Genomic DNA, 135,993 nt, shown 5'->3' on the forward strand with positions numbered 1-135,993 from the left:
TAATGACAGCTGTCGTTTCTATCTTTTCAGTATCTCTGTCAGCACCTTGCTTTCCCTCGGTAGTCCCCCTCTACTACTCCAGACGGACCTGTAGCTAACACAGCCCCCCAGTATCATGCAACCTACACTTATCAGAGAACCCCATCCCCTGGCCACAATAATTAGGCCTGGGATGAGGACATGACATTAGAGGATTTCATTATTCTTCTGGGATCACGAGCTGTATATAGGGCCTCATTCTGCCTGCAGCCATCGTCCTCAGTTGTCCGGAAGAACAGTCTGTAGACTGAAGCAAATCTACACCAGGATATAAAGGTAAGAGTTAGAGAGATAGCTCTGGCTACACTGGTTGAGCTCCTGGATATAGCCATACCTGAAGCCAGCAGCCCTCATTCTTTCCAATACTATGAGCCAACAAATTTCTTGGGTATTTAAGCTAGTTTTACTGGGTTTCTTTCCCTTGCATCCATGACAGTCTTGACTAATTCAGAAATGAGCACCTGGAAAAGAAAGCATATTAAAGGAAATAACTTGAAATGTGAAATTGGCTGAGCAAAGGTGAGGTAGAGGGCCGCCACATACATGCCCAGGGTGCCAAAAAAATATATACAAGAGGACACTTTGGTCATTGTTGCTCAAGCTCGCCATAATAAGAAGTGTCTGGACGCTGATGGTAACCACTTTGAGCACCTCTTGTAATTGCAGAAGTCAAACGTGACTTTTATTCATCTTTGCTATTGGTATATATTGAGTATTACAATTTTAATACAATTTTCCTTTTTAAAAATGTGTATACATTCTTTTGGCACCTTCTGTATAGATTCACTATAAGTGAATACGGCTCCCAAGATTTGCGCAGAGCACACTCTGCCCGGGTGTATATGGCAGTCCTGTAGAAGAGGTTTCCGCCTAGGCAACTGTGAATCTTTGTTATGTGGAAGAAAAATAGCTGATTAAATTGTTGCCTATTTTATCTTGGGACTCTACCCTGTGTCTCTTGAGACTGTGGCTTTAGGAGCTTTGGAGAAAAATATCAGGATGTTGGAATATAAACAGAGATTAGCATCTACTCAATTTTTGAGATTGCCAGAGTTGAATTCTCTGCCCCAAGATAAAAGGTGAAGATAGTAATGAGGTAGGAGATAAGATTGGGATTATGAGAGAACTGGGAGGGGGGGTGTCCTTGATGCCCCAGGCTGCTCTCCAACACTGAACATTCCCTGTCTATAAAGGAAACAATTACCCTCACTGGGAAGAGCCTATTAGCTGTCTTTCCACCTTCCAGATTGTAACCTGGGGCAAGGTAAATGCTAAGGAGATGGGCAGGCACAGGTCTGTAGCTAGAGACAAAATCCACCAAGGTTGGGCTCCAGACTCAGATTCTCACGCCGATTGGGAAACCAAATCACTTGGGGTGGCAAGTGAGCTAGGCCATCCAATCACACAGCATTTCATTCCTCTGGGCACAGTGATTGGTTCATGACTGTGCATGTGACTCAAATGGACCAATCACAGTGTTCCTTAAATTCCAATATAAGGAGTTGGGGGAAGATGCCCCACCTTCCTTTGGGGCTTTTTATTCGTAAGGATTTGGGTTGCCAGTATCCTTTTTTGCCACCCTTGGAGGGACGCAGGACTGTGAGATGGCAAGAGCTTGAGTCCTGATACTGAACAAAGCATGCCTGATGTTAGACCTAATTCCAGACTTTCTTGATTCTACGTCAATAAAATCCCTTTCTTAGAAAAGCAATGTAGAAGCTAATATGAATCCTCTTATATATTCACACTGGACATTTGAATAGTGAAGACTCTGAGAAGTGCTACAATTAAAATCCCTGTTTAACTCTTTTTTTAAAAAAAAAAATCCCTTTCTGCTAGAGCTAGATAGAACTGGGTTTTTGTCACTTGCAACAAAAATAACTTAAGACGTTCACAAAATTTAGACACCATTAATTGAGCTGCAGTTGAACGCTAGGCCCTGTTCTGAGCATGGTTTGTGTGCACTTTAATCCTTGTAACCACTCTATGAAGGAAGAGCTATTGCCACCCCCATTTTACCAATGAGAAAAGTGAGGGTCAGAGCATAAAGTCACTTGTCCAAGGATAGATAAGTGGCAGGTCTGAATTCTGCTGCTTGGTGATGCTTACCTTTGATAAAGTTGTCTTCCTTTAACAATGAAGCTGTTTCCCCACATGAAATCCTATTTTATTCATTTTATTTCATAAGCCTTTTGGGTTTTATACTTCACAGGAAATGCCTTTTTTTTTTTTAGGTGAGTGGGATATAGGAGGCTTTGATATAAATCCATAAAGTACGTCCAGAATCATGATGATGTAGTGTCTTCCTGCATCGATTAAACATTTACAGTAAAGGTTCTCTTCTTTCCTAGGTCTGGTCAGCTCCATTGTTAGAAAACGCTTCAAGTTTTGCTGAAATCTGCCTCCTTGTAACTCCTACCCATTGTTCCTCATCTGGTGTCTGAGTTGCTTTAAACCATTCCTAGAACCAGGGAGGAGCAGAAATAATCCTGCAAACAGAGCTACATGGACTTGAACACCAAAGCAAGCCTCCTGAACTTCCTGGCAGGCAATGCAAAAAGGAAAAGCTTTTTTGAGTAGTCTGACCAATTAAGCAGACCAGCTTCATCAGGAGAGCCCGATTTTGTCCTGGGAATCATTATAGGATGGGTTTATTGCAGTGGTTCTCAACCAGGGGCAAGCCTCCCTCTGCCCCAGGGGACACTTGTCAATGTCTAGACTTTTTTTTTTAATTTTATTATTGGAGAGTATTGGGGAACAGTGTGTTTTTCCAGGACCCATCAGCTCCAAGTCAAGTCATTGTTTTCAATCTAGTTGTGGAGGGCACAGCCCACTGGCCCATGTAGGAATCAAACCGGTGACCTTGGTGTTATGAGCACTGCACTCTAACCAACTGAGCCAACTGGCATTTTTTTTTTTTTTAAAGATTTTATTGGGGAAGGGGAACAGGACTTTATTGGGGAACAGTGTGTGCTTCCAGGACTTTTTTCCAAGTCAAGTTGTTGTCCTTTCAATCTTAGTTGTGGAGGGTTCTGTTCAGCTTCAAGTTGTCTTTCCAGTCTTAGTTGTGGAGGGTGCAGCTCAGCTCCAGGTCCAGTTGCCGTTGCTAGTTGCAGGGGGCACAGCCCACCCTCCCTTGCTGGAGTCGAACTGGCAACCTTGTGGTTGAGAGGACACGCTCCAACCAACTGAGCCATCCGGGAGCTCAGCGGCAGCTCAGCTCAAGGTGCCGTGTTCAATCTTAGTTGCAGGGGGCAGAGCCCACCATCCCTTGTGGGACTCGAGGAATTGAACTGGCAACCTTGTGGTTGAGCGCCCACTGGCCCATGTGGGAAACGAACCGGCAGCCTTCGGACTTAGGAGCACGGAGCTCTAACCGCCTGAGCCACCGGGCCGGCCCCCAACTGGCATTTTTGATTGTCATAATTGGGTGGGAGAAAAGGAGTGTGCTAACGGCATGTAATGGTTATAGGTCAGAGATGCTAAACATACTACAATGCATAACACAGCCTCCAACAACAAAGAATGATCTTATCAAACATGTCAGTAGTACCGACACTGAGAAATCTTTATCATGAAGTAATTCAAAAGAGTGTCATGTACATCTTTAGTGGAAACAAGCAAAAGAGGTGCAACCAAAAGGACCATCTTGTCCCTGTAGGACCCAAAGCTGGACTCCTGTCCTTTCTTTGGAAATAAAACCTAGCTCCACACAATTGCTGCCCATAGGGAAAGGGCTCCTGGTCAGGTTTGAGGTTGGCTCTTAGTGGCCCATGAGATTGGGGGCCTTGAACTCTGAAGATCTGAATACACGGTCAGGGAGTTGTATTCATTATTTGGAGTCAATTCTCAACAGCTTACAGAGGCTGGACCTGGCTACAGCCACCAAGACCCATCTTATCCCAGACCAAGCCACCTTCTTAGTGTTGTCACCAGACCCTAGAGCGTCAAGATGGGGCGCTGTCCAAGGTGCTAGTCCTTGACTTGCTAAACAGGGTCACCCATGGGCTTCAGGGCGCCCACTCTACCCTCCTCCTTCCCACCTGTTTCATGTTATTGCTGTCTTGACACCTATCCCCTTGGACCTCATTATTTCTGATGGATTTTGTCAGTTCTGACCTGGGGGCCAGTTGCCCAGCCATCCAGTGCACCATTCAGCTCCCAGCCTCTGCACACAACGGAGGAAATTACTGGACCATTCTCAGTGTGGCCTCCCCATAATCCCTCTGAGCACCACCCAGTCTCTCAATCATTGAACTCTCCTTCACACACCCTCATCTTCCTCTCCCCTGTTCATCTTTGTCTTTAGAAGGGAAGCTCTCTCCCTCTTTGACCCCCAGCCACACACAGGGATCCATGTGTGTATTTCTCATTTATAACATGCTAATGAGAGCTACTATTTATATTCACTTTACAGATGAGCAAACTGAGGCTCAGACGGGTTAAATGACTTGCCCAAGGCTATTATCCAGGACATGGAGGAGTCAGTATTTGGACACTGTCCATTCCACCCCAGGAGCCTGAATTCTCAACCCATCACCACACTGCCTCTGTTCAACACTCCATCCTTTCCATGTCATTCAGAACTTGTCACAGCACCTGAACACCTTGTATTGAGTCTGACCACCAAGCCTTTGCACAGGCTGGCATGGCCTCTCTGCTCAGAGTGGGGCAATCTCCAGGGTCCACAGAAGTGTCTGTTCAGAGTCTTCTTGATGGAGTCATTATCTCCTGTACAGCCCCCACTCCTCCAAGCATCCTTTTTCATGGCCGACTGATGGAGAGGGGTGGGAGGTTGCCAAGGTGGTGTTTATTGCTGACTAGGTCACGGGTAGGTAGGGGTCTGGAAGGCTTGAGGTTTTACCTTCCCACCCATGCAGCCCCACTGGTGAGGGGAGCCCAGTGGCACGTGGCTCTCCTGGAAGTTGCCCAATCTCAGCACTGCTGGGCCCTGGTACTTGAAGGCAAACTCATCCTTGTGTTGGGTTGAGAAGAAGTGCTGTCTACCCAGCGGGGGCTCCATGTGGCTATACTTGCACTGTGGAGTCAGGGTGGGCAGCCTGGCAGAGCAGCCTGGAGGGTGGCTGACCCACCCGGGCCACCCTACGGTCCCTGCCCCACCCTGGGAGCATCAGAGCCTGGTGATGAGCTCTGTGGAGGTAGGCAAAAGTGGCCCCAGTTTGGGCTGACCCAGGAGCTGGATGAGAAGCCGGAAAGAAACTGGGTGTGGGGCTGGAATGACCCCAGGACTGGGCTGACCCCAGGCGACTCTGAGCTAACCCTCAGTTTGGGGTATAACCATGGCTGGTAATAGGAAGATGCCCCTGACCTAACTTTGACATAACCCTGGTGGTGAGTTTGGGATGACCTTGAGGAGGCTGGGATGACATTAAGATGACCCTGAGCCTGGGGTGGCTCTAGAGTGACCCTGAAAGGACTTGACAGAAAATCTGAGTCTAAGGTGACAGTGTAAGCATCCTGAGATAACTCTACACTGATTTGGGGGGGTTACCTGTTCAGGGAGGTGCCCCTCCCTCTCTCTCACCCGCTGTAGCATCTCCTCAGTCATGGAGGCTGGAGCTGTTCTGTGCGGTTTCAGCATCTTCTGGTTCATGGTTAGAAAATCTGGTTCTGGAGATTTGGGTGAGGGATGGCCGATCTGAGGGGCGGAGGGAGGAGAGGCAGGCCCCGAGGGATAGGGACTTGCGAAATTAAGAATGGGGTAAGGGTTCAGGGCTAAGCCTGGGCCAGTGCTGAAGTTGAAGCCAAGGAGGGACTAGTAGGCAGGGAGGAGGGAGGAGCCGGGGCGGGACTGAAGCCAGGGGTTGGGCAACTGCAGACGTATTTTGGAGGTGGGGCCAGGTAGGGTAAGCTAGGGAATCAGGGGGCGGAACCAGAATCTGACAGAGGAAAAGGGTGCGGCTATGGTCATGCAGAGGGCTATGGTCCCACGCGGAGGTGGGGAGTGGGGGTCATGACCAGGCGTGGGTGGTTTGTCCAGGTTCAGAATTGGGATCTTGGTCCATGGGGTGGGAGCTAGCTCTTTAGGAGGCGGAGCCAGAGATGGGCAGTGGGCGGAGCTGGACCCACCAGGGGCGGGACCAGACTGTGGCAGGGGTGGGGCCTTCCGGGGTGGGGCGAGGCTGCACTCACCGCCTGTGCCCTCCGGCAGGTTGCTAGGCAGCAAATGAAGGTTGGGGGCTTTATGGGCATGTTGCGTGTCAGGGGGGCAATAGGCCGTGCCCATGGAAGTCTGGAAGAACTGTCCCTGAAGCTTTGACTCCCCTAGGGTCACGTGACCCTGCAATTTCTCATGAGGCACGTGGCGGCTGGATGGCTTGGTCGGGGGTGGCGGCTGTAGGACCACATGGCATTTGGGAAACTCCCGCGTCCGGGATGGCCCAAGGCTCGGTTGGAAGGAAGACATAGATGGGCACTGTATGACTTTGGACAGATCACACCCTCTTTGGGCCCTAGGTGATGGAGCTGGAGGTTGGTATTCTCTCATTTTACAGACGGGGCCACTTGTCTAGCGGCTTACCCTAGATCACGCAAATAGATCCAGGGGATCCCCACACACATATCAAGTTTACTTCTACCTCAGGGCCTTTGCACATATTATTCATTCTGCCTGGGAAGCTCTTTTCCCGGATGAGCCCTGCCTCTTTTCCCCTTCCTGCTGACCTGGCCATAGAAGAAGTGCATGGAGGTGGTGAGGCTGCCTGGGCCCGGGCACCGATTTCCTTCCAAGATGTGCGACTCCGGAGTCTGGTCATGGTGAAGACAAAAAGGCTCTGCCAGTGGCGGAGTAGATGCTGAGCAGCTCTAGGAGGCTGAAGTGGGAGTAAGGGGCAGGGTAGCCAGCAGGCTCTCACCTGGCTCCTGGGCGCAGAAGTGCTCGGCCTTGGTAGTCCTGTCATGGAAGAGGCCATCTCCAGGACGAATATTCACCCAGTGGATGCAAGTGGAAGCCTGGGCCTTGTCATACCTGCATATAAGGTATGCAGGGGATCCATCTGATCTGGGCCCTTGCAATTCCCAGGAAAAGGGAGGCGGGTAGGCTTCCCAGTGGCCAAGCCATGCAGTGTTAATGGTGGGAGATCTGGCACAACAGTGGGCCTTGCTTGAGGGTGATGGAGACCTCAAAGTCACAGTATTGACCCTAGAGCCTTAGGTGGCACACTACACATGTCGCTGAGAGCCCTTTGGTCGAAGGCCATGGTCCCTTGTGTACCTGTCTAGGGGCAGACCCTGAGTCCTGTAAGCTTGTTTCTGCTCTGAACACATGGGTCCATAGCCAATCTTGAAGTCTCCCAGTGCCACGCTGGAGGAGTCCTGTAAGTAGACAGGGGCAGTGGGAAGGGCAAGGCCACCAAGCCCCCCATCATTTCCCTCCCCAGAGGCACCAGCCCAGCTTTGATTTACCCTCTTACACATCAAGGCAAGTGGGCCCAGCAGTGCCTGGAACTGTCTCTGGTAGGAGGTCCCATCATCTGGTCTCCTGTGGTCCCACTTGAGGGGGTTGGGGCCCCCTGAGCATAGGCAAGAAGAGAGAGAGAATGGGATTGAGTCCCTGGAGCTTCAGGCCCACTGGATTCTTTGCTGGGAAGGGGAGGTGGAGCCCTGACTAGCCTCGCCTGAGGGCTGTCTGGCAAACACCAAACATAACAATAAGGATAACAAGAATCACTACCAAGTATTGAGCCAGGCATTCAGGTTAAGTGCTTTGCACCTCATTTTGGGGGCTGGTATTATCCCCACACACACTTTACAGCCTCTGCGAGGCTCAGAGAGGTTAGAACACACAGCAATTCAGAACCAGAACTGAATAAAACCCAGGTCTGACAACCCCTGAACCCAGCCTGAAGGGATTCTGACTAGTGATATCCACCAGCAATTTCCCTGGAGTCATAGAATTGGAAAACAATCACACAAATGACAGCTACTCTGTTGAGTTCTCTCTATATGCCAGGTTCATCATGCACTCTTAAACTCTTTTTGCTTTGCCAGCTCCTGTGAAGTGGAGCCCTGTTATTGCACTAATTTTGCAGATGAGGAAAACTAAGGCTGGGAGAGGTCAACTTGCTCAGAGTCTTACACGTACTAAGGCAGCAGGGCTGGGGTGGGGGTGGGGCACTAAGCAGATGTGTCTGATCCCAAAACAGCACTCATGATTTCTGCCCACGGCACAGCCCCCCTGAAAAGATTCAGGCCATGCCCTTTCTAGGGATGCAAAAACTAAGGCTCAAGGAGGTTCCAGATTTTTTTAGCCACGCACTATTGCCCTTTGGGGCTGGATAATTATTGTGGGTGGCTGTCCTGTGAGTGGTAGGATGATTAGCAGCATCCCTGGCCTCCATCCACTCCCTCCTCCAGCGTGACAACCAGACCTTGCCAAGTGTCCCTTGGGGGAGGGCGCAGAGTTCCCGACCTCCTTGAGAACCTCTGGGTTGAGCAAATCGCACAACGCGCCGGGGTGAGCGCTCACCCAAGTGCCTGCAGGACGCGCGGGGCTGCGGGCACGCGTCGTGCTGCGGGAACAGTTCCTGGTGCGTGGTGGGCGGGATGCGCAGCTTGACTGGGTCCCCGGGCGGCACTGAGTCGCGGTCGAAGACGAGGCGCGCGCCTCGGATCTGCTCGCTGGCGCGCGCCGGTGACTCAGACCAATCAAAGTGGGCCCGCGTGGTAGAGAGGAAGGAGCGGGCGCGCGCGTCCGCGTGCATGTGCAAGTGGCTGGTCCGCATGGCAAGCGTGTGCGCCCGCGCCCGCGCCCTCTCCTGCCCGGTCGAGGACGTGGGCGGCAGCGCGAACGCGCAGTGCGTCTCCGACTCGCGCCCCTCGCTGGCCCAGCGCGCATCCTGCTGGAAAAAGGACGCCTCGGGCGGCGGCGGGCACCGCGGCGTGCGAGGGACGCCAGGGTAGGCCTGGAAGTCTCGATGCATCGTGGAGTGCGTGGCGCCCACGTGCAGCCGCGGGTCAGGCCCCAGCGCGAAGTGCGAGGCCTTGAGGAAGTCCAGCCGGGCGATCGGGCTGTGCAGCAGGGCGCCCGCGGCCATCGCGGGACGCGGCGCCACCTGCGAGGGAGTGGGGACAAGGGATGGAACAAGTGCCCACCAGGACCATGATGCCTTTTACTCCTTACTGTGTGCCAGGCACTGGGCTCGGGACTGGGGACATAGTAAGCAAGAGTCGCAGCCCCTGTGCTGCCCCCAGGGAAAGTAAGATAAGAATAATCATTCATTTGGCACTTACTGTGTGCTAGGTGGGGACCTAGGCCCTGGGAGGAGGGTACATCAGTTAAAGAAACAGACCAAGAGTCCTGCCCTTGTGGATCTGATAATGGTGTGGGGAAGTGTCTAATCTAATCTAATCTATAAATTGCAGAGTAAATAGAAGATGGAAACAGAAGTCCCAGAGTAGCAGGATGAGGGTTTAGGGTGGAAGGGTTGCAGTTTTAAAAAGGAAGCACCACTGAGACCACAGTTGAGCAAAGACCAGAAAAGGGTGAGAGGGGGCATTTGGGTCTCTGGGAGAATAGCATTCCAGGCAGATGCAACAGCAGATGCAAAGACCCTGAGGCTGGCACAGAGTGAGCAATGGGGAGAGCTGCAGAATTAACCTCTGCATTCTGCAGTTTGTCTGATATGGGAACCCCCTCTCCTCACTCTCAGGCAGTTGTTAAGGCCATGGGTCTCCCCTCCTTCATGTCTGGGAACCTACTTCTGTCTCTCTGCCCAACCCAGTCATGTCCCATCTCTGCCATACCTCTCCTCCCTGGTCTTCCTGCCCCCTGCAATTGTCCTGGGCCCTGATCCCTTCCTGTCCTCAGACTATCTGAGGTTTACACACCTCCCACTTACTTCTCTGACTTTAGCTCCAGGATCCCAGCACCCCATTTAGTCAACAGGGACTTTCTTGTCTTCGCTCAGAGCATAGGTGTCTGCCCTACTCTCATCCCTTATTGGAAACCAGCCCTGCAGGGTGCTAGCAACACCCCTGGCTCAGGCTCACCTCCTGCAGGAAGTCCTCCCAGACCATTTCAGCCCACAACTACTTGCTCATGTTGACTTCCAGAAAACACACATCAAGGTGTTTTTTTTTTAACGAAACTACAGTTTTTCAGTGTCTAAGTTTGTTGCTTTTTCCATAAATTTGCCACCTAAGATAGTTGAGAGTTGAGAAGATGTTAAATGATTTATGGGAGAATCTGACAACTGAAATTGCTAGCTGGGTCACCTTGGAATAAGTAACTGGGCTCCTATGAGCTTCAGTCTCTTCATCAGGGATGAAGATAGGGTACCTACCTCAAGCAGTGGCATGGGGACTAACGAATCCTAGAAAATACGCTTGGCATGGGGCTGACCCTCAAGACTCCCTCTGTCCCCAGTCTCCCAGAGCACGCTCACATGCTCCTCCCAAGGCTGCATCCAAGGGTTGTCCAGCCCTGCCCATTGTGACCCAATGAGCTTCCCCAGACAATGCTGTCACAATGGTCCCCCAGCCATCTGGTGGCAGCTGGCAGAAAAATCAAGAGCAAGACCATAGGATCCTGCCTCCTGAGAGTTCAGAGAGCCTGCCTGCCAAGTGATTTGACTTTATTTTTTCTTCAGACTTTTATTTATTTAAGTGTGTTTTTCTAGGATCCATTAGCGCTGAGTCAAGTAGTTGTTTCTATCTAGTTGTGGAGGGCGTAGCTCACGGTGGCCCATGTGGGGATCGAACCGGCAACCTTGTTAAGAGCACCGTGCTCTAACCAACGGAACTATCCGGCCGCCCCCCGTGACTTGACTTCTTGAAGTCTCGGTTTTGTCATCTGGAAAATGGAGCTGGGAATGGTAACCACTTTGGAAAGCAGCACTGGGGATTTAATGCAGTAGGCTGCTGGTGTCTCTTATTACCATTTCCCCAAGTTTTCTTTCTCATCTGCTTCCTAATCTCCCCACGAAAGATGGGCTAATCTCTGAGTCAGTGCCCACCCCCTCCAGCCCCAAGACCACCAGGAACACACATGTAGTTGAATGAATTTGGGCTTATTACTAGTTGCAGTGAGGGAGAACACACTCGTGGGGAACTGGGGGCATCTTAGGAGGGTGTGAAAAAGGGACTTAGCAGACTTGGGCTTGTCTTAGTTACTTCCGGGGAGGTTTGAGGAAGTGGGGCTTAGCTCTACGCTTGATGCTTTTACTGGTTGGAAGTCTGACTTTCTTTTTTGAGATGATTTGACAAAAAAAAAATAAATAAATAAAATAAAGTATATATATATATATCAACAGAATAAGGGAGATGGGAGTTAATGCTTAATGGGCGCAGTTTCAGTTTGGGATGATGAAAAAGTTCTGAGGTTGGATGGTGGTGATGGTTGCACAACAACCTGAAATCACTTAATACCACTGAACTGGACACTTAGAGATGATTAAAATGGTACATTTTATGTATATTTTACCACAATAAAAACATTTTTAGAAAAGAAAAATCAATTTCTTAAAAAAAAAAAAAAAAAACAGATGAAATAAATATATAAATGTGGTCAACCTGTCTCAGTTCATGATGCCAGAAATAACCTATTGAATAGGTTCTTTTTTCTAATTCAGATATAACTGACATAACACATTGTGAAAGTTTAAGGTTTACAACCTATTGATCTGATACATTTATATTGCAATATGATTGCCATTGTAGCTAACACCTCTAAGGTGTTATGTAATTATCATTTCTTCTAGTTTGGGAACAATTAAGATGTAGTCTCTGAGAAAGTTTAATGTTTATGATACAGTTTTTCTGTCTGTAACCCCTGTACTCAGTAGTAGGTCTCTAGGATTTATTTACTCACAGTGGCCCATGTGGTGATCGAACTGGCAACCCTGGTGCTATTACCACCATGTTCCAACCAACTGAGCTAACTGGCCACCCAGGACTTATTTACTAGTAGGTCCCTTTTCACTAAATTTAAGCAAATTTTTGTTTTGTCTATTGAGTTGAGGTCCTGTCACCTGCTCTCTAGCCCCAAGCCCACCAAAAGGACTGGCAAATATACGTTTCAGCCTAGTCCGCCTGCCTGCTGGAAAAGGAGGACCCACGAGCGTCCTGGGTGCTGTCAGGCAGCAAAGGGGGAGAGGTAACTCTATTTTTGAGGATCTTAACTTGTATAAAACCGTCTAAGGAATGAAGCAAGAATAAAGCTGTGGTTGGTGAAGGAGCAGCAGTGACTCACATTAGTCAGGAAAAGTGAATGCCTGGTCGCGGTTGTGGTTTGGAGAATGCTCAAGTTTTGCCTGGGTTCAGACATGATTACGAGGGGGCTTGTTTTGTCTTGTTCCACCACGGTCACCTAGTGGCCTTGTCTGATGGTGGCATTTTGCGAAATTATTTATGTCCGGCAGGAGAACACCAGGGCCTTGCTCGGACGGCCAGGCGAGCTCCTAGCAACACCAAGGCCAGCTGGGAATGCCAGGCTAGCTCCTATCTCCTTCTCAAAGGTCAAGGTCTGCCCTAACCAGATGGCAGAGGATGTTTGGAGGGCTGGGCAGCGCCTGGGAGGCTCACTGCTGCACCGTTGGTGCCTAGAGCAGGGCCTGGCACACAGTAGGCACCCAGAGAAATGCATTGTGCTTTTACAAGGCTGTCAGGAATAGTACAGGCTCACGAGGAGGGATCCAGCTGCTCATGCAGGCTCTGCAGCCTGAGGCCCTCTTCCCTCTGCAGACCTAGGGCTTGGCTTGGATTTTTTCTGCTGCAGCATCAGTGCCCCTGCACCCTAGTCTTAAGCAAGGAGGACTGTCACAAAGTGACCGTCATGCCAGAGCATCACGTGAAAGGCGTACCCCGTGAACACCCTAACCAGATAACTCCAGATGCAAGGTGGAGTGACCATCTGGACAGCTTTATCGGACTGCAGATGGGTGCACCGCACCCAGTCTCGAACATAAATAACATCAGAGCTCTTTGACAGCTCCTTGCTCAGGCCTCAACTGACGAGCTGATAGCCACATCTGCACTTGGGGTTGGATGTGGGGGTTAAAGAGTCTCGGGATGTTGTGGGGAAGGTAGGCCTGGGGGTGGCAGGGGATTAGGGTCCAGGTGAGAGAGAATGTGGGCTCCCTATGGAGGGTGCTGTGGGCTGGGAAGAAGTGGGGGGATTCAAGGGATATTTTGGTGACTGTTGGGACGTGGGAGGAGTTTGTGTGGAGAGAAAGAGGTAAGCATGATGTCCAGGTCTGCGGCTTGGTGGCTGGGTGGCTGGCAGGTCAGCTGTGAGATGGGGACATGGGAGAGCAAGATGTTTGGGGATGACGCTATGGTCAGTCTGGGACTCGAGCACGAGGGGGCTTGTGGGATGGGCAGGTGGGAGTAGGAGGCAGGTCAGGATTGGCGAGATGGGGAGAGCCAGTGAAGAGGTGGCTAGAGAAGCTGTGGGAGTGGAGTTCTCCTAGGATAGTGTGCATGGAGCTGAGCCGAGAGGACAGGGAGCTGTGCCCTTGTTGTGAGCGGGACGTGGCTATCAGAGTAGCAGTCTCACACGTTTGTGTCTTTCCACAATGTCAGACTTTATTAGAATAAAGCCATGGATCTAGTCCTACCGACTGAGTTTACCACGGGCATTAACCAAGGCTTCGGTCAGAGGATAGTCTCTAATAGTCGAGGTAGAGTGGTTTCACACAAGAAGGTCACACAGGTTTGTACGCAATAGGGTTAGGCAAAGCAAACAGAGTCTCACGAAAGAAGGATGAGAGAGAGTCCGGTGTTCAGCAAGAGTCCCTATGGTGCTGGGGTGCGTAGCCTCAGGCGTCAGGCTAGGCTGGTGAGATGGTCAGGGGACGAGGCTTCAAGTGTTTGGTCTGGGACGAGTGCAGCTGCGGCTGTCAGCTTGTCAGTTGAGGCCTGAGCAAGGAGCCATCACAGAGCTCTGATCTTATGCTCAAGACTGGGTGCGGTGCCACCACCTGCAGCCCGATACAGCCGTCCAGATGGTCACACTCCACCCTGCGTCTGGAGTTATCTGGTTAGGGCGTTCCCTGGGTACGCCTTTCACGTGATGCTCTGGCATGACTGTCACTTTGTGACTGACATAGCTATCAAAATTATTAGCATCCATTTTGTGTTCATAATTAATGCTCTAGTCGGCCTTGCAAACAACGACACTTATTGAGAACCTATTTTGTGCCAGGCAATGGAGCTATAGCTGTGACCAAGACAGATCAACATTCCTGCCCTGGTGGAGTTTACATTCTGTTGAGGAGAGACAACTAGATGAAGCAGCAAAATATACAATTGCATTTGATAGTGTTACAAGCTAAGGAGAAAACTAAGACAGCAGGAAATGTGGGTAGGAAGTGCCCAGGGGGGTGTGATGGGGAGTTCTCAGGAGAAGATGATGTTTGAGTAAACATGAGGAGGAGGTGAGGGAGGGAAACATGCAGGCATCTGGAGGGAGAGCATTCCAGGCAGAGGGAACAGCAAATGCAAAGGTCCTGAGGCAGGATGTGTTGCAATTTCAGACAGGAAGAGTAATAGGAGTTGAAATCTAGAGGAAATATTTTGCAAAAGGTAATCAGTCAACATCATTAGGCATTAGGGAAATGCAAAACAAAACTCTGGTGACATACCACTTCACACCCAGTAGGATGACTATAATAATAATTTTTAAAAGCAAAATAGAAGTGTTGGCAAGAATATGGAGAATGTTGTGCACCACTGGTGGGAATGTAAAATGGTGCAGCCAGTGTGGAAAACAGTCTGGTGGTTCCTCAAAAAGTCAAACACTGAGTTACCATAGACCCAGCAATGACAGTAGGTATCTACCCAGAGGAATTGAAAGCAGGGACTAGAAGAACAATTACATGCACACCCATGTTTATAGCAGCATTATCCACAATAACCAAAAGGTGGAAACAACCTCAGTGCCCATCAACTAATGAAGAGATAAACAAAATGTGGTCCATCCATACAGTGGAATATTATTCATCCATGAAAAGAATGAAATACTGATATAAGCTACAATGTGGATGAACCTCAAAAACATTATGCGTTATACTCAGTGAAACAAACCACACACAAATGGTCGCATATAGTTTGATTCCATTTATATGAAATTTCTAAAACAGGCAAATACATAGACAGGAAGCAGATGGTGGTTGCCAGGGCCTGGGGGAGGAAGGAATAGAGTGATTGATTGCTTGAAAGAGGTACAGGGTCTCCTTGGAAGGTGATGAAAATGTTTTGAAAGGAGTGATGTTTGTACAACACATGAATGTACTAAGTGCCTCTGAATTGTACATTCTAAAATGGTGAATTTTATCTCAGATTAAAAAAAAAGAAACAAAAAATAAAGTAAAATGAAAAAAAGGAAACAGGTCGTGTTCACTTTTAGAAAAAAGTTAATTTTTGGCTAGATAATACATGCATATTGCACAAAATTCAAAAGCTACAAAGTGGTATAGAGGTGGAAATTTAATTTCCTCTCCCCAGCCGCCCAGTTACCGTCTCTGGAGCTGCTCCGGTTACCATATTCTTGTCTATTCTTCCAGAACAATTCTGTTTCCTTAACTTTCTAAAAATGCCTTGTATGATATATTACAACAGCCACACATGCTCACTATACATAAGCCACAATGTGGATGAACCTCAAAAACATTATGCATTATACTCCGTGCAGACAATGCAGAAAGGGTGAAACAGAAATTAAAAAGGAAACTCTCTCCTTGAACCCAAACTAACAGATTGGTGATTTTGCTCGGCACATTTTTTTTGTGGGTGGTTGGGAGGATTGGTTAACTTTGTGGGTTGGTTAACTTTGAGAAGACAAGCCGCGGTGCGGTAGAAGGCAGCGAACTCCCACTACTGTCTTGGGTGCACAGGTCCGCAGAAGCGCACACGTAAGGGACCAACAGCAACAAACTCGGTTTGTCGCTGCAACAGACAAAGGGCCGGCTCAGGGACAAAGGGTCGCAGCCGCGCCTGCGCAGAACTTTACCGGGGCGTGACCTAGCGCCCGGCCCCCCTGGCGCTGCGCGGTGACGTCACGGAGGAGTTGCCATGGCGTCGCTGAGCGGCCTGGCGTCGGCGCTGGAGTCTTACAGGGGCCGGGACCGCCTGGTGAGGATGGGGCGGAGCGCGGCCTGACGTCGTAGAGTTGGGCCAAAGCTCAGAGACCGGGAAACTGAGGCCAGAGAGGGGGCGGAGTCGCTCAGGAAACCCCATTGGAGAGGCCCAAGCTGGGCACCAACCCGGTCTCCTAGCGGTGGACATTTAAGTTATTCCGGCCAACCCGTCGTGGCTGGACATTTACCGTAGTACCAACCAAATCCTCACGCTTGGACATTTAGGATCTGACCAGATCACTGACGCTGGTCACTGGGTTGTCCCAAATAATCTCGTATGAGGCCTTAGGATGTTGTGGGGCTCCCCCTAATGGCTGGAAATTTAGGTTGTAACCACATCCCCTCCCGTTGGGCATTTAGGTTGTTCCATCTGTGCCCAGGGAGTCAGATTCTCAGTCCCAAACAGTCTCTCACACAGGTAGGCATTTCTGCTGTTCCAGGCAATTAGGTGGCTGGGCAATTATTAGGTTCCAACCAAATCCCCTCGGATTGGGCATTCAGGTTTTAACACCCCCACCCACCCACCCTCCGCGCCCAAGTTGGACATTTAAATTGTAGCATTTTTGCCATTACAAAGGGGCTGAACAGAGATTACAAGTGAAAATAATATATAACATATATATATATAATAATATATAAAACAGGAAAAAGCAATTTCTGAAAAACAGATGAAATAAAGATAGAAGGGTGGTGAAGCTGACCCAGTTCACGATGTCCCAAATCACCCACTGTGTGGGTCCCTTCTCACTAAAACAATTCAAGCAAATTATCCTTTTGTCTGCTGGGATGAGGCCGATCATATCCCCACACCCCAGCTTGATGCAAATAACATTTCTACCTAGTCCTCCTGCCTGCTGGGAACAGGAGGACCCAGGAGGTGGGAAATGGGGTTTCGTGTTCTTGTCCCCATCACATCTGCCTCCAAAGGCTGTGCCCCTCAGTGACATGAGCCAGTACTCCCTTAGAGCCTCCTCAGAGCCTTCTGGACAATGATGTCATGCTTTTTCATTTGTCCCACCTACACGTGTTTTTTTTTTTTTTTTCCAACTTTCAGCTTTTATTAAAATCTTGTTGATTTAGACTCTTCCACTTGCTCATCCCATAGGGCCCAGGGCCGGCTTCGTCCAGGAGCTGGGTCATGCTGACAGCTTCTGCTTTCCCACAGATCCGAACAGTGGGGTACTGCTGCCAGCTAGTTGGAGGGGTCCTGGTCGAACAATGTCCGGCCAGGTCAGAAGTGGGGACGCGCCTGTTGGCGTTGTCCTCCCAGCTCAGCCACTGCAGGACCATCCTTCGACTCTTCGATGACTTGGCTATGTTTATGTACACTAAGCAGTACGGCCTGGGGGCAGAGGTAATGGGGTATGTGCGGCTGTGGGAGGGGGAGCAGACTCCAGGAAGCTGGTGTTTTATGGACTGGTCTAAATGAGTTATTTCTTTTCAATTTTGCTTTCTTTTTGGAGATGATCAGACGTTCTCATTTTAATTTAAATTTTAAAAATATCTAATATGTTCACACATCCCTAAAGAGTATATAATTAATAAAAAATCTCTCTCCTTCCTTTTTCCCAGTCCCTAGTTTTCCTCCTCAGAGGCAGCTACTGTTCTCAGTTTCTTGTGTTTTCTTCCTGAGGTCTCCTGTACCCACACAGGCAAATACACGTTGTTTACATGAATCGTTGGGTACCACTGACACTCTTCAGCCACTTACTTTTTTCACTTAGTATAGCTTGGAGGGCATTCCGTATCAGTTCAAAAAGATGTCCTTCCTTCTTAATGGCCACATAGCACTCTACTATGGAGTAGAACAGGGATTTATTTAACCGATCCTCTGGTGCTGGACATGTAGATTTATTTATAACATTTTGCTGTCACAGCACTACTGCATCATTCCACATGAGTGCCAATAGGTCTGTGCTCCTCACTCAGGGGAGAACTTGTCCCCCTAGGGGACATTTCACCAGGGGATGGGCTGACAAGCTGCCTTGGGGTGACCTGCCCATTCCGCCTGCACTCTCAGGGCCCCCACTCTATACTCAGATGCTCTCCTGTTCTGCTTTGGTGCCCCTGGCCTGATCGTCCCCTCTCCAGTGTCTCCCTGGACCTGCCTCCAGTTTTGACACCCATTTCCTATCCTCTTGGCTTAGGGCACACTTGCTATACATACCTGGAGGACCCCCTCCCCCAAACATCTCCTCTGCAAAGACTCCCTTGAGTCCTCAGGAAAGGGGTGGGGGCCTCTGTATATCCCTCAGCCAGAACAAGAGCCCCTTTTGTTAGTCCCATGTTTGTGTGTCTGGGTTCCCCCTGCCCCTCTGAGTGTGTCTGTCTCCCCACATAGGCTGGGAACTCCCTGTTTCTCAGAAAATGGAGGGGGGAATGAGCGCAGCGCATTAGAATGGGGACATGGGGGGGCTGTCCTCATGGAGGTGTGAAATGTGTCAGAATGCACCAGAAGGTCTCAGGCGGGATGGGGGAACTGGAGTGAGTTCAGAACCCCACTGAGGCAGGATCACAGCTGGCCAGAAGGAAGGAGGGGACAGCATCACCAAGCATTGATGGGGGTGAAGAGGGGGTTGCTGGGAAGACAGATGGGGGGGCAGGCAGCTAAGATAAGGAGGGTAAAGGCAGGGAAGTGATGGACAAAGCTGGGGGACCCCACCAGCTTGTCGGCCTCGAGGGACAGGGGCCTGAGGGGGCGTGGTCTTGAGGAGGCATGGTCATGAGGGGCGGGCCTGTGAATGTAGCCCCAGGGACCAGGCTCCTGCAGCCTCTATTTCTCTGCCGGGCTGGGTGCAGGCGGTGCGGTTCAGAATTCAGGTTTGTGGGCGTGGGTACAGTGCAGGACAGACAGCCCTCGAGGGTTCTGCAGTTCAACGGCTTGAGGCCCTTCTCTGTATGAGGTGGGGCAGGTGGCCGCTTACCCTAAGCACCTCACTTTGCCTGTTCGTGGGGATGGTGACCCAAGCAATGCAGCGTAGTACAGCCTGGTATTGGCACCCTGTCCCGCTCTGCCTGGTCAGGCTTCTCCGCGGGCCTGCCTGCCTGCCTTGCTCCCCTCTCGGTCCTGTGGCAGAGTGGCTGGAAGTCTGTGGTGGGGCAGGGAGGCTGTGAGGCAGGGCGTCCCAAGTCATCCTACAAGGGGATCATCTGGGAACTTAAAAAAAATGTAAGGTTTTGTTGGCAGGGTCTGGGCCCCTAATATGGGCAGTGGGTAGGTCCCACCCAGGCCCATCCCCCTCTCTCCTGGTCCTGCAGGAAGACGATGTCTTTGTCCGCTGTGTATCTGTCCTGAGCAACTTGGCCGACCAGCTGTACTACCCCTGTGAGCACATTGCCTGGGCTGCTGACGCCAAGGTCCTCCACGTGGACTCTGCTTGGTGGTGGTCGCTGAGCACGGCCCTCTGGGGCCTGTCCCTGCTCCTGGGGATTGCCAGGTAAGCAGTGCACTGCCCACCAGCAGGCTGGAAGAGGGCACCTGAGGTACCTGGGTGGGCTGACAGACAGGCTGGAAGTGTCTGGGTTGTGCCACTCCTACTTTTCCTCCTCTGGTCACCACCTCACTCTGGCTGCTGTAACAGGACTACAATGTGGTGGCTTTAAACAACATGAGCTGATTATCTTACAGTTCTGGAGGTCAGAAGTCCAAAATGGGTCTCACTGGGCTGAAATCAAGGACAGGGCCGTGATCCTTCTGGAAGCTCCAGGGGAATATCTGCTCCTTGCCTTTTCCAGCTTCTAGAATTCCTTCCTGTTTTCCTTGGCTCGTGGCCCCTTTCTCCATCTTCGAAGTGCATCACTCCAGCCTCTGCTTCCGTCGTCAAGACTCCTTCTCTGACTCACCTCCTGCCTCACTCTTATGAGGATCCTTTAACCTCTCATCTGAAGACCCTTAACTCAGTGCCATCTACAAAGTCCTTTCTGCCATGTAAGGGTCCTGGGGCTTAGGATGTGGACATCTTTGGGGGCTATGATTGTGTCCACTGGGTCCAGGAAGAAGAAATAACTCTATGGCCTGGACAGAAGTGGCAGGGCTGGCTGCCTGTACCTGGGTCCTGCTTGCATTGTCATCAGCAAATATCCCCAGATAAACAGCCAGGAATTCCCTGACTGGCTCCATGCTTCTGAAAACCGTAAGGTTTCTAGAACTCTCAAATAATTGTTTCCTCCCACATATTTTCCTGTCTGAAAATTTGCTGAGCAGATTTGTTCTGAGTCCCCTGCCCCAGAAAGCACAGGCAGAGCGGGACCTCCCCTGGCCAAGTTTCGTGGAAGTGAAGGTCTCTTGGATCCCTGAAGGGGAGCCCCTGACCTTGGGGGTGGGCAAGGCCCACATCTGCTGTCACTTGTCTCTGGGCAAGACACTCACGCCGTGTTACTGATGCGCTAATTATACACTTCTTGTAGACAGTCTGGAAAATGAACAAATCCAAAGTAGAAGATTCAAATCACCCAGTCTGGTGATCCCCCCTCTATACTTGGTGACGCTTCCCAGCCTTTGATCTTACACTGCGGACACATTTTTACTCACCTCTGATCTTATTTCAAGGACGCAGCTCCTTCTTGATCCCAGCTCTCTTCCTGGTCATGGTCACTTGTCAGTGTGTCAGGAGCTTGCTTCCCCTGTCTCCTCCTGGCGTTGACCTTCCCCATGTGCTCCGTGTCTCTGGCAGGGGCCCGGGCTGGGCTCTGGACTCCTGCGGCTGTAGTTCCCAGGGGAGCCCTGGCTCATGGCCTCTCCTCAGAGTGCCCTGTGACCTCTGGCCCCAAGAGACCTACCATTCCTGTTTTAGGAGCAGCCTTGGTTTCATTCATATTAAAAAAGTAGATTTTAAATTTTACAACAGTTTAAGGTCCACAGTAAAATTGAGCTGAAAGTAAAGAGATTTCCCACACACCCCTGCCCCCTGCAGCTTCCCCCAATGCCAACATGGCACCAGAGTGGCACCTTTGTGACAGTTGAACGTACATTGACACGTCATCATCACCCCGAGTCCATGGTCTACATTAGGGGTCACTGTTGCACATTCCATGGCTTTGGACAAATGTATGACAACACGTGTCTACCACTGGACTGTCACACAGAGTATTTTCACTGCCTTAAAAATCCTCTGAGTTCTGCCTACTATTGCATTCATTTTCAGAGCGTGTATTTTTTCCATCATTTTTCTATTTGCTGTGAGGAACGGTGTGGGGGTCGGGGAGCATTTGGTGTGAACTGGTTGCCAGGTTGCCAGAGAATCCCCCGGGAGGTGGCTGAAATGCAGATGCCTGGGCCAGGCACCCAGAGGATCTGATTCCATGGGGCTGGTGGCCTCTAGGAATCATCATTTTCCCTAGTGCCCCAGGTGGCTGTGCTGCAGATCCACTTACCTCACTGCAGGTGCTTCCCTGTGTCCTCTAGTCTCTGGGGACGTGTCACTTGGATGGGTCCACAGTGGCTGAAGTCTGGCTGGGGTCAGCCCCGCAAACGGCAGGAGGGCTGACCTCAGCACAGTCACATCCCTGCCTACTCCCCAGCCCAGGCTGCACAGTGCAGGGGCCAGGCGGGCAGCCGGGCGGGCAGTCCTGGGGGAGCTACAGGCTGCTCGCCTGCTGGCCGCTTCCTCACCTAGAGACACCAGCTCTCAGGGGCCCAGATGGTTGGCAGACTCACCTCACACAGAATGGTTGGAGCCACTTGGTAGAGAGCTCGGCACACGTTACAGGGAACCTGTGGCCGCAGTGGCAGGAGGCAGGCGGCAGAGCCTCCTCTTGGGCCGGCATTGGGGATCAAAGCCCTGCGCCCCCACTCTGCTCTCGCGCCTCCTGTGGAGTGTCCTCTCATCCTCTGTGGTGTTGCAGGTCCCTGTGGATGGTCCTGAAGCTGAGAAAGAAGCTGAGGAGCCCCATGGAGGCCTTCACCAGGTACGTGTGGGGTTTTGTCCAGGAGAAAGGCTGGCTTCCTCTCCTGCAGGCTGGGGCCCCGTGGGTTTCCCCAGCCGGGAGGTGCTCAGAGTCACCACCAGTTAGTTACCAGCCCCGCCCCTGTGCAGGGCCCGTGCTGGGGCGGGATGGGCACCAGCTCACCGGGCCTCACGCAGCCTCCAGGTGGATGGTGGTCCTCGTACAGGTGAGGAAACTTAGGCTCACTTGAGGCCCCAGAGGCAGGAAATAGCAGAGCCAGGCCTTCATGGCTGTGCTCCCAGCAGAGAGCGTGATGGGTGATGGAGTCAGTTTCCTGAGGACCATCATCACTGTCAGTCTCTTCATGGGAAAGAACTGGAACCTGCCCACTGACCGGCCCCCACCCCACCTCCCGGACTGATCCCAGGGCGTTGGGAGGCCTGAGGTGTGGCTGCCAGTCATGCCCTGTGCATGCTGGGGGCTCCCTTTGGGGGTTGTGATGGGGACCCCTCCTCACTCACAGGTGGGGCCTGTGGTCACTCATTTCCCTTCCCCAAACGTCTCCTCTTTGCTCCCACAGCCAGCTGCCCCCGAGCAAGTGGAGGGCCATGGAGGCCCAGATCCAGTCGGAGGTGCTGACTGTCCTGAGTAACCTCGCTGACCTGGCGAACGCTGTGCACTGGCTGCCCCCGGGTGTCCTGTGGGCCGGCCGCTTCCCGCCGTGGCTAGTGGGCCTCCTGGGCACCGTCTCTTCCCTCCTCAGCGTGTACCAGGCAGTCCGGGCTGGTGGCCGGGCCAATGCCACCACGCCCTGACATAGCCTGAGGGTGTGTGCATACCGCTGGGACCCCGATGGAGGGACCCTTCCCACAGAGCAGAAATCACCCGGGCAGGGGGCTGGGTCTCTCACTGAGCAAATCAAGGCCTGGTGTGGGGAGATGCAACCCAGAGAACTCATGGAGCAGCCTGGGGCGCGAGCCCATGGTGGAGCGGGGGTGAGGTCTCCTAGGGGCCTTTCCACACAGGTCCCAGGATGTGCATGCAGAGGCCTGTCTCAGTGGAGTCCTGCTTTGTCCCCTCGTATCCTGTATTCACATAAATCCAGGGGGGCCACAATCATTTGTGCCGAGTGGGCCTTAAGAAAGCTGACAATCAATTAAATACATGGTGCTGGTGCCAGGCCCAGGTGTGGGTCCTTTTTCCTAAACTCAGCGGCTCGCCCCTCCCGTCCCCTGGCCCACTCCCATGCCCCTCTCTCCAGGCCGGGGTGCCTGTATCTTATTTTATGGAGGGCGTGCAGGTGCCACCTCTGGATGTGGCAGCCCATGTGCCTGGGATGTTTCCTGTGGGATGGAGCCACAGTGGGAAAGCACCCCTCCCAGCCCACCTTCTGGAACCTCCTTGGCCGGGGGGTTCTCTCTGGCTGCTGGCACAGCCCGCTGCCCCAGAGCGGCCTTCAGCCATGGAGGGCAGTTCTATCCCAAAGTCACGGGCACCTTGCCACCGATGCCTCCCACCAAGCCACGCCGTGCCTTCTCCTGGAAACCACGGGGTGCTTTTTGTGGCCAAAACAGCAGACGCTCAGCCATAGCTCAGACCAGGGCCGGTGTAAGCATTTCCTGGGCTGAGCCAGGGCTGGGCTGCGCAGGCTCCCGTCCCACACCTCATGGAGACTGGCAGGGTGGGGTGCGTTTTCAGTATGACAGAGGCTGTGTGTGTGGCCTCGGTAGATGGTGGCCAGCCCGTGCCTGCCCGTTGCTGTGGATGTGTCCTCGGAGCCTCCACTGCCGAGTCCCAGCGGCAAAGTGGAGGGAATCAGGCTCTGCCTTATGTCCCCACGTACTGGGATGCCAGGTGTTTGCAGTCCCTGAAACCTCATGTGATTTCAACCACAGCTTGTTTTTGCAGGGAAGCTAGGTGTCTGGGAATGGCTGGGATGGAGGGCTGCTCGGAGCAACATAGGGTGCAGAAGAGACCCCCACCCTGCCCTTGGCCGAAGTGCCTCTGGATTAGGGGTGGGACGCCAGGCTAGGTCAGTCTCCCCATCCCTCTTGTAAAGAGGGGTGCCCTTCCCAGCACCCGAGGAACCAGTGAAATTAGGGCAGGGGTCAGAGCAGCACCTGCCTACCTGTCTAGAGACTCAGAGTGAATACCTGTATGGCACGCAGTGTCTGTGGGGAACTCACGTGAACACTGGAATATGTGACACATCAGGTCACAGTTATCCCAAAAGGCTGGTATCCCTGTGGGCCTGAGCAGAGCCAGCTGCCAGGGTTCCGGCTGCAGCTCCTGGGCAGTCAGGGCTGGCACTGAGGTAGTGCTGGGGCCACCGCTGCCCAGACCCACTGCTGGGCAGTGCAGACAACCCCACCTACAAGGTGGCCACACCCCCTGCCCACCACCCTTCCTGGGCTGGCAGGATGCAGGGAGCACATCTACTGCAAACTTGGTCCGCTCAGGGAGCAGGGGGCTGACATCCTAGGACCACAGGGACAGGCCTAAATTGGAGGGGACCCAGCAGAGCAGGACTTGGTGGCATTCCCCATTATTGTCTGGGGCTTTCCCAGAGGGAACCAGAGCAGGCTAAGGCGCCAGGCTCCTCTGTGCGCTCTCCTGGCTCATCACACCATTCACAACAGGCCTGGGGTACAGGCAGCTGATTCCAGCTGGACTTGAGGCCACATCACTTGCCTAGGAGGTGTGCCCGCATCCCTGCACTCCCCATTTCAGCCGCAGGGCAGGAGTGCTGTGGTGTCACTCTCACCCAGCAGGAGGTGACAGCAGTGGAAGGGGCTCCTATGGTATCCTGGGCCCACGGGGAAGGCTGGGACGTCACAGCCTGGTTTTCAGGTAGGCCTTGCACTTGACGTCCAGGCCTTCCCAAGTTCCTATTGCAGCAGAGACTCTGAGGGGGGGTCCTGCCTAGTGAGGTGAGCCCCCTTAGGGAGCCTCCACCATTATAGCAGTGATGTTTGGTTAGTTCCTACAACAAAGCCCCAAAGAACAGCCACTCCTGTCGGCTCATCTTAAGACACTTTTATTGCTAGAATCAGGTCTTAAGTTCTAAGGTGGTTCTGAAATATCTCGCATGAGGAAATGCTGCAATCATTGTAAGAATCATCGTCAGGTGGATGAAGATCACAGTCACGATTTACGAAAACGTGCACAATCCCACAGGAATAAGAACATTGGCTTGGCCACTAACTTTACAAATAGAATTGGTACCCAGGCGTGACCTCAGGGCACTGGCCAGAGAAGATGTGCCGATGGCCTGCCTTGCTGCGTGGCACGACTGGAGACCCCTCAGCCGCGAGGTGAAGTGCTGGTTCCCACCACATGGCCAAGAGGAAATCCTTTGGACTCATCATCCGAGGAATTGTGGCATCTTGGAGGGTGCAAGCAGAGCCCATGGACAGGGGAGCGCGGCCTCGACTCATCCAGCACAGAGGGCCCAGGAATGTTCTCTTCACAATAGGACGGGAATGTTAAGTTGACTTTTCTAAAGTGCTGATTTGTCTCAGTACCAAAACACAAAACACTGATTAGACATGGCATAGATGAGCGCTGATGTGTCACGGGGCCAGGAAGCTTCTCCTGCTCCTCGCTGACACTGCAGGCCCCGCGGGGGTGTGGGGAGGGCCTGGGAGGAAGTCTGGGGGACAAGGGTGAGGATGCCATGTCTTTCACTGCTCTGCAGGGGCTGTGAATTGCCGTTTTCAGTTCCTTGTCACTGACTGGCTGTGTCGCCTTGACACTGATGCCCCACTCCTGGGCAGCCCAAGACCCAATCCTCTTGCCAACGCTTCAGGAGGTGCTGGGCTCTGGGTCCAGTGTGCGGAACCGGGGTGTAGGAAAAGGGGGCAATGTTCCCCCTTTTCCACCCCAGCACCCAAGCTTGAGTTTGGCCAGAGCTGGAACTCAGATCTGACCCAATCGCCACCCCTGGACATGTGACACCATCCACAACATTTATAGCCTGGCGACCCTTGCCCTCCTCTAGGGGAAAACTGACAGCTACAACAGCTGACTCGATACGAGGCGCCTGTGAGGTGGCCACCTGTCCATTTGAGGTCTCTAGGCCATGTGTGATCCCTCCAGTGTTTCACCATCAGCAGCCTGGACCTGGCAGCCCCACTGCTCTGCTCCTCATACCAGCATCTGCACGGGAAGGCTTCCCCGGGACAACTGACCCATCTCACGGGGACTGAGGACCCTCTGCCTGGGGCTGGGACCTCTGGGTGTGCACTGGCCCTGGCTGAGCTCTCTGGCCAGCTGAGCGCTGGGAGAGCCACACCCACTCGGTAAGGCGCCTTGGGAAAGCACCGAGTTGGTCAGCAGCAGGTTTTAAAAACCTCCGCCAAATTCAAATGAGTCAGTCAGACCCTTTCAAGAGCAGCCCTGACCGTCCAGAACCCACCCAGAGTGCCATCGGCCATGTTCTCCAGCTGCTCTGTCCCCAGGCAGGCTGTGTGCTGCCCTTGTCTGAGCCCACACCCTGGCTTTGAGGTTCATCATGAACCACGTGGATCTCTGCTGATTCTGCAGACAGACAGCTGACACCGACACCACCCGGCCTTTTCTGTGCCCTAATGACAGGCTCTAGAGCTCCAGCATCTCCTAGTGGCTGTGGAGCCCGCTCTGGTGCCAGCACCTCCTTTTCAGACTGGGGTCTGGCCTGTCATCAGGCTCCATGTGGAACCACCATTTGTCTCTACCTTGGAAGAATGCTGTGGGGTTGACCTCTCCCTACCCAAAGGGGTGCTACGATTTAAATCAGCTCCTTGGGTTAGCTCTGGTTGAACTTTCGATTAAAAATGTTCCTGTGTGTGTGTGTGTGTGTGTGTACATGTGTGTATATATGTATGTATACATATATACATATATATACATACATATATATATATATATATATATGTATGTGTATATATATATATATATATAAAAGAGGTTTAGAAAGTTACCCAGGCACCACTGCAGATCCTATAGGAAGAGCCTAGAGACGACAGGTCAGCCCTGACCCTGACCCTGACCCCGACCCCAACCCCGGCCAGGCAGTCATCGTGGTGGTTTGCTGGGCAGGGAAAAGGGACAGCTGGGTGGTTCCCCAGAGAGCACAGAGGGTGTACAGGACAGGGAAGGGTCTGCACCTCGAGCCACACCCCCTAGAAGAAGATGACATCTTCCTTGCTGGCTTCTTCCTTGTTGAGTGGTGTGGGGTGCGCTGGCATGGGTGGGAAGGATGCCCCACCGGCCTTGAGGGGGAAGCACTCGGGGGACACATCAGCTGGGGCTGGGCTCGGGGCTTGGCAGGAGGGGTCTGGAAGAGAAGGGTGTGGGGTGTCAGCAGCCACCGGGCACTGAGGGTGGTCCCCCTGCCCTGGCAGCCGGGCTCACCTGCGGGGGGCACGGAGCTGTGGCTGCTGAGCTGGCTGGGACTCAGCGAGCAGCGATTCCGAGAGGTGCTCTCATCCTTGCCCATGAACTTGCTGAGAAGGAGCTGCTGCTTCAGGTCGAACGAGGCTGAAAGGGAGGGTGCAGCCTGAGGCGCTTGGCTTTGCTGCAGGCACACACGGGGCCCCTTACCTCGGCTGGGGTCTTCCCCCCATTGCTCAGCACTTCCCACTGCGCTGGTGCCCAGGGACAGGTCCTGCTCAGACAGTAAGCCCCAAGTACAGTGACACAAAACCTAGGAGAATAGCCCCCAACTGTCCCTAGAGGGGCCCTGGAGTAATTTCAACCTCTGGACCCAGTGGTCCTGGGATATAGGTCGTGCTTCCCGGGAACGTCCTTGGGAGGGCTCCCCCACCAGCACTTGCTTGCTCACAGCACCCAAGGGAGCCCCTGGGCTTTCTCTACTACAGGGTGCCCTGGGGCAAGGGCCTAGGGTCCCCCCTGTGGAAGGAGGACACTGGGTAGAGCCCTTGGCCCCTGGATTGACATGAGGTGGAGCTTGGGTGGGGAGCATTAGCGTCAGTCCCCATGCTGTCCCTCAGTGACTGGGGTTCTCTGACTTCTTGCTTCTGGTGACCACCTCTCTAAGAGTCTCCACATTCCCTTTTTTCTGAATAGCCCAGATGCTCCCTTGTCCCATTTTCAGTTTGAGAACCAAGGTGGGAAAAGGACCTGGGGTTTGTCATGTCAGTTTTGTTTCTTGAGACGAAAGACCTCCACATGGCGGGGCTGGTGGCAGCCTCAGCCTCATTGCCAGCTCTACTTTCTAGTTTCCTCCCGGCGCCCCTGTCAGAGGATGACCCTGGGGTCCTGTTTTTATTTGCCCACAAGGAGCCGCTCTGGTGTCACAAAATGGCCCACAATGGGACCTCCCAGTCCAGGTCAAAGGGCCTGGCAGGCACCAGACATCACCCACCTCCCGGAGATCACTCATTCCTGATGACGGCTTGGCCTGCTGTACCCCTGCCCTGCCCCCAAGTGCAGGATTCACCTGAACTCTCGCTGCGCTGGGAGCCCCTGCTCTTGCCGCCCTTGTCCTTGCTGCCCTTGGTGGAGGCGGCCAGCTTGGTGGGGATCTGCTGTTGCACGGCTGTCTGTCTCTGGATCTGGTTGGTGGCGCTGAGCAGCTGGATAGGCACGTCGCTCTTAGCCGGTCGGCTGTCAGCCGGGGCGCTGTCCCGACGAGCCACCTCGGAGCGCTCGGGAAACTCAGGTCCAGTGCCAGACAGCAGCACGCTTACCCGGGGCCCTGGAACTTTGACCATGGCTGTGGGGCCTTCCAGCCCTTCCCCGTTAAAGCTGGGGGGCTGGTTTGGGGGCTGGGCCTGAAAGAGTGACAGAGGACACATCCCACTGCTGGTTCCTCTTGGAAGCCCTCCCTGGGGCCCACGAGAAGCCACTCTGCTCAGCACAACCCACCCAGCTCCTGGGCCAGGGCCCCTCAGTGTCCTAGCTGGGAGGGTGTGACCTAGGGGCACGCCCAGTGCTGGGCCCCACGGAGCTGCCATTCATGGCCTATCCCCAAAATACACCACAGTGCTGGCACGCTCACGTGCACACACACGGTTATCATACACACACTTGTGTGCGCTCGCACAACTCATACTTGTATACATATATACACGCACATTCCCTCTTCCACCAGCACGCTTGTACACCCACAGGCCACACTCCTCGTGCGCACCTCCGCTGGTGGTTCCGGCGGCAGTGCACTGGGCGCCGTGTTCTGCTTCTTGAGCCGGCGCTGCAGCTCCAGCCGCTCGCGTTCGCGCTCCACAGCGCGCTGGGCCTCACGCAGGCGCTCCAGGTCATGTTGGTAGGCCTCGCGCTGCTGGTCCAGCTCGGCCCGCTCCTGGCTCTGCTGCTCCTGCAGCTGCGCAACCTCGCTCTCGCGCTGCTGCAGCCGTGCCGACGCCAGGTCCAGCTCCTGCCGCTGGCGCTCCCGCTCGCGCTCCCAGCGCTGCTGCTCCAGCCGCAGCTGGCTCTGCATCTTCTGCACGCCCGCCAGCTCCTCCCGCTGCTTCTCAAAGTTTCGCTGCCTCTCCTGCTCCAGCAGCAGGTTCCCGCGCGTCGACTGCAGCCGGAACTGCTTCTCCCGCTCCTGGATAGTGGCCCTCTGCATCTCCACGTAGCTATCCTGCTGGGCGATGACCGCCTGGGGGGGAGGGTACTGGTGAGCGGGCACACCCTCCCCTAGACCCCAACCCCAGTCAGGGAAAGGGCAGTGCAGCTTGTCACCCCCACCCCCAGACCCTGTACCTGGAGGCTAAGGAGCAGCTGGGATAGCGTCTGGATCCGCTGGATAAGCTGAGGGAGGTGGGGGGTGGGGGAGGGAGGGAGGGAGGGAGGGAGAGAGGGAGAGAGAGAGAGAGAGAGAGAGAGAGAGAGATACACACGCTGGTTCTCAGTCTGAAGCCCTACTGGGTGTGCATGTCAGTCCCCGAAGAGATGGACAAGCGCAGAGCCTACCTCGGACTCCAGGACAGTGGGCAGACGGGGGCCAGACTCAGGGCCCAGTGCCTCCACCTGTGGAGACACGTGTCAAAGCAGAATTTTTAAGGACCAATCCAACTTGAGTCAGATCCATTTATTGACAAGACACTCCCTTAGCATGGGACAGGCACTTTCTGATCATCTGACGTGGGTGAGTCTTGGTGTCTGAAAAATGAGGGCGCAGGGTGGCCCCAGGTGGTGGGAGGGCTGCCGCCTGACTCCAAGCCCACCACCTAGCCCTGCTCTGAGCCCGACGCTCGGCAGCAGTGGACCTTCTGAATTGAAGGGGAGGAAGCAGCCAGCATGACTTTGGCATCTGTGGGAGTGAGGAGGACACTGAAAGCTTGTGGCCCCTGCAGTGTTTCTCACCTGTTGAGGAGATCATGGCCACTGTCCTGAGCCCCTCCCGTCCCCGGCCTCCCTCCATTCCCGGGGTCAGCAAGAAGCATGGAGGTTTACCTGCATGCATATTAACCTGGGCTGAGATATTACTATTCACCAATGAGATGAATGGCACTTGTCACCATTTGCCATAAGGAAAGACTAGAGGACCAACACAGGCTGCTCACACTTGTTAACGATAATTAAGAGGAGTTGGGTGGATTCTACTCAGCGCAGGGCAGTCCTGAGGAAGCAGCGTACCGTCTGTGGTGCTTCCTCGGAAGCCCCTGGGGCGTCGCTGAGCTTCCCGTCTGTGCTGCCTGCAGGGTCTTGCCCGTCTCGGGGGCCGGGGTCACTGCTACACACCTTCTTCTTAAAACTGCCACCTGAAAACCCCAAGCCAGGCATGTGAGAATGCTGGGGATCCTCAGGGGGTCTAGACGCCCCACCCCTCCCAGGTAGGAAATCACGGCTGGGTTGCAGTCCTCAGCCCTGTGCTGAAATGGTGGCATTTGTGGTGGAGGTAAGCAGAAGGTTCCAGAACCCTGACCATGAGGGAGGTTGTTAAGGGGAAGCAGTAACAGAGATGCCAAACAGCAAATGTCTGGCTTTGCCAAGGACGCGGTGTGAGGGAAACATCTGAAGAAACTGAACCTCTGGCTGCTGACCTTCCCAAGGGCCCTAGAAGCCCCAGCCTGGGCATGGGGGGAGCACCACTCACTCTTGCCAGGACCACTGGCGCTGTCGTAGCCCCCAACGGTCCCTGCCCTCCGGCGCAGGCTCCCGGAGCCGCTACTGTCTTCCGCCAGGCTGTTGGAGCTGCCCAGCCGCCTACAGATCAGGCTCTGGATGTCCTCGACTGTGAAAGGACGCAGGAGGGACCCAGTTACCCAGGAGCCATGCTGTTGGCGTCAGAGTGCTGCAGGGCCCAAGGCAGAGGTCTGTGGGGTGTTGGTCACCCTGTCCTAATCGCCTGATGTGGGTGATTCTGTGCCCTGCCTGCACAGGTACTGCAACCAGGATGGGCCAATCTGTGTCTGCAGGAGGCCAGCCCTTGGGGCAGCCTGTGGATGGGCAGCCTGGGCCTGTTAGGGAACTCGGCGTGGCTACTGCTTATGTGACGAGTCATACAGAATGTCAGTGGCCTTGGGTACAGGGCTGGTCACACAAAGCACTCTAGGACAGACAGGCTTTGGCCAGGACAGGAGGTAGGAAGAACATTCCAGGCTGAGGCACAGGACATGAGAGGGCCTCTTGGGGCCAAGGGGCCAATGGGGCCAATGTCCACTGGAGACGCAGGAGGAAGGAGAACGTCGCTGTTCCTGGGGAAGCAGGGGCAGAGTCCACATGGGATCCCTCTGCTCGGTTCCCTTCCCTCTGAAGGCAGGGCTGTGTCTGTCTGGTTTGCTGTTGAAAGAGGGGTGCCGCCGTCCTCCCAGACTGAATGCACACTGGCTGCCTGGCCTGCCATGTGCCCTGGTGAGCACGGGGGGCAGCAGCTGCATGGAAGCTGCCAGGGACGCTGACTGCGTGGTGAAGCCGGCATGGGCAGGGCGTACACTGGGGGAGCGGGGCGTACACTGGGGGGGGCAGGGCGTACACTCGGGGCGCAGGCCATCTACTGGCCAGTGCCCTCCCATGGTTGCTGGTGCATCTTCCCACTACATGCGGGGTTCAGGCCCAGGGTAGCTCTGGGTCCAGGAGTCCTCTGCAACGACCCACTAACTGTGTCCATGTGCATATTTCTGGATATGTCATCAGTGACCCACTTCTTAGAAAGGAGAGTAACGTCTTGAACGTGGGGAACCCGTCTCGGTCGACTCCAGATCCCAGGGTCCCAGTGTGGTGCCTCACATGTGTCAAGAAGGGGAAGTATTTGGCGAATGTGAGAGAAGGTGGTTTAAGTCTGCAACGAGGGGCTTGCACCAGGTCCTGTCTAAGGACCTTCTGGCTCTAGTAGGTGCTAGAGAGGAGCCAGCACTGCTCCAGGCCTCCAGCTGCCCACCCAGATAGAAGCGTGGCCTGGACAGGGTGGCGAGTTCGCAACACTGGGTTGTGTGCCCGGCCTAGGGCCCCTTGACAAAGCCACCCAGGCAGGACTGTGGCTCGGGAGGGGGGCAGCGCCCCATGGGGCCCCAGGGCCCGGCTACTTACTCTCAGTCATGGCCAACTTGAGGATCAGCTCCCCCTGCAGGTTCTCTGAGGGCTCTCCTCCTCGGAACAGGAGTCGAGGTTGAGCCAAGTCTTCCGGCCCGCTCATCTCGGCCATCTCCAGGTAGATGAGCTGCTTCTCGCTGAGGCTCTGGGCTATCTGCTGGTCCTTCAGGTTTAGTCGCTCTGCAAAGCCACGTGGTGTCACTCTTGTTTGGGATCGTTCCCCCTGAGCCCAAGGGTGCTGGGGATCCCCGCTGCTCCAACCTTGCTGAGAAGCAGTGGTGAGGGCCTGACCCTGCCTTCTGATGGCTTTCCCCAATTGTAAATATCAAACACAGTGGGGTGTGGTGAGACCATACCAGGCCGATTTACGAGTTTTGGACAAACTGAGAGCCTTGTAATATGTAGTTTTCTAATCTTGAAAGTCCTTCTTCAGGCATTTAGATCAAACTCCTTGTTACAAGTCTCGGTTTTATAATTTTTTGGCTGCTATGACTGCGACTTATTTTATTATACTTCCTCCCTGGTGATGTTTAGTAGAGCTACATCACGTTCAGCTAAATGATTAAGTGCGCTTACCAGTTCCAATCATTTTCCAGTTGATTCTACTGTATTTTGTAGGCAAATAATCATGTCACATGCAAAACATAGTTCTGTTGCCTGCCTTCAATCACATCTTACTTCTGTTTCTCCCAATATTACCCTGGCTGCAACTTCTAGGATGAAGATAATAAGCAAAGGGGGGTGGCCCTGCCTGGCTCCTGATTTTGATGGGAGTGTCCCAGACGTTCAAAGTTAGGGTGAGTTCAGCCTTTGATCCAAGACGGGAAAGAATATCTTGATAAAGAAAATATTTTTTGTATTTCTAATTCTCTAAGAATCTTGTTGGGAATGCGTGATGAACGGGCATTACTATGTCACTGTGGCATCCATGCAGGACATAGATTTCACTACTGCTCGGAGGAAAGAAAGAGTCAGAATGGGATGAAATGAACACTATGTTAGGATTACGTTTCCAGGGTCCAGTGGGATGTCCCCCCTTCCTTTGGGACATTTTTATTAATACCTTCAAAGGGGCATCTCCCCACAAAGAGAAATAAAGTATGTACTACCTGATTTTCCCATATTTATTACTTAAATGTGACCTAACTTAAAACAATGCAGTTAGTGAAAAGGAAGAGGAAGCTGATGGAGACCACAAAGTCCTAGGAATTGTTCTTGGCAATGACTCACTGAAATAGCACAGGATGCTGTTACAACTGGGAGGAGAATGGATAGCACAATACGTTACGTCCACACAATGGAATAGTATTCAGCTGTAAAAAGGAAGGGAACTGACAGCTACTGAGGATGAACCTTGACAATATCATGCTAAATGAAATAAGCCAGATGCAAAAGGACAGATACTTCATGACTCCACTTATACAAGGTCCCTAGAATAGCCAAATTCCTAGAGACAGACAGTAGACGAGAAGTTACCAGCAGCTGGGGGGCGGTGGGGGGGAAGGAATGGGGAATGACTGCTAATAGGGACAGCGTTTCTTTTTGGGGGGATGAACGTGGTCTAAAATTGATTGTGTAGTGGTTGTGATAGTGGGATGAAAGCCATTGCATAGGACCCGTTAAAAGGGTGAACTGTATGGTGTGAAGCTGAGGTCCCTGGCCACAAAGCCAGGGCTGGTCTCGGTCTGCCTGGCTGTAGGCGGCTATGGGGGTCCTGTGCTCCTACAAGGCCCCATGGGACCTGTCCGAGATGGTATGTGACCTGGGACACCCACATCGAGCTTCTCCCTGAACAAGGACCAGGGGAAGGGAGCAGCATGTGTGGCAAAGCGCTTGTGTTAGGAAGGGGCTCAGGGGCCCTGAGTGCCACCAGAAGACCACTCCTTCCAGAAGACCACTACCTCATGACAAAGCCTTGCTGCTAATGCCCCACAGAGCTGCAGGACACAAGTCAGCCCACAGCAAAAGGCCTGGGGGACACGTCTGTGGGCATGGAGGTTGGGACTGACTTGCCCTTACCTTGGAAGTCCCTCAGCCTCACGGCGCGGGCCTCCATCACCTTCCTTTCCTCTTCAGCCTCGCTGAAGGGCCCCTCCTCCTCGTCTGGACAGCTGCAGGGACAGGGGACAACAGGTGGGTGAGAATGCCTCATGGGCTGGCTAGCCCCTGCCAGGGGCACTGAGAGGCATCTTAGTGGGCACTAAAGATGTCTGCAGAATCAGCTGCTAAGAGTGTCTGATTTTGTGATGGATTTAGCTTGTTAATGGAGGAAAAGGAGGGGGAAGAGAAAGACAGCATTAGCATTTATCCAGTCTCAGTGTTGGGATATAACCAACCACAGGTTTTAAATGCCTAGCCACCACTTGGAGGAGACTGTGGATAGCTTGTTTCCTGGGACCTGCTGGGCACAGGAGGCTACAAGCCCAACAGAGCTGAAGTTGAGGGTGGAGGAAGCTTGAAGCTGGCTGAAGTCTTCGGGAAGCTTCCAAGCAGAGAGAGAGGGAGCAGCAGGCTGGCTGGGTGTGGGGGCCAGGCCACCTTTCCCTGTCAGGTGGACAGGGAGCCAGGCATCATGCAGAGCCACTGGGCTGGGGTCCGGAGGGGTCCCCTGGCCCAAGGAGGAAGGACAGGACGCCATGACCTGCTCCAACAGGTCTGGCCCCAGACTCGGGGGGATGGGGACAGCCCGTGTGTCAGGCGGAATGTCCTACCAATACAGAACGTTAGAGCTGCCTGGCTCCATGTCCCCTGGCCAGAGGCATCGGGGCGTTTTTCGCATCTGATAGGTGGAGCTGTTGTCAAAAGGAGCTGGAATGGTGCCATCTGTCCCCTTTAGATGAAGGATGGACAAAGCACCAAGGTGGAAAGAGGGAGAGGAAAAGCAAAGGGGTCTCTGGTCTGCCTGTGACCTCTGGTGCTTTCAGACATTTCAAGGTCACCGCCAATATGCCAACCAGCAAAGCCAAGGGCAAACGGCCAGTAGCGGGAACACAGGCACACAGCCCTGCTCACCTCTCAACTGCCCTTCGGATGTGGGCCATCCAGGCGTTCCTCTCCTCTTTGGAGCTGGTGTAAATCTCGTACATCTCAGGCCCTTGTAGGGAGGCGCTGATCAGAAACATGGCTTTCTCCTCGTTGGCCACTTCCCTCACAATCAGCTTTTGTAACGAGATGACGGGGCGCTTCGAGTCCTGCAGGGCAGAACACGGTCGGGAGGGTCACCTTTCACCCTACTGCAGGGCACCCCACTCATCTTCAAACAATTCAAAGCAGAAATATTTTGCCATCTGAGGAAACAAGATACTATTGCCATGACATCCTTGTATCCTTTCCATGTGTGTTTGATGTGCTTAAACAAATGTGTTTTACAATCAGTAACGCATGTACATGGTACAAAACTCAAAAGAGGGCCGGCCCGGTGGCTCAGGCAGTTAGAGCTCCGTGCTCCTAACTCCGAAGGCTGCCGGTTCGATTCCCACATGGGCCAGTGGGCTCTCAACCGCAAGGTTGCCAGTTCGATTCCTCGAGTCCCACAAGGGATGGTGGGCAGCGCCTCCTGCAACTAAGATTGAACACGGCACCTTGAGCTGAGTTGCCGCTGAGCTCCTGGATGGCTCAGTTGGTTGGAGTGCGTCCTCTCAACCACAAGGTTGCCGGTTCGACTCCCGCAAGGGATGGTAGGCTGCGCCCCCTGCAACTAGAAATGGCAACTAGCAACGCCAACTGGACCTGGAGCTGAGCTGTGCCCTCCACAACTAACACTGAAAGGACAACAACTTGAAGCTGAACGGCACCCTCCACAACTAAGATTGAAAGGACAACAACTTGACTTGGGAAAAGAAAAGTCCTGGAAGTACACACTGTTCCCCAAAAAATTCCTGTTCCCCTTCCCCAATAAAATCTTTAAAACAAACAAACAAACAAAAAACTCCACAGAAACAAGAGTAGATCATATATAACAACAAACACCTCTTCCTCCTGACACTGCCCAAACACCCAGGGCCAATCAGTATTAGTCTATATGTCCCACGTGAGATATGCTCCAGATGAACCAGTAAAATGCATATTTTTAACTGGTTATTACGGGCTGAATTATGTCCCCCCAAATTCCTGTGTTGAAGCCCTAACTCCCAGGACCTCAGAATGTGACTATTTGGAGAGACGGCCTTTACAGAGGTGATTAAGGCAAAACGAGGTCATTAGGATGGCCCTGATCCAACACAACTAGTGTCCCTATAAGAAGAGGCGATCAGGACACAGACATGCACAGAAGGACAACTGTGTGGGGACACAGGGTGCAGATGGCCCAGCAGCTTATCGCGTCCCATCACACAGGTGAGGTGGAGTCAAGGTGAGACAATGGTTTGGTGAAGCAGCCGGATCCTGTCTGTGGTGCTGGGAAACCTTGAGAAGCTCTAAAATGTCTGGGGAAGGTACATGGTCCCTAGTTAAGTCAGAGGCCACCTTCATTGCCAGATGAAGCTGGAGGCAAACCAGTTCTTTGAGTCCCGCAGCACTGCGTGCCCATGGTGGGGGGGCCTGACATCCTTCCCCTGCAGTGAGGTCTGCACTGTTAGACGCTAAAGGACCGGGGTCAGCTAGGCGAGTAGGTAGAAAGCCACATCCCTGGTGGACACAAGCCAGGAGGGATGAATGGCATCCCAGCTTGACTTCAAGTCCATCAGCGCTCACGGCAGGCATTCTGGGACCAGCATGCTGTGGGGTCAACATGGTGACAGCACACAGGGATGCAGGACAGCGGCTGCCTGAGCTCGTGTCCTTAGTGACGAGCCAGTAAGTCCCTGGGAGGCATGGAAGGGCTCTTCTGCCCACGATGCTGAGGCCTGGGAGAACCTGAGTGCTTGTGACAGAAAGAGCCACAGAAATGCAGAGGGAGGCGGACACTGGAACGTGCCCCTGAAGCCTCGTCAGGCAACTAGACAGCAAAATTCTGCTGCTTCCGTGCTCAGGTTATTCTGCTGCTGCCTTGTTGGAACCTTCTGGCCCTTGGGAGGACCCAGGACAACAAAGCACAGCTGTACGTCACCCAGATGAGCTTTTCTAGCCGCCTTGCTCTGTACTGTTCTCGTCTTGTCGTCGAGGTAGCGCCCCCAGCCGCCCCCTCCACCCAGCTGCCTTCTGCGCAGGCAGCTTTACAGCAGCCCTTCCATGAATAGGGGGACACATACCACAGAAGCAAAGACATATTTCTGATCCTTTTCTTGGAGCAGCAAGAGCACATCGGTCAACAAGACGGCAAGGACGTCTAAGGAGAGAGCACAGGAAGAAAGGTGTGGGGTGACATGGCTACGTAGGCCCTGCTGGGCAGCTGGGCAGACAGAGCCCTAGGGGCCATCAGCACCACAGGAAGGAGCCCCGGTCACTCTCAGCCCGGCGCCTTGATGCTTCTGCATGAGCCTGAATGCTTCTTTTCGCCTCCCACCTCCCCACCACCTCCCCAGGTTTCAACACCTCATACCAACTACCGTGTTTCCCCGAAAATAAGACCTAGCCTGACCATCAGCTCTAATGCGTCTTTTAGAGCAAAAATTAATATAAGACCTGGTCTTATTTTAATATAAGACCAGGTGTAATATAATATAATATAATATAATACAATACAATAATGGGTCTTATATTAATTTTTGCTCCAAAAGACGCATTAGAGATGATTGTCTGGCTAGGTCTTATTTTTTGGGAAACAGGGTACTAGTGTCCTCTTGGTGGTCCCTCAACACCTCCTGCTCTGCTGCCAGGCCACTGTGCTCTGACGTTCCCCTGGTGTAGCAGTGCCCCTGGGGTCTGTCTTTGAGACTCTCTCACTGTGATTTCTCAAATGAGAACCCATCCCTGCTCCGTTCTTCCTACCCCCAGGTCACCTGGGACCTGAGCCGCTGGACGCTCACCTCCTGCCTCCTACCAGAGGGCCACACTCTTGCCTCCTCATGCCCGAGCTTCCTGGTGGCAGCAGACTGCATGCCTTGTCCTTGTAGGAACATCTCACGGCCACCCGCATGGCAGAGCTTTTGCACTTGGATGCACATCCTGAATTGCATCTCCACCAGGAGCTCATGTGGTGGGAAGCATGAACACTGCCTTCTTGGGAGCTGCCTCTGACCACGTCTCAACCACATGCCCGCTCTTGCGGTCATTCTCTTCCACTGCAGCCTGCTGGCTTCCTTGAAAGCATTTACTGTGCTTTTCGCCATCTTTCTGTTTACTACTCTCTCTCTCTGCCTGCTGACTGGCCTCGTACCACCCTCCTGGGGGCCTAGAACACAGGTGGTGCTGAACTGTATCTGCAGGACGCACCTCGCTCAATATATGAACAAACACATTCTGCGGTTCGGCCAACTGAAGATCTGGCCACTCCCTAAAGACCTTTAAAGATGCCGATGCCAGTGGACAGCTCAGTGTGTTTCTGAGGCACATGAAATGGACAGGAGACTTGGGGATGAGTCCCGAGTGCTCGCTGGTCTGGACTGCACCACGGATTCTGGAAGCCAGGACCGGAGCACACGCCGAGCAGTGACTGAGATGCTCGGTGACACTGAGGTCGGCAGTCCAGTCCGGGTGGCGTGTTCTACCCACACTAGGCCGTCAGTGGTTGGGCCCACTGCAGGCGCGCCCCGCACGGCCAGGTGGGAAACCTGGGGCCTCACGGTGCTATGGAATTCTGCTGGCAACGAATCCCCACCTCTCTTCATCCAGGGACCCTCCTGGTGTGCGCCACACCATCTCAGAGACTGGAGGAGCGTGCTGGGGTGACTGTCTCATTCTCACTCCACAGTGGCTGCCTGTGCTCCTACTGACTCAGCACACGACCACCCTTTAGCCATGAAGCAGCCAGGCTGCGGTGGCTCTGTGCCAGCCGGCACCCACAGACCCAAAATGGTGCCCATGGATCCAGAGGGCACCCACTACTTCTAGATAGTGGTATCAATCCATGAAGGGGCCACCCGTCCAAGGGGGCCCAGGGCAGGGCTTCACCTTTCAAGCGCCCGGACGTGGTCTTCCAGCACAGCGTGCCCTCCAGATGGAGCTGCCGCTGCAGCATGTCCTCCTTGCGGAAGGGCAGCCCGTTCTTGAGTTTGCTGGAGGACTTCAGGTCCATCTTGCCTGCGATCTCCCTGAGGCGCTGGCCTTTCTCGCACTCGCTGACCTTGGCGTCCACTTGTGAGATGACGTCTTTGATGAGGTTCAGGGCCTGGGTCAGGTCTTCATAGTCTTCGGAGCCAGCTGCCAACACAGCAGAGTTTTAGCGCTTTCCTTTGTCCACGATCACGAACGTGACAGAGGCGGACACACTACAGGGTCTGGGGAGGTTCCCTGAGGCCACTGCTCAGAGGACCCTCAAGAATTGCCTTCCAACTTGAATCTCCCCAGATATAAATGCTTCTCCAAAATAAATGCAACAGCCCAGCATTTGTTTGTTTTTTTCTTACCAACACAGAGCTTCTGTGGAATGCAGAAGCTAAGGTGCAATTCAGTGACACATGTAAAGGCCACCCCTTGGTAAAGAGACTCCCTATGCCCTCCAGCTTTGCATAACACTCCCTCCACCTCCTGCTGTTACCAAGAGTGGGCTCCTCCCTCTCCAGGGATGTGCCTTTCGTGGCCCAAGTCCCCTGAAAATGAGGGAGATGTGGTCAGCATTGCCCTGGCCTCTGGGTCTCGTGCCCCTTCCCTTCTGCCCTCCATGCTGTCGGCAGGCCCTCCTGTGGCACTGCTCATAAACACAGGAACCATCTCTTTTCTGTCTGGGTCACTCAGAAGTGACCCTAACACGGGCACTTTCTCCATCACGCAGCCACTCCTCAGATGCTGAGTGAGGGCCTGCTATGGCCCAGCCTGTGCCAGGGGCCGGGGTGACAGCAGGCCCGTGAGGCCCAGTTCCCATCCTTCTTGGTTGGAAGCCCCAGCACCCTGCACAGTGATTCTGCCTGGTGACAACTCAGTGAATGGTCCCCGAGCCCAGCAACATCCAGAGAACCAAAGACAAATCACAGAGGGGCATGTGTCCAAAGCAATGGTTACAACAGGGGGCAGGGCGACAGAGACCACCGGCATAACACCGACGGGCAAGGCAGCGACGGTACCTTCTGTGTTCTGGATGATGCGTTCCACCAGCACGGGGTACTTGGTGATGCGCTGAGTGACCAGAAGAATACACTCCTGCACGCCCAGCCGCCGCACAATGGAAAAGTTGCCGATTTTCTATGAAATAGAAAACAAAACCATGCCGTACTGACGTCTTACTTCCTGCCAAATCAGTGGATTTAACTTGGCCGGGTACCGAGGCCGGGGGCTCCTTCCTTTTTGGCTCACGGGAACCTTTTCTTTGCTGCGTCACCAGAAATGTAAAAGCAGGATACACACAAAGGCAACAAAAGCAAAGGCAGCCTGGCCTACAAAGGGGGCCCCAAGGCAGCAGGGGAGAAGAAAGCAGAACCAGCCAGGGGGCGGCCACGGGAATGACCCGGAAAACTATACGAGGCACGTGCACGTGCGCACATGCGTGTGAAGATCCTGACCCGGACTGACGGCTATTGGACCTTCCAGAACCAGACAAGGCCTGTGCCTTCTGAACCGGCTCCCTGCAGCTTTCTGATACATACCTCTAGCTAAGAACCCAAGAAGTGGTCACCGGAAGCCGTTTCTTGGTGGGGGGCTGAGAGCAGCTTCCGGCGCTCTCCTGAGCACACCACATGCTCTCCTTCTTTGCTCCCACCACTCTCGTCTGAGTTTCAGGAATGCCAGCCATCGCAGAAAGGACCAGGAGAGTCACTGTGGGATGTGTGACATTCTGGGGACAAAACTCGCTCTCTCTTGGTCTCCTTCATCTCATCAGAACCCTCCCACTTTCTAAGTGTTTCTGGCTCATGATGTTGGGTGGCCTGTCCCATGCTTGTCACCAGATGAATTTAGGCCCTAAAGTGACTTTTTTTCCCTTTCGCGTCCATCCACTGTGATGATAATGGAGTGACACTGAAAACGCATCATTTGAACCCCAGACCATTAGTTACAGAATATCATTTCAGAAGAAAGTCCTCAGGGTACAGGCGACAGGGGATGAAGCTGTTTTGGAGCCATGTGTCCCGGGGCCACCACACAGCCATGCGGACAGAGCCTAGCGGCCTCAACCGGACGCACTTTCTAGAGAGCAGGAGGGAGAGCCTTGGCCGACCCAGCTGACTCAGGCTGGGTGAAGCGTTTTTGGTTCTGAGCTTTGAGTGTCCACACTCTGTTAGGCAAAAGATGGGTGTGGGTCATTCCACAGACTATGGAGGACATAGGGGACCAGAGAGGGGAGGAGGCAAGGGAGGGGACAAAGGTTTAGAGTAAGGAATGCCTTGCATCAGTCGGAGCGTCCGAGGCACCACGGGTGACTCCAGAGGGGGCGGCTCCCAGGGCAGGGTGGCCCCGTGGAACGACACTTGTGTCACCTCAACAACCTGAGGAATGATGGTCAGCTGGTTCCATGTTGGGGCCTGCAGGGGCATCTTAGGGGCCACCCTTGTGTCAAGGAACAAAGCTCTAGGTCTGCTTTGCTTTTACACCTTGGGATTCTCCAGAAGATTCCACTGACATGTTCTTGAATGAGTTCATGGTTAAGAATGAAAATAAAAATGTGAAGATCACTGGTTTGTAACTGGTGCCTTAATTTGAAGATCTGCAAACAGCTGTGCGTGTGCGTGTGTGTGAGTGCGTATGTGTATGTGTGCGTGCGTGTATGTGTGTGTGGGGGGGTGGGGGTGGGGCGAGGGGGGGAGGGAACTACAGTGAAAAGCATGTGTTAATTTAAAAAATAATTTTTTTTTTACCTTGATCAAGTTTTGAAATTTCTTATTTTGCTGCAGCAGCAACTTGTAATGACTGACTGCTTCATTGTGGCCACTACAAAAGACACCATATTTTTCTTTCATTCTCTCCCCGTTTTCACCTGAAAACTGAAAGACAGTGGAGATGTTACTGAAAGGAAACACGAAAACCGCCAGGGAACGTTTTCATGTCGTTCATCTGACTCTGTAAAGTAAGTACTGAATTCACTTGCAATTTTACTTTCTTCTCTAACACATACTCAAGCAGAGACATGCTTTAGTACAGGCACAATAAAGGTAAAACGAGAAAACGTTCTGCTAATGGGCTTTACGATGTCACAGATGCTGTGACGACATCCTGAACTCCGAGAAGGAAACATAAATTTAAGCTGAACAAAATTAGAAAAATTTAGAAGCAAAAGAGGTATTCTTCCAGTTTATTCTAACGAGTTGACTCGGGAAGCTTGGATCACTCTGAGGTCAGGCGAGTGGTGGTGGTGCCCTCTGACAATCTTGGCTGAGGCTCAGAAGTTGACTCAGAAGTCAATTCAGGGTCAACATCCCTCCCACAGGTGGCTCTGGTCCATAGATACGCTTCTAACAGCCAAAAACACAGCCGCCAAAACCAAAAAATAAAGACCAGCTAACCAACCGAAGAAAAGCCCAGAACACAACACTGGACAGTGTTTGGACAAGTGCATATGCTTTTTAGGTCTCTGTGTTGCTAGATTAGCTGCACACACAGCTGTAACGGCCCAGGACTGCTGTGCTCTGGGGAGGCAGGCTCTCAATAAATGGGGGCGAAAGGGTTCCTAGACTCAATCCCAATGTGTGTGTGTGGGTTTCCCCCACATCAACAATTCTCAGATGACAGCAGGGTCTGACACTATCTACCAGGAGATGGCATCTACAAGTTAAGGGTTTAGTCCTATAAGACTGTCCTCCCCCTACTTCAGATGCCACTTGTCACCTGTGCTTCAGACCAACTGGCTATAGAGCAGAGGTTCCTGTGATCCCCTCCTCGGGTTCAATTAATTGGCTACAGTGGGTCACAGAACTCAGAGAAACAGTTTACTTACTAGATCACCACTGCCTTTAATAAGGATCAACTCAGGAACAGCCAGGGGGAGGACCAATTATGGGGGAAGGGGTGGAGCTTCCATGCCCTCTCCGGGCACACTCTCCCCGAATCTCCACGTGTTCACCAACCCGGAAGCTCTCTGAACCCTGTCCTGTTGGGTTCTTATGAAGACTTCATTACAGAGGCACGACTGATTAAATCATTAGCCATTGATGACTGATTCACCTCCAGTCCCTCTCCCCACCCCCAAGGTCGGGGAGTGGGACTCCAGCTTCCAACCCTCTAACCACGTGGTTGGCTCCCCTGGCATCCAGATCCTATCCTTAGGAGCTTTCTAAAAGTCGCCTCATTCACATAACCTAAGACACCTTCATGCTGTCACCAGTTAGGAAATTCCAAGGGTTTTGGGACCTGTGAGCCAGGAACTGTGGACAAAGAGCAAATACATACTTCTTATAAATCACAATACAGGGCCTTGTCCCTGTTGTTACTGATGAGGGACAGAGCCAGACGGGGGCTCATCCCAGCCGTGCCCACCTGCTGTACCAGGAGGTCCCCGATTTTCTGGATGATGTAATTCCGGTCGCTGCCTTCCTCCAGGGCCTTCCAGCGGCGCTCCTTCAGCCGAGAGAGGAAGTGGCTGTGCAGCTCGAGGAGGTCGTCCGCGCACGGGAAGAGGCGGCCGACAGCCTTGCTGCTGAACTGCAGCTCCTCCTGCAGGGCCCTGGAGTAGACTTTGAGCATGATCTTCAGTGTCCGTACGTGGTGCGCCTCCGTCTGCATCAGCTCTGTGGGGCACGGGGACAGGACTTACCCACGCAGGGAACACACCCTGGCGTCGCTCCTCCCGTGATCCACGGGGGCACTTGTGCGTCCTGCCCGCCTGCCATATGCCAGGCTGGCTTCTCAGTTCTCTGCTGAAGTCCTTGCCCCCGTGGCCTTGCTACCCAAAGGCCAGGCCTCCCACTCTCCCCACCCCGGTGCTGCAGGGGCCCCCGCTTGAGGGAGCAGCGAGGCGTGGGGTGGCATCTGGAGAGGCAGGATGCAGGATGTGTGCCGGGACCTCACATTCAGAGGAGGGTTTTGTGCCGAAGGCGTCTCAAGGCTGTTTGGAGCCAGAACGCCGTTCGGATGAACACCACTCCTTGGGGTGTGCAATTCACACATTTGTGCACGTCAGGGGCCAGACCCAGACGGTAACTGATGCAAAAGCAGAGCTCAAGTGAGATTTTAATTCACTGTTAACGGCAAAGAAAGACCAGGTTTTGTGTTGGAGTTTTCCTGTCATTCAAATCAAGGCCTTGAAGCTGCTAGAGATGAAACCAAGTCAGCAGCACTGCGCCCAGGTTTGTGTTTGCCCAGGGCTGAGACAACGCGGCAGCCGGCCGCCCGGATGGAAGCGTGACTGATGCTCTCCGTCCCTCTCTGAAGGATCTCTGGCCTGGACTGGGCCCTGGGAGGAAGCATCCACTCGCGTTCTCTGCCCCACCCCCACCCCAACCTGGTGGCCTGGGCAGGCAGCTCAGGGTGTGAAACTCAGAAGGAAGTGGGCGCCCGTGGACACCCCTGACTGGGGTGTGGGGATCCCGGAGCTGGACCTGCCATGTGGGATAAAAAGTAAGGACGTTTCTAGAAATGCCAGAATGCCGACAACGGACAGGAAAATTCCTCCTCAGGTGACACAACACTGTCAGTTTTGGGGGACAGTTCCCATGGAAGAAGGACCATATGAACAGTAAGGGTTAAGGGAGAGAAAGGCCTCAGCTTCCACTGTGGTTGCCTTGGGCCTCTGGCACCCAGCTTGTAGGGGTCCTGGAGCCTGGCAGGACATAGGTGGGGCATCCAGCGCAGCTCTGGCCCAGGCACAGGCGCTGTGTCTGGGAGCTGTGGTTTTCATTGTATCCTGCAACATCCCATTTCAGGGCAGTGGCTGCCCACGGCTAGTGGAAAGGGGTGCCCACCACGGAGCTGTTGCTACAGTCCCACACGGAGAGAGGGACAGCCTCCAAACCCCCCAATTATAGCCACGTTCAGGCCTGTCTGCGGTCACGAGGGACAGCTGGGACAGGCCTGGGGTGGTCTTCTCTCTCAGGGTCACCAACAAGGTAAGCGTGAGTCAGGCCTGGAAGGCAAGGCTGTCCTGGGGGAGCAGGGAGCGGGTGACACAGTTTCAGGGAGAGTCGGTAGTGAAGCCCAGACTCCACAGTGGAACAAATCTTTACAGAAAGAAGGAAAAGAAGTGTGGAAGGCTGGTGTGGCAGCAGAGGGCTTCCTACCGTAAAGCACATCCTGTCTTTTCACCACCTCCCTCTTTTGTTTCTTTGCGTACGCCGGCTCCACGGAGAGGCTCCAGGACTCGGCCTCGAATTCATGGGCGTCCGATTCAATCTCACTTCTCAGTGAGGCAGTATAGGGGTCTGGGGAAAGAGCAAGAGGCCACTGCTTGGGGCCAGCCCAGCCTGAGTCCCGTGTACACACTGGTGTGGGTCCCAGCACTTCCCAGAGTGATGGGGACCCCGTGACATCTGTGAAAGCATCGGGATGACTGTACCTTCTACGAAAATGGACTCGGCATTCGAGGATGTAAGTGAAAGGGAGTCATCCGTTGCCTGCTTAAATTTCAAAAATGCAGAGTCGGCTTCATCCATTTCTCCTGTGACTAGTCTAAATAAAAATCATAAAAACAATTACTACAAAAAATCGAAATACACACACACACACACACACACACACGCACGCACGCCCCATTTTATGAATGCAAATTAGACTGTTAATCCGCTTAAATACTATCTGAGAACTTTCCGGATTTCAATGTAAGCCTTAACTTTGCCACAGATCACTTCTGAAAATCAGGAGACTATCTGCCAACATAACATCAGGACTTCTTTCATAACTAACTTTAATGTTCAGGTACATTGTAAAGGTGTGTTAATCATATCCTTCCTTTACTGGCCACTGGAGCCCCTGAAATTCTTTCCAGAAAGAGTTAGGTGGACACAGCCTCACTCAGTCAAGGGTGGAGGGAGAATCCTTTCTAATGCAGAAAGATAATCAGCTCCTTTCCCCACCAACTCATGCAGGGATCACCGCGACAACATTTTTGTAACATGTTTTCTCCCTGAGCACTGCTGAATGCACTATTAAGAGAACCACCTCGAAGCTCTTGGAACACTGGGTTAGGGCATAAATAATGGGATGCAACCCCCTTGGGAACTTCCAGCCTCATCTTGAGTACACAAAGGGACCCTTCAAGAGCATGAAGCAAAATGGCTCCAATGGTCCAGCCCACCCAGAACACACCTTGTTTGAAAAAGAAAAGGAATGACTCTGAAACAAGTGTTAATGGGAATTTCACTGCTTGGCTGGGGGCCCATGAGTAGATTCACACGCCCCTGAGGGTCTCCTTTCAGAGAGGCTGCTGGCAGGGTCCCCAGGAAACGGCACCCCCTGAGCCCCCTCCCTTCACCTGCCCTTGACAGCAGAGAGGGGACCTGGCTTACCCGAGTCGCGGCCCCGTTCTCGCCGGGCTGGGTGCTGGCTGTGGACCCCCCTTCTGCGAGACCGTCATGCCGACATTCCTGGACAGGGCCGGGCTGCCATCGGACAAGAGGGTGTTCCTCGGGTGTTCCTTCAGGGACGCTGCGACGGAGGCAAAGACAGAGTTGGTGCTGAGAAAGTGGGCAGGGTAGTGGAGGTGGCCTGTCCGGAAGCCCTGCTCCGACTGCGGCCGCAGGACGGACAGGATCTTGGAGGTCAGCAGCTCGTTATCTAGAAAGACATTCTCGCTCCATTTCCTAGGAAAGGAGCCATAGAAAGACAGGTCGGGGCGGCTGTGGAGAGCGTTGTCTCTGTCGCTGCCTTTGGAATGTGCGTGTCCCATGTTCACGGCGGGGCTCCCAGACTGCGCAGTGCGCTGTTCTTATACCTCCCTGGGATCCTTCTAGAAATGTAAAGCTGCGTCTTCTCTTACTTTATTGGCTGAAGCAGCGGGTCTGGAGGGCAGGAAATTGGTCCCCACTGAGACCGTTTAGGGCGCAAATCACATCATATTTTCTCCTTTGGTAAAATAACAACAAAATATCCTGACACCCCTTCTGTCTTAGCAGGGGGTCAAAAGCAGAGAGCAGTTTCTGTTCACTGTAAAGAAGCTAATATCACGAAGTCGGGAGTCTGCGCTTGGTGTGGCTGGTGCTGACATCACACGTACGACTAATGAATCTGAGATCAGATGTCAGGATGACTGAGACCGAGACCACAGGGCATGGTGTGAGCCGCAGGCACCACAGTCCGTAAGCACTCGGACACAACCTGACCACCAGAGTGGATGACAGGCTCTGATCCTATTTCACAGGCGATTGTAAACCAACCTAACGTGCAACAGGGGACCCAAAGGGTTGCCCGCACTCATCTGCTCACTAATTTAAGAGCTGAGCTACTAGGAAGCACATAGCCTGTGATTTCCCACTGCCGGAAAGATGCAACTCTTAGAAAACCAAGCTGTCACTAATCAGGCTGGTCCACCCCCCACAACGTAACCATCTAACTCAAGCCTAGTTGAGCCAGGCTGCTAGGTTAATTTATTCACATTTGAAAGCTTTCCTCCAACAGCAGCATTAACAGGAAATCTGCTGGTGGCCTTCCCTACCTGGCTCCTGGGTTCCCAAAGCACCCACCCACTGGTTTCTCTATGTTACATGAAGAAAGCAGCTGGAACTCTGGTTCTCAGCAGCAGTGAGACTATGACCCTTGGGCGGGCATGGGGCTGGCCCTACAAGAAAATGTACTTCTCTCAGGAGCTTTTCTTGGGGAGAGGGGTTCAGCATGCTGAGTGAGTTTTAATTCAGGTGGAAATTTAGGGAGGCGGCAAGTGTGCCTGTGGGTGTGTGTCCGACAGAACATTCCTGTAGAGGAGTAATGAAGACAGCTCATAAAAAACAACAACCCACTAAGTGGTGTGACGCCGTTTTACACACACAGAGCATTCTAAATCAGCTATTCATTTTTTATCAGAGCTCAGCATGGTGACAATCCCATTTGGGCAGTGACTCCAAATGTCGCGATGTTGTGGTCGTAAGCGGCTAACAATTATTACAGCAGACAAAGATGACGAGGCTGTCACTCATAGACGAACTCCCAGGGACAAAGGCGCAAATCATAAAACCGAGGCCTTCACGGTCCAGAGCAGGCATTTCCTGCCATTTCGGCACCACATTAAACCCCACCCAGGCTATTATGACCTGAGTGCACAAATATGGGACAGATCCTGAAATGCATCCTTTGCCCAGCATCCTGGTACCACCGACAGACTGTTCCTATGATCTGCGGTCTTGCCTGAAGAGGGGTGGATTCTGCTTTAATCAAATAGTCCACAGAAGAAAAAGTCACCATAAACACCTTCAAAGAATTTCTGGTTCCAAAGGTTAGGCACCCCAACCCCTGCGCTGCTCAAGGGTCAAGTGCACTTATTTATTCAGCTCATCATCTGTTTCCCCAACAGAATGGAGGGCAGTGCCTCCCACAGAACAGGTCAAGAAACCATTTTTTCAAAGAAGATTATCCAGCCTTAAAAAGGACAGACATCCTGACACCTGCTACAATGTGGACAAACCCTGAGGACATGATGCTCAGTGAAATAAGCCAGACACAGAGGGACAAACACTGTGTGATTCCCTTACATGAGGCTCCCAGAGGAGTCAGACTGGTAGAGACAGGAAGTAGATGGTGGTGCCAGGGGCTGGGGGAGGGGATGGGAGTGAGTGTTTCATGGGGACAGAGTGTCAGTTTGGGAAGGTGAGGAAGTTCTGGAGATGATGGTGGGGATGGTTGTACCACAATGTGAGTGTGCTTAACGCCACTGCACTGTACTCTTAATAATGATTACAATGGTACAATTTCATGTTACATATAATTTATCACCATAAAAGAAGGTAATGATTATTTCTTTGGGGTGGTAGAATGCTTCTGTATTTTGACTGTGGTGTTGGTTACTTAAATCTATACATGGGATAAAATTTCACAGAATTGTACTCTCCCCTTTCGCCCACACGTAACAAATGGCAAAATCTGAATAGGGCCTGTCCCTGTGTTAATAATATGGTCCCAGTATCAGTGTCTCGGTTTTGACAATGGACTATGATTACATCATCACTGGGGGACACTGGGTGATGGGTACGCAGGGACTCGACAATTTTGCACTTTCTTGTGACTCATGCACTATTTTAAAATAAAAAGTTACAGTCGAATTCTCATGATTTGTAGTAGTGATGTCACAGTGGGCACTGCGTTAGCGAATCCTGAAGCACCACCTGTAGGAGAAATCCAGGGCGAGGCTCCTGTGAGCCTCCAGCTATCCTTTCAGCAACCAGTCACTCGCTACATGACCTTGGGTTATGTGTGCCTCTGCTGACTGACGCCTGACTTAATATACACTGTCAATCTCGTAACATGGCACCCATCGCCAAGAGCACGCTAACTCGTGCCTGAAGGAAGCGTGTCTGTCGTGCGTACTTTCTCCGTGAGATGCATCCTGCGCTTAGGAACACTGGACAGCCCTTCAGCACTATGCTTGCCATTTTAAACCATGAAGTCATCAACGAAGAGGACAGAAAAAAAAAAGGCAAAAAACGTGGCACTAAATACAGTGCAAAAAGGACACCTGCTTCCAGCATGAGCCTTTGCTGGGAGAGTGCGCACTGGGTCACTCAAGTTTTTGGTTGTCTGTGTCTGAGAAAGACCACGATAGCCGTACAAGTATTGATCTGGGGTTACAAATACGCTTTAGCAAGTAGGGGAATTCATAAACACAGACTCTGCGAATGAGGATCGGCTGTATATTAAAAAGCCTTAAATGAGACGTTACTGTATTTTAGAATGCCTTTGTTTGCTCAAACACACACCACAGAACTCTGATATTCTTTGTATTTCTTTAAAACTGAGTAACCACACACTTCCAAAAAGCATTTGAGATGCCCTTCTATTTTTTTGGGGGGGTCTTCCTATAGAAAAGTTTAATGATATGCCTTTGGTGGCCATGTGACCGACTGAGAAACATTATTCGTTTTCCTCTGGAACAGTCCAACCATCACTCCCCTCAAGCTACTTAAGACTTAAAGAGACGGACAGTCATCCATTGACTCTTTCTCTAACACACGCAGCCTTGAAATAACTGCTTGATCAAGACATGAGTCAGTACCTCCACCACAGAGCAGCTGTGTTCATTTGTCTTATTATTCTGTATTTTTGATGCTCTGACATCTGTGTCCCCCACCCTCCCAGGAGTAGGCAGTTTCCAGAGATGGTCATCTAAGAAAGAGCTCCTTTTACATGCAAACCAACCAGTCCCGAGCCCACACCTGCAGCTACCTCCTTCACGGAGCTGTCATATCCAGGCCCACACCCACCTGCCACGTGCTGGATGATTAGGGACAGCCCCCCATGTGCCAGAGCCCACTGAAATTATTCACACGGGCCAATCCTAATCCCATTTACCCTGCCTCACCCTTTCTGCCCGATGGAAACCACAATAAAAGCTCTTGCCCTTGTTTTCTTCTCCCTCCCTCTGCCTCCTGACCCGCCCTGGTGCTTCCCTGTGTGGCCCTGATAGATGCAAAAATGAGGATGAACCTTGAAAATAAGCTGCATGAAAGATGTCAGCCACAAAGACCACGTATTGTAGATTCCCTCTACAGGAAATGTGCAGGATGGGTAAATCCATAGAGACAGAAAGGAGATTAACAGGTGCCTAGGACTGGGGGAAGATTGAAGGGTGGCCGCTAATGGGTGTAGGGCTTCTTTCTGGGGCTGTAAAATGGACTGCATGGGCTCTCAGTATACTCAAAGCTACCGAACTGTACACTTCAATGGATGAATTGGACGGTATGTGAATTACGTCTCAATAAAGCTATTAAACAAACACACTCCCGTGAGGAATAGCCCTCTTTCTGCAGGAGCAGATCAGGCCGTTTGGTAGTTGAACACACGGTATGAGTTAGTCATTGTGACCTCGGCTGTGAGAGAGACAGGAACACACATGTCTCCTAAAGCAGCCAGCCACGGGCAGTGGTGTGGCGCTGGGATCTGGCCCCAGAGCGGCCTTCAGCAGAGCGCTGCCACCCACCGTCTGCACTGCCATAAAAACCACTTCGGAGCCTAATTAGCACCGTCTGCCCACTGCTGAGAGGGGCCATCGATCGGCATGCACCCGGCGGTGACTATACCACAGAGCTCTTTCTACAAGGGGACCCAGAGGACAGGCAGGGACAAAAATAAGAAGTGAACAGTGAAAATGGAAAAAGTGCTTTGCCCGGAGGAAAAACACACCCCGTCCTTAGCAACAAACACAGATGGCAGCCTGTTCCCGTGACGATTTTTTTTAAAAGCCTTGTTTTGTCTCTTGAACCGCATAGTGGTTTCTGAGCAAATCAGACGACTAAGCTTGTGTGACAGACAGCGGGGTCCTACCTAATTACTTTACTTGGATAACATACCATGAAGTTCAGATTAATAGGGGCTATTTTCTAGTGTAGTTATGCTCCCCATGTGAACTCTGGTCTACCCTACATCCTTTAAGACATGAACTTTCTCCTCTAACACAAAGCACGACCTCCCTAACCCTGGCAGGAATCCTACTCAAAGCTACCGAACTGTACACTTCAATGGATGAATTGGACGGTATGTGAACTACGTCTCAATAAAGCTATTAAACACACTCCCGTGAGGAATAGCCCTCTTTCTGCACAAGGAAAGGACCCCACAAGGAAATCCCATGAACAACACTTAGTAGTTACGAATCTGTTGAAAGTCATTTCTTGAGGAAGACCAATAAGACATCAAGTGACCATATTAATTAGTTTTCAATTGTCCTTTCTCATCTTGAAATACACTGGCATCTAGAAAAATCGACTTTCAAGCAAGAATTTTATATTCTAAATGGCAGCTTCATCCTGTTGCTTGATAGGAATGCCACTGCAAACATCTTTCGAAGGCAGCTGAGCCCTGGCACAGAGGTACCAGCAGTTTTCGCCATGGCCACACAAACAGACTAGACAAGCGGCATCTTTAGGCAGGAACAGCCTTCTCTAGCTGCGCTGCAGTTTCAAAGGCTCAGCCTTGAAGTAACCGCTTGTTTTCTCTTATCTAGCATTTAGTGAGGTCCTGTGTCCCCTCCCTGCCTCCCATCCTTTGTCTCAGCAAAGACTTTTCTTTCAGGCTTGGGGTGTCGCCTGTCTCTGGAGAGTTCTAGCAAGCGCGAGTGTTTGGGAGACAATTAAGAAAATCAATACAAGATGAAGTTTTCAGTTCACAGTTCCTGACTTTTCGGCCACCTGAGAACAGAATAAATCAATGCCAAGACAACTCATTGATTTCTCTGTTCTGCTTCATTTTGATGTTACACAAGCAAGATGGTATAAAAAACCAATAAAAATGTAGGAGGAAAAAAACCTCTTAACCTCATGCTTCAGGGGACAAAGGAAAAAAAGGCATCTTGAGGCTCAGGAGATAGTGTGAGCCCGAAAGAATACTCTCTGAAACTGATATTACCCAATAAAAAAAATACACGCCCCCCCCCATCACGTTAAACTTAGAGAACACCATTTAAAAAAAAAAGTATCTTCTTGACTATGTGTGTCGGAAACTTAAAAATCACAAAAAGGTATAAAAGTAGAAATAATCCATAATGCCACCATCCACAGTTAATTGCTGCTGGTATAAATAGTTTTATAAGTTGAAAAATAATGTTTAATAACAATGACTGAGATTTGTGTTGAAAAGTCCTTCACATAGAGCAAAAGGATAATAATAGCAAGTATGTATGTTTTGCATAAATACCATACGGGACACACAGGCTATGCCATTCATCGAACAATATACAGCTGAACCTTGAAAAATGCGGGGGTTAGAGGCAGGAAACCCCTGCACAGTCAAAAATCCACGCATAACTTGACTCCCCCCAAAACTTAACTACTAATAGCCTACTGTGGACTGATAACATAAACAGTCGATTAACACACATTTTGTAAGTTATATGTATTAGATACTGTAATGTTACGATAAAGTAAGCTAGAGAAAAGAAAATGTTATTAAGAAAATCATAAAAGACATATTTACAGTTCTGTGCTATATTTAGCACTACCGTAAGTTCGTCATCTGTCATACCTACACCAATATTGTCTTATATGATACGAAACACGGTAAGTGTTCTATGTATTACTAACACTGACGTAAAAATATAAAAAGGTAATATTAAAATAATTAATATTTATTTACAGGTATAATGACTCATGCATTGATAATGAAAAAGCAGCAATATGACTGCTTTCTGGTAGCCTAGTGTAGTCGATATGATGCTTCATGGTAGTAAGGACATCTCAAAAAATTTTCCAATATATTTATTGAAAAGAAATCTGCGTATAAGTGTAGCCGTGCAGTTCAAACTGTGTTGTACTTGTGAATCACAACACCATGAACCATATTCTGTGTTACTCTATGGATAATCCTGGAAGAATTAGAACAATGACGCCCAGGTCCACAGGTGTAAAAATGAACTTGAACCTAAACTTCATATTTTCAGAAAAGTGAACTCAAAATGGACCAGATTGAAATGGAAAATGTAAAACTATAGAAGTTATTACGGATAACATACAAGGAAATCTTTAGGAACCAGGGGTTGGATAGTGAAGAGTTCTTTGATATGACACCAAAAACCTAATCCACAAAAGCAATAAATACCTATGAACTGACTTCATCATAATTAAAAACTTTCACTTGTGGGAGACCCTGGTAGAGGATGAAAAGACAACCTACAGAGCAGGAGGAAATATTTGCAAACTGCCATCTGTCAAATTACTAGTATTTGGAATATTTAACAAGCTTTCAAAACTCAATTGTAAAAATACAAACAACCCATTTAGAAAATGAGCAAAAGACATGAAAATAAAGACATTTCACCAAAGATAAACAGATAGTCAAAAAGCAGGTGAAGAGATGTTCCACCTCATTAGCCATTAGAGAAATACAAATTAAAACCACCCAGAGGGCCGGCCCGGTGGCTCAGGCGGTTAGAGCTCCGTGCTCTTAACTCTGAATGCTGCCGGTTCAATTCCCACATGGGCCAGTGGGCTCTCAACCACAAGGTTGCCAGTTCGATTCCTCGAGTCCCACAAGGGATGGTGGGCTCCGCCCCCTGCAACTAAGATTGAACATGGCACCTTAAGCTGAACTGCCTCCCGGATGGCTCAGTTGTTGGTTGGAGCGCGGGCTCTCAACCACAAGGTTGCCAGTTCGATTCCTCGAGTCCTGCAAGGGATGGTGGGCAGCGCCCCCTGCAACTAAGATTGAACACGGCACCTTGAACTGAGCTGCCGCTGGAGCTCCCGGATGGCTCAGTTGGTTGGAGCGCATCCTCTCAACCACAAGGTTGCCGGTTCGACTCCAGCAAGGGAGGGTGGGCTGTGCCCCCTGCAACTAGCAACGGCAACTGGACCTGGAGCTGAGCTGCGCCCTCCACAACTAAGATTGAAAGGACAACAACTTGACTTGGAAAAAAGAAGTCCTGGAAAAGTTTTTGACTTGGAAAAAAGAAGTCCTGGAAGTACACACTGTTCCCCAATAAAGTCCTGTTCCCCTTCCCCAATAAAACCTTAAAAAAAATAAAATAAATAAAACCACCCAGAAAGTAGCAAAAATACGAAACAGTGACGACTCTAAATACTGGCGAGGTTGTAGAGAAATTGGATCACTTGTACGTTGCTGGTGGGAATGTAAAATGGTGCAGACACTGTGGGAAATAGCTGGACAGTTGATAAAGGAAACTAAATAATTGCACTCCTGGGTATTTATCTCAGAGGAATGCAAAACTCATGTCCAGACAAAAACCTGTACATGACTATTCATAGCAGCTTTATTCGTAATAGACAGAAAACTGGAAACAACCTCGATGCCCTTCACTGGGCAAATGGTTAGACAAACTGTGGTTCATCCACACACATGGAATACTACTCAGCAAGGAAAAGGACTATTGATAACACGCAACATCCTGGATGGATTTCTTGGGCGTTACACTGAGAGAAAAAGGCCAATCTCAAAACGTAACTGTATGATTCCATGCATATAACATTCTTGAAATGACCAAATTAAGTTATAGAGATGCAGAACAGATTAGCGGTTGCCAGGCTGAACAATGGTGGGGGGCAGGGGAGTGGGTGTGACATGAAGGGCGAGCTCAGGGATCATCTCTGTGGTGATGGGTAGTCCCGGATCTTGAAGGAGGTGGTAGTGATGGGAAACTGCACATGTGATAAAATGGCACAGAAGGCTCATACATTGTCACAATATCAATTTCCTGGTTCTGACATCCTATTCTAGTTACCTAAGAGGTAACCAGTGGGAAAAACTGGGGGGAGGGGATACATGACCCCTCTGTACTATCTTTGCAATTTATTGTGAGTCTAAATGATTTCAAAAGAAAAAGTATGAAATAAACAAAAGTACCACCAACAGAAAAAATAGAACATTCATGCCCACTGTCCCGGTCTGCTCAGGCTGCCATAACAAAATACCATAGACGGGTGGCTTAAACAACACAAATTTATTTCCTACAGTTCTGGAGGCTGGGAAGTGCAAGGTCAAGGTGCCAGCACATTCATTTCCTGGTGAGGACTCTTCCTGGCTTGCAGACGGTGTCCTCGTATGGCAGACACAGTGCAAGCTCTCTGGTGTCCCTTCTTGTAAGGGCACTAATTCCATCAGGGGGTCCCCCCCTCATGACCTCATGTAACCCGAATCACCTCCCAAAGGCCCTACCTCTAAACACATCACACTGGGAGTTAGGGCTTCAACGTGGGAATTTGCGGGGAACACAATTCAGTCCATAGCACCCAACAATGAATAAAACCATGTTTCCTCAGATCCAGAACTTCTCTTACCACTCACTGGATGCCTCAGCAGAAAGAGCAAGCAGCCTTCCTCTCCCCACCATCCTTCACCTCTCAGAGGGAAGACCAAGGGCACGACCTCTTAAGAAGGATTACTGGAGAAGGTGTTGGATGAGCAACCAAGACCTCAGACAGATGTTCTAACGGCCAAGGAGGAGGATCTGAGACTGGTTCTTTGTAAGAAAGCAGGCTTCAGAACATTCAGAGAGGGTTACCAAGAAAATCAGAAATGCCTGGGGAGCTCACTGCAAAGTACCTTTATTTGGGGAGACAAACAAGATTGTGACAAGTATAAAAAGCGAGGAGAAAACACAGGAAGATAAATTGAGCAATCCAGTAGGATGTGTGGCTGCCCTACTGAGAGCTGGCCAAAAGCAAGACTTTTTCCTGGGTGGAAAATGGGGGATTTTGTGCAGCAGCATCCTGAGGGGGTCACCATGTAAAACAGAAACGAGCAAATGTGTGGACATCAAGGAATGACTCCTGGCCGAGAGAGCTACCAGTCGGCCCCGAGCTCAGTTCAGCTTGAAACGAAGCACCTCCAGGGAGGGATTCGAAACAGCACCTCTGACAGGAAACTAACTGGTGGCCTGGGCAGGGCCTTGGGTCTTACGTGGCCCCTCCCGCACCCTGCTGCTAGCACAGGACACCTGTGACCAAGGAACCCCTGGGTCCACTTGGACTCATAATGGGGCTGCTCTTTGCCAAGCTGGGGGGCCTCTCCTGGAACCAAGGGCACTGAGGATTTATTCGTTGGGTATCCCTTCTTGTTTTATGTATTTTTTTTCCTGCAGGAAAATATATATAATATTTATCATCGCGACCATTTGTAAGAGTACAATCCAGTTGTATTTCATTCACACTATTGTGTAATCACTACTATTATCTGTCTCTACCCAAAACCTTTTCATCATCCCCAACAAAAACTTTGCACCCAAGTCCCCCCACCCCCCGCCCCTGGCACCCACCATTCTACTTTCCGTCACAAAGCATTTGCTTCTTCTAGTTCCCTCATATAAGTGGAATCCTACACATTGACCGATCTCAAGTAGAAAGAGGGTCTCTAGTGGGATGCCAAAGGGCTCTGTCCTCCATCTTGCCTGAGATGAGATCACAGAAGGCTCGCACACCAGATTCACAGACGACACGCAGAGGAGGAGCTGCCTCAGATGATGTTTAGAAGGGAAGACAGGGAGACAAGTGAACACAAAACGATGTTGACAGGTTACAACGATGGAAATGTCAAGAGATTCAGCAAAGGTGGGTGGGTGCGGGGCATGGGGGTTGTTGGGTGACTGTAGCAGTCTCAGTAAATCAACAGTGTGGGGCACAGAGGTTATCTTGGGTTGTATCAACATCGGGGCGGTGACAAGAGGCAGGAGGGCCCAGCTGCTGGCAGCCAAGCCTGCTGGGGAGTTTATCTTGGACTAATTTCAATGAGTAGATGGCTCATGGGCAGCAGTGGCCCGGAGAGCTGTGTTGTGACAAGCACCACGGAGGGTGGGATGCAGTGGACTGAGGACACCGTGAGGCTGGCTCGGGCCAAGGGGAGCTCATAGGGCTGACAAAACCACCAGGGACCCCAACCAGCCAAGACCTGAGAGGAAGGAGGAAGAACAGAGATGCCGCTAGGAGGAACGGAAGCCAAGGCCAGAGGGCAGTGGTCCTCGTGACGCAGGATCTCCTGTGGGGGGACGTTAGTGCAGACGAGGAATTTCCAGTTTTAAGGAATAATTAAATAGCAACCACTTGGTATTTCACGAACCAGAAAGAACCACCACTCCTGTCTTAGCACATTTCTTTCCATTCTTGTTGCGAACCGTCACTGCTGACCCACAAAAATGACCACTTCACACAGTTCGAGGGTGAGCTCCCACTGAACGTACAATTCTGCCCCTGGCCTTTCTGCTCGAGATGGTGCCTGAAACATTTTGCCATACTGTAAAATATATTTCGGAAGTCTTTTACAATTTCTTTCTCACAGAAATCTTTTGCAATGGCTGTAAATCCATTTATTAAATAGCAACATTCCTCCAATGTCACATTCGGGGGTGCTCCCAACATTTCATGTAGTTGTAAATAAAACTGTGATGGACATTTGTATGCAGTACTTCGTCGGCACTGAATAATTTCCTGGGATAAACTCTTATTAGTGGCTGGGTCTCCCTGTCCCATGTTTCCCCAGGCCAACTTTCTAGCATCATAGCACATATTGTCCGTGTTCCCCACCGACCAGAAACTTCCCAGAGCTGGTCAGTGTCTGCCTGGTCAAGTGCTGTAGCCCTAGCTGCTGGTGAGCATAGGGGGTGGAGGGTCTGAGTTCTCAGCTCCTTTAGTACCCATTCAACAGGTTTGTACTGAGCGCCGTGGTGCACTGAGGACACATGGTCCTCCCCAGGGAACTGGGATTGGACACTCACTGCCCAGGAGACGTGCCCCTCCCCTGCACCCCCCATCCTCTCCCCATGTTTACCGTGGCCCCGACTCATGCTCTCCACCTATGTAGGTCCATCCCCTGTGCCAGCAGCACAAGCCCTGGTCATTTAGCCAAGGCTGTGACCTTCTTGGTGGCCCGTTCAGACTTGCTACTCCTGTCCCTCCCCACCTGCTGCCTGAGTATCTTACCACACACCTGACTGGCGTGCCAGTGGCTTTGGTGTAAAGTCCGGACTCATGGCCAGACTCTCTGGGGTACAGGCCCCTCCCCAGACGCATCTCTTACCACCATGCGCACTCTGCACCCCAACCACGCTGACATGGAGCACTGGGGAGCCTCAGAGCCCCTGGGTGCCTCAGCCCAGGTGCCCCTTTGTCTGGTTGGCTTTGGGGTGAGGCCAGAGTCCCTCTGGGCCTCCTACCCCCCCTCTCCAGGCCTTCCTGCATGCTTCCCTAACCCTGTGTCATCTGACGGCTTTAATTGCACTGCCTCATTGAACCTTGACCTCCTCGAGGGCAAGGGTCAGGTGTCAGCATCTCTGGGTGATGATACTGCTTTGCATTTATGTGCTCGGACAGCCCGCTCATGGGTACACAGACCTGGTCCCTATCAGGGAGGGCACCCAAAGGTGAGGGTGGAGGGGCCCGATGTAAGCCCATTCTTGGCTATTTTACTTTAAAGACAACCTGCTGCCTTAAGGGCTATTTTCTTTGGTAAAATTAAGATAAAAATCTCTACCTAACAGGCTGTGTGGTCACTGGACTCTGATGGAAGGTGGGGCTAGGACACGGTCAGGGAGTGACTGTCAACCTCACGGCTCAGGTCTCAATGAATCCCCTGCCCACTGGGACTCCATGGTGTCTGCTGACCCAGCTCCTGCCGTCCGGGGCACCCTGCAAGCTGACGGCCAGCCCCCTCTTCTCCTTGGCTCCCCGGGGGATGCTTGCTGCCCTGACTTCACAAGGACAGCCCCCCTGCCGTACAGGCTCATAGACATCCCACCCTTGGGGGGCAGGCCACACATGCCTGCCCTCAGCCCAGCGTGTGGGCCTTCCTGGCAGGTTTTGACGTTCTGTGTCCACTGGAAGGCCCAAGGGACCCACACTACTTGTCTGCAGTCAGGATTATGGGACTTGTGGCCTCTAGCTTGTCAGGGAAAAAATGGGGGGGGGGGCACTGGTGGTCCTATCTCCAGCCCTCAAGATCAGGACTTGGTCTCCCCCAGGCTTCTCCGGCCCCAGAATTCTCTGAGTTACCTTTCAGATTCAGAAGGCTCTTCAGAATCTTTCAACACTGCTAGGTGACTTATGATGAAAAAAACCAAAACCGTTTTGCTAGCACACTAAGAAAAACTTTGGGGTCCACAAGTCTCCATGAAAACCAGCCAAAGCTGCTTTTCCTCTCAGAATACCGAGCAGCTTCGTGGTATGAAGCATGCACGTTGCTAACTGGAAACATTAACGTGAGACCTTTATGCCGCAGAAGCAGTTCATTCTGTTTCAGTGTACCCTCAAGCAGCCTAGCGTCGTTTCTGTGACGTGATGTGTAGAAAAACATGACTCTGATTTTGTGTAAGGGGAAAACTGAGGTTGAAACGGGAGGGTCAGGCAGAGAGCTAGATTTTAGTGCCCAACCCTCCAGATATTGGTTACGTATCTGGTACACTGTCTAGGAGTGACTTCTTATTCTTAATAAACCTTCACTTCAAAGGATTTTTTTATTTTGTGGGGGAGGACTGCCAGCTTAATTATTATATGGTAAATAAAGTACGTTTCTAAATTAATATTTAATGCTAAGATGGCATTTCTCTAAGTTATTCTTGTTTAATATAGATAAGAACTAACTAAGGCAAACTGCTACAGGTGAGTCATCTTAGGGGAAAAAAAAAGAACAAAGTGGAACATTCTTGGGCATAAATCCAGCCAGCTGCATATTACTGTCCTGAAGCACAAAATGTGGTTCCAACCTCTCACTTGCAAGGATTCCTGGCTCATGAGACACGGTCCTCATGAAACACTGATAAGGGCGCATGAAAAAATGTCACCTACGTCACTGTTACCTGAATTTGATCCCTCTTGATTAACAGTACAAGAGTGAACTTCCCATGTAACAAAATGGAAAACCGAAAATTAACCAGCATTCTTACCACCACTTCCACTTACAAATGTCTCCGTACCCCATCTTTATTTGCATGGGTGTGAATGTTTGTAACCACAGTAACTATACAAATGTTTCGCATATTTCACAGGGCTTGGCCTTTAAGTATCACTTTAATCATTTCCCTGTTGTCAGACATTCGATGTCTTCCAGTTACACACACAAGTCTCAAAGAGACCGAATTACAGAGGCAAAGGTTAGCTATGCTTTATGACTCAGATATGCATCACCAAAGTACTGCACCAACCAGTGCAACACTTTGCAGGAAAATATGCACAAAGAAAGAAAATCCTGGAAGGTGATACAACAAAATAACAACTAATTGTAGTTGCAAAAGATTATGGGTGTTTTCCCTTATTTTCCTATTTTCCTAATTTCCTACAGTGACCGTATGACTTTTATAATTTAAAAAAACAGTTAGTCATAGGAGGAAGCTGGGTGTAAGGTATATGGGAACTCTCTGCATAATCTTTCTTAAAACTCTTCCATAAAATCTAAAATTATTTCAAAATAAAAGTATGAAAAAAACTCAAAGCAGATGGCAGCAATTTTTGGTGCCACCCAAAACCAACACTGCGTCACTATGAGCATGGCCAGCTTCTATTAGGTTATGTAAGATCCACTACTTTAGATTTTTGTCCCCAAATATGGGGTTGCAGAATTAGGCACATTTTGGTATACCGTGTTTCCCCAAAAATAAGACCTAGCCGGACCATCAGCTCTGATGCATCTTTTGGAGCAAAAATTAATATAAGACCTGGTCTTATTTTAATATAAGACCGGGTATAATATAATATAATATAATATAATATAATAATACCGGCTCTTATATTAATTTTTGCTCCAAAAGGCTCATTAGAGCTGATGGTCCGGCTAGGTCTTGTTTTCAGGAAACACGGTATCTCATTCTCTTCCAAAACACAGGTTGCGGAATAAGGTGGAATGGAGGTTTGAATCTTGACTCTGTCACCTGCTGTGACTACCTCTGTGATCTTGGCTAATTACTTAGTCCCCCGAGACTGTTCAGTCATTTGTGCAAAACAGTAAGTGGAATTTACCTCATGGGGCTCTTAGGAGGATTAAATGAGGAAAGAAATCTAGAGACTCTAGGAATAGAGCAAGTGGTAGCTGTTAGCTCCCTCATGCCCGCCGCTGATACCCAGGCTCTTAAAGACAGACGTTTTCCTGAATGCAGATACGACCATGGCCTGGGCTCAACACCAGCCGATGTGAAATCCTAAAACACTGGGAGGGGAGTAATGGGGCTGGGCTGCTCCCAGCTGACCCGGCACTGTCACGGCAATCACAGCTTAGGACAGGGCCATGCTTTCCCCAAAATTAATAATACGTTTACAAATCTGTTTAGAAAACTTAAAACACATCTCTCTGTGGGAATAATGGTGTCTGAGGGAGAGCGATCCCTGGCCCGGAGAAGCCCAGGTGATCAAGGAGGTGGCACGGCAACAAATCATTATGGGTTTCCAGCAGTGGGAGTTGGGAGTGTCCCGGGGGAAGGCGAGTCATTCTGCCTGGTGTCATGGGGTCATCTGCACGGGGTCTTGAAGGATGAGTAGAAGGTCCTTATGAGAAAAGGAGGAAGGGGAAGGCCATTCCAGGGGAAGGGGATGGACAGATTGTGGCATACTGGGCGAAGGTGGTTAAAGCACAGGGGTGGGCAGGCGGGGAGCATGGAAAGGGGAGGGACGGTGTGGCCAGAGATGAGGGTCAGAAGGCAGGCAGGCTGGGAGTGTGCCTCCCTGGGGCACTTTTATTGCCTGATGCAGAGCCATGGGGAGATTTTAGGTGAAAAAGATGCACAATTCGACCTGTGTGTCATGGAGATAATGGTGACGGTGCAGATGAGAGATTAGATGTGGACAGAGAGATGACAGAGGCAGGGAACCAGCTCAGTGTTCTGAAAAGCTGGAACATACAAAGAAAAGAAGAGAAAAGAAGACGACAGTGCAGGCGTACCTCGTTTGATGCACTTCCCAGATACCACATTTTCATCAACATTAGGGCAAAAAGACCGAGACCCACTAAAGGCTCAGATGACGGTGAGCATTTTTTTTTTAGTGTAACTTTTGCAGGCACTGGGAAACCAAAAAAGTTCTTGTGACTCGCTTTACTGTGCTACTCGCTTTACTGTGGTGGTTTGGAGTGGAGCCTGCAATGTCTCTGAGATAGGCCTGTCGCTGAAGACAGAGATTCTGAAGAATGGTATTTAGTAAAAGCCAAGGTTTTGGATATGATCTCTCTGCTGTTCATCCTGGGTGAACTAGCACATTTGTAAGCAACACATCCTAAAGCAACTTCCACGTAACAGTCCCACCCTGTTCCCAAGCCTCTTCTCTGCCCATGGGCACAGCAGGGGCAGGACTGAGGCAGGTGATGCAGGCAGGCTACTCTGTGGCTGTCTGCCTGCAGACGCCTGCTTACCCAGAGCCACTGCCATCGTTTCCAGAGCTGCGCATGCCAGCAGTACTTGCTGTTGTACTTACAGGCTCTAATGACAAAATGCTAACTGAACTCATGAACCACCAGTGCAAAAGAGTTAGTGTTTCTACGAAACAAAGTCAAATGTTCTGGAAAAACTTACAAGCAAATATTAAAAGCAAGCAAAACAAAATACCATCTGATTAGGAGAAAGTGAGCTAAGGGCCAAAAAAAAGAAAGAAAGAAAGAGAGCGAGAGCAAGAAACGATCATAGAAACCTAGAAGGATTTAGCATCAGATGTCTTCTGCTTTCTTTAAATTCTCATTAAATGGAAATCAGACAGCACAGCCTATAATTCTGGTTTCAAGCAGGAAAGATGACAGATTTCCATCCTTCTCCAAGGAAAGGCTGTTGGGTCTACACCAAAAGATGGGCAAATAAAAATACAACTATCTAAATTAAATGAAATACATAAGGCACGTAACTTTTAAAAATAATTGCTGGCCTTTGGTGACCTCTTGAGAGCTCCCAGGCTGCAGACAAGCCCCTGGGCTGGGCTCAGGCCTCCTGCAGGCAGCCCCCTACTGTGGAGTGTGTGTAGTTCAAACAGTGCAACCACTACAGAAAACAGTATGAGATTCCTCACAAATTTAAGAATAGAGCTGCTAGATGATCTAGTTATTCCACTTCTGGGTATTTATCCAAGTAATACGAAAATACTAATTTGAAAATATCTATGAGCCCCTATGTTCACTGAACCAAGATATAGAAGTAACCTAGGTGTCCATCAAAGAAGGGACATGACAGACTATCACTCAGCTATACAAAAGAGTGAAATCTTGCCATTTGCGACAACATGGAGGGGCCTGGAGGGTACTGTGCTGAATGAAGTAAGTCAGACAGAGAATGACAAATACCACAGGATTTGACTTATACGTGGAACCTACAGAACAAAACAAACAAAGGAACAAACAAAACAAAAACAAACTCATAGGTACGAAGAACAGATCAGATCCATGGTTACCAGAGGGGAAGGGGGCTGGGGGGTAGATGAAAGGGGTGAGAGCGTCACTTGCAGGGTGATGGCCGGCAACTAGCCTTTTGGGGGTGATCACTTTGGAGTGTATACAAACGTTGAATTACAATGCTGTGCACCTGAGACATATAATTAAAACAAAACAGAAACCAAACACTGAAAAGGTGAGGCTCGGGGTTGAGAAGTCTGTGACCAGGGACAAGGGCCCTCCCCAGACCCTCCCCGTGTGACTCATTCACGCCCTACGTGTGCGTCTGTCCTCGAGCTGGCTGGTGCAGGGCATGTGGAAGAAGGCAGGCAGCCACCGGGCAAGTGATGCGGTGACAAGCTGGGGTGGCTCCATGGAAATACGAGTCTCGGGGGAAAAAGGATTTGGAGGAGGGTGGATCGGAGAGGAGCAGTAAGGAGATGCCAAAAGCAGGTTCCAATTAAGGACAGGCCACACCAGGTGTGCTCCCGAGACAGGCTGGGGACAAGGAGTTCCCTTTACAGCAGACGGGGCACCCCAGGTGGTGGTGAAGGGACTACAGGGGACAAATGTGGAAATGTGGGCTGGAGGGAACACACACTTGCAATGCAGAAGTGAAGGGGAAAGTGTGTCAAGAGGTCCAATCTGGGAGGTCTCTCCACTCACGAGTACACGGAAAGACACCCCAGGAAACAAATACAGATGCTCCTCGACTTACAATGGGGTTACATCCCGATAAACCGTCATAAATTAAAGATGCCATGAGTGGAAAACGCATCTGATACACTCACCTACCGAACACCACAGGTAGCCAGCCTTACACTAGCCTCCAGCTGGGCACAGTTGTCTCACTAAGCTGGGGAAAAGATCCAAATTCAAAATACACGTGTTGCTTTTGCACCACTGTAGAGTTGAAAACTCCTAAGAGGAACCATTGGAAGTCAGGGAACACCTGTATTTGTGGAAACTAAAAAGAACTATCAAGCCCTCCCCTGCTCCATTTCCTCCCTCTTCCTGTTGAATCCACAGGAGCAGATGGCCCTTCCCTCTTCTCCACATTCCTCAAACACGCCCCACCCGGGCTCCTGCAGTCCCAGCTCCTTCTGCCTGTCCCCCATCTCCTCAAGGAGGCCGCAGGAGCACCCTGTTGAAAGCATCGCCCTGACACACACACACACACACACACACACACACACACACACACACACAGCCACCTGGGCAGTCTCAGGATTGAGAAGACTGTAACCAGAGTTTTCCCTTTTCTCCCAGCACTCACACCCATCTCACACACCACAAATAGTTAATGCTCATTATTTGCCATGGTTTTGTCTATAAAGTTGCCAGGAACACTGAATTTGTGAACACCGAGCGAGCCGTTGCTTCTGGGGTCAGGTTCCACGAGTCTCTGGTCATGCTTTTGTCAACCCCTCAGCACGTAACCTTGTATTACGTGTTTGGGTTGAACGATGCCTTATTTAATATAGTATATTGCCGATTTATCAACACTGAACGCATGGCCAACAGTGCTGTAAGTCAGGCCTGAACGAAACACGACTCAGGAGCACTACCGTAGAAAGAGCTTAGGACAATGCTTCGGGCCACTTTCAACAGCCAAATCATCAACAAAAAGCACAAAAGGGCAAAAAAAAAAAAAAAAAAAAAGTGGCACTAAATACATGGCAAAAAGGACACTTGTTGACTGTTTGCTCAGAAACAAGAAGGCAAAGTGGCCCCGTTGCACCGAGGATGGCAACGGGCACCTCGGGAGACTCAGGTGTTGCCCTTCTGTGTGTGTCAGTGAGCAACAAAGAAGGCACTGGACTGATTTGGGGGTTACGAGGAAATTTGAGTCCGTAGGTGGCTTCATACATATAAAATCCACAAACAACGAGGGTCGGCTGTAATGGTGTTTACTTAGGAAACTGCACACGGGTGGGGGTCTCTGTGCTGCTGTTCACTGTTGGCACAGGGCCTGGTGCATGGCGGATGCTCAGTGTTTGCTGAAGGAAGCGAGCGAGAGTGCGAGAGTGAGAGAGCGAGAGCGAGAGAGCGAGAGAGCGAGAGAGCGAGAGAGCGAGAGAGAGAGAGAGAGAGAGTTCGGGAGGTTCCTGGTCTGAGGGACGTCAGCAGGAATGAAGTGGACCAAGGGGCCACATGGAGGGAAGCCCCTGTGCGTGAAGGTTCCATCATGGGCCTTAGGGGCCCCAGAGTTTATAGTTTATCCTTGACACTGCAGCCACAGAAAGGTTTAGGCACAGGTATGAGATCAGATCATCTTGGGAAACAGTGACTGCAGTGTGGGGAGCAGACTGGAAGGAGCAGCAGGACCCGGGACCCGGGGTGGGGGTGGGGTGGAGAGCCCAGGACCCGACACGGGTGACCAAGGCAGGCTGACTCGGCTGGGAGAGGGGACAGATGGCGAGTTTGACTTTGGATGGGAGTTACTTAAACTGCCCCTGAAGACTCAAGGTGACAGCAGGTGGCAGCTGGACCTGGGAGTGTGGCACTGAGGACAGTGGTGTAGACAAGGGATGAAAACGTGGGCACCAGACGGCACCTGAAGCCAAGGAGCAGATGAGAACCGGGGGCAGGGAGACTGCTTTGCAGAGCTGCCTGGGGCTGATGGGACAAGACATGCCCTTAGGGTCCCCGCTGTGTTGCAAGTGGTCTTGGTTCCAGAAAAGCCTAACTGCATTCATTTTTGGGGTGGGGAGAGGGAGGGAAAAGAGGGGAGGCCTGCTGTATCATAACCACTGGCTCAAACTATTATTATTATTATTATTATCATCAAATGAAATCTCTGAGTTGTTTTCTCATAGGCTGTCATTAGGTCCCAATTCCCCATCCTATATTTATGTAGCTGCTTATTTAGACCAGAGATTCTCATCTGGAGGTGATTCTGTCCCCCAGGGGACATTTGGCAAAGTCTGAAAACATTTTTGATCGTTACTATTGGTAAACAGCCAGTCAGGACAGAGCAGAGGATGGAACCCAGGGCGGTCTCCCTCTAAGATGACACTAGTACACTAATTAACGCCCATCAGGAACTTTCATCCAACTTGTGAGCTTGGCTAATGGATGATTAGCTCAGAATTATCTTAATATCTCTGTGGGTTTCCCCTCGTGCCCCCAAGAATATGGTGGGGGACTTGATTATGGCTTCCCACCTCCACACGTCTCACCTGTTTCCCTCGCCTACCGGACTGGATAGTCTACCATCTGCCAGAAGAGGAAGTGAGGGTGATGAGACACGATTACTTTCCAGTGATTCACGCTGGCTTTAAGGCTGATGACTGCAGCTGCCCCTTTAATAACCCCATTCTTCAGGGTGACAGGAGGATGACAGCACGTGGGTTGGTCTCTAACTGAGAGACTGTACCGTGTCAATTCTGCTTCCTTCCCAGGCCTGGGACCATCGGATGCCTGGTGATGTGCCTCGAAATGTCAAAGGTTGTGGGTATCTGAGACTTGCTTTTAAGTTCTTGCAAGACCCTATCGTGTCAGATGCAAGTAGTGTAGAGAACTCTTACAGCTTGAACTCGATGATAAAATAGAAAAACCAGCAAACGATACAATTCAAAAATGGGCAAAGGGCTTGAACAGACATGTCTCCAAAGAAGACATACAAATGGTCAGCAAGCATGAGAAAAGATGCTTCTTACGAATCATTAGGGAAATGCAAGTCAAGACGCAATGAGATGCCACTAGGACGGTGCAATTTTTAAACATGGAACATACCAAGCATTGACGGGGATGGAGATAAACTGGAACCCTCCTATAATTGCTGGTGGGAATGTAAAATGGTGCGGCTGTTGTGGAAAAGTTTCACCGTTCCTCAAACAGTCAAACACAGAATTACCATACGATCCAACAATTCCCCTTCTGAGTATCTACCCCAAAGAACTAAAAGCAGGAACTCAACAGATGTCTGCACAGCCATGTTCACAGCAGCATTATTTGCAACAGCCAGAAGGTGAGCACGACCCCAGCGTACAATGGAACAGAATTCAACTTTACAAAGGAAGGGCATTCTCACACACTCTATACCATGAATGAACCTAGAGGATACGATGCTCGGTGAGATAAGTCAGACACAGGAGGACAAATACTGTGCAATTCCACTCACATGAGATCCTCAGAGGAGTCAAATTCATAGACAGAAAGTAGGTGGTGGTGCCAGGGGCTGGGGGAGGGGGATGGGGAGTGAGTGTTTAATGGGGACAAAGTGTCACTTTGGGAAAATGAGAAAGTGCTGGAAATGACAGTGGGGATGGATGCACAGCCGTCTGAATGTACACTTAAAAATGGTTAAAATGGTTTTTTGTTTTGTTTTGTTTTTTAAAGGTACAAATAGTGCTGCAGGAAACTTAAACTTCAGAGCAGCTGCTCCTCAACCATCGTGGATTTAGATTTTCTCCCACGAACCTGACATTCCCCATGACCGAAGGGAAATGTGAAACGGCCTTAAGAACGTCTTTCCGCTTTTTCTACTGACAAGTGTCCTGACCTGAGTGACAGGACCCAGTAGCTTCACCAAGAGACTGGTTCCAACACACAGGGAACTCCGCAGGGCTCCACAAGTGGCTTGGAAGATCCCTGCCTCTGCCTCTTAGAGCACTCACTCCTCCCAACTCCCTCAGCAATCAGCAAGGATGGCTAATGGAAATATGGGGACAAACTCGCTCTGTGTGGTGTTTCGAGTCATGACGACGAACAAGTTTACCACACACGGGGCCAGGCAGACGCGTCCCTAGAACTTTGTTTTTACCACAGGGCACCTAGTAAGAATCACTCCCTAAGGGATGACATCAAGCACCAGTGGAACTAACCTTTTTTTTTTTTTTCAAATGACGGCGCAGCTCACAGTGGCCCTTGTGGGGATCGAACCAGCAACCTTGGTGTTAGCACCATGTTCTAACCAATTGAGCTAACCGGCCACCCCGGAAATAGTTTTTTGACTTGAGGTTGAAAAGGGGCAAATCCAGACAGGAGGACAGAGGTGTGACCTCGACTGGAATGTGACTGATAAAAACCGAGGAGCTCGGGAGTTCTGCTTCCTTATTAGCATATCCAAAAAAAAAAGAAGGTGTGAAAGCTGGAGGATTGGGCAGAGATGCCCTGCACTGCCCAGGCTGGTCCTGGCGATCACCCACTCTTGTCTGCTCCATTTCACACTATTTCCTGGCCTCAGGAAGGAGCCACCTCCTACACCATCCACAGGTAGTTCAGAGCCAGAAAAAAGCATCTGCCTTGTGAGTATTTTTCGGGACTCTGGGTACAAGGCCAGATGCTGAACTGCAGGGGTCCCAGCAAAACAATTTCCCTCCCTGGGGCCTTGCCAGAAAGGGCAGCAGGCTTTCCTCTTAGGCATTTAAAGAAAAAAAAAGACGTTAATTCAATTGACTGTACAGAAATCAAAATGACGTGGCTGAAAAGCATTTTAACGAAAATAAATGATTTTTTAAAAAGATTAATACAGGTGTGGCTACTACACATTTGAAATCTTCCAGAAAATCCCAACTGGCCTTATCATTACTATTTTTAAAAACCTCTGATGGGGGAAATAAAGAGCAAACGTTAGCAGAGGTGGTTGTAAGGAGGGCAGAGGAAATCAAACACTTGACAGAGGCCAGTGAGTTTCTCTTTCAGCAGATAAAAAGCATTCTGTTAAAGGCGGAAGGCAGGAAAGAAAAACATGCACGGACAATGCCAGAAAAAAACCTGTTTGCTTTCAATGGCCTGGAAAATTATTCAAGGGTGCTGCGTTCCTGTAAAAAGGCAACTGAAATGGTGTCAGGGTTTGTGAGGCTTAGAAAGACCCTCTGCAGGGAGTTAGTTCCCAGTGGGAACTCCCATCCCCTCCACCTGTGTCCCTCACCACATTTCCAAGAGGAGTCACGGCTCTAGAAACAGAATGGTAAAAGTCACGAGTCTAATATAGGGGTTGGTAAACTGTGGTCCACGTGCAGGCCAGCCACCCGTTTTTTGTAAATAAAGTTTTACCCGAATACAGCCACCCCCACCCCCATGTGGTCTGGGGCAGCTTTAGCCAGTAGAGTAGCTGCCAGTGGCTTGTGGTATGCGAAGTCTCAAATATTTACCATCTGGCTCTTTACAGAAAAAGTCTGCTGGTCCCTGGTCAACTGTATCTAATTGCCTTGTTCTGGAACGGGGCATGGGGAGAGGCTAGTCCCAACAGTGAAAACACAGCCGGCGTGGCTCATGGGAAGCTCCCATATTTAATCCCTGACACCAGAAGGAAACGGAATAAAGCAGGGGTGTCCAAACTTTTTTCAACGGTTTTTACCAAGGGCCATATGCGGTAAAATACACAAACAGCCGGGCCACTCACTCGAGGTGAAGTACGCATTGCCTCACCTGGTTTATTTAAGTAAACTAAATATAGTTTTGGAATTTGCTGCGGGCCAATTAACAATGGATCGCGGGCCACAATTTGGACACCCCTGGAATAAAGGAAGCAGCGAAGTGATTAACTGTGTGAGGCCATTACCGAATTCCAGAGCCCTGAAATAGCCTATGCTGGTAGCAAACAGGTTCAAGGTTAGTTTCTGAGCACCTACCTCAAGACCCCCACACTCCTAAGTATGCGGCTGTAACTATCACTGCAAGTCAGCAACCAGCACCTACTTGAGGAAAATTCCAGAACCTTACAAAGACCTTCATTAGTATTCCTTTTAGAAGTGCCAAGGTGTGAGCTTGAATATATTTTACATCCCATGCCTCAAGGTCGGGAAGGAAATAATGTCATGTACTTACTTACATAAGCTAGGTGCAAGGCTAGGCAGTCAGAACATTTTCCCCCCCTCTCTAAATCTGTAAGACTTTTGTATTTGGTGAAAGTGTTTTTTTTTTTGTTTTTTTTTAAAGTATAACTTCTTTTTTTTATTATTTTCTATTTTATTTTGTTGTTGTTGTTGTTGTTGTTGTTGGGGAAGGGGAACAGGACTTTATTGGGGAACAGTGTGTACTTCTAGGACTTTTTTCCAAGTCAAGTTGTTGTCTTTTCAATCTTAGTTGTGGAGGGTGCCGTTCAGCTTCAAGTTGTTGTCCTTTCGATCTTAGTTGTGGAGGGCGTAGCTCAGCTCCAGGTCCAGTTGCCGTTGCTAGTTGCAGGGGCAAAGCCCACCATCCCTTGCGGGAGTCAAACCGGCAACCTTGTGGTTGAGAGGACGCATTCCAACCAACTGAGCCATTCTGGAGCTCAGCGGCAGCTCAGCTCAAGGTGCCATGTTCAATTTTTAGTTGCAGGGGGCGCTGCCCACCATCCCCTGCGGGAGTCAAGGAATCGAACTGGCAACCTTGTGGTTGAGAACCCACTGGCCCATGTGGGAATCGAACCGGCAGCCTTCGGAGTTAGGAGCATGGAGCCCTAACAGCCTGAGCCACCAGGCAGGCCCCAAAAGTGGTATTTTAATGTACGGGGAAGAAATATATTATATAATATAGAGTACAGGCAAATAGCCAAACATTGGACAGGTTGTAATATCAGGCATCTATGTATGTATAGTCACATGCCATATAACGTTCTGGTTAATGATGGATAAATATATGATTGGGGTCCATAAGATGATAATGGAGCCGAAAAATTCCTATTGCCTAGTGACGCTGTGGCCTTCATAACATCACAGTGCAATGCGTCCCTCACGTGTTTGTGGTGACGCTGGTGTAAACACAGCAAGTGCGCTCAGTCATACAAATGCAGCACATATAATTATGTACAGTACATAGTACGTGACGATGACGATAAACAACTACGTTAGTGGGTTTCTGTATTTACTATGCTGCACTTTTTGTTATTTTACAATGTACTTTCTACTTACATGAAAAAGTCTGTTACGCCAGCAGTGGCCTCAGGCAGCTCACGTTTACCGCGTCTCTGGATGGCATCGTTTCTCGTGCTTTAATCTCATGTTGTTTTATACATTTAGTGGAGCCTAAGTGTACAGTGTTTGTTGTCTCCAGCCGTGGACAGTATGGCCCTGGCCTTCACACTCACTCACCAGGCCCGCAAGCTCTAGTCATGGAAAGTGCCCTATACAAGTGTGCCGTTTTCTAAATATCTTTTATACCATATTTTTACTGTACCTTTTCTATGTTCATATGCCCCGACACCACTGTGCTGTGCCTACAGTATTCCGTACAGTGACACGCTGTACAGGCTGCAGCCTAGGAGCAGCGGGCTGCCCCATACAGCCCAGGTGTGTAGGAGGCAGCACCGTAGGTGTGTGTAAGCGCCCTCTTCTGTGATGTCTGCACAACGACGAGGTCGCCTAACGAGGCATTTCTCAGAACGTATTCCCGTCGTTAAGCGGCGCATGACTGTACTTTATAGCAAATTATATTCACAGGTGATTCAGATTGAGAAGTTTTTCAAGCAAGAAACTGGCGCTCCTGAAGTGCTCCCCTTTCCTCTCTTGACTTACCGGGTTCCCAAGAGTGAGCCCAAATCCAATACTTACTTTAACTTTACAATATCTGAAAACAACTATGTGTTGAAAAGAATCTAAGCAATGAGTACTAGGAACTTGTAAACTTGTTCTCATTTACGAGTCACCAGAAACAGAAGGTTCTTGTGGTGGGTTCATGTCTACCCAGAACTTCAGAATGTGGAAATATTTCCTTATTTGGAAATAGGGTCTTTGCAGATGTAATTACAGATGTAATTACAGATGTAATTAAGCATCTCAAGATGAGGTCATCCTGGATTTATTTAGGGTGAGGGTGGGCCCGAGATCCAATAACTGGTGTGTTTATAAGAGAAAGGAGAAAGATTTGGACACAGAGAGAGACACAGATACAGAGGGGCCAGACAGACAACCACACAAAGGAGAATGCCAAGTGAAGACGTAGGCAGAGACTGGAGTGATGAAGCCACAAACCAAGGAATGCCTAGGGCCACCTTCTGGAAGCTGCTAGAGGCCAGGAAGGATTCTTCCTTAGAGCCTTCTGAGGGAACGTGGCCCTGCAGACACCTGGATTTCAGACTTCCAGGCTTCAGAGACAATCCATTTCTGTGACTTAAGCTAATAAGTTTGTAATAACTTGTTACAGCAGCCCTAGGAAACTAGCACAGTTCCACGAAAGTCAAAGGTTTATTAATTGTATTGCCAAGTGCTTCCTCCTTTTCTAAACACTTTCCTACAGTATGATGTGCTGGGATCCCACAGCGGCATTTTGACATTATGGCCTGCAACACATTTGTGAGTTTCTCACAAAATATAATAGAACAGAAAATACCAGAGTCTATCATGAGTAATAAAGATGAGTATTGTTTGGTAAAACTTCGGATCCCACTGTGAGGATGAGTGAGCGTGAGCATGCATGCTTACGGGGCCACTGTGTAAAGTATTAGTTTTCATTACTGTCACAGCCAAAATGAAACATACTCACCTAAGGTGCTACACAGAGTCCCAGAAGCCCCCACCTTTGGGCCCAACTATAAGGTGAACATTCCAGACCAATGGAAAACGACTCTAGTTTTTAAAATCTCCAGGGATGGAGATGCTCAGTGTTTGGCTAGTTTCCCCATCTAGAAGGCCTTCAGATGTCACCTTTACTCTGCTTCTGCTTATTTTCAGTTGTCCAGTTCACTAAGTATTTATGGGACAGGCAGGGAGGACCCAGAGCAGAGGCAGTGGCCGAGACGCTCCTCAAGCAAGGAGTCAGGTCCGGAAACTAATCAATACCCATCAGAGGACACTGGGTCAGGTCAACTGATGAAATAGGACGCTGCCCCCAGGGCAGCCTGTGCCCACCTCTGACATGTCCATGTCCCCATTCCTTTAATGCCCATGTTGTTACAGATTTTAAAAAGAAAATAGCTAGATTCAGGCTCCCCCGGGAAAGAACCTTGAAAATATTGTGAAAACATTAATAGAAGAAGCTAGATGCAAACGGCCACATACTGTAGGATTCCACTTACAGGAATTTGTCCAGAATAGGTAAATCTAGAGGTAGGAAGTAGATTAGTGGTTGCCAGAGGATCGGGGCCAGGGCAGTGGGGAGTGCCTCTACAGGGCACTTCCTTTGGGGGTGATAAGAATGGTCTGGAATTAGACAGTGGTGCTGGTTGCACAGCTCTGTGAGTATATTAAAAAAACCACACACTCTAAATTGTACACTTTAAAAGAGTGAATGTTATGGCATGTGAATTACAATATCCCAGTTTTAAAAAGCAGCAGAATAGGCAACCCTGTGGAAAACGGCAGGGCTTTCCCCAGCAGGCGGAGAAGCTGGAGGGCCTTCCTCTTTGATGGGAGCTTTTGGAATATTCTAGAAGAGGTAGAAACACCAGAAGCTTCCTGATAATAGGCCAGGTGGGGCTAATGACAAATGTAAAAGCACTGATTTACAAGATGTGACTTAGAATTGCCTCAAATTTCTGGAGCAGATCCCTGTGGTTGCATTAAAAAATTTTTTAAAAACATTTTTATTTACGGATTTATATATTTACTTTGCACTTCACTAATGAAGTTAAATTTTTTTAAACAGGAAAAAAGAGCTAAGTTGTGTTCACAGTCACAACCCTTTTTACCTGGTACACTGCAGGTGCCGGGAAATAATCAGCTGAATGAATGAATGAACACACACAAATGCTGCTGAGCGCTCTACAAGTAATAACAACACTGTGAAATAAGGCGCGTTATGCTTCTAATTTTACAGACAGGAAACTGAGGATCTGAGCGTTTAAATAGCATCTCCAATGACCTGAGTTCTCTGCTACCACCTTTCTTTCTGTTCATGGTGCTCATGGGTACGTGCATGCACGCAGAGAAGGGGCCATGGTCACTGGAGGCAGGCCAAATCCTAAGTAAAGCCGTGAGTGTCAGAAGCTTCCAAGGTAAAAGGAAGGGCTGGGAAGGGGAGGTGAGGTAGGGCAGGTAGGAGGGCTCCCAAATCAAATGAGAAGTGAGCTTTCGAGCAACGGAGATGAAAATGGGTATCCGAGTTTCCCAAGGCTGCTGTAACAAATGACTACACACAGAGAATGTGTGTCAGTGCCTCTTCTAGCTTCCAGAGGCGCCTGTGTTTCTTGGCTTGTGGCCTCTTCCTCTACCTTCAAAGCCAGCGGTGTAGCCTCTTCTAACCACCCTCTGACCTCTGCTTCCATCACACATCTCCTCTGACCTGGACCCTCCTGCCTCCCTCTCATCAGAACCCTGCGATGCCACTGGGCCCACCTGGGTATTCCAGGGTCATCTCTCCATCTCCAGATCCTTCACCTAGTCAGACCTGCAAAGTCCCTTTTGCCACGTAAGGTCACACATTTGAAGTTCTCGACGGTTAGGCAGGTAGGATGTAGCTGTCTCTGAAAGGCTGATATTCTGCCAACCACACTGGTCATGATGTTTCACAAGACCCGTGTTGTGGGAGAGGCCAACTATAGATTACAGAGCAGAGGAGAGATGCAGATGGCCCTTCAGTCTGTGAAGCCACAACTCCCACACATAGCGCTATGGGGGCATAAGGGTGGTTGGTACCTGCTGGGAATGGACATAGAACTGCAAGGGCGCGGAGACCGCTGGGCTTACAGGAGTCAGACCCCCGAGGCTTCCATCTCTGCTTCCTAATAAGCACATTAACCAGGTCACTGCTCTGTCAGATTGACTTTGTTTTCATTTCTGCCAGATGCTGCATCACTTAGCTGCCAGGTTCTCTGCCTCCCTTCCTCCCTCTACCCCCAAATGCTAGCAGGCACTGGCTGCTTTCTAAACCTTGTTCGCCAGCCTTCTGTCCTGCTCCCCATCACAAAGCACTACCGCCTTTGGGTCCTGACGGCCTAGGAAGGGCTACTCTTCAGTTCTTGAACCCTGAAAGACTTTGGGATGGGGTAGAAGTGCGGGTGGGGGAGAGGAAAGAGACACCCCCGCCCCCAATCCAAGGGTAGAGAACACAGCTTTCCCTCTCTCCAATGCAAGATAAATTTGAGAGGAGCCCGAACTGGTCATCTACGAGCTGCAGGGCACTCATGATGTGCAAGGAAGAGTTCAACTGGCCGATGCCCGAGGGGCCCATCACCCACCGGGTCACCTACGTCACACTCTCTCCCACGTGGTCAGCTAAGTCCCGACACATCTACCTCTGAATAGATCTGAAGTCTGACCTCTTTCCACACTGTTCAGATCCAAGTCACCTCCCAACAGGCCTCCCTGCTGCAGCCTCCACCCTTTCCAAGTCATTCTCCACCCACTGATGGGAATAGCCATGACGGCCTCCAAGATAACACCTCCACCTATGCAACACCCGCTTCGGCTCCGACCGATCACCAGCAAGTTTCCTGACTCTGAGGCTTCATGCGTGCTCTTCCCCCTGTGCCAACAGCTGCTGGGCGCTGCCCCACCACCACCGCTCCCAACAAAGAGGGCTTTCCTGCCTATGCCTGGGCTATGTCCATGGGGAAATTCCAGCCCCCATCTCTGCCTTATCCCCTGTCACAATGGACGGCACAGAGGACTTTGTAACCATCTGCACTTGGCAGGGACCTGAGTCTATACTGGACTTTAGGATAAGAAGAATCTATTGTCAACAATTCAGCCCCATACCATTTATGTTGGTGAGCTATCCCTTTTTCTCTAGGGTTGTCCGATCTTTACCCCTTGGCCTCTAGCTTCCCAGTGTCAAACCGTTTCTTACAATTCTGTCCGACACCCACAATCGTTTCCACTGTGCGTCTAGTTCTCATCCTGCCTCCTCCCCACTCTTACATAACAGCTTTATTGAGCTGGAATTCACATACTGCACAATCCACCCTTTTAAAATGTATAATTCAATGGCTTTTAGTACAGTCACAGTTGTACATCCACCACCACAATCAATTTTAGAACATTTTTAACACCCCCAAAAGAAACTCCACCCCTCTTAGATGTCACTCTCTGTTTCCCACTCCCACCAGCCCCAGGCAACCACTAATCTACCTTTTGTCTCTATGGATTTGCCTGTTCTGGATATCTCATATAAATGGAATCGGACACTATGTGGCCTTTTCCAGGCTCATCCATGTTGTAGTGTGTAGCAGAGCCTAATTCCTTTTTGTGGGTGAATAATATTCCATTGCACGAAAATACCACATTTTATTTCTCCATTCACCAGCTGATGGATATTGGGGTTGTTTGCACCTTTTGGCGACTGTGAATAATGCTCCATGAACATTTGTGTGCCAGTTTTTATGGGAACCTATGTTTTTATTTCTCTTAGGCACGTATGTACCTAGGAGTGGAACTGCTGGACCATATGGTCATTCTTTGTTGAACCTTCTGAGGAACTGCCAGACTGCTTCCCACAGTGACTGCCCCATTCTCCAGTCCCACCCACAGTGTTTCCGTCTTCCCATCTCTCTTTAAATTCTTCAGTTAGGAGCCCCCGAGTGGATACCGCAAAGGTTCACAATGACCCGCCATCGATCACCTGGCATTATGAAGGCCACAGAGCCGACTCCTGTCCTGCTTCTGATGCCCAACGATGCTGAGTATTTTGCTTTATACTGTGTCTACTCAATCTCTATCCACGTCACTCTTGTGAGGGGACTAATGAGTACACGAACCCCTACTGTGGATGACTTCACGGCTTATTCTTTCTAAACTCAATTTCATTTTGCAAATTAACCTCAGCAAATTCAGGATTCCAGCCAGGTAATTTGCTGTGGTCCTTCCCTCCCTCCATCCCACGCTGCGATGGAGCAGAACCTGCCTAGACCCTCTCTCCGTTTTGCCTTTCTCGCCTCCTGAAACCCACCGCTAAGAATGACCAGCTGATAAAATGTTCTGGAATTAGACAGTGGTGACAGCTGCGTAACTCTATGAGGGTGAATTTGATAGTACGGGAATTATATCTCAATAAAGCTGTTCTATCAAAAAACAGAGTGCATGACATGAGTTTAAAATGTAACCACCCACACGGTGCTAAATGTATACTTAGTTAAACCTTTAGAATTTTTTTTCAAGAGCTGATATGAATCAGCGTATTTGCTACTTAGGACATAACCAACTGCAACTTTATACTCAGTCGAAACTATGAACCTAAGAACAAAAGCAGAGAAGAGAAGCAAGTTGAATTTAGTTTACACGCAAGGCAATTTTAACAACAAAAAAGGAGCACAGCTGCAGGGGTCCTTTCACTGAGATCTCCCGAAGGACATTATTTTAATCAGCTTGTCCCCTCCCCCATCAGCCACATTCCTCCTCCAAAAAAACGTCCCACAGGCTGCTCCAGAGCTGTGACCGGAATTGTTTTGCACCTGGAGAGGGTTTTAAAAACACAGCAGCTCTTCACCGCTTTCAGGAGAAAAGTAAAGTTTAACTAACAAATAACAAAGAAACAACGACTGGTTGAACTTACTTAAAGCTCTCTGGGCTTTAAATTATTTAAGAGAGCTGTGATGAAACTGTTGTAAAAGTCATAGATGGAATTTGAAGACATGAAAACAGGCCCCAGGATGAGTGAGGAAGAATGAAGGAGACCTTGACTGAAAGATCAGAAATATGCTAAACATGTAGAAGGTAAACACCCGGGGAGGCACAGCTGGTGAGCACAGCCCTAGTCCGGAGTGGGGACAAGGAAAACGGCTACAGGGCCATAATTGCTACTGTGTGACAAGAAGGAAAAGTATACTGCAGCTTATGCCAGAAACAATGTACACGCCACCGCAGCTTTCAAAGTGGGGGCATTAGCAAGTCAACTTAAAAAAGAGAGAGAACGGAATCCCAGAATCGCTAACATATGCCATTTAAAAGTGACAAGCTAATGAAAAGCAAAACAAAGTACGCTTACAAGAACAAAATTTATTATGCCTCTGGCTGTATGCTCTTACATGCTTTAAAACTTTCTTTTTTTCCCTCAAAAGGGCTAGACCCATAGAAACGGCAAACTCTTCATAAAGTGTAAACTATGGCCCAATCCAAACAACCGAGATGCCCAAATTTTCCGGACTCTGTGTTACCTGGAATGTCAATCTAAAAATACAGGGCATGCAGACATACACAAAATATATAACATGTATTGAGCCAATCACCATTTGCTAGGCACTCTGCTGTGCTCCTTACTGCATATTATCTCATCAAATCCCCAACCAACCCTCACACCGGTTTAAAGATGAGGAGACTGAGACTAATATATGGTAGAAACTGGGACCAGAACCCAGATCTGATTTGACATTCAAGCCTGTGCTCTTGACACTTCTCCATACAGCTCCAGGATTAATCATTCACCCCTGGTACCTGCAAAATCCTCCCCCAAATCGCCGTTGGCCGTGCCTGGGGCTATTCACACTATCCTGAACTCTAGTCAACCAGAAGAGAAGGGTCCTTCAGCGCTCTGGGTGCAGTTCCACTCTACTCAACAAGGCAAGGGGGACGGGGGAGTGTTCTTTACTTTGGTGGTAAAACTTCAAGAAAACTTTTCCCCCTCTGGGCCAGCCATCTCTTCTACCTCTTCGATCTCAGCAAAGCAACAGGTGGAAAAGACAAGGGAAAGCAGCGACCACAAACCGTGCAAGGACCGAGGGCCTCACATTTCTGCTTGCAATGAAAGCTGCACCACACCATCTAAATTTTTCCGCAAGATAGAAACTGGGGAGCGGAGTAAGAAGACCCAAAGTCCACACACACTTGGTGGGTTTTGTTATCCAAACGCTCACTGGCACAGAGGACATCTGCTGCAGAGTGAGCTCTCCACGGAGGACTAAAGTACCTCGGTGCTGGTTATTGTTATGAATATTAGTACATTCCAGGTTCCAGCCCCAGGTGGCCCTGAACCTGGAGCCCGAGAACAAGTCCATCTTGATCGAGGGGAGGTTGCCCCAAGGGCTGGAGCCCAGATCGGCCGGCGGGCATCGCCTTCACCTCTGCATTGGCCAAACAGAGCCCCCATGCACGGAAGGGGCAGCCTGAGCGGCAGGGCCCGCCCGTCAGCTTGGTGGAGTCCAGCGGGGCCCTGCCGGAGGCCGGGGCAGCCCCAGGGGTCCCGCGTCCGCAGCCGCCCCAAGGGTCCGACGGCACCTTCCCGAGGTCCGAGGCCTCCCTCCCGAGTCCCGTTTTCCTCGCGCCCGCCCCACCGCCCTCACCTCGGCCGGGTTCCCCGCAGGCCGCTCGCCGTCCGCTGCTCCGCCAGTCTCGCCACCGTTTCCGCTGCCCGGCCTCTGCAGATCCACAGCCACCCGCAGCGCGGAGCCGGAAGCGGGAAGCCGCACCGGAGAGTCGCGCACGCGCGGCCCCGTCCCCGTCCCCATCCCCGTCCCCGGGGGGCGGGTCAGTGGGAGTGGTCCCCGAAGGGGCGGGGCCTCACGGCAGGTGGGGCCTCACGGCAGGTGGGTCCGCAGAACTTTGCTTCAGGTTGAACTTGGAGCGGGGGAAGGGGGTGTCCGCTCAGCCTTGTTGGGGGCGCCGGGACTGATCGGGGAGGGTACTTGCGATGAGGATGGGGGCGATTCTAGAGGGGCGGGTCAGCAGGGTTAGGAGGCTTTTTTGGGGAAGGGGGTCAATGGGGCCCTGGAATATCAGCGGGGTCAAGGAGCGTCTAGGGGGAATCCTGAGGGAGATCAGCGGGGGTGGGGGGGGGGTTTGTGGGGTCAACGGGAGCCTAGGTGATTAGTGGGGCGGGGAGGTTCTGGGTGGGGAGGACACTTGGGCTGGGGGGCGCCTTGGGGGAATCAGGGGTGCCTAGGGGGGATGTCAGCTGGCGCCTGGGGTTGGTGGTGAGTCTGGGGGCAAGAAGTCTGAGGGGAGGGTACAAGAAATGGAGAAAACTATATGTCACCTGCGAAGAAGGGGCAATGTAAACTACAAGTAGCACTAACTAAACGTCTGGGACAAATTAGTTATATACCTCTCAGGCGGTCCCTAGCATACGTACTACCAGATACCCTGAACACATGCCAGACACCCAGGCAGGTGCTATCAGATACCCAAAACATGCTTTCAGACACCCCATTTAGGTCTGTTAGCTATCCCAATACTAACATTCAGAATCTGAAAAACATGCCAAATATCCCAAAGTACCGGCCTTCACGTAAGAGCCATCAGATACCCCCAAACTGGCTTTGACACCCGGAAACGTATCAGAGACCCTAAACAGGAACGTTTAGTTTCCTCCAAAACACAAACCAGATACCCTCAATACAGATGTGATCAGATACCCCTAAGCAGGTGTTCAGAGTCTGAAACACATGCTGGATACCCCCACACAGGTGTTCTTAGACAACTGTAGGCATGCCAGATGCCTCCTCCAGTGTCAGCCCCCCCTCAGGTACCATCAGACATCCCAGCCCTGAGGCTGCTTGTCCAATCCAGGTCCCTCACAGGTGGGACCGTTGGGTAGTAACCAGGAGAGGAGCCAACTACCTCTCCAAGGTTCAAGCTGGTTCACCAGGCCAAGACCTTCCCAAACCAAACGCACACGATCTGTGATCAAGAGCCCACCGTTCGGAAACAGGGTGGGGGCGGAGTCCCCAAGTGACCTAGCTTCAGTTTAAGTCCAGTCTTTATGGCCAAGAGGAGAAGCATATCCAGGGAACTGGAGAATCCAGAAGTGAAAGCACATGCTTCGTCAGACACCCCACTGTGATCGAAGTCAGAAGCCCCAATACAGGTTCTTTTGAGGTTTCAATGATCCGTAAATGTTCATTGTCTGAATTGCTATGACTTGGACTTTGTCCCAAAGGCAATGGGAGCCATTGGCAATTTTAAGCAGAAAGAGTGATATGATCCTTATTTCTATAGTCACCTTGATTATAGAAACCTCCAGGTGACACAATTCTCCCCTAAATGTGGAAACTGACTTTTTAAAGGAGGCTGGCAAGAAGGAGAGGTATCTTTGGTCTTTCTTTTACCCACACAACCATTCTGTATTTATTCCGTCCTTATCATGAGCCAGGGACTCTGCTAAGAGCTAAGGAGACACAGGGAACTTAAATCTAAGGCAGTGTTTCTCAGTCTTGGCATTATCGACCATTGGGCTGGATAATTCTCTGTAGTGGGGGCCTGTCTTGTGCATTGGGGGATGTTACACAGCATCCCTGGCCTCTACCCACTAGATGTAAGTAGCACCCCCAGTCCTGATAATCAAAAATGTCTCCAGACATTGCCAAATGTCCCCAGGGGGCAGAATGGCCCTTAGCTGACAGCAAATGGCCTCAGAGACACTGAGACATTTATACAGTCACCTAACAGAGGCTTCTTGGGTTTTAAAGGGTGAGTAAGAATTAGGTGGCCCAGGGAGTTCCAGGAACAGCACTGAATGACCAAAACTCAGGTGATGTGCAAGGGGCGCCATAGATTTCAGGGTGTCTGGGCCATGGAGCTTGTGTGGCTGAATAGTAAGAGAGTAGGGCGGAGGGGCAGGCAGGGTCAGGCCATGAAGGGCCTCCAGGTCAAGGCCAGGAACAGGAAGGACTGTCTGCAGTGGTGTTCCTTTAGTGGGGCTGGTCTCTGGTCTCAGCTTTACCCTGGAGACCCACCTTCCATAATTGCCTAGAGAGTGACTCATTCCCTGTTCTGTTTAACTTACTGTGGGGCTGTTTCCTCTAGGGGACAGACTGTGACACGTGGCTTTGAATACCTCTGACAGTAGGTAGGCTTGTGGCAAGTTAGATGCAGGAAGTGCATGCTCTTAGCCTGTTGGGAGTGAGACACAGCTGTTCTGGCCTCACGTGTCTCCTTAGACAGGTGTGGTGGCTGTGTTCATAGCCCAGCGTTAGGGTCTATGATTCAGATGCTAGCTTTGCCCCAACAATAACAACAAATAAGAATAATGATGATGATGATGATAGATGCTACTCCTGCCCGTATGTACCCACATCATTTCTTTTACACAACATCAAATCTTCTGTGATCTCAAAGTATAGTCCTTGAAATCAAATGATGTCTCCAGGAGATGGAGCTTCAGTCCTACCATCCTGAGGGTGGACCTGGTTGAGCGACTCATTTCTAAAGAATATAGTAGGGAGAGAAAAATAGTAACCTGGCAGGTGTTACCTTAACCAGGTGATGAAGCTGAACATCTGCAGGGATGTCATATCCATAGCAGTTGCCCTCTGATATGATGAAACAAAGTTTGTTTCTCAAACCTATAACCTCTGTCTCATTATGAGAAAACATCAGACACACTTAGATTGGGGGACATGGTACAAGACACCTGGCTAATACTTCTCAAGACTGTCAAGGTCATGAACAATAAGGAGAGACTAAGGGACTGTCACAGACCAGAGAGACGGAAGAGGCAGGATGATTAAAGATAATGTAGACACAATGGGATTTATAGATGATGTAATACAGAATTGTACACCTGAAATCTATGTAATTTTACTAACAATTGTCACCCCAATAAATTAAAAAAAAAAGATAATGTAGTGTCCTGAGTTGAAAGAGAACCTCAATGAAAAACAAACAAACAAACAAACAAACAAAAAACCAACCTGGTGAAATCTGAATGAAGTGTAGAGTTTGGTAAATACAATCGTACCAGTGTTGGGTCCTAAACTGTGACCAATGTACTGTGGTCATATAAAACGTTAGCATTAGGGGAAGCTGGGTGAAAGGTAGGAGGGGACCCTCTCTCCTCTCTTTTTCCCTTTCTGTAAATCTAAAATTAAAAGTTTAGGGGAGAAATGGGGTCCCCTCCTCGGGGGAGGGGTAGGAGGAGTGAGTCTGTTGTGCCAGGATGGTGTTAAGAGTCCTCAGATATTTATATGCTCTAAATTAGGGTATATTACCAACATGCAGCAAAATATTCCAGCTATAACTTATAGTCATTGTGTATAATAGTTTGAAGTCATTTCGAAGTTTGACCTCTTGGTTTGCTATCATGTTAAAATCCCTAAGTAGGTGTTCCTTTCTCTAGAGTATATAATTAGTGTTGATTTTTCCTGTAACAAAACAAAACATTAAGTTATGGCTCCTGTCTGCCTCGCACTATATTCTAGCCTTGGTTACTCAATGGTTTATGCTAGCCACGGAAAGCAATCAATTACAGTGTCATGATTATACCAAAGAATTAAATCTCATCCTTAATGTCTGGTATTTCGCCAGTAAGTCTACAGATAAGAGATTATAGGAAGCCAGTCATAGAATTTGAAAATAAACTCTAGTCTTCCCTTAGCTATTTTAGGCTTTTATAGAAGGTATGGACTCATTGTAAAACATTTTTGCAAGTCTGAATGCTTATATACGATCCAGGCGATTTTTGCCTGGTTTAGAATTCCTGATAGCTTATTTTAAAGCAAAGGAAAAACAACTGAGCACGAGTTTGGGGTCTTTAGAACAGTTTGTAAAAATATGGTATGAAAGTGTTTTCTCTTTCCTACTATTTTAAATATTAGTGTACAGAGCTGTTATTAATGCCATTTTTATGGGAAAACCTTAAAAATTGCCGCCAAATATTGACAGTAAGCACATCAAACAACAGTGTCTTTGATGTACCACACTTTTGTTCTTCATGCATCTGTAATTTAATTTTCTTTTTTCTCCATGTCTTTTGTTTTCTTTCTTTTTCTTTTTTTTTTTAAATTGAGGTATTTATTTTCTTTTAAAATATAAAATTTTACCTTTGGTACAACCAAAAAAAATTAAAAGATTATTTTATTATTATTTTGAAATATCAAATGGTGTGATATGGCCATGGATTGATGGTCAAGGGTTCAGGCTCTGAGCTTGAATCCTGACTGTGTGACCTTGGAGGAGAACTTAACTCCTTTGGGCCTCAGTTTCCTCATCTGTAGAAAGGGGAAGTACTAGTGCCTATCTTAGAGGGCTGTTGTGATGGCTAAGGAGGAACTGCATTTAAAGCACATGGTGTTTGGGATATTGTAAGTGCTCAGCGATGTATTGTTACCCATTATTCTTATTATTTGTGCAAAGTCTTCTGCGATTGCCAAGTGACATACCGGAAAATTAGTCCTTGTTGGAACCCTCAATTTTCCAGTCATATAAGTAAAGGGTTTATTGATCTGCTGGCTCAGGTAAGTCACTTTCTTGGGTCTTCCTTGCTGCAGGGTAAGCTAGCTCAAGGGTCAGCAAACGTTTTCTGTCCAGAGTCCCACAGTGAATATTTTCAGCTTTGTGAGCGTGATGCAAAATGCTCTGTGCTGCTGTTGTAGTGCGAGAGCAGCCGCTTGTAACTTATGTGCTGTCTATGGCTGGTTCTAGGTCTTCGGCCTCACCCTTCTTTATGCCAATCTCTCACTTGCCCCTTGAATTAGATGCCCAAGATAGGGCTCCGGAGGCTTGATCCTGGCCCTCCAGGAAGGCCCCCTGTATCCAGCAGACCTCAGAGCCCCCAGAAGAGCACAGGAAGTCAGCAGAATCAGGAAATCATCTGCTGCTTGAAGGACTTCCAAAAAATAAAAGAAAGAAAGAAAAGAGAAAAAAGGACTTCAAGACGCTGAAGTTGCCAGAGCACTTTGCACTTTACAAAGCCCATACAAGGTCCCGCTGAAGACGCCTGTGTGTCAGAAAGCAGGTTGGAACTCGTCTGATGGAGAGAAAAGTTCAAAACGGAACACTGCTGACAATAGCAGCCCCTAGCAGGACACCCACAGCCCTAGGTCTGTGAAAACAGTACTCTGGAAAAAGGCAGGAATGAGGAAGAAAGAAAATGCCCACCTATGGAGCCAGGAGAGGCAACAAATGCAAAACCTGTGGCTCAGGTCACGGGGAGGCACCTGCCCCATGGGTGGAGGTGTCGTTCTCACTGCACGGTCCACCCTCGGTCCTGTTCTGTATCTCACTAGCCCACAGATCCTCGCAGGGACAATCCTGCTCCCCAGGGGACATTTGGCTGTGTCTGGAGTCATGTCATGGGAGGCGGGCTACTGGCATCTAGTGGGTGGAGGCCAGGGAAGCTGCTCAACATCCTGCAATGCACAGAACAGCCCCCCCACAATAGCGCCCAGGTGGCGGACCCTGCACCAGCCTGAATCCTGCCTGCCACCGTCCACAGTCTGAATTCTCAGCTACAACCTGCACACACATGTTTTCTGATACGTAGTGGCCGCCTCCTCCTCTGCATCCCTACAAAGTGAGGCTCATTTTTAAAAAGATGGAATTCTAAACACCAGAAAAGACCAGAGTCATTTCCCTCTAGGGCCTCTTGAACCCAGCACTCTTTTCCGAGCAGAGATCCTTATCGTTATTCCCTTGAGAGCTCTGGGAGGCACAAGGCTGCCTGCTATGGGGTGAATTGTGTCCCCCTTCCCCGACCATAGGTTGCATTCCTAATACCCCCAGTATCTCAGGAGGTGGCATTACCTGGAAATAGGGTCATTGCGGATATAGTTAGTTCAGATGAGGTCACACTGGAGTAGGGTGGGCCCCTAATGCAATATGACTGGTGTCCTTATAAAAAGGGCAAATGGGACACAGAGATGCGCGCAGGGAGGATGCGCTGTGAAGACTGGAGTTCTGCTGTCAGAGGCCAAGGAATTCCCAGAAGCCAGGAGAGTCTCCTGGAATGGACCCACCCCTAGTGCCCGCACAGGGAGCTCAGCCCTGCTGGCACCTTGATCTCAGATTTCTCCAGAACTGTGAGACAATACATTTCTGTTGTTTAAGCTGAACAACAGTATCAGGTTGTGGTACTTTGTTACACAGCCCTAGCTAACTATTAATCATATTCTTCCTGAGCCTGGATTTTACAAGAGGATGTTTGCAATGACAGAGGCTGAGACTCAAGGGCACTTTGCAGGCCGTAATCTAACCAAATGGTCCCCGCCTTTAGGGACCTGCTGCTCTTCAGGGAGCTGAGGTCGGCCCACCCTTGGCAAGGGTGAAATGCAAAGGGACAAGAATGCAAAGAGCAAAGGAGGCCATGAGAGCGATTTAGAGGAAGTAAAGCAGAGAAGGTGGCTGCCATCCGGGGGGACAGGCTGGGCCACCAGACTTACCAGAGTTCAGAAAGAGTTCGCCGCACAGGGGGCAGTTGGAGTGGCTGAAGAAGGTTCCTCGTGCCAGCTGGTGGCCGTTGACACATTCCTTCCTCTCTCGAGCATCCTGACCTTTGTCCTTTAGATACACTGGGTTCTTCCCCTGTGGGGGACAGAGCTGGGACTTAGAATGCCCTGTGCATCCAGATCTGCCGTGAATCACATGGCACCCTGACAAGCTGGGGATGGCAGGGGCCCCACCCCCTGGCCCAGCCCTCTGACCTTCTCCTTCTGCCTGTTGACTCGACCACGGAGGAAGCTGAGTCTGCGCTTCACCCCGGTGCCCCTGTCACTCCTCTCCATCTTGCTGGCACCATCCTCGCTCCTAAAGGGGGGGAAGATCAATGAGGAGGGGGCAGCAGGCCCGGAGGGCTCTGCTCAGCCAGTCCTGCCTGTGGCTCCTGGAATCCACCTGAGATCCATCTCCCTCTGGCCTCCTCTTCCTGTTTTACCCCTTCTGTTGTCCCTAACTCTCTCCTTCTTTCTCTCACTCAACGAACGTTTTCAACCGCTTGCAAAGTTCCTGGAACTGCAGGGACCGGGTTTGCAGCGGGACACGGACATGGTCTTGAGGTCCCTTGATGGGCCTGGGCTGGAAACCTTGGCTCTGTCCATCTCTACCTCCTCCCTCAGATTAACCCTCCCCCCATAGCTAATCAGCCTATCAATCCTGCCCATTCTTCCTGTGGGATTTCTCTCAAATCTGGCTCCCCTTTCCCCCTAACACGTCAGCCCCAGATCACCTCCATGCCTCCTGGATTACAGGCATATCCTCATTTTATAAATACTTATTTATTAAGTCAGCAACAAACAAACCTAGCCCCAGCAGAATCTACTCCTGGAGGGAGATTCCCACACCTCCAGTCTGCACCCCACCTGCCTGCAATCCTAGCTGTGCTCACCATTATCAGTCACAAGAGAGCTGTGCATCTTAGCTTTGCAGAGGTGATCTGGCCTCTGCTGACTCCCTCACAGTCCCTCCTCCCTGCTTCACGCTGACACTATTCCCTAGGTGCCCTGCAGTTCCCCCAGAAGGCACTGTTTTCTTTTCTCCATCCTTATTTCCACATATTGGCAAACTCTTACTCTTCTACTGGAACCCAGCTCAAGCTGTAACCTCCTCCAGGAAGTCTTCCTCTGCCCTCCTAGGGTGTGTGAGGACTCCTCCCAGCCCCCACCCATCTGCTACTCCCACTGTTGCCTTTGGTGGCTCTAGTGAGAGGATGGAGGCCCCCATCTCAGAGCCAGGCACAGAGGGCCACTGGTAAGCTGTTTGTTTGAATCCAGTGCTGGCCCCCTGCCCACCCACCCACAGCTCCCATCTGCAGCAGCTCTGCGAACTCACTCGGACAGGAACTCAAACCAGGTGAGGCTTGAGTGGGCTCCTCCAGGGCCGACCGACAAGCGAGCCCTCTGCCGGGCCCTGCAGGACCAGAGGGAACAGACACCTGGGACAGCAGCCCCCCAAAGCCCCAGCTGCCCCTTCCTGCCCCTCTCCCTCAGGGCTTCTGTGGATAGCTGTGTGCCAGGTGCCCCGTCTGAGCGGTGTCCACCCTTCCTTCACATGTGGGCTTATGCATGTGGTCACTGGGGTGGTATTCCAGCAGAGGGCAGTGACACCTCTCGGTGGAACAAAATCAGTAGTATGTCAGGGAGATTTTCTAACAGATGGCAGTGTCCGGGAAAGTGGCACCTGTTCTCATTTGTGCAAAGGTACCTCATAGGCTAGTGGCATCTTGCTCCTCCCTGGCTGATGTCCCCTGTCCTTTCCCTCACCGGTCCCCCCCCACCTCTCCTGTGACCATTTCACCTTGTCTTCTAACACCTGCTCCCCGCATCTGTCCTCCCCCTCATCCCCACCCCCGCCCCCCTTCCCACTTACCCATGGTACTGTCGAAGTTCTTGCAGTACCTGCTGGACAATCAGCCTGACAGGGGGGAAGGGATAAAAATAGCCCAGAGTTGCCCCAAATTACAGACATACTCCCCAGGATGAGTTGGGATCACCCCACCAGGCCCGGGGTCCCGATGCAGACCCTAACCGGGAGCCCCAAACCCTCTCCTAATGCTATGCTGGAAACTTTCTGAGGGACCTGGGACCCTCCCCTGGGAGAAGGATGGTGTGGGGTGAAGACCAGGGTTATGGAGGGACTGGGACTGGCTCCAGTCACTTACTGCCAGCAAAGCTACGACCTGCACTGCTCCCCACCCCAGCCTTGACCCCTTGGCTGTCCACGGGGGTCCTTTCCCACCGTGGGGCAGACACTCACACATGACCCGGCTCCACGTGATCCTTTTCCATGCTCTCCAGCACCGGGGGCTCTAGGCCTGGAAGCAACCCCACCCCAGGAGGCACAGTCGTGAGGGGGCTCTGGGGCAGGACGCGCTGTGCAATGGGACCCCGACCCAAGGCAGAGAGCCAGGAGTGAGGTGTCCTCAGCTTCTCACCACTGCTTACAATATGCTAAGTGCTTTGCATGTGTGCGTTCAGTGAACCCCCAAGTGGCCCTAAAGGGATACACTCATTGTCCCATTTTTATAGAGACAGATGTGTGGTGGCTGAGACTCTCTAGAAAGTGGTGGATTTGGGTTTAGCCTGCAGGTCTGTCTGACACCAGTGAGACACAAGCTCTTAGGACAGAGATTTAAAGACAGACAAGGAAATAAAGAAAGAGACAGAGTCTAAGAGAGGAGAGAGAGCCCAGGGCAAGGTCATTGCAATGGTGTAGTCCACCCTGGCTCTAGACCCCGGGGGAAGGGGATGCTGCAGATGCTGGAGGCCCCTCCCGCTCTCTGGAACCCCCAGGACACCCAGGGGACCCTACGCCCCCTCCCCCAGCACCTTTCCCTTCTCTGGGGTCCAGCTGGGACCCCATCCAGGGCACCCTCCAGCTCAAACCCCTTACCCTACTTGGTATGAATGAGGGAAAGCCCAGCCCTGGCTACCTTGAACAGCTGGAATGGGCACCTCCAAGGCCTGAGAGATTTCCAGGGAGCTGATCTCATCAAACGACATGGGAACAGACCGTGACCTCACTCTTTTCTCGGGACTGTTACATTCCTGCAGGGAATACACATCTTGCTAAGCTGGGGAGGTACCCCAAGCTGCAGTCAGGCTCCCAGATCGAGGGTCCCCAGCCTCCAGCCAAGGGCGCCCCCCAGCCACAGGGCAGATGGATGCTCCTAGCAGCCAAGGGCTAGAGCCATACCCTCCCCAGCCACAGGCTACAGTCCAGGCCCAGGGACGCCCCCACCCCCACCCCCACCCGTGGGCTGGAGCCCTGAAACTGAGCTACAGATTCCAGCACATCAGGAATTTCCCCCCAGGTCATGGTCATGAGCAAAGATGCCCCAGGCACAGGCCATAGCCCAGAGACACGGTCCGCAGCCGTGAGCTGGCATCCCAGACCTGAGACAAGATCCCAGTGGCTGACCCCAATCACAGACAGGGCTTCCTTCCAGCAGGTGGTTTGCATATTTGGCCAAGGAGTCCCTGCTGTGGACCCCACCCCAGTGAAGAGTCCTCAGGCCTGGGCTGGAATCTCAGGACTCAGCAACTCCCTGGTCATGGGCTACAGTGCAGCATGGACAGCCCCACCGGACAGCCCCACCATGACAGGTAAATCCCATCATCTGCGATGAGTGCTCCTTCCCACCAGCAGCGCTGGTTCCTGGGCCCAGAGGTGCGTTATTGTCCAGGGTGGCTGCAGGTTGCACCCACCTTGGCTGGGAGCTCTGCTGGGGTCCTGTCCTCAGACAGAGACTCTTTAGTCCAGGCCTGCAGACCCTCTCCAGGCAGGTTCAGAGCTAGGCTAGCTAGCGTCCGGGGGAGACAGGGCCCCTCATTCACAGTGGAGGCATCAAGGCTGAGCCTGGTGGAAAAAGGGAGGGAGTAGGGCTTCAGCGGGTCTTTTCCACCTAGCTGCTGTCACAGCTCCAGCATCCTCGGCCTTGGGGGGACTTGCAGCTGATGCTTCCGGGGGAGGGCACAGAGAGGGGTCCAGATCTTTCTCTAACCGAGGGGTAATGTGGAGAGAGCCCAATTAGGGGATTTGCCGAAGCTACAGTTGCATCACAGACCACCCATTTTTACATGGACTGGCTTTCTAGTTGGGGTGACTTGAGAGGGGTGGAGGGGGATGGGTGGGGGGGTGGCTAAATCACCCCCCTCCATCATTTGGGGCTGCCACTGTGGTGTGTGGAGTCGACCATCCAATTGCTTTGACCCCAGGTGCATCTGTGGCTTTCTGTGTGCGTGTGCAACTGGTGTGCAAGGCACACATTTAGGTTTATATGTATGGGTTGGAACAGGGCAAGTGTGCAAGCATGCTGGTTGAACGTGGGTATGTATACCTAGTGTGTGCAGGCAAGTGTGCACGTCTGCGATCGTGTTTGCCCGCAGCGTGCACATACAGCGTTATTTTGGGCTTGTGTTTGCCCGTGCACATGGATTCGTGTGTCCACACAGGCTGTGCACGGGCCTGAATGTGTGTCTTGGGAGAGGGCTGACTCTGCCAGGGCAGACACCCCTGATCCTGGGGGTGTGTCATGGAAGGCAGCAGGGGTGGGGGACCCACCTCTGCCAGCTGTCCGAGCAGCTCCGTGACCTCTCCCAGCTGCGTCTCTGAGGAAGGCCTGTAGAACCCGCCGAACTGGAGGATGAATCTCTTCCCACTGCTTCGCTAGGGGGGCCACTGCCCTTGGCCCCCCCAGGCTGGCTGTGGGAAGGGGCCCCAAGCCCCAGGTCCTCGAGATATGTGCTACCTTGAAGGGCCTCCAAGTCCAGGCTGAGGTCCTCCATGCTTTCTCCGAGCTGCCCAGGGATCACCTCCTCCTGTAGGCCAACGGGGAGAAGAGGGCCCAGGCTGAAGGCAGCAGAGGCCCCAACACTCAGACCCTGCCCATCCCCTTCCCGGCCAACCTGGGCTCAGTGCCCTTCCCACAGCAGGTGGGGTGGAATGGGGTGTAGTCTGCCCCCAGTGCTCTGTCTCACCAGAGCCTTCAAGGCCTTATTCCAAAAGAGGGGCTGGAAGTCTGGGTGGCCAGACCTGATTTCACCTCCCTCTCTGAGTTTCCATCTGATGGTCTCAAGAAACCCCTGTCCTGTTGGCTCACTCGGCTTGTTTTAAGGCTCATGGAAGAAGATCGTGTCTGCAGACGCAACTTGTCAGAGCGCCTCACGGAGGTACGTCACCCTCGACATGCATGGTGGAATTTCAGGCAGTGGTGGGGCTCCTAGTCTTGTCTCCGGACTCCTCACGGATCTCCTGGACCCTAAATCTCCCTCCCAGGCTGGGACTAGAGTGAAGCAAGTGAGGCACTTGCCCTGGCACAAAATTGAAGAAGGGGTACCGAAACTCTCAGGAATCAAGACATATATATATATATTTTGGTTAAGTGTGTTTTTCCAGGACCCATCAGCTCCAAGTCAAGTAGTTGTTTCAATCTAGTTGTGGAGGGAGCAGCTCACAGTGGCCCATGTGGGGATCGAACTGGCAACCTTGTTAAGAGCACCGCGCTCTAACCAACTGAGCCAACCAGCTGCCCCTGAAAATAGTGCATTAATATTTTAATGCAATATCTAAAACAACTCAAAAGTAATGCAAAGAGATCCACGATGAACCGATTATCAACATGTTAAGAAATGACAGTACTGGACCCTGCGCTTGAATCGCTCTTCTTGCCCGACTCTCCCCATTTCCAGCCCTGCTCCCTCCAACCAGCATGGAGTCTGGATCATCTAAGCTGTCAGTCCCTCCAATGCCTTTGCCTCCTGCAGCTCCTCAGCACCATTCAAAACGCTCCAGGGTCAGCCCCCTCCTGCTTCTGCCCCCTCTACAGCCTCAAGTTCCCTCCTCCCGCTCCCCCCCACCCGCACTAGGCAGCAACATGCCGGGCACCAAAGATACACAGATGTGGGCCGGCCTGGTGGCTCAGGCGGTTAGAGCTCCGTGCTCCTAACTCCAAAGGCTGCCGGTTCGATTCCCACATGGGCCAGTGGGCTCTCAACCACAAGGTTGCCAGTTCGATTCCCACAAGGGATGGTGGGCTGTTCCCCCTGCAACTAGCAATGGCAACTGGACCTGGAGATGAGCTGCGCCCTCCACAACTAAGACTGAAAGAACAACAACTTGAAGCTGAACAGAACCCTCCACAACTAAGATTGAAAGGACAACAACTTGACTTGGAGAAAAAGTCCTGGAAGTGCACACTGTTCCCCAATAAAGTCCTGTTCCCCTTCCCCCATAAAAAAAAAAAAAAAATCTAAAAAAGAAAAGAAAAAGATACACAGGTATGTATCCCTAATCTCACAGCAGTTCCACCAGGGGGCATTGTTGCCCCACTTTCCAGATCAGGAGACTGAGGCCTGAGGCTCAGGGAGGAAAAAGGACTTGCCTAGGGCCACATAGTCAATAAATGGCAGAGCTGGACTCAAACTCAGGTCTGTCTGGATCTGTGCTCTATACTCTTTCTTTACTCACTGCTCTCTAGTTCTTTTCCTCTGCTTCCTTTGTCCTTTTTCTCTCTCTCTGCCAGTCATTCTCTTTGTCAGTTTTTCTAGCCAGGGCACCTGCCTTTACCTCTCCTTGGAGAACATTTTCTCCCAGCCCACCTAGAGTCAGCCTGGCAAACTCCTATTCATCCTTGAAAACCCAACTTGGGCATGCCTTCCAGCCTATTATCCTGACTCCTTGAAGTTAGGAAAGGTGTCCCTCTGTTCCTTTCCAGGCCTGTGTTAGGACTGTCCTCATACAGGGTTTGGTGGGTAAGTGAGTAGGTGGGCCTCTCCCATCGCTTCATTCAAAACCAACACTGAGACGTGGCCCCCAGGCATCCATGTGACTTCAGGAAGCCCATGATAGACTGTCCCAATTGTTGGCCTGAAGGTGGCCCCCTTCATGAATTCAGCAAGAGGACCCCAGGATAAGATTATTAGATAAAAAATACAGGACACCTGGTTAAACTTGAATTTCGGATAAACAATGAATAGCTTTTTTCAGTATAAGTATATCCCAAACATTGCAATATTTGGTTCAAATCTAACTGGTGCCCTGTAATTTTATTTGCTCAGTCTCGTAGCCCTACTCCTGGACAACTTGGCTGGGCATGGCCAGTGTTTACCAGGTGAGAGGGGACAGAGGGATTCCTGTTAATGCTTGTTGTGGGCAATTTTCAAAGAAGTTTCCAATGGAAAGTAAAAAATACCCGCCAGGCAAAAGCCAGGCTCATGGTGAGCTGCAGGTCTTGGCTGGCAGGCGACGTCCCCTGGGATGAGGAAGGACTGGGTTCTCGCCTCTCTTCCCCTGCCTTCACCTACCGCGTTTCCCCAAATAAGACCTGGTCTTATATTAAGTTTTGCTCCAAAAGATGCGTTAGGCCTTATGTTCAGGGGATGTCATCCTGAAAAACCATGCTAGGGCTTATTTTCCAGTTAGGTCTTATTTTTGGGGAAACATGGTACTTGGAGCTCCCTACAGTTCTGACCTCTCCCTTCCTCTTTTTATTGTGGCACAATATACCTAACATAAATTTACCATTTATAAGTTTACAGTTAAGTGGCATTAAGTACATTCACACTGTTGTGCAGCCATCGCCACCATCCTTCTCCAGAACTTTCTCACCTTCCCAAACTGACACTCTGCCCTTGTTAAACACTTACTCCCCATTTCTGCCTCCGCCAGCCCCTGGAAACCTTTCATCTACTGTCTGTCTCTATGAATCTGAGTCCTCTAGGGCACTCATAGAAAGGGAACCATACAATATTTGTCCTTTTGTGTCCCAACATAATGTTTTCAAGGTTTATCCTTATTCTAACATGTGTCAGAGTGTCATTCCTTTTTAAGGCTGAATAACATTTCATTGTGTGGATGGACCACATTGCGTTTATCCATCATCTGTCAATGGACACTGGGGTTGCTTCCACCTTTTTGCTTCTGTGAATAATGCTGCTGCGAACATGGGTGTGTGGATATCTGTTAGAGTCCCTGCTTTTAGTTCTTTTGGGTAGATACAGACAAGGGGAATGAATTGCTGGATCACATGGTAATTCTATGTTTGACTTTTCGAGGAACTGCCACAGTTTTCCACAGTTTCCCTTCTTCTGGACACTCTCCTTTGAGTGCATTGATATGTTGCCCTTCCTGGGCTGCCCCTTCTCTCCCTCCGCCACCTCCATCTGTCCTTTACAGACCAGGGTCCCTCTTCTTTGGTCTCTGCCAAAATACGCACACCTCTGGCCCCGGTGAGTCCAGCTGGCCCGGGTTCACCTGGCCCTCCTGTAATCTCGGTGGCAGCCTCCTTTCAGCTCTGCCCTTGCCCCTAAATCGCTGCAATCCCATCCCTGGTTCCTGGACAACCTCTACCCACCTCCTGTTTCCCCCGCCACTGCCTGAAAAGTTTCTTTGTGTCTCTGGTTTTCATCCTCCTATGACTATAAACATGTCAGAACAGCCTCTTGGCCTGTGCTGGACCCCCCATCCCTCTTGCGCATCTGGCCTCACTCACCCAAGGCAGAAGTGGGAAGCCAGCCAGAGCTGGGGGTGGCTGGCAGCTGGGGCACAGGCTGTCCCAGCTCCCTTCAGCAGGTACACCCAGGGAGGGAGCGGCAGGGGGCTTTGCTGTGGAACTTGTACCTTTCTGCCAACACTTCCTGGCAAGACAAGGTAAGAGCTGGCCCAATGGGGGCCTTTCCAGGCATCTGACTAAACACTGCATGTTGGCCCTGACACCTCAGAGAGGATCCCTGGACCTTGGGGAACCTTGGGGGATGGGCTCCTGGCTCAGACCCAGAGGCAAGATATCCCAGGAATCCCCACTCTGCAGATGGGCTTACTGCATGCAGATTTAAATAGTAGATGAATAAACTTTTTTTTTTTTTTAACAATGTAGTTATTTATCTCGTCATCTACTAGGAAAATATAGCATACCAAAGCAACTTCACACATATAGTTTCCTTGCTCCACCTCATCCTGTAAAAAAAGGGGATTTGGTTCCAAAGAAAATAGCAAATAAATACCAGGGCAGATGGTTCTTGAGTGGCAGCTTGGTAGAAAGGCCCTAGTCAAGGTTTGCAGCCCTGGTGTGGCTTTATTAGCTCAGCATGACCTCGGGCAATTTCCTAAACCTCTCTGGGCCTCAGCTTTGTCATCTCTAAAATGGGTGTAATGCTGCCTTCTGGTCGGACGGCTCTGTAGGTAAAATGAGATGAGGTTTGTATATTGCAAGCCCTTGATCAATGGAAGCAAAAAACAGCATGGTTGCTGTTTTTATAATATATTTCAAGTTTTTATATTTCAGGAGTGGTGGGCCTTCCCTCTGGTAAGTTGATGACCGTGTCACAGAGTCACAGAGCCAGTCCCCTGTCCTCCTGGAGAAGAGTGGTGATTAAACCCAGCAACTACAATCAGTATGATAGAATAGTGGCGATTAAACCCAGCAATTACAATCAATGTTCCAGGAAGTGGGCTGGGGAAGAACTGAGGGGAGTCAGCTGACCCTGTCCAGAGGGACAGGAATTCTAGGTTGGAAATTTACTTAGAAAAACCCCCCTTTTAAAAGTACAAAACCCAAGGTACTCATTGATGGGAAAACCTACTAAGTACAAGTTCATTAGGAAAAGTTAGACAATCTTTAGATAGCTTCCACAGCCCGAACAAAACCAGAACACCCCTATTTCCAACCACATAAAATCATCTCCACATGACGTGTAAATGAGTTCTTGAACTGGCTATGCTGGTCAAGGTTCATGCGTTTAGAAATGATGTACATCTTGTCAGTTCATAGACTTTCAATAAAAAGACCTACTAAATGTAAAAGGAAGAGAGAAAGGAAGGAAGGGAGGGAGGAAAGAAGAGAAACAAAGAAATCGGGGTGGCGGGGGTCTTCCTAGAGGAAGTGACAGCGAGTGAAGCCCTGAGGAACAAGTAGGATTGTCTAGGCAGAGGCTGTGGGTGAGGGCTTTTCGGGCAACAAAAGAACAGGATTTTCAGGAGCCCGCGTGCAGGCTTGAGGACTCACAGTCCTTCTAACAACTGGCAAGCGCTCCTTATCGCTGGAGGTGGGGCAATAGGGCCAGGCCAGCAGGCCTGGTAGGCCAAGTTAGGATTTCATTTCTGAAATGTGGTGCTCCACAATGTGGTGCAAGGGAGGCCGGGGGGGCTGTGACTTGCCCCCAGAAAGATTATGCAAGATGCGGAGAGGAGATGGTGTTGGCCAGGGGCAAGATGGTGGTTGGGGGGCAGCCACCACACCTGTGCACATCCCATGGGAGAGCAGTGATGGTGGCCTCCAGGTGGGCAGTGGAAGAGGACGGAGAGACATGGACAGAATTGAGGGCTGTGCAGGTACAGTGTTCACAGGGCTCAGGGACAGATGGGGAAGGGAGGGAGCAAGGATAATACCCAGGGCTCTGGTGACCAAGTGGGCGACGATGACAGGGACACAGGTGGAAGGGCTTATTGGGGAGGGGTAGAGCCTCGCTGCACACGCCGAGGGCTCCCTCCTCCCCTGGCACATAGTTCCTCCATCACCATCTCATCTGCCTGACAGCCTGTAGCCCATGGTTCCTATTTGAAGAGGCCCAGGGACCTAGAAGAACCCGTAACTCAACTTGCCTCCTCGTCCTGTCTTTGTTTAACCTGGATTCTTCCTGACACTCAGACCCATCCATTCTCTGCTTGGGCTCCAGTGTCCTCTTCTATAAAATGACGGGAACGGACATGCAGAATGCCCTATATGGTTTACCCATAACATACCCTCCTTCCTTAGAGTGGTGGGCAGTATCAGATGCCATCCAGAACCCCCTTCAGTGAGAATGTGCTGTCCCAGATGTGGGGGGGGGGGAGCTATCTGCAGATAGCTGCCAGCTGTCACCCCTTCTGGGAAGTCACACCCCTTCCTGGGCAGCCCACAGACCACAGCTGATTGATGTGTTGGTGTAATGGCCTGGCCATCTCAGCCCAATTTGGGACCACTCTGCAGAACTGCTCTGGCCCAGAGATCCCGCCCCATGGGAACTCTTTCTTCCCTTTTCATCTATCCATCTACCCACCCACTCACCCATTTAATAACCCTTCCTCCCTCCCTTCCTTCCTCCCTTCCCTCCATCCATCCATCCATCCATCCGTCCATCCATCCATCCATCCATCCATCCATCCATCCATCCATCCATCTATTCCTCCCTCCCTCCCTCCCTCCCTCCCTCCCTCCCTCCCTTCCTTCCTTCCATCCACCCACCCTCTACATATCCCTTCCTCCCTCTTATTGTTCCAGAAAGGATTCCAGTTTCCTCATCTGTAACATGGGATAAAAACTGCTTTGCCAAGGTTTAATGAGGTTCCCTGAGGTAATGCACACAAGGTGCCTGGTGAAATGCAGGTGCTAAATGAAGTGTACTTGCTGCTACAGTTGCCATCTGCTCCTGCCCGCCTCAGCAGACACCTGCCTGCTCATCCCCCATGGCAGAGAAGAAGTCCGGATTCTCAGGCCTCCAGGGTCCACTGCTGCTCTTGGTGGCCGAGGCTACAGCCCCAGCGTCAAAGGGCTGGGCACATGGCTTGGGCTCAGAGCCTGTGGAGAAAGGAGGGACAAGGTGTCAGGGTTGAGCTGGGAAGCCCAAGGAGCCCTGAGTTCTTCATCTGCTTTGGCTCTCCCTGGGCCTCAGTTTCCTCATCCATAAAATGGGGTGGCTAGGGATGATGGCGTCAATGATCTTTAAGCCAACATCCATGCCATCCCTTCCTCGTCCTGAGACTGTGGCAGACATTTCTATGCAATCACGAGGCTCTTTCCTGCTGAGTCATTTGTCCCCTTGGAATTCTTCCTAGCACACCACTTCCGGCAGCTATGTCCCAGTGGGCTCATAAGATGAAATCAATTCGTCATGCCTGCTACAGCCAAAAGCACTCATTGGGATAAGATGGGTCCCTAAGACCAAAAGAAGTGCCCAATGCCCATGTTTGGAAGGTCTCTATTGGTGGGACTTCAGGTTCCCTCTTGTCCCTATACTGACCTTTGCATTCTGGGGACCTCTGGGTGGCATGGTATAGAAGGGAAAACATGGGTTTTGGGGGACAACCAGACTGTGTCCCTTCCTGGACCTGCCACTAGTGGTTGCACACCTTTGGGGAAGGATCCTGTTTCCTCACCTGGAAGGTGGGTGTGGTAATACCCACCTTTCAGGGCTTTGGTGAGGATAAAAGGGCCCAGTGCCTGTCAGGCATGTTATCGGGGTGCTTGGCCAGTTTAGCCACCTTCCTTGCCCTCTAGGCCAGGAGGGTGCCCTGGCTTGATCTTGGGTTCTGGACTGAGCCTCTTGCTATAGGTGGAGCAGGTGCCCCCTTTTCATTCCCCCTGCCCCCTACACTGTAGCCAGAGCATATCAGCCTGCCTATTGGGGTCCCTATGGAGGCTCCCCACTGCCTCCTAGCTTCGCCATTCATGGCCACCAGGATCTTCCCACTGTGCCTCCTCCCTGCTCCTGCAGGACTGGCTGCCTGAAAACCCCATTCCTGCCCTGAGTCGCCTGCGTGAAGACCTCGCACCACTCCCTCTAGCAATCTCCCCCCACCCCACCGATGGTGCCTCTTTGTGCATTTCATCTTATTGCCTTGCCATCTGGATGCCCTTCACTCCTCCATCCCTCTGCAGAGACCTCCCAGGCCCTGCACAAACCACGGAGGTGAGGGGAACATAGCTGGAGGTGAGGCACGAGGAGGGGGTGCAGGCAGAGGAGAGCAGACCAGTGGGGGGAGACATGGACGGACTGCCCAGCACTTTTGCAGCAACAGCAGTCGCTGCCCGAGGTGGAGCAGAAATTGGGGAAGGGAGTGGAATGGTGGATCCTTTCGGAAAATACCAAGTTAGGTCCCCCCTCCACTCACTCCATAGCTTGTGTCCCCTATGGCTGGGTTACCCTATGTCCTGGTGTGCTGGCGACAGTCCTAGTTAATGCTACATGAGCCAGGGTAATTATAAACATTACCCCCTTTCACTCCCTAAAGAGTATGGGTTGGGTGATATATTTTTTGGCCACACTGCCTGTTAATCATTGTTGCTGGCACCGAGGATGGGGTGACGATGTCCTTCTCTATCCCGATGTGGGGTGAACAGAGAGAGGGAGAAGGGGAGGGGCTGTGTGTACCTATCCACGTTTCCTCTCCTCCCAGCTGCGTACCTACACACACTGCCCCATGTTTGGGGGGCCTGAAGCTTGTACAAGCGGGGGCCTTCTTTAAGAAAAAGAACCCAGTACTGTGAATATAAAACTGCCTTTGGGAAGTAGCAGGAACATCAGAAAATAGCCAAGGCAGAAAGAAACACATGTGATAAATAGATGAATGAAAAGGTTACATGCACACAGACATGTGTGCAAAAACAAACAAACAAATAAAAAACCCCACAGAAAACCAAGGAGATTGGAAAACATTTTGGCAGCCTCAAAACATTAAGCATAGAGTTAGCGTATGGCACAGCCATTCCATTCCTAGGTATAGACCCAAGAGGAATAAAAACGTGTGTTCACCCAAAAACTTGCCCATGACTGTTCGTAGCCGCATTATTCACAATAGCCAAAAGGTAGAAGCAACCCAAGTGTCCATCAACAATGAACCGATACACACAATGTGGTCCATCCATTCAGAGTAATATGACTCAGCCATGAAAAGGAGTGAAGCACTGACACTGCTACATGGGGATGGACATTGAAGATCATATGTTAAGTCAAAGAAGCCAGTCAAGTCTCAAAAGGCCACATGGTATGTGATTGCACTTACACGAATTGTCTAGAAAAGGCGAATTGATAAGGTCCAAGAAAGTAGGTTAGTGGTTTGCCTAAGGCTGGGTGGGGGAGGGAAATGCAAGATTTTGGGGGTGATAACCCCATAATCAAAAGATCTGAGCTTCTTCTTGGGGTAAAGAACATGTTCTAAAATTGATTGTGGTGATGGTTGCACAATGCTGTGAATATACTAAAAGCCACGGGATCGTACATGGTGAATGGGTGACTTGCATGGTGTGTGAATTGTATCTCAATGAAGTTATTGTCAGACAAGTTGCTGGGACTCCTTGCAGAGTCATGAAGGGGCAGGTGCACAGGGGGCTTCAGTGGCAGTCGCCTTTGATGCCCTTGGCCTGCCACAGTGTGCGACGATGCCACAGTTTCAACCATCACTGCTCTCCCAGCTACGCTTCTGGGCTGGCCAAGGGACTATTCTGCTTCCTTCATGAAGCCCACATCTCCCGCCTTCCCCGCCCTGAAGCCGAGGAGCATCTGTGACTTAGGAGAAAAACAAGCAGGCCGGACAGAGGAGAAAAGCCAGACGTGGGGGTGGGTCCTGGAGGCTGATGGGAGCTTGGGGCGGGGGGGCAGCCCAAGGGGCAGTCCTCCAGGGGCCTCAGGAGAGGCTGCAGGGCCTGCCTGCTTTCCTGGGCAGGAGCCTCATGGAGGCCTGAGGCCACCCATAGCCTACAGAGAGCAAAGGCAAAAGCTCACGCCTGGTATCTGTGACTCTGTAGGTCTGGCATCCAAAGTTTAAAGGTGAAAGGCCAGGGCTAAGTTCAGTCTTTCTATAGAAGCTTCTGACCCAGGAACAGGCTGAGCTGGATTCTGATGCCAGGCTTCACTCTAATCCTGGTGTCACATGTTGAACTCCAATTTTGTGTCACAGACTGAGCCCTAATCCCACTGTCATACACTGAGCCCTGAGCCTGATACCATAAACTGAGCCCTGACCTGATGTCATAGATTGAGCCCCAATCCCAGTGGCATGGACTGAGCCCTTATCCTGTGCCATAGACTAAGTCCCGATCTTGTTGTTATAGACTGGGTTCCCAGCGTTGTGCCCAAAGGTGAATCCCAACTCTGGTCACACAGGAACCCTGACCCAGGTTACAGTCTGAACCCTGACCCCAGCCACAGACTGAGCCCTAACGCTGATGTCACCCACTGAACTCTGATTTTGGTGACAGACTCTTGCCTCTGAGCTCCAAACCTTGTCTCTAGTTGTCATCACTACCTGATATTCCCACTGCACCCCAACTTCAAGCTGCCAAGACCAAACTCATTGTTTCCCCTCCTTTCACCTCCCATATCAGTATCTCTGCCCTGTCCTCTCAGTGACCCGGCCAGAAAGCTGGAGACCAGCATCACCTCCTTGCTGTCCCTCTGGACACTGAGCCCTGTCATTTTCACCTCTATGACATTTCTCTGCTCCGTCCTCTCCTCTTCTTTCCTCTGCCACTGTCTTAATTTCAGCCTCTATTATTGCCCTCTCTACACAACTACAACTCTTGTTGGGGTTTGCCCACACACACAACCACAATTGTCAGTGCCCCCCCAGTGCCATCTTTTGTCCTAGTGGCTGGTGTCTTTCTGACATAACATCTCCAATGGTCACTCCCTTGCTGTGCTTGCCACCCCACAGACTCCATCCAGTCCCCTAGGATGACATTCAGAGCCCCTTCCACCCACCCCCGCACACATGAGTCCCCAGCTCACCAGTCTCCTGTTTGCCTTTGTGCTGTTCTCACCATTCCTTCCTCCCTTTCCTGCCTGAAAAACCAAGGACTCTCTCCGACTCTCTGCAGACAGTCGTTGCCAGAGGACTTTGAATTGCTCTGAGCCTTTTTTCTACCCCCTGTTGTATTGTAGCAGGTTTATTTGTTCCTTTCTGTAGCAGGGGTTCCAAAGGCCAAATCTGGTTTGACATCTGATTTTGTAAATAAAGTTTTATTAGCATACAGCCCGTCCCCCTTTATGACTGCTTTCATGCTACAACAGCAAAATTCAGTAGTTGCTTCAGAAACCATATGACCTCCAAAGCAGAAAATATTTACTCTGTGGCCCTTTACAGTTTTTCTGACCCCTGCTCCAGGGCAAGTTCTGTATCTGACCCACTTTATATCCCCAAGCCCCAAGTAGTAAAATCTTATGTGTATCCGTCAACTCCTGTATGCCTGGGCTCGCGCTAAGCCCATCATGTACTTTGCATTCTTCTATCCTCACAACAATCTTCGGAGACCCCCACGTTATAGAAGGGGAGACTGGGGATCAGAGAGATGTACTGACTTTCTCAAGGTCACACCAGGCTGGTAAGAGGCAGAGGTGGGATGTGAACCCAGGTATTTCCAACTCCAAAGCAAAATGCTCATAACCACCAGGCTATTCTATGGTGAGCTGATGAACGGATAGATGGGTGAATAAATGGATGGATGGGTGGATGGTTGGATAGCTGGCTAGCTGGCTGGTGGCTGGATGAATGAATAGTTGGCTGGCTGGTTGGCTGGCTGGATGGATAGATGGGTAAATGGATGGTGGACAGAAGGGCGGATAGATAGTTGGGTCAATAGGTAATGTGGCAGGGCCCAGAGGCAGTGATGAATTACATTCAGAAGATGGCATTCTTGAGGGGATGAGGTGGGGAGAGATGTAGATGGAAGTGGGGGCAGAATCATGGCAGAGAAGCCAGGCAAGAAGGAAACCATGTTGAGGCACAGAATACACTCATTATATAGGCACTTAGTATATTTTGGGGGACTGAATGAAAGAGTATGGTCAGAATGTGTAACTGGAATAACGGAGGGAAGGGGCTGTGCAGCCCCACCCCAGGGAACCTCCCGGGAGGTCCCAACCCCCCCTCCCAGCCTCGTCTGCTTCCCCAAATCGAACTCCACCATTTTCCCAAGAAGTCCCATCAGGCACCCCGACAGCCAGTTAGAGGCTTAAGAAGGGCACAGAAAGGCTCTTCCTAGGACCCCAGGATTAATGACTGGAAGGATACTCTGCTCCCCATGCCCATGATTCTCTCAGAGGAGCAATCCATCGGCCTGGATTCAGGTCTCAGGCAGCGTCTTCCGCCAGCAGCCAGTGCAGCACCAGCCATAAAAGGGTGTAAGAGTCCCTGCTGGCTGCCACAGCACCTCCCCCCCACCTGCCGGCCTATAAATCACAGCCTCAGCCTACCCAAGTAGGGGCACTGGGTGGCTTGGGCGGCCAGGAGTGGGTAGACCTTCCTCAGGACCTGGGTCACAGGTGGGCTGATCAGAGGCTCATGCATTAAATTTTCTAGCATCGCCATCCACTGGTAGATTTAAAAACCCTCTTTACGCCCTCCAGCTGCCCACACTGACGTCTTTGTTTACTGGGCATAACGCACCACAGAGGTGGCTTTGGAACAGAACTGGTTTTAAGTCTTGGCTCCTCTCGCTCGTGTATGCTGTGTGACCTTGAGCAAGTCACTCAATCTCTCTGAGCCCAACTTCATGAGGGCTCAATAACTGGCAGCAACCTCTTCCATCACAATTACTCTCCTATTGCATCCTGGTCCCAGGCCACCCTCTCTCTCCCCAGCCCCGGCCTCCAGGTCTCCTGATATTCCTGTCGCTTCCACTATGGTGCCTGGCACACACTAGGCCCTTAAGGAGAAAGGAGATATTGAGTCTCCTTCTTCACGGACACTCACTGCCAGGCTGAACAAGCTCATGCAAGTGATGGTTACCAGGGATTGTTGAGGCTGAGCAGAGGGGCTGGCCTGCCTGGGAGGCACTCGTGGGAAGGCAGTGGGCACGGGGGGCTCCTATCACACTGCCCTATGGCCCCAGACACTATCTGGTTATCTCCAAGGGCTAAATACCTCCTGTGATTTAAGAAGGGTCTTTGTGCAAAAGCAATTCACCCAGGCCTAGGAAGTCTAATACAAGGGCCTCTCTAGCCCCTACAGAGGCCCTGGGATCCAGGGAGCCACCAGCCAATGTGTGTGTGTTCAAGGGAGTTGTCTACCAGAACCCCTGGGATCTCAAGCCTCCTCCTTTTTGCTGAGCCTCCGTCCTGCAGCCATCTGGGAGCAAACAGCATGAAGGACCCCCAGGAAGCCACAGGCTGCCTGAGGGCATTCGGGTGGCTGAGGGGAGGATTGTCCATTCCTGCAAATTTATCTCCTGAGACAACTTCCTGGCTGAGCCTGCGGAGACATTTCCTTCTAGACAAGAGGGACCCCACAAGTCTGCAATGTTCCATGTTCCATGGTGCAGCGGGGACATGGAATTTGGGGCTGGCTCAGGTAGAGCCTGTGCCCCAGGCGGGCTGAGGAAAGGATTGAGGCGGACAGTGGGCAGGTTGTCTAAGGAGCCCTGTCAGGGTGGCTGGTGCCTGCCGCTTACTGTCTGTCCCCTTACCTCTCTTGAAGGCCCATCGCTTCAGCCACAGCTTGGAGAGGGCTGGCCAGGAGTGGTTGAGTGCCGAGTTAGCCATGGGGGCTGCTTGTGGAGAGTGTGAGTGATCAGGAGGGGATGAAGCAGGAACTCAGCTGGGAATCCTTGCCAGGATGGGGCTGCCAGCAAGAGGGGCGGGGGCTGCCAGTAAGAGGGGCGGGGACTGCTGCAAGGGGCTGCCAGATGCATCAGCTGATGGGAGCTTGGGCCTGGGATGGGGGGCTGGGGTTTCCAGCTGGGGGGCCCAGGTACTCCAGCCTGGGGGGAGGCCAAGCCCTTAGCACAATCCCCACCCCTAGCACTATAGGCCTTTTACCCTGGCTAGACAAGACATTCTGGGAGGAACCACAGATCGCAGTGTGAGGAGTGGTAATGTTGGTTGGGGGCGGAGCTCAGGAAACAAGTATAGACTGGGCCCTGAGGTGAGCCTGGCTGTGTGTGAATGTCTGAGTGTTTGTGTGTGTGTGTGTGTCATTGTCTCGGTGTTTGACAGTGCTTGTGTGTGTCGGCACATAGAGTGTGTGCTTCCAGGTCTGTGAGTGTTTGAGCACAAGCCTTGAGTGTTAACTTGTCTACGTGTATATGAGCATCTAAGTGGGATGCCCCCACCAGTTTTATTGATATAATTGGCAGACAGCACTGTAGAAGTTTAAGGTGTACCAGCATAATGACTTGACTTAATGAAATGACTACAATAAGTTTAGTTGACATCCATCATCTCATATAGAACAAAAAAAGAAAAAAAAAAGTGTTTTTGTTTTGTTGTGGTGAGAATTCTTAAGATTTACTCTCTCAGCAACTTTCAAATATACCACACAGCAGTGTTAATTATAGCCATCTGTACATCATGTCCCCAGCACTTATTCACTTATAACTAAAAGTACCTTTTGATCACTTTCACCCATTTCCCCTACCTCACCCCACCCCCAGCAACCACAATTTTGATCTCTTTTCCTATGAGTATTTTTTAAAAAACAATTTAGATTCCACGTATAATTGAGGTCATATACAATATTTGTCTTTCTCTGTCTTATTTCACTTAGCACAATACCCTCTAGGTCCACCCATGTTGTTGCACATGACAAGAGTTCTTTCTTCTTTAGGGCTAAATAATATTACCTAGGTGTTTTTTCAAATCTCTGTGATCCTCTGTGTGTGTGTGTGTGTGTGTGTGTGTGTGTGTGTGTGTGTCTGAATGCCCACCAGTATCTGTGGGGCTGGATATACATGACTCATCTAGGACTTGGGGAGATCTGCCTCTGATATCTTAAGGGGGTTTTGGTGTCTCCCTGAGTTTCTGCGTGTCTGAGTGTTTGTGTCTTTGTGTGTATCCCTGTGGGGTGTGTGTGTCTATGTGCGTGCCTGTCAGCACTTGTCTATGCAAGTGCTGCCCCCTGGTGGTGGAAGCTTCCTGACTTGCATTTTCACTCGTGTCTGAAAAATTCCTGGCTGTCATTTCTCTCCGGCCACCTTTCAGTCTCCTCCCTCCCTTTTCAGAGAATTACCCACACGCTGTCTGTACTGACTCACCCCTACTCGACTCCACAGCCCACTGCAGTCTCATTTCCATCCCCTCCAGTCTTCTTGTTCTCTCTGGGGCTAAATCCCACGGGCACTTTTCAGTCTCACCTTTGACCACTCCCTTCTTGAAATCCATTCCTCCCGGATGCCACATGCTCCTCCTTCCTCTGTCCACTACTTCTCTCTCTCCCTTCCTGACTTGGTTCATCATCCTTTTTTGTACCCTACCTTTAAATTCCGAGGGCTCTGTCCTTGGTCACTTCCTGTTCTCCCCACTGGTTCTGGTGTTTCCATCTGTACCGCCCTCATGACTTTAGCTATCGTATTATGAGTAGGTGGCCCCAAATCTTCCCTTCACAGAAAGACATAAAAGCACACACTCTATACACCAACACCCAACGCACTCTCCAGCACTTGTGGACAATGGCAGACACACACACACAAATAGTCAGATCCATACACACATGATTACATACACACACACACACACACACACAATTATACACAACCTGCCAGACACATACATAGAAATCCAGAGAACAGGTTACGGAAGTTTGAAAAATCACATCCTCTGCTGTGCTCCAAGTTTGAATTCCTCATCCCCCACTATCCACCTTCCCCTGGACAGGCTACAGATGCCTCTGGGATCCCCCAGACTGCATGGTGGAGGGCAGTGAGAAGCCAGGAGGCACCGCCATCAAACCAATGGCAGCAAAGACAGGGACGCAGGAGCCCAAGCCCAGGGAAACAAGAGGTTAGAGCAGTGTTAGCAATGGAGGCTCGTGAGAAATCTTACTTTAAAAATACAACAGGGATATCTATTTCTAACAACGGCAGGCTAGCTCATTGTAGATTTACCCTCCCACCAAGAAAGCTTAAAAAGACCGACAAAATTGGAAGAAAAAAAACCCCTCCCCCTCAGTTGGAAGGCATTGGTGGTGAGGGTTTGAGGGGTTGGGACCCCGGAAGGAAGGGTAACCTAGTGAGGTGAGGTAGACAAAGGCAATGTTTTTTTCTCACAAGCAGGTTGTTGATATGAATGTAGTTCTTAAGTGGCTGTGACACAGATCAGAAAGAGGTGCAAGGAGATGGCCACAATCTTCGTTTAGTCGTCTTTCAAGAACCTGCTCTGCACACTTGATAAAGACTGAGACCCACCATTAGGTTCACATTTTAGGAGTGGCCCAGAAGGTTTCTAAGGATAGACACAGGTCCCATGGATGGGGGCTGCTCAAGCAAGCAAGGCTTTGGGACAAGGACAGAGTGTGAGGGAACAGGCAAGGCTGCGTGCTGGGCCCTGTGCTATGGTCTTACATGCAAGGTCTGTGACAGTCTAATGGAGGAGCAAAGGGAAGGCCAGAGTGGTGAAGTCACTTGCCCATGGCGGCACAGGGGCAAGGGAGCCGGGATTTGAACCTGCAACTGGCTGACATAGCCATCCTATCATCTGTAACAACGGTGCCCAACCCTAAGTCAGGGGCTGGGAGCCAGGGGGCTGTGGAGAATGCCTGGAGCAGGCACACTGACCTGTTTGCAGTTGACATTCCACTGGTGCTGCAAGGCCCAATGAAAAGCCTGCTTCTTTCAGGCAGTTGTCCTAGAGGGGCTCACAGCCGTGGTGAGGGGGCTGATAGTGGGGGCAGCCTCCCTTGGCCTTGCTTGGTTGTCGTGCTCTTTCCTCAGAGCAGCAGGTGACCAGGCCCACAGAATCAGCCCCCTGAGTGTCGTGTTTGAGGCCTTCCCTGATGTGCCTCCAGCCTCACTCACCAGCTCCATCCTCCCGGGCCCCGAGCTGTCTACTCCAAATCCACCTGTTCCTGGATGCTTCTGGGATACATTCTCAGACCCCAGAGTTCCTAAAGCCCATGTGGCTCTGCGGCCTGGAAGGAAGCAGAGGCTTGGGTGTGCCATGCACAAAACCACAGCCTTCCTTCCCCAATGCGCCCCACCCCAGGTAGCGGGGGTTTGAGACTCCCTGAGGTGGGCCACGGTGGGAGCCGGGGGCACCTCCCCACGGGGAGGGCTATGCAGTGGAGGGGCCTCCTCCTTGGCAGATAGGGGCAAGGCCATTCTCAGGGCTGGCTCTCAGACATCAGCCTTAAGCAGAAGTGTTTGTTTTGAAAGTCAGACACCCCAGCCCCAACTTTCAGATTCTGCTTCAGGGAGGCCCATTGGGGGGCCCCAAAAAATATCCAGTTTAAGAAGCAAAGCAAGCCTTGTGACTATGCCACAGGGAGCCTAAGTCCCCTCTCCCCTATCCATCTCTGTCCCTGTCCTCCCCCCGACTTTGGCTACAAGGAGCTTCATCCTCCTTTCTCACCTTATGGTCTGTCATGGACCCCAGCCCCCTGGGGAGTTCTCTTAGGACCACAGACGTTTGCAGGATAAACACATGGGGCGCACCGCCTCCCCCACCCACTTGAAAGCACACTGAGCAGAAGGTGCAGAGAAGCTGGAAGGTCTGTCTGTCCAGTGCCCCTCGGGCCCCTCAGACCTCAGGGCTGCTCTGTCCCTGTTGGTCTCTGTGTCCCTCCCTGAGCCTCCCATGATCACTCACCAGCTGGAGACTTGTGCTCGCTTCTGCAGGTACCCAGCCTGGCTACCAGCTCCTGCAGCCCCCACGACCCATAGCCAGGGCTTTGAGCGGGCCCAGGGGGAGCATCAGTGGGCCAGAGCTCAGGGTAACCGCAGGGTGACCCAACTCAGCCCCAACTTTCTCTTCCTCAACTGCCTGCCCGCCTGCCTGGCGCCTCCCTCCCCAGCTGCGGGCCAAGGCAGGGGTCTAAAGTGCAGCACTGGCCTGGGTTCTCGAAGCAGGGTACCCTCCTCCACCACTCAGCCCTGTGCGTGCAGGTGTCCCGAGGAGGTGGGTGGGGAGCAGGGGGGAGCCTCAGCACCCTCGCCCCCACCCCAACAGCTTCCTGTGGAACCAACTGCCAAAGAGGAACGGGGCCTCACATGGGTACACAGGCAGAGACGCATGGGGACACACAAGTCACGTGTATCCACAGATACACAGGTACTCAGACGCACTGATGAACATGCAGTGGTACGGGGGGACACATACGGTTACATGGGGTACACGGAAGCACCTGGATCCCCATGGGGTGCTGGTAAATGATTAATAACCACCTCTCTGACCAGAAAAGAAAATGAAGCCCTGATATGTAGCACCTGCCGATTCCCATGGTGTAAATACTCCCATTACGACTGATTTCACCTGCTGACCTGATGTCATTGAGTGTGGAGTTAGGATGAAATGCTTAGACTTGGCTCCAGCACGTCCCTGGAGCAGGTACTGAGGCATGTGGGTTTATATGCACATGGCCCCTCGCACTCAGGTATGTGGGCACGTGTGGATCCTGGGCAGCGTGGGGGTATGCAGACAGAGCGGTCTACCTGCACAGACAGCTGGGTGATACAAAGCACACCGAGGCTCCTTTACACTCAGAGACAAGTGGGTGCATTGGCACACACAGCATTGTGCATGGAGACGCGTGGAACCACTCACAGGCAGACGAGAGCAAAAACCAGGACTCCGAGGCCAGAGGGAGCTCATGAGGAGATACAGGCAGGCACAGCCAGCTCGTCCTGGCACACAGAGCTTGTTAAATGTTCAGGGATTTTGAGAGGCGGTTGTTAAATTTTTTATGACGGCAGCCGTCATAAAAATTTAATTATATAAATTGACAGTTAAATAAATTATGTTAAGAACAAAAATACTAATCACTTACACCCATCACCAGGTACTTAATACCACTGAACTGTACACATAAAAATGGTTAAAGTGGTAAATTTTATGTCATGTATGTTTTACCCCAATAAAGTAAAAAGGAAATTCATCAGTTCCTAATTATTTTACTACATTTTTTTCTTGTTCATGCTCTTGAGGTTATTTATACCTTTTGGATCCCCTGTTTATGCCTTTTGAACCTGTTTGGTGGAAATAGTATATAAAGGAGTTACACACTATTCTCTATCGATATGGAATATAGCTATACAATAAGCCCTCAGTTAACATTAAATTTCTGCAACTTTAAGCAAAATAACATAACGAAACTGATTTTACCACAGGCTAATTGGTACAAACAGAGTTAAGTTTCTACAGCATCGTTATAAAGAAATGACAAAAGAAACGATGTTATTCAAGGACCTGGTCTACCTATCATCTATCTATCTATCTATCTATCTATCTATCTATCTATCTATCTATCTATCTATCTACCTACCTATCTAGCTATCTATCATCTATCTATCTATCATCTATCTACTATCTATCATCTATGTATGTATGTATGTATCTATCTATCAATTATCTACCTATCTATCTACCTGTCATCTATCTATTATCTATTATCTATCTATATATCATCTATCTTTCTGTTTATCTATCATCTATCTCTCTATCAATTATCTATCTATCTATCTATCTATCTATCTATCTATCTATCTATCATCTATCTATCTATCTATCTATCTATCTATCTATCTATCTATCTATCTATCTATCATCTAGCTAGCTTTCATCTATCTATCTAGTTATATACTATACTATATCTTCCCAGTTCCATGTTCGGTGACAGCACACTGGTACTTTGAAATGACAACGGTGAGGGTATTTACACCACGGAGATTGGCAAATGCTACAAATCAGCACCCTGCAGCTGAGACCTGGTTGTTAGACACTTACCAGCACACCCCTGCATGAAGGGCACACATGCTCTTGTAGCACCACAGGCAGTCACACACACGGATGAGGGAGCCCACAAAAGCACACATGGCACTCTGGAGACATACGCAGGCACAACAGTCTCGTGGACCCCTAGAAACATGAAGCCATAGGGACATACATGGAGACACAAAGACACACATGTGCATGAGCATGTACCATTGTGGGGATACACGGAGTGGACATGAAGACACACACACAGCGAACACCCCTGGATATACATGTGTCCACACAATGACTCAAATACATACACACACACAGACACACATACACGCAAAGGACAGATGCTGGGCACTTGGAGAACACATGTGGAGAAACTGACACCTCAGTTGCCGTGTCACCCCCACCTCCAAGCCACAAACACACAGCCCCAGAGGTTCCTCAAACCCTCACGACCCAGAATTCCACACTGGTCCTTAGGGCAATCCACAGAAACATACAAATGCAAGACCCACACAGGACACAAGGAGACACAGAAGTGCACAGATAAGCGTGCACAACACATTCCATACCCCGCCGGTTATTTAATGCAAAGCATATTAATTAAGTGCCTACTGTATACTGGGCACTTTATTAGGTGTGGGATAGCAGTGGACAGGACAGACATACCCCTGCTCTAGGGGAGCTTGTGCACCAGGAAATAGGCCCAAGAGGTAATTTCAGATGGTGTGAAATGCTGTGACAGGAAGTAAACATGTGAAGTGACAGAGACTGGGGGTGGGGTGGGTGGCGGCTGCTGCAGCCACGAGGGTCAGGGAAGGCCATGGAGCTGAGAGCTGAATGCCCAGAAGGAGCCAGGCATGTAAATGAAGACCTGGGGAAAGGGCGTTCGGCGGGGCAGAGCAGTCAGGGCAGAGGCTGGGTGGCAGAACTGAATGGAACAGGAGGCTGGAGGGCTCCAGTCACAGGAGGTGAGGCTGGCAGGGCCCGGACACCAGGACCTTGGGGAAGGGATGGTAAAGTGTGGCTGATGGGCACCACTGGAGGGCTTTAAGCAGAGAAGGAAGGGGCAGAGAAGGAAGGGACAAGATAGCTGAGCAGAGGCAGAAGCCCCCGAGACCTGCACAGAGGCCACCACAGGGCGGTGCTGGGAGGGAAGGTGGGTTCAGGGTTCCATGTCCAGGAAGCGCTGCTCTGTGCCTCTCTCTGTCTTCCTCTGTCTCACTTCCTCTTTAGCTCTCAATTTCTCCTTTTCTCTCTGTCTCTCATCTTATCCTCTCCTTTCTGGGCTCCCCCTGCTCAGAACCGAAGCCCTCTCAGGCCTCTCCCGACTCCACTGCCCTTCCTGCCTCCCTATCCTGCTCCGCCATCTTAGGGGCCAATCACTGCAGATTGTGGTCTGCGCTCTGCCTGTGATGCTCGGCCTCTGCATCCCGGCCTCCATGCCCACTGCCCCGTTCTCCTCCTGCGAGTCCCCACTGGCCTCCTGGACTCTGACCCCTCACCTGTGTACACCTGGCTTCCCTCTTCCCTCCACGACCCTGTCTTTTTTCCAGGAAGGGCCCCTCTGCCTGCACCACCCTTTCCTGCTTTCCCTGCTGTTAAATATACATAATGTAAGTGTGGGGACAGAGCCCCAGAGAGTAGTTTACAGGCTCTCGGCCTCACGTGAAGGGGTACTGGCTCCGGTGGTGAATGGCCGTCGGCTGTGGCTGATTGGCCGTCGGCTGTGGCCGGTTAGCCAATTGGCCGCTGGTATAACTGCTGCGACTACGGAGGGCGGAGGAGAGTGGAAGAGGAGGGCTGAGAGAGGAACAGAGGAGAGAGTGGAGAAGAGTCGTCGGTCGGTCGGATGGCGGAAAAGCAGACGGCAGGTCGGCGTCCGGTGGGCCCAGCCTCCAGTGAGACCATGGTGGTATGGCTCCCCTACCTATGGCTCCGTGGGTGTTCCTTTTTGGCCTCACCATATCCTACGTTCTTGTGTGGGGAGCGGGACCAGAGACCCCGCAGGCCGCCTCGCACGACAAATGGCGCAGCGAGCAGGGTCTCCCACATGACAAATGGCGCAGCGAGCAGGGTCTCCCGCCCGACAAATGGCGCAGCGAGCAGGGTCTCCCGCACGACAAATGGCGCAGCGAGCAGGGTCTCCCGCACGACAGTAAGATTTACCATCTAACCATTTTTGTAGGTGTCCTGCTCAGTGGCGTTAAGCACACTCACATTATTGTGCAACCATCCCCACCATCCATCTCCAGAACTTCCTCATTGTCCCAAACTGACACTCTGTCCCGAGTCCCCCACTCACTCCCATCCCCTCCCCCAGCCCCTGGCACCACCATCTACTTCCTGTCTCTATGAATCTGACTCCTCTAGGGACCTCAAATAAGTGGAATCACACAGTATCTGTCCTTTTGTGACTGGTTTATTTCACTGAGTATAATGTCCTTAAGTTTCATCCATGGTGCAGCGTGTGTAAAAATGTCCTTTCATTTTAAGGCTGAATAATAATCTTCCATTGTATGAATGGACCACACTATGTTTATCCATTCATTCATCCAGGGGCATTTGGGTGGTTTCCGCCTTTGGCCATTGTGAGTAATACTGCTGTGAACATGAGTGTACAAAGATCTGTTTGAGTCCCTGATTTCAATACTTTTGTGTATATACTGCTGGAGAGTTTTAAGTGTGGATATGTGAACCAATCCTGTGTTTAGCTGTAAGAGATGGCTTTTTCGAGGATGTGGAGAAAAGGGAAAGCTCGTGCACTGTTGGTGAGATTGCAGATTGGTGCAACCACTATGGAAAATAGTATGGAGGTATCTCAGAAAAGTGAAAATGGAACTATCTTATGACCCAGCAATTCCACTCTTGGGTATCTATCCAGAGAATTCCAAAATGTTAATTCTAAAAAATCTGTGCACCCCTATGTTTATTGTAGCACTATTCACAATAGCCAAGACATGGAAACAACCGAAATGCCTATCGGTAGACAACTGGATTAAGAAACTGTGGTACGTTTATACAATGAAGTATTACGCAGCCATAAAGAAGAATGAAATCTTACCATTTGCAATGATATGGATGAACCTAAAGAACATTATGTTAAGTGAAATAAGTCAGACAGAGAAAGAGAAATACCATATGATCTCACTTATATGTGGAATCTAAAGAATGGAATAAATGAACGAACTAATCAAAAACAGTCTCAGAGATATAGAGGAAAAACTGAGGGTTGCTAGATGGGGAGGTGGGGATAAGGGAGAAGGTGAGGAGACTAGAAAGCACAATCAGTTACCACAAGATTGCCACGGGGATATGAAAGTCAATTGGGGGAATATAATCAATAATGTAAAGATTTTGTAGGATATGCGATGGATACTTGTCTTATTAGGGAGACCACTTCACAGATGGTGTAGATGCCTGACCACTGAGCTGTACACTTGAAGCTGAAGCTGAATAATAATGAATGTCAACTATAATTTTATATATATATATATAAAATCACAAGAAGTGGAGTACAGCATATAGAATAGAGACAGTGGAAATGTAACGGCTGTATGCGATGTCAGAGGGGTAGTAGATCGGGGGAGGGAGGTTATCACTTTGTGAGGGGTATAAATGATAAATATCTAACTATTACAGTGCTTTGTACACATGAAACTAAAAAAAAAAAAAGATGTCTTTTTCTTCAGAACGTAGTTGCCATCACAGCAATGGCCACTAGAGGGCAGTGCTTTCCCGGGACTTCTCTAGCCATAGTTCAAAACACAAAAATACCAGGCCTAGGGGCCAAGTCACGCATGGCCTGCGTTAGTGAGGGAAATGGGCGTGGGAAATAGGTGGCCTTTAGGTCTACCTTTCCTCCTACGACTTTTGATAGAGGTGTGGTTGAGTGAAATATTTCTGTGTTGCAGTAAAAAACAAAAAAAAAAATTCCAGATGAGCTAAAGATAAAATGTAAAAAAAACTCCACACAAAACCCAATAAAAATGATTGAAGGAATTTATAAGGTTATTTTTACAACTAAGGGTTGAAAACTTTAAAAAAAATAACCAAACAAACAAAAAAATGAAGACAGGAAACTGAAAACCATGAATGAAAAGACATAAATTTGTTAGTTTATACATAAAGTAACAAAAATTTTAGGAAAACAATATTATAAACAAAGCCAATAAATACAGATCAACTCTTTGTCTGAGAAGGATTAGTACCTTCATATAGAAAGAGTTTCTAGGGGCGACCGGATGGCTCAGTTGGTTAGAGCGTGAGCTCTGAACAACAGGGTTGCCGGTTCAATTCCCACATGGGAGAGTGAACTGTGCCCTCGACAACGAGCTGCTGCTGAGCTTCCGGAGGGACCGCCAGATGGCTCAGTTGGTTCGAACGCCAGTTCAATTCCCACATGGGATGGTGGGTTGCGCCCCCTGCAACTAAAGATTGAAAATGGCAACTGGACTTGGAGCTGAGCTGTGCCCTCCACAACTAGATTGAAGGACAACGACTTGGAGCTGATGGGCCCTGAAGAAACACACTGTTCCCCAGTATTCCCCAATAAAATAAAATAAAAAATTAGCCTCCATTAAAAAAAAAGTTTCTACACACTGATAAGAAAAAAGACAAACAAATAAATAGAAAATTGAGAAAGGATATGAACTGGTACATCTCAGAAACTAAAAAAAGTTTACATTGTGTGTATTTTATTAGCAAGGAAAGCAGGAAAAGGTAGTGCAGCAGAGGGGCCCTCTCTGGAGGTGAGACAGAGGTTGAAACAGCATAGTGGAAGGGAAGGGAAGGCCAGGTGTACACAGAGTGAAAGAACATATGGAAATATGGTCCTAGGAGCACAGAGAGTGTGAATTTCAGTAACAATGAGCTGTCCATTCGCACCCAAGAGATTTGGAAGAACAACAAAGAGTGACAACGTGTATTTGATTATCATCTTATTGTAGTTAAAATTGTAGTAGAAATCAGAAAATATGTGAAATTGTACAAGTTTCATTTGCCCATGATTTCTAATAGTTTCTAAAACTGGAACAAAAGTTTTCATGCAGTTGTCATAACACATGTAAAAAGGAAGTGCTAAAAAAACCTAAAAAGATGATAATACCTACTGCTGGCAGAGATGCAGAGAAAAGGGTACTGGAGCATATAGTCAGATGATTAGAAACACTTCCCCTAACATGTATAGACCATAAATGATCACAGCTGAGGCTGCCCCTTAACAGCCTCTGCTTTATATCATCTTATTTCAGAAGTAAAACTTACTCTCTAGGGCGGCCGGTTGGCTCAGTTGGTTAGAACGCAGTGCTCGTAATACCAAGGTCGCTGGTTTGATTCCCTCATGGGCCAGTGAGCTGTGCCCTCCACAACTAGATTGAAAACAACGACTTGACTTGGAGCTGATGGGTCCTGGAAAAACACACTGTTTCCCAATTTAAAAAAAAAATGAAAAAAATAAAAAAGAAGTATATATTAAACAACAACAACAACTTATTCTCTAGTATTTGTTGACCATTTCCCACCCCATTTCATGTAAGACCCAAGGAGGAACATCTCCATTAGGACCTATAGGCCTCCCCCTTCTTTCAATGTTTAAAAAATGAGATATGATTTCTGTGTAGCGAAATTCAATCATTTTAGTGTACAGATCTCTGAATTTTGACTAATCCATACAGTTATGTATTTACCAAAACAATCAAGATATAGAACAATTCCACTGATCCCCCACCCCAAATTCCCTCATGCCCTTTTGTAGGCATCCTCTTTTCCTACCCCTGGAAAGTACTGACTTCTTCTCTGTCCCTACAGGTTTGTCTTTTCCAGATACCATATAAATGGAATCATCAATTTTTAAGCCTTTGAGTCGGACTTCTTCCACTTAGCATGAAGCGTTTCAGTTACCCCTGCTGCTGTGTGTATCGGTGACTCCTTTTCCTCCCTGAGTAGTACTCCACGGCATGCACACCACTGTTTGTTTGCCCACTCATCCATGGACTATCATCTAGGTTGTATCTAGTTGTTGGTAATTATGGATAATGCCACAATAAACATGTGTGGGAGGTTTCTGTGTGAACATACATTTTAATTTCTCTTGGGAAAATACCTAGGAATGGCATTGCTGGGTTACATGGTAAATGTACCATATTTAACTTTATAAGAAGCACTTAAACTGTCTTCCAAAATGGTATGAAAAAGACACCGTTTTGTTCCCACCAGCCACACCCTTGTCAGCACTTAGTGTTGTCATCTTCTAATTTTAACCATTCTCACTGGTATGCAGTGGTCTCTCATTGTGTTAGGGCCCGTTTCTAACATCAGAAAATGTGGATGGTGGCCTCTGGGCCTTTCAGTGTCCCTAAATGAGAATGTGGGGGTCAGGGGTCACCTCCTCATCCTGCTAATCACTTGCTGTGAGCCCTGTGGAGGCATAATTACGTTTGTCTGTGCCACAGTTCCCTCCTTGGTGACTTTCCCATGCCATAAGTTTAGATGCAACGATGCAGGTGAAGGGCCCGGAACAGGATCTGGCATGTGGTAGGAGGCAGCCAGGCAATCGCGTGGCTTCTTTACCAACAGCTTTCTAGCCTCAGGGCCTTTGCACTTGCAGTTCCCTCTGTTGGAAAGGTATTCTGGTTCCCTTTCAACTGCTCAACTCCGCGTGTGTGTGTGTGTGCATGTATGTGTGTGTGTAGGCAGGAAACTAAGATTGGTTCATTAATGCCTTTAACCCATTTGTATTTTAAAAACAAAACAGCACCCACCTATGTTACAAAAAATAGACCTATGAATATGCAGGAGACATTATTTATTCTGTCAAGAGAGGGTCCCCTGCATACCTGAGGACTCAGTGTTGCCAGATAAAATATAAGAAACTGGACTTCCTATACTTTAATTTACTACTGTGGCAGCCCTACTCAGGGACCCTTTGTGGTAACCCCAGAGCCCCCCAGGGCTGGTTTCCCAAGTTCAGACAGAAGCATGAGGTAGGGGAGGCTGGTCCCCTTGTCCTGCCCACTACTGGCTGAGGACCCACCCCTTCCTCTGCTGTGGAACCCCCAGAGAAACCACAGGGGACTTCAGGGGTTTCAACAGGAAAACCACATCTTAATATAACCCAAGAGCCCAATGTTCCCATAATGAGATGTTCACAACAGCACAGCATTGCTTTTTCTCATACTTCCAATAGTAAGATGCGCCCAAGTGGCTCCCAGGGCTGGTTATGGATCATGAAGGCAGGGTCCCCATGCTCTGGGCTCTTTCCATGGGGTTTATTCAACTCATTAAATCTTCACAGCTGTCCTGGGAGGCAGGTCCCATTGGCCCCACTTTGCAGATGGGGAAGCTGCTGCTGGGTGAGGTAAGAGCGTGTGATACCCTGCCCCCTAGTGGCTGCGGTATGCATAAACCCTTAGACCATCTGCCTAGTTAAGGGCACACTGAGAAGCGACAGCCTCTGGACAGCTGTGCTCACCACCGTGGCGGGGCGGGGCATCCATGTAGAGTTAACTCTGCCTGTCTCTGCTATACCTGTATTCACGGCTGGTGAAGTGGACAGCCTCTGTCTGCCACTGCGCCCACACGAGACATGTCAGGAAACAGTGCCATGCCTCGGCAGTTCCCTTCCCATCATTGCATTCTTCATGAGGCTCCTCCAACTGGGGTCTTCAGCCTTCCTGGGAAACACTGAGGGATTGTTGTCCTTCACCAGTGTCTCACCCCCAGTCCTTGCCATTTTCTTCTTTCCCAGACTCCCTCTTGAGGTTTGTCTGGGGTGGGGCAGGGCTCATGCTTAGCTGCCTGGTAGGGTACACAGAGGCTGGGGAAAGGTGGCACTAAGTCTTGTGTTCCACTGACCAGGGTCACCAACAACGAGAGGTCGTGGTGCTCCAACACCAGCTCATCCAAGCCCCCCGCTAGGGAGAGTTAGGCTTTCACCTTTTAGACTCTAGTTCTGATTGAGGGGATCTCGTAGGTCCACCGTCGGCATGAGCCGAGAAGGGCTACTGGGCAGCGCTGGCAACTGCCCAGCCCCCTCAACCATGGAACAGTGCTTAGGACAGCAGCTGGCTGCCCCCTATCTGTCACAGTCAGATGAAACCCGCCTCCCCGCACAGGACAGCACATGATACCTGTGGAGCATCTACTTTGGGTCAGACACTGTGCCAGGTTTGGGAGCCCTTGCAGAGCTCAGGGCAGGAAGTGTAAAGCAACATGGCACGTGCTGCAGTGGGACCCCAGGTGAACCTCGACCTGAGAGTCCCAGAAAACTTTCTCATGAAGTGATGCCCAGTACACAACTGATAGAGGAGTGAGGCGGGGGGACTCTGTGACAAGCACAGGGCCAAAATGGGGACCAACGTGATTCTTCCCCTTGTCTGCAGCAAGGACAGCCACGAGTGGGAGAGGCCATAATGAAGGAAGCTGGAGACAGAGGCCATTGTGTGCTGGGTCCTAGGACGCGGGTTTGGAAAGAGTTTTCGGTTTTGCTCCAAGGGCGGTGGGGAGCCATGGGAGGCATTATGCAATGGGTGGTGGTGGCAGGGTCTGGGCTTTGTTTTAGAAAGATCCTTCCGGCTAGAGAGGAGGAGAGTGGATGCAGGATGCAATCCGGAGGCCACGAGGCAGGTGAGGGGTAGTGCTGTTATCCGGGAAAGAGGGTGGTGGCTTAGGCCAGGCAAGGGATGGAGAGAAGTGGGGGGTTTGGAAGGGGATTCAGGAGGCAGAAAGAGCTGGGTTTTGTGTAGACATAAAGGATAAAGAATAAGGAATCCTGCCTCCTGGCTCTCAGCCTGATTCCCTAGTGGACAGGCCCTGGGGGAGGCTACAAGGCCAGCACTTTGAATGCATAGCACCAGTTCCCACCAGCCCATGGGTGTAACGTTGGTGCCTGCTTCCCGCCATTTGCCCATTTGCATTTCAGGTGCCTGGAATTTTCCAGCAATCCCTCTGGTCACCCTGGAAGGGAGAGGGTGGGGAAGAATGTCCCCCGCCCCAGCAGCTGACCCAAAGGCAGAGGCTGCCCTGGGTTGACGCTCTTCCTTTTCCTCCGAGGGGTGGGGGAGCGTGCCAGAGCATCTGGGAACCCCAGAGGAAGGGCAGGGCGTCTCAGACATGGGGACCTCTCTTCCTGTACCCTCATGGACTCAGGGGTCAGGAAGCGCAGGTTTCCAGTAGGGGACTAGGGGGGGCGCATGTTCGGGTCATCTGGACGAATGTCTGCCTCTGGGTGTTCCTTCGTTCATTCATTTGCCCATTATAGCTGAAACTTCAGTGAGGGCGCCCTTCAGTGAGGGCGTCCAGTGAGGGGGAAACTTCAGTGAATCCCCCCTGACCCCCGTCCCCATGGCTGGCTCCTTCTTCCTAATTCAGCTTCTGCTCAAACAGCACCCCTTCGGGACCTGCCTCTCCCCCTGCCCTGCCCCCACCCACCAACCCTGTGGAGATCTTTGAACATACACATCCACTAGGCTCTTCTCATGTCAGGTCTGTGTTGGCAGGTGGTGGAGTTTGAGGCATTGGGCTCCCTCTGGTCTGTGGGCTCCTGCCGGCAAGATAGGTTTGGTGTTTATTAATGCCCAGTGGATCCCCAGTGCCCAGCACAGAGCCCGCGTCTACACAAGGCGCTCAACAGGTGTTTGTCAATATGAAGCCAGGCACTGGGGTAGAGGTCTGAGCAATGGGGACCTGGGTGCCGCTCTGTCTGTGTGTGAGTCTGAGCATGTCTGTGTGTGTGTCACATATGTGCTCGCATGTGCTGAGCACGTCTGTGTATGTGTGTTTGTGCCTGAGGCTGTCTCGATGTGCATGCCCACACCAGTCCCTATGTGTCCCGAGCACATGTGTGCATGCCATCCCACACGGGCACACCTGTGCATATAAGACAGTGGACACATGCACATACCTGAGCCCACCCACGTGGGTGTGTTGGAGCATATCTGTGAGTGTGTGACCACACAGGCGTCCACGTGCACCTGAGCATGACTGTGTGTGTATTTGCATGGTTCCATTTGAGTGTATTTTTATCTGAGTGCCTACTAATGTGCAAATGTGAGCTTGAGCATGTCTGTGCATGTGCCCACACGAATGCACACATGTCTCCAACATGCCTGCATGTGTACCCACATGGGCGTGTCTGCGCATGTGGATGCATGGTGCCCACATACATTCAGAGCTGGGCCTGAACCCAGGGACCTCCCGACCCCCAGCACTGCCTGATTTCAGATCCAGGAGGTCCTGGCCCACCCAGCCTCCCTCTCTCCCCGAACCTGGACCCTGAACCTTCTGGCCTTCCCCCAAGCCAAACTTGCACCTTCAAAGAACCAGGATGCAGTGGGAGAAATACCTCTTGGCAGCTTCTGGGTCTCCTGGCAGTTTCCATGAAGGGATCCAGAGCTGTCTGAGATGGGAACAGTTTTTTGGGAAGGGGCCCTTGGCTTCCAGGGGCACGAGCTGGAGCCACACATGCTATGCTGTTCAGGGCCTGGCTCCACCGGTGGGATCCAACTGCATGACTTCACTGCCACGTCTAGACAGGGAACTGGATGCCAGTATCAAAACAGGGGCAACCTATTGGATAGCTGGTGTGCATCTGCACGGTGCCTCCAGGAGGCTATATGGCACCTTGGGGGGGCTCAGTGTCAATAGTGTTCCCCATTTCAGAGCAAGGGAGACCCAGAGTGGCAGGATCTAACTCAAGCGACGTGACGCTAAGCCAGTGGTTCTCAACTGGGGACAATTTCCCCTCTTCCCCAGGGGACATTTGTCAATGTCTGGTTGGGAGATGTTTTTGGTTGTCACATCTGCCAGGGAGGAGGGAGGCTCCTGTCTCGTAGGGGTGGAGGCCAGGGATGCTGCTCAATATCCTGCAAGCACAGTGCGGCTCCCCACGGCAGAGTGGTCCAGGCCCACACGTCAGCAGTGCCCGGGCTGAGATGTTCTCCCATAAGGCTTTGAAGAGAGACAGACAGGGTCCTGAACTTAAAGACATAAAAGGCGTTTCAGATGCAAAAGACTTGTGTTAGGGACAAAAGAACAGATGAATAGCCAGTGAGCCTCTGAAAACATGCTTAGCATCATTAGTCATCAGAACTAGAACCACTGTGAGCTACCATGACACACCCACCAGAATGACCAAGGGGGGGAAATCCGAAGATACCAAGTGTTGACAAAATTATGGAGCAACTGGCACTTTCCACTATTGCTAGTGGAACGTTAGGTGGTAGAACTACATCCCATCAGTCAAACTGAGGCATAAATTCTCACCGCCAACCCAGATCAAGGACTGCACTTCCTAACAGACGTGCAAAGAACTGCAGTCACATTTTCTGATCCAGCAGAATATCAGTTCCCCAGGTTGATGACCAAGGGACTCACTGGAAGGGGGAACCCAGTTCAAATGCTAGGATTCAGGATTCTCTGTCCCTGGTTGGCACAAACATCTGTTCAAATGTCAATGACTGTCTTCTTAAGAAGCCTGCACTGGGCAGCCGTCATTGCGGCGTGTTTTAAATGTAGTTGATACTTACACCATTTTTGTTGTTGTTGTTGTTTGTTTGTTTTTTCTTAAATAAAGATGAGTTTTGAATAGTTTCTTTGCTCAATTGTTCCTTTCCTGAGCATGGCTATTGTGTAAAAAACCGGACTGATGGACATCTGACAGAGGTTTCTTGAGAAAGTGGGAACATGGTGTTGAATCTCCAGTCCTGTTCCCGGCAGGTGGGTGTGGGTGTCCGTGTAGTGGCGTTTGAACCTAAGGAAGGATGACGTGTGATGGGTCGGGACCTTCCCAGGCAGGGTCTTCCTGAGCCAGGCCCTGGAGAAGTTCCCACGGTCAACATTTGTTCCGTGGTCACATGTGAAGGCCAGGAACTTCCCAAAGTTCAAACTCTGGGGCAGCAAAGGCAGGTCCTACCTCTGTGAATGTAGTCACGACAACTGTCACATTTATTGAGCATTGGCTGTGTGCCAGCCCCCAGGCTAAGACTCTGCCAACACCATTTTATATCTTCTTCCCCTCAAATTGGACCACTCTCCTCCTGTTCACTGCTCTAAAAAAGTGGAAATACCCCATCCTATTACTCACTGTCACATCACTCAACTCTATTTTCTGTATTACATTTGTGACACTTTGGAATTTATTTATTTTCTCTCTCTCTCTCTCTCTGAAGCTTTGTGCAATCAGGAAGCTTTGTCTAATCTATTTCCAACTGAATCTCAAGCTCAACTGCTTTTCCCCATGTGGACAAGTCACACTTCACATCTCTGTGCCTCCTTTTCCTGGTCTACAACATGGATATGATAATAATTCTTAATTCAGAGTAAACCCGTTAAAGGTCTTAAAACACAGCATCTGGTGCATGTGTGCTCAAAAGCTATTCATTAATGTTATTAAGTATTTAAAAGATCTTCATAGAAGGAAGAAAGAGTCCTTGGGCATATAACTCCATTAATTCAAGGATTCATTCATCCAATAATTATTTGGTGGGAACCTATGATGTGTCAGCTACACAAGAGAGGCGCAGACCAGTAAGTTCACACCAGGGAGACTGAAGTTCGAAAACACTAGTGATCGTGATGCTAACGAGTATTCGTAAGCATATTGTCGAGCAGGGTGTCATGTGGCATCTCTGCTCCCGCTCCCCACATAAGAACGCAGGACATGGTGAGGCCAAAAAGGAACACCCATGGAGCCATAGATAGGGGAGTCACACCACTATAGTCTCGCTGGTGGCTGGGTTGGAGACACAGGAAGCAGGAGCCACACTGTCTGCAACCTGCTGTCCACTTCTCTGCAATCTGCAACCCACACTCAGCTGTGCTAACTGCAATCCACTTTTGCTAGCTCAGCCACCATCTTCTTGCTAGCCCCCATTTTCTGCCAGCGTAGCCACAGCAGTTATATTAGTGGCCAATGGCTCACTGGTTACAGCTGACGGCCAACTAGCCACAGCTGATGGCCATGCAATCACAGTTGATGGCCATTTACTACCTGAGCCAACACCTTTCCACGTGAGGCTGAGAGCCTGGAAACTGCACTGCTGGCTCTGTCCCCACACACATCTATGTGCCAGGTCCCATTCCACCCCCCCCGCCCCCCGTGGGGAGGTATTTTCATTTCCTAGATGAGATGGCTGAGGCTCAGAGAAGGTAGGTGTTTCCCCACATCCTCACCAGCACCAGGTACAGGAGTCCCCCTTTATCCAAGGGGGATATTTTCCAAGACCCCCAGTGGATGCCTGAAACCATGGATAGTATTGAACCCTACATATACTATGCTTTTTCCTATGCAGACATCCCTTTCCATTTAAAGGAAGCACTTTTGGCTTCTCTTTGCATACCCAAATTGCCAAGATCAGTGTTCTTGCACTTTAACCGCAGATAAGTGGGGGACTTCTGTATTATGTTTTGCCAAACTGATAGGCAAACATTGCATCCTATTTTAATTTGCAAATTTTTGATACCTAATAAAGTTGTGAATTTTTCATGTGTTTCTTGGCCATGTGTCTTTTATCTTTTCCTTACTTATTTCTAAGATTTCTTACATATAAAGTATCCTTTGGCAAATCAGTTTCAAATAGTCTTTTCTAGTTTTTCTTTTCTTGTTTAACTTTTCAAAAATGTTTTTTGGCCCCAGAAGTTTCAAAATTTTATCTAGTTAAGATTATCAGTCTTTAAAAAAAATTATTGCTACCTTTGGTAAATATCCACCTAGTATTTTCTTCTAGTGGTGTGTTACTGCAGTTTTTTTACATTTAACTTTTTCTATCCATCTGGAATTTACTTGGTTGTGAGGGTTGAAGTGAAGGTCAAAACTTAATTTTCCCCCCAAGTGATTAGTCAGTTGTCACAGATCCATTTATTGAATAAGCATCTGTTTGCATTCAGATTTGAGGGTCCTCGTTTATAAATACCAAATAATTATCCATATTTGAGTCTGTTTAAGGATTTTCTGTTTCTTTTTCTAAATCCTTTTTGTTATCTGTACTATGGTGATATCTTCAGAATATTCTTCTGATCCAGGAAGAATGTTTGTTTATTTTTTTATATCCCTTAAAATCTTATGATTTCATTCATTTTAACCTTATACAGTTGTTATCAATTTTATCCTACATCATACACAATTTGGGCTGCTATTATGAGTCATTTCCCTGGTAACATTTCCTGGTAATTTCTGGCCTTTAGAAAAGCTATTAATATTTATGTATTTATTTTGTATCCTATTGCCTTCCTGAATTCCTATTAATTCTAATAGTTTTTCAGCTAGATTTTCTAAGGTAAATAAGGTTATCATCTGTAAATAAAGGTTATTTGATCTCATTTTCTCTTGATACTTACTCTTCTTATTTTTTCTTGTTACATTGTGATTGTCAGAACATCCAAATGTTAACAACCAACGACAACAGACATTCTAATAATAGAGACATATTGTTTCCTTAATTGTAACAAGAAAGCTCACATATCCTGTTACCCATGATGGATTGGCTGACATAAAACAAATTGTTATGAGGAAAATATTATCTTTTTTTTCACACTTACTAATTAATAGCAATAGCTAGCATTTACTGGGTTCTTACAATCTGTCCGGCAATTTTCTAAGCATTTTATAGGATTGTTTCACTTAATTCTTTCCAACAGCCTTCAGAAGAATGTACTATTATAATCGACATTCACATAGGAAGAAACAGGTTCAGAGACCTCCCCCACTAAAACCAGCCAATGGAGGAATCGGGATTTAAACACAGGTGAAAGAACTTGTGAGCCTATGTGTTTAACTGAATGCTATCCCGCCCTCGTAGACAGTAGAAACGTCCTTCCATTACTAACTTATTGAGTTTTGATATCAGGGATGGATCAAGAGTTTATCAAGTAATTTTCTGGCTTCTTTAGGAGATGAACATGTACTATTTTTTCTGCTACTTACTGAATTTTGTTTGAAAGACATCTCAACGTTTAGTAGAGTACCGGCAAATGGAAAGAAAAAAAGTCTTGAAGCTTTTGCCTATTTCTGTGGTGTAAATACTCTGACCATGGGTGATTTCAAGCTACCGACATAATATCGCTGAGTGAGGAGGTGGGAAGAAATGAACTCGGTTGGTTCTTGTGACTCAGCTGCCAATGCTGATTCCTACTTGCATTCCTGAAATAAACCTGTAAGATCACAGTGAATTATCATTTTAATATGCACACACATAAGCATAACAGAAGGCATACACTATATTGTCACTTAACACTCCTGGTGGGGTGTGGAGAAGAAACCCGTAATAAAGCACATCAGTATTTCAGGAGCAAAAATGCTTGAATATTCACAGTTTTTGTCATAAATACTACAAAGAGGTTCACATCAAGTTGGGTCAAGTTATATCAGTGCGAAACTTAGTTTTGGTGTTAAACTTTCCCCAAAAGTTCCGTTTGCAGGACTTTTTGATTTTCCAGAATTATGGATAAAAGTCTGTGAACTTGGGTTTTACTTAGCATGTTTGCTCTATTTTTTTGTGTGAACTTGGTCTTTAAATTTTTTTTCTAAGTTGTCAGGTTTCATATCAGAGTTGGGCTGTTTATAGAATGATTAGGAAATTTTCCATCTAGTTTTATAAATCTTTACCTATTTCTTGAACTTTTGAAAGTTGCACAATGGCATAATCATTTGGGATTGACCTTTTTTGGAGAGATTATTTTTGATAATGTTCTTAGTTTTTTTTCCTATCATTATTTATTTATCCATTCAGATGTTCTAGTCTTTCTTGAATTAATGTTAGTAATGCATATATTTGTAGAAAGCTCAATTTCACTGAGATTTTCAAAAATTTCAACATAGAGTTGCACATCAGATTCTTTTATTTAAAAAAAACCTTCTCTATATCTGTATTTACAGCCCCCTTTTCTATTTCCTGGTTTTAGATAATCACCGTTGTTTTCTTTCTCTGTTTCTTTTTCTTTTCTTTCTTTTTTAAAAAAAACTTTTATTTATTTTAAGTGTGTTTTTCCAGGACCCATCAGCTCCAAGTCAAGTAGTTGTTTCAAGCTAGTTGTGGAGGGCGCAGCTCACAGTGGCCCTTGTGGGGATCGAACCGGCAACCCTGGTGTTACCAGCAGCGCTCTCTAATCAACTGAGCTAACCGGATGCCCACTTTCTCTGTTTTTTGGATAAACTGGCTACAGAAGTGCCTATTCAGTTCCCGAATTCATCTCTTTATTGTAGTGTTTTTATGTGTTCTAATTGATAAAGATCTACTTTGTCACTCATTATGAATTCCTTCCTCAGCTTGCTATGTTTCTCCATGACTTCTAGAGTTGCATGCGTCAGCAGATCGTTTATTTCCACCGAAGCACTGTGGAGGAAGCTATTCATTTCATGAAGTGGAGGAGAGAAGAGAGTCAGAGAAAGGAAATTTTCAGCTGGGTTTTGACGAATGAACAGGAGTTTTCTCAATGGGCAGCCCTGACGGGGCCTTGCTGGCCCTAGGGAGCCTTGGGAGGTGAACCACAGCGACTACAATGCATTTCTAATAAAACAAAGCCTCTTGGCTGCAGTGCTGAGAATGGACTATAGGGGGCAGGAGTGGGAGCTGGGAGGTCAGGGAGGAGGCGCTGTTGGTAATACATACAAGTGGAGCTGGCGAAGGCTCTGGAGAGAAGGGAACTACTTTGGACTAAGTGGGACTCCATTGGTTTTGTTGAGGTATCACCGACACAATAAATTGCATATTTTTAAAGTAAAAATTGGATGAGTTCTGACATATTTATACACCCATAAAAACAATTAAGGGGTGGCCGGATGGCTCAGTTGGTTAGAGCGTGTGAGCTCTCCACAACAAGGTTGCTGCATGGGATGGTGGGCCATTCGATTTCCGCATGGGATGGTGGGCTGCGCTCCCTGCAACTAAACATTGAAAATGGCAACTGGACTTGGAGCTGAGCTGTGCCCTCCACAGCTTGAAGGACGACTTGGAGCTGATGGGCCCTGGAGAAACACTCTGTTCCCCAATATTCCCCAATAAAATTAAACAAACAAACAATTAAAATAAATTAAGATAAGATAAAGATACACCAGCCCCCGAAATTTCCTACTGTCCCTACTTCCTGCATATTTCCTTCCCTCCGGTCTCTCTGGCCACCCTAAATCACCAAAAAAACCACTGACATGTTTTCTGTCATCATAGACTAGTTTGCATTTTCTAGTGTTTTACATAAATGGATCCTACCGTAGATGCTCTGTTTTGTGGTCTGAGTGTGTAGTATGCTCACCCAGTATAATGATGAGATTGGGGCGGCCAGATGGCTCAGTTGGTTAGAGTGCGAGCTCTGAACAACACGGTTGCCTGTTTGATTCCCACATGGGCCCGTGAGCTGCGCCCTCCACAACTAGATGGAAGACAACGTGCTGCCGCTGAACTGCTGGTGGGCAGCTGGATGGTTAGAGTGCAATCTCTTAACAACAAGGTTGCTAGTTCAACTCCCGCATGGGATGGTGGGCTGCGCCCCCTCCCACACCCCTACAACGAGCTGAGCTGCGCCATCCACAAATAGATTGAAGGACAATGACTTGACTTGGAGCTGATGGGTCCTGGAAAAACATATTGTTTTCCAATATTCCCCAATAAAAAAAAAAAAATGAGATTGGTCCACGTTGTTCTGTGTGTCCATACTTTGTTGTCTTTTTTTTTTTTTATTGCTAAGGTATATCCATCCTATGGATATACCATAATTTGTTCATTCTTTCTCCTGAGAATGGACATTGGGTGTGTTTCCAGTTGGGGACAATTACAAAAAGAACTATGAACATTCATGTGCAAATCTCCATGTGGACATACGCTTACACAGTTCTGGGTAAAGTTCAGGAGTACTTTTAAAGGTCTACTGGAGACTGAGGGCCAAATTCTAGCCGTGATCAGTGATCATGCCATGAGGTCCTGGCCAGTGAGAAGGGGGAGAGGGGCTTCACACCCCAAGAAACGAGGCTGCTGCTACAAGGTGCTTGTGCCTCCTTCACATGCAGGAAAGTGGTCCCCAAGGGCAGCATCAAGAGACTGGCATCCATCCCTTTACATCCCTAACACATCTCTCTGCTGTGTGAATCTTAAGCACCTGGTTGAAATGTAAACATGAACGTTGCCCATCTTGTGAATTAGGTGACGCACACCCGTATGTCAGAAGGGCCCCATTTCTTCTATCTCTGCAGCAGCAGCCCTGGACACCAGAACCACGGACGTGTGCAGCCTGCAGTGCCCATGCCAGTGCTTTCAGGAGGTGCAAGGCGATGGCCGATGGTTCTGTGCAGCCTCGGTGCCTGAAATCCCACTGGGACAGGCCACTGGGATGTTTAAAGCCTTTCTTTTTTTCTTCTGATTTCAAAAGTAATACATGTTGATGGGTGAAGGATTTGATTACACATGGCTCCAAAGAAGAAATGCACATGACCAATAAGCTTTTGAAAAGATGTCCAGCGTCATTCATCATCAGAGAAATGCACATCTAAACCACACTGAGATATCACCTCACATCCATTAGACTGGTTATTATTAAAAACAAAACACAACTGGAAAATAACAGTGTTGGCAAGGATGTGGAGAAATTGGAACCCTCGTGCATTGCTGGTGGGAATGGAAAATGGTGCAGCCACTGTGGAAAACAGTGTGGAGGTTCCTCAAAAATTAAAAATAAAATTACCATACGATCCAGCAATTCCACTTCTGGGTATATATTCAAAAGAACTGAAAGCAGGGTCACGAAGAGATATGTGTACACACGTTAATAGCAGCATTATCCACAATGGCTAAAGGTGAACACCCAAGTGTCCACTGATGGATGAATCGATAACAAAATGTGGTTTATCCATACCACAGAATATTATCAGCCTTAAAAAGGAAGGACATTCTGACACCTGCTGCAACAAGGGGGAGACTGGAGGACATGATGCTCAGTGAAATAAACCAGACACAAAGAAACAAATATTGTGTGATTCCACTCATATGAGGTTCCCAGAGGGGTCAGATTCATAGAGACAGAGAGTAGAATGGTGGGTGCCAGGGGCTTAGGGAGGGGAAGGGGAGTGAATGTTAATTGGAGACAGAGTGTCAGTTTTGAAAAATGAAAAAGATTTGGTGGTGACGGTTGCACAACAATGTCAGTGGACTTAAAGCCACTGGGCTGTACATATCAAAATGGTTAAGATAGTCAGTTTTATGTCCTATGTATCTTACCACGATTAAAACATTTTAAAAATTGCAATTTTAAAAAAGTAGTACATATTGTAAAATAAAATAAAAAAGGAAAAGACAAATGTAGGTTGTGGAAGTCCCATACTGTGATCCCAACTACTATGACCGTGTGTCTATCCTCCCAGAATGCAATAAACACACAATACATACTTGTATATGTATTTTCTTAGGTTCTCTATCTAGGCTCTAATACACCACATATCTTGCCAAATGGCATTGCATTATGCATATTTTTCTGCAACTTCTTTTAAATGTAATGATAGATCATGTTCATCTTTCCATATCATTACCTGGAAAACAAGACTTAGCGTGCTACTTTTAGATGGTGTCATATTCCGTAGCAGGATCTGGTAAACTGTGTCTTAAAGGGCCAGAGTGGAAACATTTAGGCTGTATGGATCAAATGGCCTCTGTTGCAACTGCTCAGCTCTGCTGTTGTATTGCAAAAGCAGCAACAGGCGATATGGAAATGAATGGGCATGGCTACGTGTCTATAAAATTTATTTTCAAAAACCAACCCTTGTCCTGTGGCACCCCTGTATCATCATCCATCAACTGGGAGCACCCATTTTACAGATGTGGAAACTGAGGTCTAGAAAGAGACAGTCACATAAGTGAGCAAGAAAGAACTAAAACATTGGAGCTTATTTGTGGCAGCAGCTAGCATTATCTTAACACAGTGGTTCTCAACTGGAGGTCGTTTTGCCTCCCAGGGGATATTTGGCTATGTCTGGAGACATCGTTGACAGTCACACTGGGGAGAGGGTGCTACTGGCATCTGCAGATAAAGGCCAGGGATGCTGCTAAACATCCTACAAAGTACAGGGTAGCCTCCATACAAAGAATCATCCAGCCCCAAATGTCAACAGAAACCCTGAGCTAATTGAATGAATTCCCCACTTACAATAATTTTATTTATTTTGTTTTCCTGCACCATTAAGCAAATTCACATTTCTCAGCCAAGGAGAGAGAGGTGGTTCTCATCTGGGTCAGGGCAGGTCGGGTGTGGGAACCTGCTCAGAATAGAATAGGCTTATCAGCTACTGCTTGTTTTGGCCTTGCCTGATGGGTGGATGGAGGATGTGACTTCAGAACTGACCTTCAGGTTCGCCTGGGTTGGGAACATGCCTCGAGGTCTCAGACAGACGCACTCCTTGGCCTCTGGGTGAGGTCAGGCCACCTTGGAGAATGGTGAGGCTGAAGCTGAGTTCTAGGAGTTTTGTTAGCTGTTGATAAACTGATGGTGATGGTGGGAGGTTATTATTTTATTACCAGGGCTGCTTGTGATGGTCCAGCCCCATGGACTTCTTTGCTGTTCTGCCAGCATACTTGGCAGTACTTTTAAAAGGGTTCCTGCCTTAGGGCCTTTGCACATGCTATTCTCTCTGCCTGGACTGCTCTTCTCCCAGATATCCACGTGATTTCTCTGTCAGCTCCTTCAGGTCTGTGCTCAAATGTTACCTCCTCAGAGGTGAATTCTCTGACAACCCTATTTAAAATCTCACCATCACCCCCAGAGTTTCTATCCATCCTGTCTGATTCTCTCCAGCCTGGACATAAACCAGGGACAGCCTGAACATTTGAGTAACAAAGAGAAGGGGGCATGCAGGGGAAGGCAAGGTGAATGAGGTAGCAGCCATCTCTGTGACTTTTAAGATGAAGGAGGATGGAGCTCCCCTTTCTGTGGGGATGTATTACAAGCTGGATTTTGTCCCCTCCAAATTCATTTGCTGAAGCCCTAACCCCTAGTACCTAAGAATGTGAACATATTTGGAGGTTGGGCCTTTAGAGAGAGAACTAGGTTAAAATGCTTGTCAGAATGGGCCTACTCTAATATCACTGGGTCCTTATAAGAAGAGGTTAGGACATACAGAGAGACTGGGGGTATGTGTGCACACAGAGGAAAGACCGTATGAACAGGCAGCAAGAGGACAGTGTCTGCAGGCCAAGGAGAGACGCCTCAGAGGAAACCAACTCAGCCTGTGCCTTGATCTTGCCCCTCCAGCTGCCCGGTCAGCGGCACTTTGTTACAGCAGTCCAAGCTGACGAGTACAGAATGGAACCAGCAAACACAGCAGAATTGGTTTACTGGGTGTTTACCTCATACCATGCGTTCCCTCTCGCCATCCTCACCGGAGCCCTGCAAGGTCCCATTTTGCAGATGGGGAGCTTGAGTCTTGGAGATGAGGATCTGCCCCTCACAGGCAGGAAGTGGCAGGGGTGGAGTCCGGAGCTAGGCCTGTTGGAGTCCACAGCTGGGGGATGCGGTGGTGAAGGTCAGGGGCACATGAGAGATGGGATGACAGATGGACGCCCTCCTGCAGGTGTGGAGGGACAGAACCCAGACATGGGGGAAGGGCCGGTCCCAGCCGGGAACAAGGAGCCTCGAGGGAGGAAGGAAGGCAAGGCGGATGGGTGTGCTGGAGATCCGGGTACAGGTTGAGAAGGCATGGGATGGACCCCATGACTCGTCTTCCTTTCCGGAGTAGGCGAGAGGGTCACCAGCTGGGTGTGTGTGAAGTGGGCCTGTGAGGCTGTGGCTGCTGAGGAGAATGGGAGGGCGTGAATCTAGCTGTGGGGAGTGACTTTGGGACTGACTGGGAATTAGGGAAACAATGTTCCAGGGACCTGGAGATCCCCTCTGAAAGCTGGGCTGCCGTGTCTCATGTGTTCCAGCCAGCTGGAAGCCTCTTTTCTGGGCCCCCTGTGGCCCAGAGACGTACAGAATACTGAGTTCCCAGGAAGGAGGCCAGATAGTACAGTGGTTAGGACCATAAGCTGTGGGGTACTCTGGAAGCAGGTGCTGATGAGGAGATGGGGTGCAAGATGTTTGTTACGGCATACAACCAGTGTTGGCCAGGATGTGGAGAAACTGGAACCTGTGTGCACTGCTGGTGCGACTGTAAAATGGTGCAGACGCTGTGGAAAACAGTTCGTCGGTGCCTCAAAAAATTAAATAAAGGATTAGCATCTGACCCAGCAGTTCAACTTCTGGGTATACATCCAAAAGAATTGAAGACGGGCGTTCAAACAAAACCCTGTACACGCATGTTCATAGCAGCACTGCTCGCAATAACCAAATTGTGCAAACAACCCAAATGCCCATTACGATTCCATTTATGTGGAGTGTCCAGAGCAGGTAAATCATAGAGGCAGAATGTCAATTAGTGGTGGCCAAGGAGGAGAATGGAATTGGGGGTGGTGGTGACTGCTTAATGGGCATGGGGTTTCCTTGTGGGAGCGATAAAACTGTCCTGGAACTCGATGGAGGGGATAGTTGTACAACACATGGATGTACTACATATTACTGAATTGTTCACTTTAGACTGGTTAATTTTTGATGTGAATTTCATCTCAATTTAAACACACACACACATTATATATATGACTACACATATGTATATAACTTGATTCAGTATTTATCCAACCTTATGAGGGATGACCCATATCATGCAGATTAAAAACTTTATTTTTAATTGAGATATGATTCACATACATAACATTGTATTAGTTTGAGGTATACAACATAATAATTTGATATACGTATATATTGCAACATAATCACCACAATAAGTCTAGTTAACATCCTTTACCTCACATAGTCACAATTTTACTTTTCTTGTGATGAGAACTTTTAAGATCTAGTCTTTTAGCAACTTTCAAATACACAATACAGTGTGATTAACTATAGTCACCGTGCTGTACATGACATCCCAGGGCTAACTTATTTGATAACTGGAAGTTTGTACCTTTTGTCTCCCTTCATCCATTTCCCTCACCCCTTACCCCCCACCTCTAGCAACCACCAATCTGTGCTCTGTATCTATGAGCTCGGTTTTTGTTTTTGTTTTTGGTTTTTCAGCTTCCTCATGTAACGGTATCATATAGTATTTGTCTTTCTCTGTTTAATTTATTTCACTCTGCACAATGCCCTCAAGGTCACCAGATTTGCCTTCGCTTCAGTACAAGCGCAGGCCACTAGGTGGTGGTCTCTGGTGGTATGCCACAGGGCTCTTCCTTGGCTCTCCAGTATGTAATATTTTTATGACTTCTTATCAGATCCCGCTGTTTTATTTTGTTCACAGTTCTCATTGCTATCTGCAATGATCTTTATTATTGCTTCTCTTCCCCACCCCATGTTTATTGCTTGTTTTCTACACCATACTGTCAGCTTGAGGAACAAAGGGCAGAAATCTTGTTTGTTTTACTTAAGGCTACATCCGCCAATGTGCTAGACAGAATAATGGCCCCTTCAAAGATGTCCACTTCCTGATCCCTGGAACCTGGGTCTATGCTGGGTTACATGGTTAAGGGGAATTCACGTTGTGAGTCAGCTGAGCTTGAGATGGGGAGATGATCCTGGATGATCAGATGAGCACAGTGTCATCACCCGGGTCCTTAAATGTGGAAGAAGGAGGCAGGGAGGAGAGAACTGGAGAGATGGCAGCATGAGAAGGACGATGCCTGATGCTGCTGGCTTTAAAGATGGAGGATTGGCCCACAGCCAAGGAATGCACGTGGCCTCTACAAGCCAGAAAAGGCAAAGAAGGGGATTTTTCCCTAGAACTCCCAGAAAGAATGGAGCCCTGCTGACACCTTGATTTTCGCTTAGGGAGACAATTTTGAACTCTTAATCTTCAGCTATGAAAGATAAGAAATGTGTTGTTTTAAGCTACCAATTTGTGGCAATTTGTTACAGTAGCAATAGGAAGCAGATGCATTATTAGTATTTACTTGTCAAATGAATGATCGGGTGGCAACCTCAGGACTCAGAACTGGAGAAGATGTAGTAGGAAACTTCAAGTTAAAGGGGCTGTGAGGCAGCCAGGAGGGGGGGTGGAATCTTGGAATCGATGGGGTGGGGGTTGGGGGGGTGCCTAGGTCAGGCCAGCCCCTCAGGACTGGGCCTGAGGGGTCATGGAGTTAAAGATTATTGGCTAATGCCCTATTTATGGAAATACTTCAGAAACACAAAAGGGGTTCCTTGATCAATTCTCTCCACCCCACCAACTACTGTTTTCACAGCGTCCCAGTGATGTTGGTTGGTTAAGGTGTCCGAGACATGTTCTTCTCTTTC

At 49.9% G+C, this 135,993-nt stretch overlaps 3 protein-coding genes and 1 long non-coding RNA gene across 13 annotated transcripts; 2 read left to right on the plus strand and 2 right to left on the minus strand.

The window, feature by feature from the left end:
- Nucleotides 1–4,433: 4,433 nt before the first annotated feature.
- SAXO5 (stabilizer of axonemal microtubules 5) lies at nt 4,434–9,763 on the minus strand. Of its 2 annotated transcripts, XM_019757598.2 has the most exons (8): nt 8,528–9,761; nt 7,465–7,571; nt 7,274–7,374; nt 6,915–7,027; nt 6,724–6,833; nt 6,193–6,394; nt 5,585–5,670; nt 4,434–5,077 (listed from the first exon to the last, which is right to left on the minus strand). In XM_019757598.2, the coding sequence occupies exons 1-8, from the start codon at nt 9,093–9,095 to the stop codon at nt 4,865–4,867; spliced, it is 1,500 nt and encodes a 499-aa protein (XP_019613157.2). In that variant the 5' UTR covers nt 9,096–9,761; the 3' UTR covers nt 4,434–4,864. The 2 variants fall into 2 exon arrangements, with proteins under 2 accessions (XP_019613157.2, XP_074193870.1); XM_074337769.1 differs by lacking the exon at nt 6,193–6,394 and having other exon boundaries at nt 6,724–6,807; nt 8,528–9,763.
- Nucleotides 9,764–16,006: 6,243 nt separating this feature from the next.
- Nucleotides 16,007–23,203, plus strand: PEX11G (peroxisomal biogenesis factor 11 gamma). Its single transcript, XM_019757603.2, has 5 exons — nt 16,007–16,131; nt 17,302–17,490; nt 19,395–19,573; nt 21,981–22,043; nt 22,603–23,203. Exons 1-5 carry the CDS (start codon nt 16,072–16,074, stop codon nt 22,835–22,837), a joined length of 726 nt encoding a protein of 241 aa, XP_019613162.1. The 5' UTR covers nt 16,007–16,071; the 3' UTR covers nt 22,838–23,203.
- A 1,840-nt stretch (nt 23,204–25,043) lies between these two features.
- ARHGEF18 (Rho/Rac guanine nucleotide exchange factor 18) lies at nt 25,044–109,892 on the minus strand. Of its 9 annotated transcripts, none has more exons than XM_074337757.1 (30): nt 109,588–109,892; nt 108,798–108,910; nt 98,746–98,870; nt 91,880–92,136; nt 91,024–91,174; nt 90,249–90,363; nt 89,573–89,630; nt 89,186–89,230; nt 88,649–88,726; nt 87,526–87,628; nt 87,265–87,406; nt 46,907–47,045; nt 45,958–46,070; nt 45,683–45,823; nt 43,944–44,194; nt 42,329–42,454; nt 40,604–40,721; nt 39,495–39,743; nt 37,694–37,770; nt 35,517–35,695; nt 34,524–34,615; nt 32,502–32,684; nt 31,069–31,206; nt 30,609–30,733; nt 29,943–29,999; nt 29,733–29,780; nt 29,158–29,628; nt 28,465–28,798; nt 27,417–27,542; nt 25,044–27,339 (listed from the first exon to the last, which is right to left on the minus strand). In XM_074337757.1, the coding sequence occupies exons 3-30, from the start codon at nt 98,758–98,760 to the stop codon at nt 27,185–27,187; spliced, it is 4,086 nt and encodes a 1,361-aa protein (XP_074193858.1). In that variant the 5' UTR covers nt 98,761–98,870; nt 108,798–108,910; nt 109,588–109,892; the 3' UTR covers nt 25,044–27,184. The 9 variants fall into 9 exon arrangements, with proteins under 9 accessions (XP_074193858.1, XP_074193855.1, XP_074193857.1 ...); XM_074337754.1 differs by lacking the exons at nt 108,798–108,910; nt 109,588–109,892 and adding an exon at nt 105,474–105,492 and having other exon boundaries at nt 25,044–25,486; nt 27,170–27,339; XM_074337756.1 differs by lacking the exon at nt 108,798–108,910.
- A 2,606-nt stretch (nt 109,893–112,498) lies between these two features.
- LOC141572686 (uncharacterized) lies at nt 112,499–117,762 on the plus strand. Its single transcript, XR_012498045.1, has 2 exons — nt 112,499–113,614; nt 117,508–117,762. It is a non-coding gene; the product is annotated as an uncharacterized LOC141572686 (long non-coding RNA).
- Nucleotides 117,763–135,993: the final 18,231 nt, after the last annotated feature.

Source organism: Rhinolophus sinicus, linkage group LG07, assembly GCF_036562045.2.
Source record: "Rhinolophus sinicus isolate RSC01 linkage group LG07, ASM3656204v1, whole genome shotgun sequence".
In the NCBI taxonomy this organism is placed as follows: domain Eukaryota; kingdom Metazoa; phylum Chordata; class Mammalia; order Chiroptera; family Rhinolophidae; genus Rhinolophus; species Rhinolophus sinicus.

Excerpts from the sequence above, each read along its gene's own strand:
- PEX11G (XM_019757603.2), top strand. The coding sequence starts at position 16,072 with ATGGCGTCGCTGAGCGGCCTGGCGTCGGCGCTGGAGTCTTACAGGGGC. Across the intron at positions 17,491-19,394 it reads AGTACGGCCTGGGGGCAGAG|GAAGACGATGTCTTTGTCCG; the intron begins GTAATGGGGTAT and ends CTGGTCCTGCAG. Across the intron at positions 19,574-21,980 it reads CTGCTCCTGGGGATTGCCAG|GTCCCTGTGGATGGTCCTGA; the intron begins GTAAGCAGTGCA and ends GTGGTGTTGCAG.
- ARHGEF18 (XM_074337756.1), bottom strand. Across the intron at positions 46,071-46,906 it reads AGAACGGGGCCGCGACTCGG|ACTAGTCACAGGAGAAATGG; the intron begins GTAAGCCAGGTC and ends ATTTTTATTTAG. Across the intron at positions 27,340-27,416 it reads CAGCTCCGTGCCCCCCGCAG|ACCCCTCCTGCCAAGCCCCG; the intron begins GTGAGCCCGGCT and ends CTTCTCTTCCAG.
- SAXO5 (XM_019757598.2), bottom strand. The coding sequence starts at position 9,095 with ATGGCCGCGGGCGCCCTGCTGCACAGCCCGATCGCCCGGCTGGACTTC. Across the intron at positions 7,375-7,464 it reads TTGCCTTGATGTGTAAGAGG|GACTCCTCCAGCGTGGCACT; the intron begins GTAAATCAAAGC and ends GTCTACTTACAG. Across the intron at positions 6,834-6,914 it reads CTTCTGCGCCCAGGAGCCAG|AGCCTTTTTGTCTTCACCAT; the intron begins GTGAGAGCCTGC and ends CGCCACTGGCAG.